The following is a 144,179-nucleotide window of genomic DNA, read 5'->3' as shown; positions in this document are numbered from 1 at the left end:
ACACACATTTGGAGGTTCCCAAACAGGCAACTTTCCTATCCCTCATGTCCTCAGAAGTCACTAGGAATTCTCCCTGGAAGGACAGTGCCCTGCGGCCCAGATGTCTCATTGCATCCAACGGTTTTAACCTCTGGTTTTTTGTTTGTTTTTTCATTTTTGTTTTCCTTTTCCCCTTAGCAGACATCCTTGCATCTTCTCAGTTTGACAGCCACTCAGCCTCAAAGGGAGATACACTTAAAGATTTGGCTCAAAGACAGGGCTTCCAGTAAGTGAACAAAACCCAGAAAACACCGATGTGCGGCTTTTCAGCTTTTGAAGAGATCTCATCACTGCTTTCAAAGTAAATATATTTTATGATGTTTTTCTGAGCCATTTAAATAACTCATGTTATTCCATACATCATTTTATCAAACGAGTTTCTGCCTTTTTGATACTGGATTTTACTTGTTAAATGTGCACTTAATTTTCAATAGTTGGGCAGAAAATTTGAGCATAATTTTATTTTATTTCAAAGGCATATAGATCATTTCTGGCAAAGATAGAGCTGCCACATTCCTCCCAGTTCCTCTCTTTTGTAACTAAAAAAATTCTGTTCATAAGACAACCAACAGGAACAAGAAGACTCTGAAAGTAGAAAGGAAGAAGGCAGAATGGGTAGGGACCTTGGGACTTGAGGAACAGAGGGGGTGAGTTCCTTGTGTTTCTGTATTGCCTCCCATATACCCCAGACAGAGCATTATACACCCAGAATGGGCAACAGAGACAGACAAACATCCTAGAAAAGACTATTCCCTTAGCTAAAGGATCGAGAAAAGAGTGATCTAAGAACAGAAAATCTTTTAAGCAATATCTACCCTATTCCAGCCAGACAGCAATGGAAAAGCCCCAGCTCTCCTCCCTTGAAGTTTAGTGGGGCAGAGAAGTGAGTGGACCCTCCCCACCACCAGCCTGCCCCAGAAACGGGCACCAGCACTCTGAGTGCCTCACTGAACAGGGCTGTTGTGGACCCAAGTTCGTGTGCCTGATGTACCGTGCGGCCAAACAAACTGAATCGTCGGAGTCTGGAGCAGAGAAAGGTTTATTCAGGGCCAAGCAAGGAGAACGGGCAACTCGTGCTCAAAAGACCCAAACTCCCCGATTGTTTTGCGGCGATGAGTTTTCAAAGGCAAAATTTGGGGTGAGGGCTGCGGGATGTGTGACCTTCTTCTGATTGGTTGGTGGTGAGGTAATAGGGTGATGTTTCTGGAATCTCAACCTTCTGGTTCCAGCCAGTCTGGGGTCCACATGCTTGTGGTCAGCATGTGGTCACCACCCTCCACCTGGGTGGTGGTGGGGTTTTAGATTCTGCAGAACAACTCAAAGATATGTCCCAGGCTGTTGCCCACGTCCCTCAGGAGGAAGCTGGAGGCATGTGACTCGATTGTCCTATGAAGGGCTGGAGTCTGCTCGTTGAAACTCAGGGAAAGCCTAGGAGACTAAAGCCTTTTGCTGAAACCAAGGAACAGGAGATATGGAGGGGCTCTTGTACTTGGGAGGGCTCTGCAGGGTCCTGCTGCTTTTTACTGGGGGCTGAGTGGGGAGCTGATCCTTCAGCTTCTGGAAGAAGCAGGTGGTGATCTGATTCCCCAGAGAGATAGAGAGAGATGGGGTCCAACAGTGAGCTGGGGCTCCTCTCCCCCCCACCATCAATGAGACTGGACAAGGCGGGTGAAGCAGGGAGAGTCAGCACCCCAGAACCCCATCCCCTGCAGGGGTCGGAGGGGGGACCTAGTGGAGAGCTTAGCCTCAAGCCAGCCAGCACCACCGGGGGGCGGGGGGGACGAGGTGGTCAGGGGCAGGGCTAGGGGACACTTTGCTCTCCCCTTCTCGTCTCCCGGTGTGTCAGGTGGCCTAATGGGAAGCTGAGCTCGCACCCCACTCAGAGGCACTGAGCTGGTGCTAATCAGCGCTCCATTTTCAAAGGGGAGGTGCCAGGCGGGCCAAGGGTGAAGCTGAATTTCCATCTGCCATGCAGGCAGAATGATTTGATTTGCTGGGGTGATACCGTGAAAGCCCGGGAGGAAGCCGTGCATCAGCACACCCCCGGGCTGCTGCTACCCCTGGATGAAAAGGAGAATGACATGAGACTCGGAGCCTCATAATACAGTATCGAAACTTTCTAGGATAAATTAGAAAATCACTCATCAGGCCAAGAACCAGGAAAATCACAATTTGCGTGAGAAATGAGAATCCACAGATGTTAACACCAAGATGATACACGTATTGGAATTATCTGGGAAAGATTTTAAAATACCCATCGTAAAAATGCTGCAATGAACAATTACAAATGTCACTGAAAACACATTTTTATTCGCTTGTTAACAATTTGTGCACCTTCTTTGGGGAATTCTCTATTCAAATCCTTTTCCATTTCTCAGTCAGATTTTCTTTTGTTGCTGAGTTGCAAAAAGTTCTCTGTATATTCTGGGTACTAGGACTTTACCAGATATACAACTTTCAAATATTTTTTCCCATTTTGCAGGTTGTCTTTCTCTTTCTTCATAATGCCCTTTGTGATGCATGAACATTTAAAAGTTTGATTCCCTTATAGAAGTGAAGACAGTGGACTTTTGAAGGGTTATGAAGACTAACTTACTTTTTAAAAATATCTCTCTAAAAAATTATTGGTTGGGATTAAGGCATACTTTCAATTCCTTTTTTCAAAGACAGAAAATAAAATTTTGGAGAAACTTTTCCTTGCTTTCCTCTTAAATGTACCATCCTACGTGAGTGTTTTCAAATTTTTTGTTCTATAGCAAGACTTACACGAAGATACAAACATGTATCATCTGGCTAACTACTAAGATAGTAAACATTTATATAGAAACACTTCATCCTTAGTTAACTCCTCCAATTCCTGTTGAGATCTCTCTTCTCCTATTTCTCTCTCTCTCTCTCTTTTTCCATGGTCCAGTTCTCTTTGACCCCTCTGGTGCCTGAATTCTTGGTTTTACCTGCTCCCTGATGAGCGATTTTCACCTGCCCTTGCCAAGTAGTAAGAAATGACCAAATTAGCCAAGTCCCCTTTACTTTGGCTATCGATTTCCTTTATCCATTCTCTATAGTCTATGCTTTTATCAAGAGGCTGCACAAAAATTGGGAGCATTTTACATGACAAGATATCCCAAAGGGAAGATGACGTTAATATGCTTTGATAACTTTGTCATAACCAAGCAATGATTATTGGTGCTTAGTTGACAAATGTTAAGGCACTTCTTACTAGGCTACATCACAGAAGTCTCATATAACTCATTTGCAAAAGTGCAAAACAGAATGCATATAGGGTACACACACGATTTTATCACCCCCAAGTTTACATAGAAAACCCATTTTTTGCTTGAGGAATTTATAGAATCAAGAAGCTGGAGGGGACAGTGGACTTTCAGCCATCAGCTGGCCGTGTTCCCTTCAATCAGACAGGGTGATGTCAAACATTTCCGCTTATTACTTTCTTCTTTGACATACACTAAAGAGGACAGTGCTGTCTCAGTTTCTGCAAAGATATTAAACAACTTCTCCTAGATTCCAATAAGACTAATTTCCACCTTGAAAGTTCTCAATCTTTGAAACAGCTGCTTCCTTATTATATGGCAGAAGGGAGGGTGTTGGCAGAGGGAGGGAGGATATCTCTTCATTGGTAAAATGTCCCTGTGGACTAACTAGTGGCTTCAAAACTTTATCTGAAGCTATGCCTAAAATTAATTGAAAAATGTACTAAAGGAAATATTTCTTGACTCATTAGGGCATATCTATCTAATGTGAAATTGCATAAAGTTACATTGCCAAAAGGAGCTTGAGGTTACATGACAAATATTATAGCTACTCCCTTTCCCCGAAGTACCATACTTCCCCTTCGGATGCTGTCCTAAGTAATTGGTGACATGTCATTCTCGTACCACTGCAGAGGCAGTCAGAATTACTTTAGACATGGATAACAGGAAAGGGATACGTCATTTATTGCGGCCACTATGACCTCTTATGTTATGTATACATTTATATATGTATATATAACATCTGTTATGTATATATTTATATATGTATATCTATATATAATATATATAGATATATATATATCTTTTAAGACAATAGAATTTAAAATTATTTCAAAGTGTACTATCTAAACTCTAAAATATCCTACCAGAACAAAGAGAAAAAAATAAATCACTTTCCAGGTACGATTGTTATAGCAACTATTTTTAAGTTGAATTTCTATATATTGGCTTTTTTTTGTTTTATCATGTTTGCTTTTGTTTATACTTATGGAAGCCGCTTTGGGCCATTTGCCTGATTTTGGTCCTACCTCACCTGTTTTGAATTTTTTTAATGAAAAACAGGTATCATGTCTTCAAAATCTTTGCTACTTTCTCTATGTGTTCTCTGTTTTTTGTTTGTCTGCCCTGACTTATTTGTCCTCATAGGCAGCCAGTTTCTAGGACTTCTTTATCCCTACCCGCTACAAATCATCACTGTTTACATCAGTTTGAATATGCTATACAACTGTTTAAAATGAAAGTTTCCACCCCTTATTTCACAGAACTGCAGAACCTGAAGGTATCATTCAGAGCCAATCTAATAGTGATTTTACAAATGAGGAAACAGAGGAAATCTGAAGAGGAAACATAAGTCACCAAAATCTTAACTTGAACTAGTAGCTGAGTACAGGACATCCATTCTTTTTATTCTGCCTCTGTGGGTCAGATTTCTACCATCGAATCATCTGTTGGAAGTAAAGCTTGGAACAAACGCTACTTTACACTTCAAATATTTCCAAGCTTTCTACCCTTTCCTCCCCTACGTAGATTGTTCTGATAAAATATTCATTTGTTGTATTTTATAAAACATTGAAAGGTTAAAGTATTCTAAACCCTGAAGCAGCTGCTGGTATAGCATGGTGTGCACATGTGTACGGGTCCTATCTTCATGGAATTTACAGTTTAGCGAGAGAGACTGAAGTTAATCAAGTAATCCCACAACTGTGGGATTTATTATGACAAACATGGATAAATGAAATGAAGGTCAATGTAGGGTGTGATGGGAAGGTAAAATTGGGAAGCTGATCTAGTCTGGCTAGTCAGGGAAGAGTTCCCTGAGGCAGACGCATTTGATCTGACATTTGATGAGAAGGAGCTGAATAGGAAACAGGGGTGGGAGGGGCAGAAGGAGGATAAGCTTGACCACAGGTCAGGAGAGAAGTCAGTGTGATGGTTCAGGGTACTGAGAGGAAGGGAGCGAGCTGGAGGGAAGTGAGAGGGAGAGAGAGAGATGGAATGGTGCTAGAGATTTCTGGTTACAGACATAGGCAGAGGGGAGCTGGCGGATTTAATGCCAAGAGCCCTGGGAATCAAAAGAAGGGGAAGGAGCTTATTAGATATCCATTAAAAAAGTATTCTGGCTGAGTTTTGGAGAATGTACTGGGATGAAGATGGAGAGTGGTGTACCGAGGGGGAAGACTCTAAGCTACCACAGTAATCTTGGAAAAGTGTTCTTGGCGATCTTGGAAAAACATACTAAGTGTTAACAAAGTCTACTCTAAGTATGATACATAGAGAGAGAGAGATGCAGACCCACTCACCGGATCTTAGGGAGAAAAGAGATTTAAAGACTCTTTGGGGCTGATGGGTGCATATCTTCCATGTACCTGCATAAGTTTATTGAACTCACTCCTTCTTCTGAGCTTGCTGAGCTGTGGGCTGGCAGCTATCTGCCACCACTCACAGGCCACGTGGCCCCATTAATCCACAACCAAATCACTGAAACTATGACCCTCATTGTTTTGTTGTTGTTGTTCTTTTATTCCTTGTTACCTTTCTTTTTGTCATCATGGACCCTCTCATATATTTTAAGAGGTATCTATGATTTTTCATCATAATATACATTTTTTCAAAGGCTATGTCTTATTCATTATTAGACATAAAAAGCAAACTTTCATTGGAAATGAATCTCAGTGAGATAGATGAGGTTTTTTATTTTCAAATATTTTATTTATCTGTGTATTAATTCTATCTCTTGCTAGAATGAGGTAGGGCTGAGCACAATTTCATTTCTATTTTATTGTTTTTACAGATTGTTTAAAAACTTGCTTCAGAAAGACAGGAATGGAATGAGCTTTAACAATGTCATTTATTTCTTTGAACCCCTTTCAAGATATATTCCAAATATCATGGAGTGATCTATGGTATAAAATCATTTTTAATTCTCTACCCTATGACAACTTGATTAAATTGTGTCAGGAAAAAATTTAGAAGACTTTAAAATGAAAAAAAAAGATTACTTTGTGTTCTTTCCATGAAATCATGGAATGTCTAGTAGACCTCAGGGCTTATCTGATCCTTTTGTTTTTCAGCTGATCTATTTTATAATTCTTTAAGTTGTAATTAACTGATAGTAATGCTAATGATTATTTTTTCATAGATATTCAAATGCATTTTATTAAGTAGAGATTCAATTAATATCCACTTTTTGGGAAAGATGATCCCCAACAGTTTATGCCCTGTGGATGATGAGTAGTTTTGTATCAATTAGCAAATTCATTTCAGCATTCCTGATTGTTTATATGCGTGTGTCTACTTTTGGATTGATTGTCCTTTGACATGGTTTTCCCATCTTATTGGTTTTGTCACTAATCAATGAGTTAAATAATCTTGGGGGGTGTGTTTATTTTATATTTGTGTGAGAGTCACAATTTTACTTTCTTAAAAGTTAGCTTCTAATAATTCTGGAGATGTCCAGTGGATTCTCCATCAGAGCTGGGTAGGTTGTGTCACCAGAGGAGGGGTAACGGGCATTCCTGGAGGCCACCTCACAGGCAGGTGGAGCCTGGCACCTCTTGGCCCCAGAGTGATTTCTAAAGGGCAGTAGATCTGAATCTCTGTTTCTGTAGGGTTTTTTTTTTTTAAGTAATTTTCAAGTTATTAATAAATAAGAGGAAAAAGGCAAGGACAAGTTAGGGGTCTAGAATCATTTTTCCTCCACAGAGACATCCAATTGAAAGTGCACTACTCTGTTATCTACCTATCTATCATCTATCTATCTGTCTATCTATCCTATCTTTCTATCTATTTATTTATAACTATCTATCCCAAGATAATTTATTGACTTGAAAGTAGGATAATATCTCAGATCTTCATGTTTTTAACATAACATTCGTATCATTTTATCATCAAACATTCCAGTGAAATTTTCAGAGAAGGAAATACATTTTATTTAAATTAGTTATATTCTATGTTGACTCCTTGGTATTCCAAATACCTAAAGCCTCCTTTATCCTTCTGTTTTTTAACAATCTTAACCAGTATCATGTTTTTATTGTTTTATTAAGGTTAACATGATTTATTAAAATGTCACATACCTAAGGTTTATATTTGATGAGTTTGGACATATGCATATCCCCATGAAACTGTCATCACCACCAAGGTAATAAACACATCTATTGCCTCCAAAAGCTTCCTTATGCTTACCTTTGTGGTAAGAACACTTAACATGAGATCTGCTTCCTTGGCAAATGTTTAAGTGCACAATACAGTGTTTTTAACTATAGGTACAGGCACAGTGTTGTACAGCCAAGCTCTGGAACTTATTCATTTGGTGTATTAATAACTGAAACTTTATACCCATTGAAACACAACTCCCCAGTTTTCCCTCCCCCGAGTCCCTGACAGCCACCATTCTACTCTGTTTCTATCTGTTTTATTTATTTCATATAAGTAGAATCATGCAGTATTTGTCCTTTGGCAAGATGAATGAATTAATGAATAAGCATTAATGAATGTTTGAAAATGGCAAATTGACTTATACATCCTCTATGATGGCTTTATTTGGTGTCAAAAATTAATGTAAATGATAGATTTATGAACCTATACATATAATAAATTTGGGCAGATGTAATGAGTGTATGTATACTTGTATACATACAGGTATAATTGGGGAAATCTGAATAACATTGGTTCACTAAGTAAATGTCAATATCCTGATTGTGAAATTCTATATAGTTTTGTAAAATTACATTTGGGAAGTCAGGCAAATTATTCAAGGGATTGTATCATTTCTTCTGATTTCATGTACTCTACAATTATCTTAATAAAAGTTTTAATTAAAAATTAATGAAACTACTTTAGGTGAGGCCAATGAATTTAAAGAAATAACATGCTTTATTACCCTAAGAGTATCATCTTCCTCAGTATTTGCATAATTTCTACTTAAAAAATCCAGAAAATAGGATCTGTTAGCATAGTCCCAGAGATGTCGGTCTAAAAGGCATTTGTTTTGGTTCTGAAGATTTAAGTTCAGTATATACATGAACAAGGTTTGTCAGCATGAGTCAATGACAGCAAACTATGGGGGTAACATCTGAATACTATGGCCGGAATGTTTGTCTCCCTAGCCACATTCACAGAGTGAAACCCTAACCCCCAACGTGATAGTGTTTGGAGGTAGAATCTTTGGGAGGTAATTACAGTTAGATTAAGTCATGAGGGTGAGGCCATCATGATGGGATTAATATCCTTATAAGGAAGGAAGAGATACAAGATATTTTCTCACCACTGTATGAGGATGCAGCAAGAAAGCTCTCTGCCTGAAAACCAGGAATGGCATCCATCCTCACCAGGGACTGAATCAGCTGGAACCTTGATCTTGGACTTCCCAGTCTCCAAAATTGTGATCAATAAATTTCTGTTGTTTAAGCCCCCAGACTATGGTATTCTGTTACAGTTGCCAAAGCTAACTAAATTGCAGCCAGAACTTGCTAAAATGCAGAGTCCTCAAGATTAATAGTGTCTTCAGCAAATATCCAGGTTAAGCTAAATGAGGAATTATTCCAAATTTCTTTATACTGAGTAGGACTTGCTGTGTCATTGGTGCAGCTGAGCTCCAGTAAGTTTTATGTGACTTTCAATCACTTAGAATTATTCATCCACAGCTACTCCAGGTAGTGGGGGAGCTGGACCAAAACTCACATCTTGTTCTGCTATGGACCATTCAGTTGTTCGTTGTGTATCCTGACTGGCCTTTCATCTGTATCATTTAGATAAGCAACACTTGTTGGATTTAGCTAAGCAGTTTCTGTATTCTGCTTTTGAATCAAACTTAGTCTTCTCCTGACAAATGACCATATGGTGTCCACACAGTTTTATAAATGAATCTTTATAACTATGGTAACATGTTGATCTCTAAAGTATATGGTATAAAATCTTAGGGCAATGGAAATTGTGTTATTTCTTTGAAACAGAGAACTCATCTGATAACAAGGTATGTCCTATTCTCTCCAGTAGAGGTCTCTCTTATACTTTCTCAAGAATCTAGAAAATACAACAGGCAATGGTTTTTTAAAGATTTTCCTGTAGATGTTCAGTGATACTTTCCACTCTCTCAGCTTTGAGTGTTTTTGGAAAATCAATTTCAAGTCATTTCATCATTAGAGAAATATTTTCCTGCCACTTATACATAATTTTAAGTAAAACTGGAGAGTGATTCTAACAATTAAAAAGGCTGGAGGAGCTTCCAGTTATTATGGATGCTGACCAAAAGTTTAGGAAAGAGATGCTCTACATGCCTGGATATTTATAATCTCTATACTTCATTGAAGATACAAGAGTAGATCCATCACTATTCTGGAAATGCAGAATATACTGTTCACTCCTGCAGCAAGACTCAGACTATCAGATCTTAGTTTAACTTCAGGAAGCTGCTTTACTTGGCCAAGAGCATCCAGCAGCAGCTGCAGGATAACAGCTGTGATCTTCTTTTAATTGAGTAAAATGAGTCTTGAACAGGGTAGGAAGTTGTTCACTTGAAATACTGTTTCCTTTACATTTGTTTCCATTCAGTGTTGAGCAAGACTGTGTGGGGGGCAGAGGAGTGGAGTGGGGGGGGGCGGCAGGGAGTAGGGTTTTGAAATACTCTTCCCCAAAGGAAGGTTATTTCTCATCACTCAAATATGTAAAATTAATAATCCCCCCCATTTTGCAGGAGAAGCAACAAACTTGATGAAAGTTTAGTGAGAGAACTGAAATTCAGCATCTGTGACTAGAAATTCAGAATCAAGTCTGCATCACTCCCAAGTCAAACTCTTTCCGTTATGGAAAGAAACTCTGCTCTCAAACCTAAATGTAGCTGGTTGCCATATCTGAGTTTTTTACAGCTTTCGTATCAGTATTCATCATGTCTATATGGGCTCAGAGATCAAATAATAAACTCTATGACAATCACTTAAATACCTTGAATTTAATAAACTTTTTTTTTAACTGCTAAATTTTTGAACTAATCTTCTCAGGAAGTGAATATAAAAATAGGAATTGACAATCTACCTTATCTTAGAGAAAGAGTTCGGATCCCATAAGAGCCCCTCAGCTCTGAAAGATAAAAGGTTTTATGATTTTACTTACCAAATGTCTTTCAAGCTAGGTAAATAGAGTAACATTTCTTTGAAAGCCTTCTTCAGTTGTCAATTCTGCCCACTGAAATACCTTTATAAACAGTGATAAAAAGAAGCAACAGGAACCAAAGTGAACCACATGTCTCTAGATAATAGCTATTGAATGATAATGCACAAAAGCTAAATATTCACTTACTTTGTATGGAACCAACATTCCTCTAGTATAAAATAACATTGATGCTAGTTACTTCAATGTTGAAGATTCCAAATTATATTAAACTTTCTTCAGTAAAGGAAGTGAGCTCAAAGTTTTGTGGTAAACAAATTGTATACTTCTGCTTTAAAGTATGAAACAACATGCATTAAATCATTATCTCAATGAGAAAAGCGCAACGGAGTGTGATTCGGAGCGATTGTGAAATTTGGATGGGTCATATGTAGAGATACAGTTTTTGTTTGGTGCTGATAGTTGAAGTTACTCGAAGCATTTTCAGAGACAAGCGGGAAATAGTCACAATGTAATAATCACGATCATGTCTTGGTCAAAAAAGAATTATCTTCTATGCACACTTTTTAATTTTACATTGGTCATGTATGAAAGATTAGAGTGAGTATTTGAAGGCGTGATATGAGCTTGTTATTCTACATGTAACAGGTCCCCAGCTCATTCCCTCTGTGACTTAATTCCTCTAAACCCTTGCTATCTCTTAGCAACAACGAAACCCAGGCTCTGAAGGGCCTCATCACCCTTCTCCACTGCTGGCTATGGGAGGGGTGGCTTCATGATTTTTTTTGAATTGTCAATGGATAGGACACTTTATCTTTCTAATAAATTAATGGGATGCCATACCTTGTAGACATACTTTTTAAAGAATCATATAGAGCACTCCTGTTTTGGTAAAGATGGAGGAGAGGTACTTTTCCCCCCTTTTCTTCCTGCTAAGCACTAATAAACCTCTGAACATTACATGTAAAGCAAACATAAGAGGATTCTTAAAGGTGGAAAGAAGAAGGCAACTAAATGAAACTCAAGAAGGGAATTGATGGCATTCCTGGGTTTTATTTTGTCTCATTCAGCCCAGACTTAGAGCTGAAGAATTCTACCAGGAACCCAGAAACATGAATGAGCACAGACAAAAAAAACCCTGACAAAAGGCTGCTCTCTCTGGCTAAAAGACCTAGAAAGGGGCATCCTGGGAAAACAGAATATTTTAGACAATAATCTCTCTCCTCCAGCAAATACCGCAGGAAAACACTCGGCTCCATCCCACCATGGCCATCAAAGGGAGCAGGGAGCTTAGATTCCTGATCTTACCAGGCTCCGGGCTCCCCACTGGACAGTGTCATACTGGTGGGGCAATGGTGCCCGGAGAGCCTGGACTTCCAGCCCCACCAGCAGTAAGGAGATGTCCCCCTGCCTCCCTGTTGGGTTCTATCATCACTGGACAGCTGCCTGGCAGTAATGAGGTCAACCTTCTACCCCATCAATGTCAACAGAGACGGACTGGGGAGCAGTAACAAGGCACTCCTGCCCCTCCAAGCCACCGAGGGGCAAATAGGGAACCAGAGCAAGGAGCAGCCCTATCCCCCTTCCCGGTGTCAAGGGAGATTGAGGAGGGGACCTGGACCTCCAACCCCACCCGGCGGCAAGGAGGTGGTGCTCTCTGCTCCTGTCTGAGTGCTGTAAGGGGAGGTCAGCCCGAAGAGAAGATGAAAATAAGCCCCCCTGAGGGTTTGTAATACCCAGCACACCCTGGTCTAGTTGAAAGTCACCGATCATGCCAAGAACTAAGAAAAACCCAATTTAAATGAGAAAATGCAACCAACAGATTCCACACCCCAAAATGATACAGACGCTAGAATTATCCGATAACGGATTTAAAGAAGCCACAATAAAAATGCTTCAACATTCCAAGCACAAATGAAAAAAAAAAAAAAAAAAGAAAGAAAGTTTCAGGAAAGAAAAAGAAGATACAAAGAACCAAATGGAAATTTTAGAACTATGAAATATCATAATTGAAATGAAAAACTCATTGGATGGGGTCAATAATAGGATGGAGAAAGAGAAAGAGAAGAAAATCAGTGACCTTGAAGATAGAATATGTATCACCTAATGTGTAAAAAAAGAGAGAAATGGACTGGAAAAGACGCATAGATTAACAGGGGCGTATGTGATTATAACACAAGATCTAAAATATGTGATATCGGAGTCCTGGGTGGAGCTGAGCAAGAAAGCAAGACTGAAAAAGTAGTTAAAAAATAATGGTTAAGTAGTTCCCAAATTTGGCAAAAGACATGAATTCTTTTCAAGTGCTGGTGGCACGTTTACCAAGATAGACCATACCCTGGCTCAGTAAATAAACCTCCGTAAATTTAAAACAATTGAAGTCATATAGAATGTGTTCATTGGCCACGGTGGAATTGAACTAGAAATCAATAACAGAAAGATGGGAAAATTTCCAAGCACTTGGAAACTAAAAAATATACTTCCAAATAATCCTTAGGTCAAAGAGGAAGTCTCAAGGGAAATAAAAGAAACGTTTTGAACTGAATGAAAATACACTGAACTGAATATATTCATAGAATTTAGAGGATAATTCCTAGAGGATTAAACAAACGCCAGTAAACTAAGATTTATAACAACAAGCTAAGATTGAATTATCATCTCAGTCACAGAATATCAGTTTCTTAAAATTATGATGTGATTGTACAATGTTTTAAATAATATTTTTTCAGTAATTAGTAATAATAATTGCCATTAAGTACTAGTTTTTGTGCTGACATAAATTATTATCTGCATAAAGAAGAATGTAAATGGAAAGTCAGTAAATATCTACTGTATTTAGAGAAGTAATTCAAACTATAAAGTCCTTGTTAGACACTCTTGGTACCTAAGCTATTAAATGTGCTTACTCTCCTGTGACTTCAGAAATGGCTTGCTTTTGTGAAGGGCTTTATTGTTTAGAGAAACAACAGGGATTTAATTCCACAGCCCTGATTTCAGTAAGGACAATTTAGCTTCAAAGAGGAAAGCAAGGCAGTTGATACACTTTCTCAACATCTGGCAAACCATTTTAAAGCACTGAGTTAACAGGTTGGGAGGGATTTATAGAAGGTGTCTTTTTTGCATTTTATATCAGAGGGAATTATGAGGTTGTCATTTTAAAGACAAAGTTCTGGCAGATTGCTGTGATGGTATGCGCCAAATAACTGCCACTGACCCAGTGTAATTTATTAGCTTGTACTTATGATGGGTACCTCAAAACCCTGCTAATAATTGTTACATAAGAAAAAAGAAGTAAAATGCCATCTGCTATTTCAAATGGCAGGTGAACGCCATGAGCTCTACTTAATGCTATTGATGTAAAATGCAAGGGAGATGTTATAAAACTCACTGACAGGTATAAACGCACTTCAAAATCTGTAGAAGATCAATCAACGCAATGCACAACTTTCACCAGCCAGCTGCCCCATGCAGATAAGACAACTGCAGAGGAGCCCTCTGCAGGGGAGTGACAGCTGTTTCCCTTGCTTATATCCACAGACCATCAGTGAAAGCGCACCTTAATTCAGGTGAGAAAATGGGGTATGCAGAGAACGATTTTGAGTTATGTGACCAATCAAGTCAGAAGTCAGTGCAAACAGATAGGATGATTAGTATATACTTCATATATCATTCATCTAAAAGGAGGAAATGGGAGAGAGAAGGAAAGGGACAGACGGGGAGAGAAAGGGACTATTATTCAAATTGCCTTAGATGGTTTATTTATTGAAAAGCTGTTTATTGGAAAACTGTAAACAAGGTGTTAATGCCTTCAGGCAGATATTTTCAATTTGAAATAGAAACTGAATTTTAGAGCTAGAAGGGGACTTGGATATCATTTCGTTCTTTATTTTACACATGGGGAAATCACAGAATTCAGTGATTGACTCAAAGTCACAGCAAGTCAGTAGCAGAGCTGATAATAGATCATGCTGCTACTAACTCTCAATTTATTTCTGATCAGATGGTTTATCATTCTCCCAAATTGCAAGTGTCAATCAGAGCTTCAATTTTTTTTTCCTCAATTTTTATGCACAAGGCTACCCTTCCTGGGGCTGACACACAAGCCAGCTCGGGATGTGCTGAGAAGTGGATGTCATAGGCCAGCCTGTGAGAAGGCAGGTGGTGGTTGCCTGACCATAGACCCAGGAGTCCCCATGTCCACAGAGAAAACACACTATTGTTTTGGAAACAGAATGTGCACGGGGCCTTTGCTTTTCCATCAGCAGGTGTGGCGAGAGACAAAAACTGCATAATAGAGTAGGCAGATACTAAAATATATACATAAAAAATTCTGGTATCCCTTTTTTTTTTGCATGTACCTTAATCTTCTGAAAACTAAGTTTTAGGCTTAGTATGGTCACTAATTAGGCAAGTCATAGTAACAGGTAGATTCTTAGTTTCTTAGTCTTTAAAATGAGTTTGATAGATGTATTTATGTTTATGTATTTGATTTCTAAATTTGCAAAATCAGGATTCATTTACCTTTCTACAACTCTGGACAGGAAACGATACAATACACAGAAAGTGTTATGTACGTGTCAAACAAAGTTCCATTTATGGAGTTAAAATTATCTCCACAATCCATTATAAATAATTACTATACTAACATATTCGTCTGTAGCATAGGTATTTTGGGTTGAATTGTGTTCCCCAGCTTTGTGTTGAAGTCCTTCCTAACCCCCTTCCTCGGAGTGTGACCTGACTTGGAGACAGGGGTCTTTAAGAACTAATCCAATTAAAATGAGCTCACTAGGGTGGGCTCTGATGCAGTGTGCCTGGTGTGCTTATAAAAAGGTGCAATTTGGTCACAGAGACAGACACACACAGAGGGGAGACAATGTGAATGGACTTGGAAGACAGCCACCTGCAAACCCAAGAGAGGCGTGGAACAGATTCTCCCTAACAGCCCTCGGAAGGAACAACCCGGCCAAACCTTGATCTTGGGCTTCTAGCCTCCAGAACTGTGAGAAAATCAATTTCTGTTGTTTAAACCACCCAGTGAGTGGTACTTTGTTACAGCAACACTTAGCAAACTGATATAATAGGTATGACATCTAAGAAAATTGAATGTCCCCCCCAATATTTTTAATACCAATAATAGTAAATTACACAAGTGTCAAAATGTTTTGAACTAGAAACTGAAACAATGGAAAATGAACTTGAAAACGATTTTAGAAAAGTATGGCTCCCCATTACCTTACATACACAGTTATTTCATTATTAAAAATTGGCCCATTAGGATTATGGGCTTGAGGAAAGCCAAGTCAGAATACACTACTTTATGAAACTAAAAAATTTGTAGGTTCTATCTACAGACAGACGTGTGTGTACGTTGTATACATGCACACATACCTTAAGCTCTAACCAGCTAAGCTTAAAAGAAAGTTAGATTGCTACTTATCAGTTAAGTTCTTGTAAATGGGGTCATTCAGAACTGTCTTTAGCTATAAGCTTTCTCCAACTTTGCTTCCACATTCTGCCATCAAATCAAGTGGAAGTGCTCTGTAGGGTTTACAGCTCTGTCACCCACTGTAACAACAATTACCTAGCAGGAAAAACAAACTACTGAGTAGAATTATGTGCTCTGATTCACAGGCCGGTATTCTAATACCAGAGCAGCCACTTACTAACTCTGCTGCCTCTTGTGTTGTAAACTTCTCTGGTCCTTTGTTTTCTCAGTGGTAAGATACTATAAGGATTTAACTTTATATTATGTGAAAATGTATTCTAAATAACTAAGCATGAAAACTCAGAGCGGGCGTTATTCTCATAGCACTTTCCAATTGGTTCCCACACGCCCGAACTTTTCCAGTTCTGGACAATACAACAAATCGTTTGCAGAAACACCCTCATAATCCATAGCCCTGCTGCTCTGATGTCCTGTCCGCATTACTTCTCTTGCACAATCTTCCTTTATCCTCTCTTTGTCCACAAATAAAGTGTAAATCCCTTAGCAGGGCTGCCAAGACCCTCCCCCGTCTGGCATATGACAGGTGTGGTGGCCGAAACACCCTTCCCACCTAATCAACTGCACAACTTCCTACACGTTCTTTCACTGATCAGATTCACTTCTTCATTCAGCTGCGGAAAACTTCCACTTTTTAAAGTGTCAACCCAAATGTCTGTTCCCTGAAGCCTTGCTGGGCCTTATTGCAGAAGAAACATTGAACATGGAGATAGAAGCATCATGGCAACATGACACTCAGGGATCACGTTTAGGGAACTACTTTGTAATTAAAATACATTTAACATAGTGATTTTGCACCATTTAAAAAATAGTCTAATATAGCTTTCAAGATGGTTTCATTGAATAAAATGAAACCAGTCTCCAGAATAATATCGTTAAGTGTTTTGAGTAACTGTGATAGGAAACTCAAGATTTAACAAAATCTAACTTTCACTGAAGACATAACTCAGAGAACAGCTAGTCATATGAAAATTCATCCTTTGGTTCTTGCACAAACTATTGCCCTGAGTATCTTTAAAATACTGTTTGATGTATATTGAATATTTCAGGAGCACGGCATTGCATAAAGCTGGGTACAGAGGGTTGATTTAACTTTTCCTCAGGAGAGGTTCAGTTTTTGAAGCTGTCATGACATAACTAAATTTCTTAGAAACTACAGTGATCATATTGAATGGATATTTCAGGGCAAAACTACAGTTTCCCAAAACTTTGGTACAGCTTTTATCTTTGAAAGAGAAGGTTTTACTTTTGCCTCGTGGGTAGTTCAACTACGTTAACATAAACCCAAGAATTCTCTTAAATGTTATAGTAGTATTTGTACTTAACAAAATATTAAATTTAAAATAATTAGTAAATATACCTGGAATAATAAGAATTATGGCTCTAGCTCTCATGGATTATAAAGAATATATAGATATGGATAGATATATCCCAATGTCTTAAGTGTACAATATCATTCTAGTGAAAATATAAAGGACTGGATAGCACCGGACATCATATATTATTGGTTATCAGCTGGAATTTCATGGAGTCAAAGCACAGTATCCTCATGTCCATTGGAGGCCAGTAATCAATTAATAAATCAATTGACTTGATTGTAATAATAGTAACACACTGCATTTATAGCATGAGTTACAGTAAATGTAGCAATGCAGCTTTCTTAAATATTATTCGGCAGAATCTCCCAAATATTCTGTGCAATAGGTAAGAAGGACTCATAAACAAAAGCAGGCTGAGACATGAGTAAAATAGAAAAGTATGTTACCAACATGCCAGTGGCTAGATGGCCATACTTATATTTGAATTTGAGGGGCCACTAGTATTATTTTGAGAGACCAGTTGACACCGGGGCCATAAACCCACTGAGAGCAGAACACGTACGATGAATGTAAGGAAGTGTGTCTGCTGAGTGTGTGTTTCTTAAAAATTAATGAGTCCTGAGAGTCAGCTCCACCGGGTAAGACCATGGAATATGCAGTTTCTAACTGCTACAAGGCAAGGACGTAGTGCCACCTACATGCTGGAAAGGATGTCTACAACTTCCATTGCACATTTTCCACACAAAATTGTAAGATACATTTTCTTCAACCACAGAAACACCTGTTATTAAATAAATTTTGCGATTCTGATTTCATATCTACTACAATAATAGGAATTTTAATAAAAAGTAGTAATCGAAATCTAATAAAAAATTAAATGATATAATGAGGTTGCTTGAGAGTTAAAAGAGTCATGGAAAAAAGAATGTATCTAAACACACTATCATTATTTTGAGCTTATTTATTGCCATCAGCTGATGTTGCAAGTTATTGAGACCAAAAAATTCATAAAATATAGATAATGTTTAAAAGAGAAATGGGGTATTAGTGATAGGTAGACATAAAATATATTTTTTATAATTTTATTTGTTAATGTTTATTTCACATTATTATCCTCATTTTTATTCTTCTCTTCCCAGAGGTAGGACAGGGAAATATCAGTTAATAAACACATATTCTAAGATAAAAATATGTGATTACTATAAATGTCACCATCCAGAGACGATCAGTCTTAACATTTTGGTGTATATGTTTCTCCTTTTTTTCTATGCAAATTATACACACACATGCACACACATATGCATATAATGTAAATTATATACCTCCTTAGTAATTTCATTTGGGTCCCGCCTAACATCAGTCTAAAAAGAACCCATTTCTTTACCCAAAACATCAATAATAGATAACAAAATTGAAAGAAAAATAATTTACTTATCTGATATGTGAAAATACTTCAATGTTTTATTTATTTTTTGAATAGTAATGAAGTTGATACTGCGTATTGGCCATTGGAATTCTTCTTTGGTGAATTGCCCATGCATAACAAAATAAGAATTCTTAATTTTTCTCCCAAAATTGTGCATCCATCTTCTCCATAGGAATAAATGACACCACTAAGCCCTTGCTGAAGTTAAAGGTTAAAACCTTGTAAGTCATTCTTGATTTCTCTCTTTTCCTCACTCTCTGTATCAAATCTTTCAGCCTGTTCTATCCAGTTAACCTCTAAAATATATCTGGAGGTCATCTGCTCCTAAAGCCATTTATCACCTATTTTGTGGAGAGCTGCTATAGCTTCCCATCTGGTCCCTGGGTTTCCCAGAGATTCTCCATATAGCCACGCACTTTGAGAGGTTGGCCTGGAACAATGTCAGCTTGGAAAATGGGCTGCCTGCCATTTTTCAATTCATCCCCCAGGAGGGGAACCTTACTGTATTTTCCCCCAAGGGATAGTACATGCCCAAAGTGTAACAATCCCTTCACTTTCCCACTTCCCAAATATGCTTCCCAGGGAGCAGCCAGAGTGACCTTTCAAAGACATCAATCTGATTATGTCACTGTACAGCTTATGTCTTCCAATAATTGTATAGCAATGAGCAAAATTCTAACCTTTTTTTAAGTAATAATTTTTATTTTGAAACAATCTCAAACTTGCAGGGAAAAAACTGCAAGAACACTACAAAGGACTTTCTTTCCCACAAGCCATTTCAGAAAAAATTGTCAATGTGTTGCCCACCATCCCAAATATTAGTGTATATTTCCTATAAACAAGCACCTTCTCCTGTGCAATCACAATAAGACCAACAAACGTAAAATATAAAAATGGATACGTTTCTACAATATCATCCTCAGACCCCATTCAAGTTGTGCCAGTTTTTCTAATAGCATGTTTTATAGCAAAATTACCCAGATCAAAATCATGCCTTAAAATTAGTTATGTCTTTTCTCAATCCTTCCTCGACATCATGACCTTGACGCTTTTGATTACAAGATTACAAGCCAGTTGTTTTCAAGAATATCCTGTCATTTTGGTTTACCTAATGTTTTTATAGAATGTGGTTCAGGTTACACATCTTTGAAGCAAATATCACAAAAGTGATAGGGTGTTCTTTGCATTGCATCCTATCAAATTTGATTTGTCTCATCTTTGTGGATGTTAACTTTGGTTCCTTGATTAAAGTAGCATCTGCCAGGCTTCTCCGGAAAGTTACACATCTGTGTAGCCAATACCACACTTGAGGGTGAGGACTTTTCTGTTCACCTTATTCTTTCCCTCAGTTGTTGCTACCATGTTATCTAGAAACCAGACATCAGTTTTGTCTTCTCCCTTTTCCTACTTCTTGCCATCCAGTCATCAAAAAATACAGCAAGAAGAACAATTTCATTTGAGGGAAATGATAGTCTCCTCTTCAATATTATTAGAAGCACTGAATTGGAGCCAGCAGGGCACTGATTGAGTATAAGATCCTGAATCTTAGAGGACAGGGCTGGCTAGAGGGCCATTAGCATATAGGTCATAATAAAAGGAAGAGAATGAATAAAACCACTTGGAGGAAAATTTATGGGATAAAGAGAGTGATGGGACAGGAACAGAATCCTTAGAAACACTAATACAGATGAGATTGTAGGAGGACAGGAAACTCAAGAGCAAATAAATTGTAACTGAAGAGGTACAGAGGGAGGTGCAAGAGTGAGAAGGTAAGTAGAAGAAACATCCTTTCAGAGCCTGACCAACAGCAGATGTATCCATGAAGCATCTAGAGGTGACTTAGCCACTCCCTGAAAGGAGAAAAATTAGACACATTTTCCTGGTTTCCTAGATAAATAAAAATTTATATGTTTTGCTTTGATAAAAAGGAAAACTAACACATATTGGATGCCCAACATACATCAGTCATTTTGCTAGATATCTTCAAATGATCTTATTTAATAAATTCGTGAGAAAAAAATATAAGTAGGTATTATTATCCCCCAATCTATAGTTCAAGCAACACTCAGTTGGCAAATGGCTTATTCAGATTGAAACCCAGTCTATCTGAACCTCAAATCTACACGAGACCATGTATGCCAAAGGGAGTTTAAAATAAGTTCAGATGTGTATGTATGTGATAAAACTGATACTAGATCAGAGACACATATTTCTATTACCCTCTCTTCAGAGGTTTACACAGCAAATTAAAATTTGATTTTTGTGAGTTAAAAGTGTTTTGTAAGACTTTCTGAAGGACAAGATTTTTCTGTACCTTATTAATGCCAAAAATCGAATGTAGACCACATCCATGATTATTGGAAACAGACACTTAAGAAGGAAGGATGTATAATGCAGAAGTATTACATTTAGTCAGCATATATTCAGTGAATGCCTAAATTGTTCCAAGCCCCCTTTTGGTCCTGAGAATACAGCAATGAGCAAGATGTACAAACTCCCTGATCTCACAAAGCTTCCCTTTATAGAGTGGGATGATCGATAACAGACAACCAAACACCATGTGCTAAGGGATCAGGATCACTCTGGAGAAATAAAGCAGGATAAAGGGCTAAAGAGTGACAGTGTGGGCAGCAGAGGACAGAGCGCTGCTCTTTTAGATAGAGAGGTGGTGGAAGTCGTCTCTGTTAGGATGACAACTGAGCAGAAACCTGAAATCTGTGAGCCAACCATGTGGATATAACAGGGAAGAGGTGACCAGGAAAAATAAAAGTGCTTTGCTCTTTGAGCAACAGCCAGAAGCCCATTCAGAGATGGATTGTTAGGAAGCTGGAGAAAGATTGAGTAGGAACTACTTTAGTGAAGACAAAATATACATAAGTGATATTCAAGAGTGAATGGCCTCTTTTGAACCAATCAGCCCATTTCCTTTTGGTAATGGGTTTCACTCCACTTGATTTCCACTAGCAAGTTCACCTGAGTGCAGATGTTCAAACTCTGTAAAGATCATGTGCTTAGAATGGAAGAGACTCATTAGCTCATGTCTTCCATCCCTCTGGCAGAGCAGAAGAGAGGTTAAAAGGATCCTTAGTAATTTTCTACGACTTCAGTAAGCTAAATCCATATAATTAATCATTCACAACCTCCCACTGCAGTACATCTAAGCATTATAATTTCCATTTTCTAGATGGAGAACTGGAATAATAAAGGAATAGTCAGTAATAAAGTGGAGGACTCCTGAGGAAGTTATTTTCAAGCCTAGTTTAAATTTTAGGCTCACTAACTTCGCGATACGTTATTAGACTGGAAAACCCCAAATCGTACCTTGGAAGAGATGCGAAACCCACACGGCTTATTATGCACCAAGGCACTTAACAGCTTTTAAGTCAGTGGAGGAGAGGTGCTACTGACCCCCTCTCCTGAGATCTTCTAGTCAACCAGATATGCATGGATTTAAGGCAGAAAGGTCAGCCTCATCATGTCAAGAATTCTGCAGTGGCCATTTCTACAAAGCATGTCATTTTGAACACAAAGTCAACGAGGTGTCTCTGTTAGGATTACATTATCCGAATCAAGAAGTATTTTAAAATGTCATGCTCTTATCATATACATTTCAGAAACCATTTGAAACATCATAGAGTATTAGCCAGAAGCACTAAGATAAAAGTCTTGTATTACAAAAGAAATAAGGAAATAAAACATTGGCAGGATATTGCAGGAGAGCACCATACTGTTAAGAATATGAGCTTTTCGGAGTTAAACAGATGTGAGTCTAATCCCAGCTGAGTAACCTTCGGCAAGATTCTCCATCTTTCTAAGTCTCAGAACTCTTATGTTTAAAATGGGCAAAATAGTAATACCTATTTCATTGGGTTGCTGTGGGTGTTAGAGAGCATAACACCTATAAGTTGTTGAGCACAATGCCTGGCATATAGTAGGCAGTTAATAAACAGTAGCTATTGGAAAAATATTTAAATGATTATATTATTTTGTACATATAAGGAATAAATTGTATTAGACTCAATTTCAACCCTATTTAAAATTCTAAGACCTATGAAAGTCTCACATCTAGTTCTTTAACGAGATCAATAAAATCATTCAACCTATTTTTTATGGTAACATACAATGTCAGTTTTATATGCAATAAAAGTATTTTTAGTAAAACTTCTTTTGTGAGGAATTCCTGGTTCCAAAAGTGGTCGATTATATCTGCACAATGCTGAATTATTTGCTTCCACCTAACGTTTGACCATAAAGTATGCTTTTAAGAAATGTCATGAAATAAATGGTTTTCAAATTTTAAGCAATTTTTTTCTGTGTGTCATTTCACCATTTTTCACTGGGATGAGAAAAAGATATTCTGCACAGTGAGAGGACATTGATATATAACCACAGAGATACGTGTTACACATAAAGGAATTTTAAATTCAAAATGGTTCCTAAAAGATATATACCCTTCCAATAAAGGTAATTTTGTATTTCATGCCAAAATAATTGGGTAGTAAAGGAAAAAAATGAACTTACCTAATCAGAGGAATATATAAGAATTTCAGGATGAAATTGGAGTTTTCTTTCTTGCAAAAATTAAAAGGCATGAGAAACACCTATTTTTTCTATTTATGTGACTTTATTATTTCTGGAAATTAAACAGAATAAAGCAAATGCATTTGTCGCTTCTGGATTATAAACATAATCTTGATACTGATTCTAAAATATAAAAGCTCAGCTTTCCAGAGGGATCAAGTGATGGGTACTCACATCCCATGGTTGTATATGCTTTGAAATCTAAGTAGGAAACCTTCCTGGTTTTATTCTGCTCTGGTCTCTGTGGGCTGGTGGGTGTTGATTTGGGTTAATTGTTGTCAGCTCCATTCCAAACTCTAGCCCTTACCACCTCTTTTCACTTGTTTTCTCTCACTTTACCTACAAATGATTTCACTTGCCAAAAAAAAAAAAAGAGGGAGTATTTTAAAATGAGTCACCCTGAAGCCTCATTCTAGCAGGGGTGCTGGTGGCAGTGTATTAAATAAGGAGTTTCCCACAGAAGAACACACTGTGGAGACTGTTTGGGAGTCCTCCCTGCCTATTGTTTTATAGTTTAGCAGTAATCATCACATAGGAACGTGCTACTCAAGGGTGTAATTACCACTGCCTAGGGAAACAAGCTCATTTCCTGAATTAATTCTCAATAGAGTATATACTGAGAGTTGAAATTTTAAGGCAAACCACAATTATCAAAAGTCGGATCTAGTTTGGGTTTGAAAAAAGGATGGATTCGACAAACCTAAAAACTAAGATTTATCTTCCTTCTCAAAAGAAAATCAACTCTAGCATTTTACGGCATTTCCTTGTTGTCTCAGGCAGCCTATGATTGAAGCCATATAATGACTGCAGTGTTATTTCTGTTTAATAGATTAAAAAGTCAGAGAGAGGCAGAGATGTCAAATGGTTACATAACAACTAAGAGCCTATGAGGGTGGTCCGATATCCCACTTGCTGCCTTGTCAAAACCTTCTGAGATTCTATTGATATTTTAGGAGCCATCTATAAAGACTATATCTGCCCTTTGAAGTAGAAATTTAATTTCTAAGGCCTACAAAAATTGACATTTTTAGAAATGTAAAACTAGACATAAATCCATGCTAATATGTGTACATAAACTGTTCCTTTACTTATAAAAAAGTGAAACAATCCTCATGTTTCAGGAACAATCCTTATGTTTTGATACCAATATTCTTCTTAGCAAAACAATAAAAAGTTTTCTAAAAAATATAAACAAAGAAACACATAATACTTTAAGACACAGTTGAGGTAGAAAGCCAGGTTTTGTGTTGGTATGATGGCTTCAAAAAAGAAAGTCAAACTACTGATCATGAGATAAAGAGTAGGAATTGCTTTTAAGCTTTCAAAGAGACACAAAAGTGAAAGTTGAGGGATGCAGAAAAGATCCAGAGTAGGATAGGACCCTGGTCATTATTCGGAAAAGTTCTCAAGGAAAAATCTTCATTTTGTGGGATCCAAAAAGACAAAAACTAAAATCTCTGCTATGTGATTTTGAATGCATATTGGAGTTCAACACTATGAAACACTTCCTGTGATCCTTAATTGACACGTATTTGATTGTTCAGTACATTCTTTCTTACTCACAAATGCTCTGTGTGAGTTGATCTTGGATGTGCTGATAGAAAAGTGAGAGGCTGATTTCTTCACCTGCGTTTTCACAACAATGGGCAAACCCATTATCACAGGCGAGAAAAAGTGACCAATAAAATATAAGACTTCTTTTTACTTAATTCACAAGAATATTCCAGGGAGAGCTTAGACGCCCATGCGGTTCAGGGTAAAAATGAGGAGCTAATTTGCCAAAAGGGGAATTTGGTCTTTAGACACAGTGCCAGCCCGGTGAGGAGCATGGACGCAGGAGGCCATCCTGTCTTGTCCATTTTTCTCCCCTGCCACTCTCTTCATAGGGACTTTGTCCTTATGAAATCAAGATAACTACTTCAATTCATGCACCATGTCTACAATCCAAGTGGGAAGAGGATAAGGTAAAATGTACGGGCCACCTGAGTTCTATTCTTTTGGGTCAAAAAACAATCCATTTGCAGAATCCCCACTCAGAAGACTTTTACTTACGTGACACCGACTCGAACTGGTTCACATGGCCATGCCTGGCTGGGGAGGCGACCACTTAAATGGGCACACCACTGCTCCGAACACTAAAGGACGGGGCAAGAGAGGGGTAACACTCCAGAGGCGGAGGAACTCTAGATGGTATTGGGATATCAGCCCTCTCTTGAAGAACAATTCTTCAAGAGCCAAAAGGTTCAGAGAACTGAGAAGGTGACATTCTCGTCGCCATGTTAACAACCCTCTAAATGCTCCCCCTATTTCTATCATAGAGTTAACTAATGCACATGGTGGTTTCCTGGAATAGACTCGTGTAGGTGAATCCCAAATGGATCTCGGGCAGCCAGTTAGGAATAAAAGGAAGTGGGTTGTGTACAGCTCCTGCATTAATTGGAACCCATCTGGTTTCGTGAACGGACTCCAAAATCTCCACAAGCCAAAAGGATGCCTTTTATCTGCGGTGACAATAGCAACACCTAAGGCTCTGTGTCATCCGATCTGATAACTAGGAGGCCCGCCTGCCTGCAGGATCCATTTCCTGCGGGCCTCCCCAGGTTCCCCAATTCCTGCGTGTCTCAAGAAATCACCGAGTTCCCTAACATGATGACTACAGAGACCTAGTACAAGTTTTTCCTCGTTTAAAGAGACAGTGTTTTCCCCTCTGAGATTTTGTTAGCATCGAATAAAAGATGGTCTTGGAAAATGGAGTCCGCTTTGCAGACGCCTCGGGATCTATCTTGTTTCTTCCTGACATAGTTTAACTCCTAGAAGGTGTGGGCATCACGCTGGCAGCACCCACGGGCAGTGAGGAGAGCGGGACTGTATTGTCTGATCTGTCGGGAGACCTCGGGGAAGTCCCTCCACCTCTCTGGTCCTCCGTGTATCGTCTGTGGAGCCAGCGGTTCACTCTGGATGACTCGGAGGCCTCCCGGCTCGCACCCCCTCCCCTCCCCCTCCCCCTCCCCTCCCCCTCCCCCTCCCCCCCCTCCCCAAGGCCAGACCTCGACTTTCTATTCTTCAGTGTATCTTTTAAAAAGCTCACGTGTTTGCTGTGTACATCCGTTGATATAGTTTCCTTTTCTTAGAAGGCAAAGTATCCCTTGCCCATCACTTTCGGTCATTGTCATTCGCAAAGACTGAGAAGGTAGAGAGACGGTCACAGCAAAGCCTGATAACAATTCCCAGCAAATGAAAACAGAACCTGGGTAAACAAAGTCTCACCTTTTTCCGTTCCTTTGTGCTGAGTCTGGCTTCACGGGCTCACGGTGGGCCACGGGCAGAGGCCTCACGCGGTGTCCTTCTGCCCAGAGCTCCAGGCGTGAAATCGCTGCGGACACCCCAGCTCGCCACCCGTGTGCACGGACGCTCCGCCCTCCTCCCCCAGAACTCCGCCCCCTCCCCCGGAACTCCGCCCCCTCCCCAAGGCCGTGACCCTGCAAAGCAGCCCCGCCCACCGCCTGTGGGGAGGGCGTGTGCTCTAGAGCTCGAGCTCACACCTCTCCATTCTTTGATCAGAGCGTAAAGCTTTCCTTTGCGTTTGAAGCAAACTCGCTCTCCTTCTATTGGCTGGAGCTACACCAGGCAGGAGGACCCTTGTTGGGAACCAACTGGGCAGGGTCGGCAACAAGATTTTGGCAAAGGCTAAAAGACGAGAGTCATGTGAAAATGTTAGTTTACATCTAGACTTGATACTCAGTACAATCTTGATGATAATTAATTATAGTCACTCATCTGCAGTTTTATCTTTTCAGTTTTACCAATTAGTTCGTGACAATTATTTATAAATGCATATGAATAGTTAAATGTTCCTCATAAGGGATGGAAATGCACTATATACAAAAATGCATTATATACAAAATACGTGTAATAGTAGATGTGGAAACCCTGATGGTGGTTCCTAGAGCACAGGACTCTTTCTTGGTGGTGGGGATAGAAATGAAAAGTATAAAAAACAAATGATAAGCAATGATCAATATAGGTGCACTATACTTAGTAATATAAATTAACAGACTGAGCACTGTCTTTCTTTTTTCTGAAAAGAAAGAAATACCCTTTATATCTATTACTGTTCCATTTGTTCCATGAATAAGTTGCTAAAAAAAAAAAAAAACAATGTTAATAATTTGAGTTGAAGAAAATAGAAATTAATATGAAAATGTGACTTAAATATGCTAACTTCTATATTAAAGTTTTACTGTCTGCCCTATTTTGTCCCCTTAAATCTGAATTCTCTAAAACCACATATTTTTATTATTACCTCCAAGACGCTAATCATCTTTATATAAGGAAATTTATAATTAAATTTATAATTATGTAATTTATAATTACGATAACTAATATTGGTTAACAATTTAGTTATTTAGGGAAGCATTGTTCATTTAACTTCACTCTGCTACTCCTCCTGAAGTGTACTGCTTCGGTCCCCAAATTCCAAAAGGGATAAAATCCTCATGGCGTCCACCTCAGCCTTGGGGAACGCTGATGACAGAAAAACCATCAGTCCCGACTACTCCCTCCCTCACAGTAATGCAGTTCAGGTGGGTTAATTGACTTTTTAAAAGTCTACTCATACAAAATGCACACTAATTATTAATAGATGAAGAGTAATTTTTGAAGAAAAATATAGGAAATCATGACTAGAATACTTAGTAGAATTTTTTTTAAGACTGGAGTGAAGAAAGTTTTCTCCCCCGTAATATATATTCATTCACTCATAAATTCCATAAACACTTGTAGGATATACTCTACATCAGAAGTTTTGCTGGGTTCTAGTGATAAAATATAAATAGGACCATCCCTTGTCTCAAATATTCAAATACAATGGCGAGAAATAATCAAGAAAATCCATCATTGCAAGGACAGGCTATTGTAGATTAATTCAAGCCTATGGGAGTAGAAAAGAGAGGCAACCGCACCAGACTGAGAAAGTAAGTCAGGTAATTTCTGGAATGTAAGAAAGACACTGAATCTCTTAATGGTTGCCAAGAGTCAATCTGGAAAAGTATAAAGTATAAAAGTATAAAAGAGGACACGGAAGCCCTCAGGTTAAAATAGAAGTTATTATAATGCAGACCGGTTCTCCAAAATGCCAATTTGGCACCAAAAGATACTTAGGCCAGAAAGTTCTTCATCAAAAGGAAGGTGAATTAATCTAGCATGTCCGATTGGAAAACTTAGATGTCTTAATGTCAGTAATGGTGATGGATGGGAAATAATATATGTGGTGACTGAGACAGGAAAGACCAGACAAACTTCAAAGATACTTAAAGAGGAACTTATTTTGTTGAAAGTTGATGAACTGTAGTCTGAACTGATTGAAGCTAAAAGAAACATTAGGAAACCCTTGAAGCTTGCAGAACAAGAGATGGGAGGGTGGTGGTTAGCATTAACAGCAATGGGCAATTTTAAAGTGGATCCAGAAAACTCTGCCTAGCAAAAGTGACGGAAATTTAGGTAATTTCCTGATTCACAGGCCAAGAGCATCGCTAATATTCGATAGGTTCAGATTAATTAGACCTCTGCTTTCTGCTCTTACTGGATAGTTTCTCTCACACCAACCTTCCAAGCATCTGATCCTGTTCTCCCCACGCTCTTGTGGTGGTTTGTGTGAATACTCAATGACTTTCTTCTCCTCAGCATGTGACTATAAGCCTCTCAGAGTCAGAGAACCATTGTCTTTTTGTTCATCACTGTTTCTCTCGAGATCTGGCATGGTGTTCAGCAAAGGTTGAATTGCAAGAGTGAATGGTGAACTTCCCTGGTGATCCAGTGGATAAGACTCTGCGTTTCTAAGGTAGGGGGCGTGAGATCGATCCCTGGTCAGGGAACGGGGATCCCACATGCCATGCAGCATGGCCAAAAAAAAAAAAAAAGAGTGAATGGTGAGTGGTTATATTCATTTACAAGAAGGTAAGCTGAGCAAGACCACGACCGTGGAAATTAGACGACCTGGCTTCTGCTCACCGGCTGGTCTCACCTCTCAGGCACAGTATCTGGACCACTGTTCTCTTTTCCAACCACTGGCAGCAGGCCCTCCTTCTTGGAAGACTCTTGACAAGCCTCCTTACCTGGAAAACTAATTTTCCTTTGGCTGCCAGCTTAAGAGTCATTGAAGTGGCACAGGCCTCATGGCCAGGAAAACTGCATTTGATCCCCGCCTCTGCTGGAGAACAGGTTTGCCACTGCCAGTTCATAAGAAGGCAATGTATATAAAACAACCAGACCAGTATCAGGCATGTAGGAAATATCTTTTTAATTTTCTTAGGGAATTAGCTGCTTTCGCGATACTCAATTATATTTATATTATACAAGTATAAATATACTTTACATCTCTACGTAGCTTGAATCTATGGTCCTGTAATTATCTATTTACTTGTCTTCCTCATGAGAACATGAATGTCCATATTTAAATTTCTAGGTCGCAGGACAGGTGTCTGGTACAGAGTCTGCACTTTATAAATATTAATTTAATGTATGAAGCCATGATTGAAAGATTAAGTGGACATGTAAATATTTTTTTAAATATAAAAATGAGAAAATTTTTACATAAACACAATCAAATTACTTTACTGCAAAGCTTTATTATATATGTATAACATGTACATATATAATTACACATACATGATAATACTTCAAATATTTACCATATTTATTTTTTTTGTTGCTAGTCAAAAGTCAAACTAATAAACACTTAATTTTTACCAGGAGTCTGAGAAGCAGTACAGCAAAGTGTCAAACTGTCATAAAGCTGTGAAATCTATGGGTACAGCATTACTTCTATTTGTTAATTGAAGTTTTAGACTTTAAGTTTAGATTCATTTCAGAAGCAATATGTCAAATTATTTCAGGTTGGAAGACAGTACAAACAGTCACTTTATTCTGCGATGCTTTGAAAGAATGTGGGCAGGAGAAAAGAGATTTTTCTTCAAGAACGAAATTGAAAAGCTGAGTTTCTTGCTGCCAGTAACTATATTCTCATATGTTTCTGAATACCTTTCTTATGAAGGAGGATCCAGGAAAAGACTGAAGGAATGACAGTGACCTAGCAGATCTCTAGAGTTAAAGAGAAAAAGCAAAACCACTGCTTGATTTTCATCTAATAGTGTAGGTTGAGAGAATATATTGCCTGCAGGAAGATATGAAAATCAGCTGAAGCCTCAGGACCATGAGGTGGGGAACAAATCCCCAGCTTTCAATGTCGAAGGTAGTTGGTGGAAAGTAGCTGAGGGATTAAAAAATGTTAAGGGAAGACAGATTTCAGGAAGCCAGAAGTTACTGAACAAAGCAATGAAACTAAAACTAAGTGTTTCTCCCAGCCTAAAGATAATTTAGAGAAAACAGGAAGGAGGAGGGAGAAAAAAGATATTTTAGAGAAAAGAGAAGGGGCTGGAAAGAGGGAGAGAGACAGAGGAGGGTAGTATGTGCTACTCTAAGTCGGGAGCTGTCACTGGTACTTTTAAACATGTTATTATATAATTTGCACAAAAACTGTATAAGGTGGGTATTTTTGTTCATTTTTCTTTTTTTTTTTTGCATATACTGACACTAAGATTCAGAGAGGGCAAGTAACCATGAGACCTATAAAGTTCACAGATATTTTGATTGTAAAGCTCGAATTCAATGTGTTGGATGACAAAAACCTTTCCGATTTCTATGATTTTAATTAAACATTTTGAATAACACATTCTGGTCCTTGAATGTCTTTCTTAAAATGGGGATAACTTTCTGAAACACTCCTCCTTTACAGGATCGATTTTATAGAGAGGAGGGGAGGATTATGTCATTCTCTCCAGCTGTTTGCTCCCTCTTTTTTGTGAGATGATTTTACATCCCTCCCCACTGATTCTGGGTCTGGCCATGTGACAGGTTTGGCTGATGGAATGCAAACGCATGTGGTCTAAGCCAAGACGAAGCAGAAGCGTCAGAAATATCTCCAGCTCTCTTGTTTTTTCCTCTCCCATGAGAATAGCATATCTTCAAAAAGGGCTCCTCCTCCAGACTAGCTTCCGGAATGAGAACCATGGGGAACAAAAGTGTAGGAGCCAACCCACCGCCTCTGACATGAAAAGAGAGCGAAAAATAAGAGTTTGTTTGCATGAGCCATTGAGTTCATGGGTCATAACTTACTGCTGCTAAGCTATTGTAGAAGAAAAATGCCCTGGTGCTGGAAACCACAAGGATAAAGTTAACCATCTTGATGTCAGTCTAGAATATTTTAAATGCTCATTGGCCCCTTGATATGAAAAGAGAGAAGAACTTAAAACTAAGCATAACTTCTTATTTAAAATATGTATCTATATCATTTGATGAATAATATAATGAATATATATTCATTCACCAAATGTACGTTGTTAGCCTGCTATGTCCCTGGAGCTGTTAGAGACTGTATGTATACAGAGAGGAAATCAAAACATACCATAAATAGCGCCTGCCCTCTATGTTGTTTTCAGTCTATAGGGATGACTGCTTTCTATACTAATTGTTGGCATATTGGAGTAATGTTTATCTCAGTAGGGAGGCGAGTCAAGGAATGTGGGATTGAGCCACCCGATAGAAACACAAGGAACGTGGATACTGAGCCCTGAAGACCAGTAACAGTGTTATAGCCAAAATCAAGGTTAAACAACAGGGGTGAACAGGAAAAGTGGATCTTATAGAAGTTATAGCATTAAGTAACCAAGATATAATTCTCCCAAGAACACAATAACAATTTCCTCTTTTTTTCTGAGATAATTGTTTTATTCTTTAGCTTTATGCATTAATACTTGGCATGACCTTGTTGAACATATGTGAAGGCAAACACCACCAGGTAGGTTTCCTCTTGGGCATTCATGCAATTCATCACCGTCATTGTGATGATTTGCAAAGGATTCAGCATTTCAAGCAAAAGAGGCAGAAACTAGGTGTTTTTGGCGTCATTTTAAGTGATATTATTAATTGCAAACGTGCCGCCGATACGTTCTCCATGACACCGTGTGGGAAAGGTTCACTACACATTTACCATATGATAGACCCAGTTCTTTTTCATGCTATCTTTGGAAATACTGTACTCAATATGTTGTATTTTGAATTCACAAGTCAGTCTTCACTTACATGTAACAAAACATCGTCTATAATCTGTTTTAGTCACAGATAGGCAGCATGGTATATAACTGATTAGATTATTAAGAGTCAAATTATGTATTTCTGTATACATTGATAGTAACTCCATTCAATAATAGCTTGGCAGCAGTATTATGGATAAAGATTCTTTCATTCCTCAGAGACATAGATAGAATGGGAATAAGTAACACCCGTAATAGAGAGAAGGCTGTTAATCTTTATTTAGTGGATACTGATAGATGGGCCTGAATCTCATAATGGTAACTGCATCGAGCATTTAACAGCAGGTTTTGTTTTCAAAGAACTTCCTCTGCATTAATCTTTATGACAGCATCAGTGACAGTGCTATCATTTTATATGTTTAGGTTTGTATACTCTGCACATAAGAAGGTGTGTTTTTTTCCATCATATATAGTTCAATATGCTTCCACCTGGTACATAGTAAGACCTTAGCTTTACAATCTATGATTTTAAAAATCCAGGCTTTTTAAATATGTGCTAACCTGAAAGTGTTATTTTCATGTTCTTGTACTACATTACCTATCACAAAAAATATATGTAATTTCTTATAAACTCAGTGGGCTCAAATGTTGTATGTTCTCAATAAATGGTAGTCGTATTAATAATAAAAAGTGAAATACATTCTCTAGAGTACAAACTGTAAAAATATAGTCATATGTAATATATCAATGTTACTGTCAGCATATTTAAACCCTTAGTCTCATTCTTAGATATTGATAAGAATATTGTTACTATTTCAGTTTTTATGACATCAAAATCCTTTTGCATATTTGTGCACGATTCACCTCATGTCAAAGCCAAAGGCACTACTTGATCAGAAAAAGCAATTAGGGAAACTTGTTCATTTTAGATACACAGGCTTCCTTGCACATGTTGAATATTTCTCTGATGCTTTCTATTTTTTTTCCCCCTACAGTTAACTGGGTTGCATTAAGCAAACTTATTGGAATATATATAATTTTTAAAATTTCAAGTGTGTTCCACCCAATGACCATTCTGTTTCTTTCAGAAAAGAATCACTGCCCCTCTACTGGCAATACCAGGACACAGGACAAATCTTCCACCTGTATTTAGTCTGGGTTGAGTCAGGAAAGTAGAATTTCTATAGCATTATGAGAATAAGGAATTTACTATAGGAACTGGGGATTCCACAGATGTGAGAGGAGATGAGTAGTACAGATCAGGGAGGCAGCAGCTGAAGAATTGGGGACATGTTCCAGAAGGACTTAGGGCTGAAGCACAGGGGTCAGAGGGAAGGCAGAGCTCAGGAGATGTTGGAGTCTCCATGTCTGGTCACCACCGCGGAGAACTGGGAGCTTGTAGACATGGCCCAGAAGCCACTGCATCTGCCCACCGGGACCTCCTGAGAAGAATGACGTCCACTCCTTTCCTCCTTCCAAATCCTATGCGAACTCCTCTCATTGACAAACTCTAACCCTGAGCCAAAGAGGGAAGGAGTACTGTGAAACCTAGTTTCCAGTCCTAGTAGAGAGTGTTGGTGGTGCTTCATTAAAAACAGACAATCCAACCTAATTCCTATAAAGAGAAACCAAATAAATAACTCACTGTTGATGAGACAATTAGTTTTCATAGAGATGAAGATTCATGCATATTATTTTGTTTTGTTTTGTTTTTTAACCCTCCCAATGGTTTTAAATCCTTCCCTTGGCATTAGTCATATAGGGTCACTGAGCATCAATTCCCTGAGGAAAAGCATGGGATTACTTATATCCACCTTATAGTGAGGTTCTGAGAATTGAATTAGATAATGTATATCAAACAGTAGCACATCTCCGGGCCCAATACATGAAGTCATCATTTTGGTAGAAATGAGTTTGTCAGTGAGAAACGTCTGGGAGTCCCTGTATTTATTGGCTCTGTGAACTGGATAAATCAGTTGACTTCTTTAAGACTCGGTTTGCTTACCTGTAAAATGGAGAACATAATAATATCTTCCTTCAGAATTACAGTCAGGATACCATTAAAGAAAACAATGTGTGTCTAAGAATCACTTTATAGTTAACCTTATTTCATAGTAACTTGTCATTTCCAGGAAGAATGCTCACTCTGACATGAGAAAACTAGGTGTCTATTGCTGAGAAATCAGATCCTCCTAACAGATGCACATGTTGTTTTGCCTTTGCTCTGACCAAGCTCCAGCTCCTGCCATAATGTAATCTGAGCACGGCCATCAGGTAAATTGAAAATACTCTATGGAAAGCAATGAATCTAGTCTGGTTCTAAAAGGGTTTTGTTGTCATTGCATTGTTGTTTTTAAAAAAGCACAATTTCTAAAATAACTTCTTCGATAATCTTTAGATATATCCTTTCAGAGCTTGACAAGATTGAGCCGTCTATTTGCAAAGCATTGCACCAAGAAATGTAATGGTATCTGAAAAAAAAAATACAAGCGTCTGAATTCAATCATTCTTGGTAAACTTTGAGAAGAATGTAAATCTCTAATCTTTTTTTTCCAAGTCCATCATGAATAGTTGAAAGATTTCCCTGATTAAAAAAAGAAAAAAACTAATAGAAAAAATGAAATGGTATACTCAAAATGTTTTGCAGCTCTTTTAAGCCTGGCTGTGCCCTGCATGCATTTTTAGAATTCCTGCTTCTTATATATTTTTCTGCTCTTCACACTACACCCTTTTGGTCCAATACTTCCTTCACAAACTCACTCAAATTTGAACCATAATTGCATATGGATACTTTCTCTCAGTGTTGGTTGCTTTTTTCAAAATTTTTTAAATTAAGTTTTTCTCAGTGTAGATCACCCTAATATACACTCTTTACTTGTTCATCTTGATTCTCTTAGCCTACTAGCATTAGCTTGCCCTACGATTATTCCTCTTATTATGGAAAAGTTTTTCATTCAACCAAAAAGTGTTAATTATGCATCCAGCATATTCCAGGAATGATGCTATCTTCTGGGGTTACAAAAAATGAAAAAAAGTTTCTTCTTCCCTCAAAAAGCTGGTACACCAGTAGGAAGAAAAAATATATAAATAAGCAATTTAATTAAATATGTTAAGGTAGACTTCTACTTCCAGAGAGAGAGTAAGACCAAATATTCATCTTCCCTCTCTACCAATCCGCTGAATAATGAATGGCATAGGAAAAGAAGTTTACACTGAAAGCAAGACTATAAACAGGTAATAATTCCTATTTAAGGAATTTTAGAAAGTGTAAGTTAATGATAGGATTTGTCAGTGATGAGAACTCAAGCGAGATTTGCCAAATGGGAGAGACTCCTCCAAAGACATATACAGCCAGAGGCGTAGGCGTGTAATGATATTCCATATGTGCAGGCATGTTTTTCAGAACTCCCCTCTTCACTCTGGTTCTGTAGATGCCAATGGCTTTGTAGGGTTTTCCAGAGAGTCTTGAGAATTGCAGAATCTTCTAGACATCAGAGCTCCTTTGGTGCTTCAGGCTGAGACCTTTGGTGAAACTTCTCTGAACTCTGCTCCTTCAGGTTTTTCCACAGCTTATTTAAGACCTTAATTCCTAGCTATGTCGTTCATGGCTTGGATATTTCAAGTGGTTTTGATTTCCCTGACTGCTCCCTGACAGATCACCACACTCCATCCTCTCTCACCTGCCCTGTCGATGCACTAATGTCTTCTAGTTGTTCCCCCAACCTCAACACTGACACTTGTATAAACTGTTCTCAGCACAGCAACAGAGGAGACCAGGTAGAGCTTAGCCATATTCGGCTCTCTTAAAACCCTTCAGCCCCTTCCCATTTCTGTCAGAATAAACTTTAATTTCTTAAGTTTTGATTGATCTCCCTATCTGATCTCATCCCCACCTGCTTCTCCCTTTATCTCTTACTGCTGTCACTCCCTCACTCCATTCCTCCCACACCGTCCTCTCCAACATATCAGGCAAACTTTTTCTGAACTCCAGGATACATCCCCCCTCAGATATTCACAGCTCACTATTTTACTTCATTAAGCTTTGGTCAAACATTACACTACCAGAGATGCTCATGTCTTTTCCTCATAAAATGCCAATTCTGTATCTCAACACTCTCCGTCCCCCCCGTAAGCCTAATTTTTTGGGCAAGGCACATTCATAACATGACAAATGGTTTTTATCATTATTGTTGTTGTTTATTCTTTACTGTATGTTTCCTTTAACTAGATTGCATGACACAAAAGAGTGAATATTTTTATCTGTTTCGTGACTAAAACAGTTTCATGCACCTAGTTGCTTGCAATTAATATTTATTGAATGAGCTATTGTTTATGTTTGTTGAATAAATTAATAATGCCCCTGATAACTACCAAGACAAGCCAAAGGAGCATACAGCTTAGGCACTGAACTTCTTGGAACTCCACAAAGTTCCAAGAAGGAACTGCAGGAAACTCCTTGATATAGCAAAAAGGGTCAGACTCTCAAATCAGACATACAAGAGTCACGTGTTACACAGGATCAAAATTCACTAATACTTCAAAGGATACAGGTAATTATGAGTTGAAGGTAAAGCGTGTGGAAGTACCGTGATGCAAACACAAGACTCTCGGTCCTTTATAGCTGCTGTGGGACCACCCAACACAGTTTAAGCACAGGACCTCTCTAAGGGGGCCATGTAGGGCATCACTTACTGAGAGAGGGATTTCAGTTATGAAACATTGCCATTTATTACTTAGGTAGTCACATGCTGACTCTGACAGTTTTCAGCAGGTTTTGTACCATAAATCCATAAACTGTAAATACATTTATCATAAGCAACCTAGACAGTGCAATGCATCATGCTACAATCATTCCACAGATGAAGATTATCCCCCATTATTTTTCTACAGTGATTCTCATCAGGAATTCCTAAAGCATGTTTTCAAGGAGAATTGACTGTTATTTCTATCTTTTATTCCTTGTCTCTCCTCTGTCTGTGCTCACTAGGTTAGGAAGAGTGGTTTTAAGTTAGTGGCTAACATTTTATTTCCCATTTCTTAAAATTAAGACGTGGGTAATCAATGAGAAGCAAAGTGATGCGTGGTTCAGACTATAGTTTCTGAATCTAGACCTCCAAAGTTTAAATCCAGGCCTTACAATTTATTAGTTACATGAGATTGGGTATTTTATGTAACTTCTTTGGATTGCATTTTCAAATCTATCAAATAAAGCTAATAATAACTACTTTATAAGGTTGTTATGAGGATTGACTGGATAAATACCTGTAAAATATTTAGAACAGTGTTTCACACAAGTTGAACACTCAACCGTGGTTTCTTATTTTTAATACATTAACGCGGAGCTACGCTTTCGCTGGTCATTGCTCTTTTGAGACAAAGCTCTTTCTTTTTGTACCTTCAGAAATGGCTAAGTTGGCTAGACTTACTAAGAAAACAGGAATATGTACAGGTGAGTGTTCTGGAAAAAATCCAAATTTAAGTAGTATTGAGAATATTTTTTTGTATGAAATGAGTTTATCATAACAAGCTATAGTTTCATCCAATTAAGCCAGAAAAATGGATCTTTCCTTCTTTATAGTCACAAACTGCAGGGAATGAAAATTTAACAGACCCCAGACTGAGTCAAGTTACTCAATGCACCTGTCAGCCACATTTATTTGTCTCCCTGTTCCCTTGAGATAAAAGTTTGATGATGGTTGACTTTAGAAAGATTAAAATTCTTATCACTAGGTGATTAGATTTGAAGTCATTCCCTGTGAAAAATTGAAGTTATAAAATTTTAACTTTCTAAGTTCTGTGGCTGATTAGTTAGAATTTAAGTTATTAACCCTCCTAGGAAATTCTCTGAATCGTCTAATAGACCAGGGTAGGGTCTCTAGGCTCTCCTGAAGGCACTGGCCAACCATTTTAAAAAGGGCTTTATTCCCAGAGAATAAAGAAAAAATTTAAAGATCCACAGGAATTGATTTTGGTCCACATAAATAAATTAAGAAGAGTTGACTAGAGCTGTTTAGGTCAGGAATATAAATTAGAAAGAGGACCCATGATGCTTTTTCATTTCACTGTCATTTTAATAGAGCTGATATTCTCCCTTTTAAATCCCCATGAGAACTGAGGAATACCCACCCCATGAAAGGGAACGTTTGCTCATTATAAACATGTGTATCTGTTCTCATACATAATTGAATGTCTCATGCTATAGAACTAATATTCCAGAAATAATTTAGCCAAACACTTCATTCTTGTGTGAAATTTAATTAGGCAAAGTTGTCATAAGTTAAGTAAAAGAATCTCAGGGAAGAATTTTAAAAAGCCCTTAGCAAGGAAACACATTCCAGTTAAAATCAATCATAATCCTCAGGTCAGGAAAACAGAAGACATGGTAGATATATCAACAGAGAGACTGTGATCCTGGGAATCTGTTACACAGGTTTGGAAGACTGGAAAAATGCAAAGGGAATAAGGAGGTAGCTGATATTAAGCCATACAGAGCCTGGCTTGCTCTAGGACTGAGGAAACAACGGAAATGAATGGAAGTGTTCAGAATCTAGAATCTAGAATCCAGAAGGAGTCCTTCTGAGGCAGGGCTCAGAGTTGTGAGGAGGACACGCCGAGCTGGTGCAGATGTTTCTGAGGGGGAGCTGGGAGGCTTGGTCTCCAAGGGCTGAAGGAGGCTGGAGGCTGCCGGTGAATCCAAGTTCTGTTTCTTAGAGGATGTTGGCAGGAACAGGAGGCAAACATAGAAGTGTTTCAGGTCCTCATCTGTCTTCCCATCTTCCTCTACTGCCCTCTGTTAGGAGACCTGAGCGGGGATCAGCTGGCAGAGGGAATGATTCATCTGCAGAGTCCCAGCCCTACCAATTCAGAGCAGAGTCGATTTGAAGATGAGATGTAACTTCTTACCAACCAGCACAGTCCTTCAAAAAATGATGCCTGTTTACAAGTGACTAAAGGATAAGCCCAGGCTCAGGAAATATCTATATATATTGTACAAAAGTCTCAACATAGCTGGGAGAAAAACCTTGGCTATAAAAAAGGAGTACTTGTAGAGAGAGAAGGCATTTTCTTACAAGTGCATGAATATTTTATAAAATACTTCAATATTATCAGTTAACAAGAGTTCATTACTCTTTTTTTTAACACAAAAAGACTGTTCTTTCAGAAAGCTGGGCAAGTATCTTGTATGAAACTATGTCTGTAGTATCCATCTTAACAAGAATGATCTACTTGGAAAAGCTGATTAAAGAGTGATTTTTTAAAAAGACACTTTTATTCATAAAGTTAGCATATGTAAGAATATAAAAATCTAGAGAGACCCATGGTTTGTAAGTATACTGAATTGATATGTATTTCAAGCAATTCTGTTTAAATGTTATTCTGGATTTGTGTGTTCTAAAACTTACCATTTTTGTATTTTGTGTATGTTTATTTTGAAAACACAACCTGCAAATTAAACTTTTTTTAAAAAAGGAGGAAGATAATGTGCCCATCACAATGGTTATTAAACCGTACTTCTTTAAGTTTACTTTTGAATCTGGCTTAATTCTGTAGTTTCTAGAAGGAAAGGCTAATGAATATAAGACACATGTCAGGTCAGGACAGTGCTTCTCTGTGACAAGTAAAGGAATGTATTTATTTATTTAAATGTAACTTTTGTCCTCATTTGCTCACTTAAGCAGAGCCGTATTGACTATGCACTTAACAGTTATTTTGAAGGATCCCCAAATTGCTCATTCCTGATGCCTACTTTCAAATCCTTAAATTCTAGAACTTAGCAGTTCTCAATTACACATCATTAATAGCATATCTGCGTTGACGTCTTTTCCAGTGTCAACCTCATTTATGTCAGGTGGTGGCACACTAAGAGCTAAGGGGCAACGGCTAACCTCATTCTCCCCCATCTACTCACCTCTACGCTCCTTCCATCTGGTCCTGTCCTAAGAATCCGTCCTAAACGGATGTCACCTTTGAAAGGTGAGGGCTTTTCCCGAGTTGTCTAAACCCAAGGTTGATCACAGAGATAGAGAAGTCCATATTTTTTGTCAGCAATGACTGGTTCACAGATGGACAAAAGTCAGGCATAGAGGAGACATTTTGCCCACTCTGGAGTACAAACTGGAAAGACACAAATGTGAAAACTAGAGCCCCCATATTGGTACCACCAATTTCATGTTGTTTGTTTATGGATGGTGTCATCTCTGATTTTCAGAGCAACTTTCATTATTGGGTATAGACTCTCTATTTTAAGGATCAAGGAAGCAAAGATCAAAGGATTCCAACAACATCCTTAAGAGCAAATGAGAAGTATGAAGTGAAACTAAAATTTGAAATTGTCCTGTTGAAAAGCTATTTTCACTGCATTGCACCACATTTTTGTACCATAATTATGGTGATGAGACCGCAGTCATCTACCTACCTCTTTGCTCGCTTATCCCACTATTAGGCTATCATGCGATGTATACCAAACAATTGTCTGGGATTGAAAAACAGAATTTTCTGTCAAGTGTTAGTATTTCTGTTGGTACTTGATGACTAGGGCTTTTGGGATCACTTAGGAGCTCTGGAGTTCAATGTTGTTCAATAAGATGATGCAATAAAAGAAGCACTGGGGAAAAATGTCATTCAAGTGAAATAAGAATCAATGGGCTCTGGAAATCATACATTTCACTGTGGACAAGAGGAGGATAGAAGTTATTTTTCATTACTGCTCTGTATACGTGATACATTTGTCCCATGTCGATTATAAAATAAGGTTTACACATGACTTAGGAAAAATGATTTATTTATAATGTATCATAGGGTATAAAAAGTATCTTCCAATGCATTGTCATTTGGTCCTCAAAAGCTATAGGGTGGAGAAGAGAAGTTGCTATAATACATATTTTTACAGATGAGAAAACACAAAAGTATGGGGTTTCTATGAATACGTGTCAACTTATTTCAGTGAAACATACTATATTGAATATTAAAGGGTTATATTCACATCGATAGGATCGCTGGCTGATTCTGGGGTTAATCAGCTTGAGTTCAGACCTGGATGTATCATTCTTTATTGTGCAATCTTAGAAAAGCTACCAGAACTCTCTTCAGTTTCCTTATAGGTACAATGGAATAACAATACAACAACCATAACAAGTATTATTATTATTATTAATAATAATAATTGCTAAGATGACTAAAGGGATACTTACATGAAAAACTCTCAGAATGGTGTTTAGCATACAACACTCAGTATTTTGGCTAGTTACCCAACCACGATCTTGAAATAATAAAAAAATGGTGGAAAATAAATAGAAAGTAAGACAGATATTTCTGGATATCTAACAATCCATCGGTTATTCTTTTTTAATATCTTGTGTCTGTATTGTTTTGATTTCCTTTATTTATTCCAGTTTCACTCAGTTTAGCAAATACACCGCTGTCAGAGGATTCTACTTAGAGTACAGTTTTTCAGCCCAACTTTGCTAAGAGACATTAAAATTCTTTTTTGACTTAAACGTGAAGTCTTTTGGATGGCATTACCTGCAGTCAGAGATCATGATGTAAACGCCAACCTGCTCTTCCAACTATACTGACTATTATTCCTTTAGTCTAATCCTATGCTCCAGCCAACTCAAATATTTACATGGCCTTGGGAGACTACTCTCTGCTCTAATCTCTCTAGGTGGAAATCTCTACCTGCTCCACCATTTGACAATGGTTCTCAATCTTCAAGACCTGCTTAGAAGGACAACTATTCATCAAGCATCTCTTGATCTCTTTGAGAATATATTTTACCCCCTTACCTATGCTACTGACTTCTTTATTATAAAACATTCTTGGTATTGTATTCTCTTGACAGTTGAATATATTTCATCTTCCATGCCAGATTAGCAGGAAGCAACTTATTAGCTTTTCAAGATGGAAAGCTTAGCAAATAATTTTGAGCTTCATTTTCCTTATTGAGCTCCGCTAAGAACACTACCTTCTATAAACCTCCATAATTATGCTCCCCACTAGTTCTCCACCTTTTATTTTCATCCCCAAAGCACTTAGGAAGAATCCTGGTATATAGATTGTACAGGCTCAAGAAAAATGCTGGCTATATTGATATTAAACTTAACTCATGAGAAAGCGAATAAAGAGCACAAATTTTATAATATGATATAATAAGGAAACTTTTATTTTAAATAATTTATATGCTATGTTTTCTGACCACTTTTACATTTTGTGTCTAGATCTGTGTCTGTTAAGAAGAGGGCAAAAAAAAATTTTTTTCCAAAGAATGAACCAATGTAAAACGACATGCTTCAGAGTTTGGAGAGGTGATAGAAGTTGGGGATAAACAGGAACATGTTGGCTGCACAATTATGGACACAAAGAAGTGGTTTAACTTTATGATCATACTAGTGCAGGAATAAGAACCTTCTGGAAACCAACCCTAGTAAGTTTGAAGTCTGAGGAATTAAAGGCATACTAAGAAGGCATTTACTTCTTTAATAACACATAAGAAAGTACAGAACCAGAGGCCATAATAAAAAAAAGCTGAGATGTTACAAGTGCCTGACGTCAGTCACCTAGATTTGTTATTTCTATCACACTGTTGGGTTTATTTGAATAATATAATTCAGTTAAAGAACTCTGTAGTACAATTTAAACAAACTCATTAATAAAATTAATCAGGATAATTCTACATTAACAAAGGGCTCTGATTTGTTGAACAAGATTATTTATAAAAACACATCTGGTTATTTTAACAATATATTTTATTCTGCTACTTAATTCCACCTTTAAGAGAGAAATGGGAATTATTAATTAAATGGATAAGAAACTGATAATTAATTCAAGTCTGATTTTAAAAATTATTTTATCTATTTGACAATTTTTTGGATGGACACTCTGGGCCATTAGTATGATCCCAAAAATGAGCCAAAGGAGGAAGAATGTACAGGTAGGCATGACACAGAAACTAACTCGCTTCAGTGAAGTTGGACAAAACTGAGACTCACTTTTCAAATCATATGCATTTCGCATTCATAATATTTTCATGATTTTATTTATTTAACCTCCCTCCAGAGTTGGAATCTGACAGGATTCATTTTCATCATTGAAATACACAAATTTCATAAGAAGATAAAACGCTATTATTTATTTTACCACCAAAAGATAATGTCATTACTTTAATTAAGGAATAGGAATCAGTATCATATTTTGTTATTTATTAAGATATTCTTAGGTTGAGGAAAATCCATTCGTGGAATTTTTAAAATGCTATCAAATTTGAGGAAAAGCCAAATTCCTAAATGAAAAATATAGAAAAAGTTGATTCAGTATTAAGTGTATATTCAAGAAATGTCAAAGGCCTAACTTTATTAAATGCTAAGAATAATGGTTTATGGAGTCATTGAAATAATTTTGGTGGAAAAAATAATGCAAAACAGAAAAGCCAGCATCTCCACAATGTGGACCGTTCTCCTTTAAAAGCCCAAAGACATTGATCTCCAATTAAGTTTACAGCCACATTTTAATTATCTAATCAAATGGAATTGAATTATGGTAAATCAAATATTACAAATGTCTATCTTCCAATATGATGCATAAAAATGGCTTGTGTATAAAATCAGGTACATAAAAATCATATTTCCAAATCAGCATGCCAACCTTGAATTAGGCAACTAAAATGCACTTGGACAGAAGTAAAAAGTTTAATTCAGGGTTTCATAGGTGTTGCATATAATCATGATATGCCTCCCGGATTTTGAAAGTGAATTCAAACATAGGGAAATGAGACACAAACAGCTATTTTCAAATTAACTACCATGGTGTGTAATTACGCTATCAGAAAGCATGAGATTAATAAAGCACTCGTGCAAGTAATATTTGAATTCACTTTATCAAAAAATATAACTATTTATTAAAATAACTTGATTTGAAACACCTTGAAAGTCTTGAAATATCTCATGCCTTATCTACATGTGTCCCCCCCACTTGAATATAAACCAAAGGTTGATATTCAGGTGACAAGGTCTGATGTAGCCAGTAAACAGGAATTTTTAATGTGTTGGTAGATTTCAATACTGGCTTTTAAAGACCTTCCTTCAGGAAACCCCCAGGCATCACGGAGGCCCTACACACTCAAGATCCAGCATCTAGAGCTGAGGCAGGGACAACAGGATGCTTCCAGGCCCCTGCCTCAGAGCCATCACTATCTTGTTTTCTGATTAGGCAATGCCCAATTATACATTGAGTTATACATTCTCAGTATTACCACTGAAGAGGCCTATTCTTCATTTCAATATTTTTGTTTTCCTATGGAGCTGTTGTGTATTAAATATATGTAAGCAATCTATCTTTATCATTATACTTAATGTAGTTGGATTCATTTTTTTAAGTCCTCGATTTCTGGTGCAAATATCCTTTCAGCAGTGAACCAGCAGATCAGAAGCATTCTGCTTATTTAGGAAGAACTGGAAAGAGGAAAGTCCTGTGGACAGCTGAAAGGACAGTGGATAGTAAGTGGTTCACATGTATATCATCCTTTTTGAGATTATTCATTCAAAGTGTACAGGGTCTTATGAAGATTTCTAAATAGAGACAGTAATATAAAACATGGCTAATCACTTTAAAAAGTCTCTGGATGCATCAACTTTGAAGTAAAAGGAATGAAAATAGGCATGATAATAAAAGAATTAGTCAAGTCAAACAAAAAAGGTTAAATTTCAACATAATGTATATAAAATATATAGCAAAACAATAGAAAATAATCTTTCTTTATAAAGTTCAATATATTTTTTCTATTTACCAGTTTATCAGATTCTGTGGATTGACATTTTTTCAATACAGACTATTCAGAATTGCTATGATAATTAATTTTTCTATCAGAAAATTTTTTCTTTCCCATTTATTTGTTTCTGTAACACATGTGAAGTGGAATTCCTAACAGGGATGTATGTGAATAATTCATCTATTGGCTTTCTGGAGCTTGCTTGATTTACCAGGTTGGCATTGTGATAGACCAGATGGCTATGTGTTTGTAGGACAAAATTCTGTAGAATTCAGCTGTTTGGGAAATGCTGGTAAGCAGATTTACAGTAATCTGGGTTTAGAAATTTTCTGAGAATGCACATTCCATATTTTAAAACTACGCACTCACTAAATCAAACTTTATTATAGAGTATGTAATTCAACAGCAATTAATTATAATATTATTTTCCTTTATTTATATTAAACACACCATAATTAGTAAGCTTTCAGGAATCATATATGTGCCTGAGTGTAAGGACAACTCAGCATTGTGTAATTTGGGTCATAAAAGGTCTTGTGATTTTAAAGCATTTAAAAAAGACTTTCCTATTCTAAAAGGAGAATATATCCCATAAAGTTTTTTTTTTCCTGTTATACTCACTGTTATGGTTTATTACAGTCTGTACCACATTAACTGATTGCCTTCGGGGATGGAAGTAGGACAGAGAAGAGCTCCCCTGGCACGCTTAAAGGAATTTATTTACTGGCTTCACAAGCCCACATTTTAAAGATGATCTTAGCTTTCTGGATCTGCTACTGTTTGCTTCCAACTGAGGATTTTTAGTTCCAAGGGGGGAAAATTAAAAACTCAATTTGTATGTTAGCTGGTTAATGGTCTCCTAAAGCATCCTTATAAAAAAATATAGAACATTGATTGATGATAAAATCATCTTGATTCCCTGCCCCCATGCATCTGACATACTTGTGACTGTCTGTTTTACAGGAATGGCAGGTTTTGCAGCAATCGTTACATATGGATTATATAAATTGAAGAGCAGGGACAATACTAAAGTGTCTATTCACCTGATCCACATGTGCGTGGCAGCCCAAGGCTTTGTTGTGGGAGCAATGACTCTGGGTATGTTCCTACAGGATATCTCAAATTTGTGGTTCCCCAGTAATGGATTTCTTTGTAAATAAAACAAGATAGATACTTTTAGCTGACTTTGAAGCAGTTTGCAAATATCACTTATATTCATTTTCACATAAAAACTGAATTAATAAAAATAGTTCAAGTTGTGACATAGTTTTACTATCTATGATAAAATCTTACTAAGGTTTTAAAGAAAGAAAGAAAAGATAGGACTGCCCTTCACTGAGTTTATAAATTTGTTGAAGAGTCTAGATATGTAAATAGGCTTGGTAATAAGATCCATCATCTGGGAGAGACATGATTGCTGTCTTATTGAGTTTTTGAAGGTGGAAAAGATATTTCATGCTTTTATAGGCTTTATAATTAATTGACTTTATCTGGTATTATACAGCAAGAGTAACTCCTTTTAAAGTTGCCAGATAAATATTGATATTTTAACAGTCTGAGCTAGTCATACTGGCCTTGAGATACTTGGGAAATTGTGTAAAAAGAATTTTAGAAATTTGAATTGTTTAAGAAAGCAAGAATGTAAGCAGCCTCGTGCCTTGTTCCCCTTGTAAATATTGTATGCTAGCAAGGGTGCTACTTTTAGCTACTTTATGAACTGTTTTTAATTTTCTAATACTGAAAAAAAATATTTAAATGCTTAACTAGCATTCTTTTTCTTTAGGTATGGGCTATTCCATGTATCGAGAATTCTGGGCAAAACCTAAACCTTAGAAGAGGAGATGCTGTCTTGGTCTTGGTGGTGCTTGCTTTAGTTAGACATCTCATATTGAGGTTATATGTTTATGTTGAATATAAATTCTGTGGGTCAGACAATAACAGGGTAATTTGAATATTGGCTCCCTTTCTTGCAGGCTTGATTTGCCTGGTGACCAAGTTACTGGTGACTAGTTCACTAGCTACGTCATTCAGATTAGCACAAAAACATGTCACTTTTAAATGCGCTTGATAGTGGTACAATGTCCACTTTCTTAAACTCTTCTGATAAAATTAGTTGTAAAGAGGACAACATGCCCATCCTGAAAATGCTCCCAGTTGCTGCAGAATATCATGTGCTTTTGATGTAATGTAGGAATCCTATCTACCCCAGTTAATTTAACTCTTTCTGACTGCCTTGTGGACTGAGCACTCCATAAAGTTTTAGAAATCAAATTTTGAAGAAGTATGTCTTAATACTAAAGGACATCCTGTAGCCTAAAATGTGGAAAGAGTAGATATAAAGTGTGTACTTACGTAAGTCAGTTTTTATCACTCTAATAGAAGAAAACATTTCTCTTAACTCAAGTTAGGAAATTATTATACATTTTTATATATCTTTATATAAAAAGTTACAAGTAGCAAGCATATGACACAAGGAAATGGAAGAGTAACAGCAGTATTGGAGAATGCATGCTTTTTACAATGTGTCTAATAAAAAGGATATTTTTCCAATTCAAATATCCAGTACTGACATGCAGGGTATTTTCTCAAACTGTCAATCAATCATATTGCTAAGTGCTTAATCAAAAATCATTTCTACTGAAGGGTATGAACGGTAAAATACCTGATTTCAAAACTATTTCTGAAACTCGGTATCTTCCTTTGATTTTTTTTTTTTTTAAAAAAGGAAATGGGGGTATATAGGAAAGACGAAAAATGAGATTTTTCTTATTGCAATCCAGTAATTTTACTCGGTACTTTTGGCTGCATTTAATCTTAAACAACAACAGATGTTTATAGTCCATAAAACCTCTAGCTGGTGTTTCCATGGTCCATATTCTCACTTTTCACTGTAGCATGTTCAAAATCACTCAGGAACGCACTATTCTCAAGCAGTCTATATAATGAAAACAATGTACATGTAACACAAAGTTCAGCCAAAATCGTGTTTTTTCACATATCACACAATGTACAATTATCTAACAGAGACATAAAACAACATAGAAACAAAGTGAAACTGACAGTAAAAATAAAGTTGGGATAGTCTTAATCAGGAAATAATTTCTTCTTCAAGTTTCCAGTAAATCTGAAAATGTATTTAAAAACTAAGGAGCACTTGGTGGCCAGCAACCAAATTAGGAAATGAACATATCATTGTGCAGCGGGGATGTCTTGCTGAAGGGATAACAAATGTCTGTAATTCTTAAGTTTGGATAAAGGCAGTGGAATGAATTTAGAAATATGTCCACTTTTCACAATTCACTATAGAATTTTCTTTTCACAGTCCCCATGTTTGTATAAATAGTTCTTCTCTGAAAATAAAACACAGTTAAAACATTTTCTCCCGATGAAATATGCACACAAATACACCAATTTATCAAAGTAATATAGAGCATGGAAATGCATTCACCTAATTCAAGAATAATTGATAGGTCTGAAGAGTTTTGAAGAGATTAACCCCCAAGCAAATTTAATTGGAGACAAATTAGTCTAATAGAGATATAGACTCTAAGCGCTAAAAATAAAGCCATTATGGTACCCGATGACAAAATAGATGTACATATAGACAACTGATATTTATGGAACATTTTACATTACCAAGCATTCAAATTTTATATTATAAAATTTGACATAACATGCTGCATTTAATTTTGATGAAATAAGCTACATATTCATGCAAAAATAAGAGGGCACAAATTGTATAAGTACCACAGAATACTTAGTGTATGAGTTTGGAGTAGAATGTTGCCAAATTCAATCAATACCATTATTACCAGTTTTATATATTGACTTCAGTTATATTGAGACTATTCAATTTTTCAAATTATGAAAACCTTGGGTTTCTTCTGGTATTTCTTTTAAGACTTCACCAATTTTTGTATCTTTACCTTAAAATAGATAAAATTTAACTTATTAACTTAACATCCTTTTCAATAACATTGTAGTACAATGCTTGATGGTAAGAATATTAACATTTATTTTAAAGATACGTATACTAAGAATCATCCTTCCATCAGCATTGAATCCCGTATATTTCTAATTGTGAAATGTTATGAAACACGTATCTCAAGAAAGAATGAATAAATAGCACATTCCCTAAAAAACTACAAGACAAGTCCAACAGAACAAAACAAAACAGAGTACAACAAAGTCGGAGAAGGAACCAAGGGCATTTGCTTACCTTGAATTTTCTTTTTAGACCCTAGTTGTGTTGTATTCAGATTCATGTTTGCTTAGAGACCCAATGAGGCAGAACCTGGAATGTTATGGCTATTTCATTCAACAAAGTAATATTTTCACAAAAAATAAATATGCACACAAATATTTACTTAAAAGCATTCCTAAAAATACATAAAACTGTGGAAATAAAATTTTTTCCATCAGCATGCAAAAATATTAAATCAACTAAAAGTAGTTTAGGTTTTGAGACTATATATTGAATTGAGGAATTACGTACATTTACAAAATAAACTAAGTGCTAGTAAACATGCAAAAGAAAACATAGGAAGATTGGATTTGGGAATTTTAAATAATATTTTTCTCAATTTAAATCTACTTTCCTCAAGACTTTTACTAATTTTAGGCCTAATAATACAATATAGATAATATTGTCTCCATATTAAAAGAAAAATGTTTCTACTAATCCTCGCTACATTTAAATATAAATGTTTACTGTTTTAGCGTACCATGCTATCATATGCAATTTGTAATATAAGTATTATGTGATATGTGGAAAAAAGTGTTTTAACTTTCATACCAAAAATATAATACATTATATTGCAAAATATGTTATTTGTACATTAAAACTATTCAACAAGATGGGTTAACCATCTTGCTAAGGCAATTATTTCCAAATATCATCTCATATCTTAAAATCTATAAATATTGATTGGAGCGACATTTATGACCACATGGAAGCAAATTAGCAATATAAATTAGAGCCATAATTTTTATAGAAATAAATATTATATCTGTATAGAAATCAATGAAATCTCTTTGGTCTGTGTGTGCTCACACACATACACCTATGTACACAAACGGGATTTAGGAAAAGCATGGATAGCACGGAAAAAAAGCAAAAGAAGAGGCAAAAGTCGAAATACTATGCTTTAAGTCATTAATAAAAAAGAGAAACTGAAAAATGAAGACAAAATAGAACACAATATTCTGGAAGCATTTCAGTCTTCAGGTAATAGTTGTCATCAAAAAATCTATAGATACTGACCGCTGGACGGCTTTATCGTGTCGGGACAGCCTGTGACTCGTGGTCGGCACCTCCTCGATCTCGTCGATGTCACAGGCATCTGCAGCATCTTGGGAGTAGTTGTGTTTCATGACGAGGATATTTCTTCTGTTCATGGGTGGGATGAGGGGTTTGACGGGCTGTGGGGACATTTCCGTCAAGACAGAAGCATCTCTTGCGCTGAGGTTGGTGCGGCTTCCTTTCGTACTGGACAGTTGCGATCCACAGTGATGGTCATGAACGCATTTGGAAGAGGACCTCCTCAGTTTATGGTAGTTTTCAAAGTCCTCGGCCACATCTGCAAAGTCAGCTGTAGCTCCTGTCCCTCTGAGGGTGCATAACTCATAATGAGGGGGCTCAAACACCTCCTGGAAAACTGTCTGGTCAAAGTCCGATTTCCTTTGCACATATTTTTTACGAGGCTGTTTGATCTGCACAATGACAGAAATGATAATAAGGATGATCACAATGCAGGAAGTCACGCCAATGACAGTCCCGCTGGTGTTGGTCAGCTGGTCCAGCAGACTGGCTTTCCTCTTTTCTACACGTTGAGGAGAGTGAAAACAACAAACAAAACAAGAAACAACCCACCACGCGTTAATATGGTAGTCGAACGCACGTTGCCCACCACGCGTTAATACGGTAGTCGAACGCACGTTGAGAGCTTTACATGAAACAGGCTGAGCATAAAACTTTCACTGTCTTAAACGTAAACAAGTCTTTAAAAAGAAACAAAAGGTTTCACTCTTCACAAGAACCCTATCTTCTAGCCTTAGAAACGGCTCTCCCGTTGCACAGCATCCCTACTTTAAATGTAAATATATGTTTTGAAGAAGGTCTTATAAAACCTTTAGGATGTCATTTGCGAATCAATTGGTAATGGTAAAAACAGTAAATTCTCTTTTTTTTCTCTTGGTATAAGAAACCCCACAAACTCCACTAATGGGAACATGAATATACCTAAATTGTTTTGAATTTATTCCTGATGTGGATAACTGAAGTCTAAGTAACAGTATTCTGATACCAGAAGGTGATTACACTTTTAAGACAGACACTTCTGGGCTGTTGGCATGAGGGCGTCTGTGGGTCTTTTCCCATCATGGTAAAAGTTAAAAAATAACATTTAAAGTTTCTGGAAATTGTCTTAAGGGAGGTATATTTATTCAAGAAAATCTACTGAATTTCTTTATGAACAGGGATGGTCTGTGGCCTTTGAGCTCCTCCACCCAATAGAAGCTATCCCAATAGAAGCTTCTAGCCCAATAGAAGCTCTACTCAGGGTGGTTTCAGGCAACACAAGGTTCCTCTCCCTACAGGCTCCCAGTCTGGAGCTACAGTACCTCCCCAGGAAGGGCAAGCCACCTGCATTTCTCAATGCCCTTTCCACCCCCAGATCCATATTGCAGATGCTCGATTCCAGGCAGGAGTGGCTGGAATGCGGGGTCTCCCCTCCTCCTCCCAGGCCCCACTGGTAGGAAAGAAGGTCTACACCAGGCACAGCAGGTTGAGAATACAGGGCCCCGGTCACACTGGCTGCAGCTCCCTCACAGTGTGGAGCTCCCTGAAGAGACAAGCTGAGAAGACCAGATGGCCCCTTTCTCCATCCTTACCGAGTGCCTTCTTCATAAAGCAGGGGTGTTCCTCTCAGAGAAGCGAGCCAGTGTCCCTGCCCCACCCTACCATCCAGAGCAGCAGTGCAGAGGTTTTGCCCATGGAGAAAGGTGGGCCACCAAGAACCATGGGAACAGACCCACTTTAGGCAAGTAAAACGAATCCCTAACCGTGCTGTATGAGGTTCTTCACAAAATGCTTAATTTCCCATCCGTTCCAAAGTGGTTCCTTGGACACAACATGGATCATTGCCCATCTCCTCAAAATAGTTGATACTGGATCGGCTTCTCTTATTGACTCTACGAACCATGGGTACTGAGGCAACGTCTCTCTGCTTCTATCCACAGAGGGCATTTTAATAGAAGATACTGGCCACTAAGCATGGAGCGTTATTTGCCCGTTTCTTTTCCTTTGCAAACTGGTTAATATTGGATCTGAACAAAAGAGGATATGTGGCACTTTGAACTTAACCAAAACTTGCAACATTCATAACCAAGCCAAGGGATGCTCTCTATGTAAACAAACCTTTGCGTACAGGCTAGAGAAGGAAGCCGGAACATTGGAAGCGATTCTCATTGGAGAGGAAGAAGAGCGTTTGGGTAGGGAAATTGAAGTCGAGGTAAGTGGCTTTAGGTACCTGAAAGCCCTAATGTTCCTTCGATACACTTTTATCTCTAGAGTATGTGCACAATGTCTGGTAAAGACGGACTGGATAAGTGAGAGGTGCCGCCACAGATGAAGGAGCTTCTGATAGGAAACCCTGCTTTGCATGAAAAGCTCCAATGCCCTACTGCAGGCTCCAAAAAGGAGATTTGCCAATGACCATCAAGTGCTAAGGATAGTCCTGTGCATTAGGGAACGTGAAAACTTCTGGTTACAGCACGAGTAAAAGCAAAGGAAAAGGCTAAGAAATCAATTATAAAACCTACAGGAAGTTCATAAAGCCAATATGCAATATATTTTTAAGGCTGTCTGATACATAGAAACATTGGATAAACTTCTTCCCACGCTACAGGTAGAGGGATTTTGCAGATTCCAGGGACGAATGATTACCTTTACAATGATTTTCGTCCCAAGGGTACACACAGTTCTGGAGTCCATTGCAAACCAACGTATTGTTAATACACATGTTACTGTGGCAGAAGAATGTATTGCCTTCGCAGGGAGCTACAAAGGAGAAGAAAAAGGCAAGAAAAAAGTTTTAACTGATGCTCAGTTGTAAATCACTCACGTTGCAAATCTGAAAACAAAAAGATTAGTGTGATAATTTGCCGTCAAATTGAGACAAATGATAGGACTGACATTCCATTCTCAGAAGTGTTGCCATAGCGGTAATTATTCCTTGAGTTACTAACAGAGCTAGAGTTCTTCTGGATGTGCTCAGCTTCTAAAACTGGCACGGGAAGTTTTCCTTCATAAAAATGAAGTACATTATCCATATGGGTTCTTCTTCTTTTTTTTATTTAACTTGGTGCATTCATTTAGCAAAACTTAAGTGCCGACCACATGCATAACATTATGCTTTACACTGAAATTCTGTATGTATAAATTTAGTTGTCCTGTGCAAAAAAGATTTAGTTTAATGGAAATATTGAAATATTTTGGAAAGTATATGCTTACAAAATACTAATGAAGAAAGTATAATATTATTTAAGCATACGAAAGAAGCAAAGAATATCATGGAGATTCAGAACAAGGGAAAATTTATTCTGAACAACATAAGAAAAATATACATTATTCTCATCAACGTTTAAAATATATACAGTGATGAAATTAGCCTACTTTGCATATATATCACACGTTCTACTAACTTTAGGTACAATGGTCCATGCTCTCCAGATTACAATGCACATTTAGGGCATTGGGGGGTAAAATAAGAATTCCAAGAAGTATACAATTTGGCTATAGAAATAAGAGAATTAGTGACAAGTCTAATATAGCAAAGTCTAATGTTAGCTATGACTTCAATATTACAAAAAAATACACTTCTTTCATTGTCAGAGTAATTGGTTATTTATAATAATGCATCGCTAGAGTAATGCTACACTATGAATTATAGCTTATAGACAGTCCTTTAAAGTAGTTTTTCTTTTTATCTTTGTAATCATCCCACATATCTCATAAAATGTAATCTTAGCATTGATTTTTTTCAGTTATAGTTTTGTGACTCTTTTAAGGATAGGTATTCTAGAAAAATATATTAGACACAAAACACATAATTTACAGAGGTTCATCAATCAGTAAAGTTTTATCAATGATCAATATTATCGAAACAGTGCAGTCATGTTATAATTAATTTTCACCTTCAAAACCGCATATTGCAGGGTTTTTTTTTAAAGAAAGTTGTCTTCCTTAAATGTATTTTCCATATTAATAAAAATTGTTAAGAAAATGCTTTGCGTAAGGTAATTTAATATATTTTAACATTCCTAGAGGAATCATTAAAAAAAAAATGATCAAGTCTTGAAAATCAAAAGTGTGGCAGACAAGGGGAACTTGAGCCAAGCATTCCCCTGACTCTCCACGCCCTTCCCCCTACCCACCCCCACAGTCCCAATTCCCAGGAGAGTTTCTTCTTCCTTCTGCTTGGTTTGCCTTTAAGTCCCTGGTTAAAGAATAAAAAAGATGTAATAGTCGTTTTGAAAAACAAAGTATTAAAGAGTAGAAAAGATGCAGATGCAGTAGTCATTTTGAAAAGTATCATGCTGAACATTTTATTGTGCTCCTGCTTTCAACATGGTGTAAAGCTTTTATAGTGTAAAATGTAATGATCCAATCTATTACTACAAAAATCTGCTTTTCGGTAAGGAACTAAATTTGAATTTCTGTAGTCAACCATTTTGCAGAACTGATATGGTCTGTTTAGCAGGTAATGAATGTTGTCAAAATGTGTAACACAACAAAAAAGTAGTTTTCTGCAAATAGATTAGAGCAGCTGCAAATTGCTTTAGTAGAAAATGTAAAAAAACACTTACTACCTGATAAATTGCAGCAGTTTTGAAAGTACGGTTAATCCATCAAGTAAAGAATACCTCAAAAAGAGCATAAATATTTATTGACCTTCCAGAATGAGCTGGAAAATTTATTACAATTACTATTAAATAGGATGGGTTTGTTTTTAAATTTTTAAATATATAGATAAAAGTGACATTGCATTCTGCAACAGTGAAGTATGTTAGTACTAACACTACTAACAGTATGTTAGTAAATGCACTAGAGATTTGGCTTCCAAATTCTCCAAATGTAATTTTGTTTCTGTTTCTGCTGCTGTCGCGAAAGTCTTACAAAACACCAATCAATGTGCCAGTATCAGCTATCATTAAATATTGGTGGTTTGACTGGGAGTGGAACAGATCATCCAGGACTGTCAATGAATCACATTCTTGACACACTACTTTACATCAAATTATTACGCAAATGTGCCAGTTAACTGAAATCATCCTTCCTTAAAAAAAAATCACTATTATTCCGAGTACCACTCCATCTTTTCTTCCTTACTTTTGCTACATTTATAGAACTGCTGTGCAAACAATAAACAAACAAAAACAACCAAGGAAATCTTGCAGTGGCTAAGGAACCAATGTATCACAACATACCCCTTGAACAGAAATTAATTTTGTCTCGTAGACACCAAAAATAAAATAGATTGGATTCTGAATTTTCTTTATATCGCATGTCTGAATACTTCTCTCATATAAATGCAGACACACAATAGTTCAGTAAAGATCCTTGTTTCTACCTCCTGCTAAAAAAATAAAATGGCGCTTTCCTGCCTCCCAAATCAAGCCATGTTCTCACTGCTCCTTCAAGGATGTCTGAGTACATACACTCTGCACGTAAGCATTTCCCACTGCTCCCCACACGCTCCTGAGATCTTCGGTTCGTTGGTCATACAGTTCCCTCCCTCTCTCTGTCCTGGAATACCCATTCTCCACTCTGCTATGCAAATCATATCAGAACTGTATTATCTTTACAGTTTTAAAATATCATTCCAATCTATCAGAAAATTATCTTTTCCTTAAATCCTATTCTACTTACAATTTTTAAAAGAGTTTAGCACTTACTATATGCTTATCATCTTTCCCCACGAGTTCTTTGAGGCTAGGGACATGCTTTTAAAAACATTATTTGTAATCTCTTATGTGGCTTAATATCTCTAGGCTTAGAGTAAATAGTCAACAGATATTTTTAATTGATTAATATCACTGAGCAAAAGTTTAGCTCTGGCCAGGCTGCCGACCTGAGTATCCCAGAGAACAGAAGACTCTCACAGGTGTGTTTACTGTGGAGAATTAGCTCTCAAATACAATACAAATTGTGATACTCTCAGAAACTAACTCCCATTCATTATTTGGCTCTCTTACTATTGCTGGAAAAGCACATATTCTACCAATTTTTAAAGAACTTATTCTACTTAGAAATTCAATATAATTGTCGAAAGCTATTGGCTCTTAAAAACCAGACCCCTTATTCCCTAAAATTATCTGGAAGAAACTCAAAATTAAGGTTTACCAATAATAAAGGGCAGCCAATCACGTAATCCTCAAAATTCAGAGTAACTCACACAGGCAGTTTCCATGATCAGATGAATCTACTTATTTCTGGGACTAGGTCTTCTGTTGTTTTCAGAATAGCAAACACAGCCTCATATTGATGTTAAAAACTAAGTACACAGAAGACAGTATTCGCATTGCTTTTTGACTCTGAATTATTCAAAAGCATATTTAGACATAATGACTGCAGCTATTGCAAACTCACTTCTCTGGAAGGGTTTACTGAACATCACCATTTCATCATCCGGCTCTAATGCTAAGTGTTTCTTTTTGAGAAAAGCCAGAAACGGAACGTGGTGAAATATGCTAGTCAGCCAAAAGAATGTCATATGTGTAAGCACAGCATTGTTATTGATTTAAATCATTCGGGTAACATAGAAAATGGATACTTTAACACTGCAAAGTGAGTCTTTCCCAACTTTCCCCTCTTCTCTCATACACTAACACATACGCAATTGTGCAAAGCATCCTTTTTGGACCAGGTTAACTGTCCATGAACTTGAAGCTTAGAGAATGCTTCTCCAGGCACTTCATCCTGGGGTAAAGTCCTGACAACACTACAGAGGGTAGGGCTGCGTCTCAGGCTGTAGGGAGTGATAATTCCTAAGGGGAGATCACGTCTTCCATGAACACTTACTCAGTTACCACATCTATAAAATAGGGAGACAGATAATGCTTCCCTAAGTGATTTAACTATGCAGAGAATGTAGGACAGTGCCGGCCATATGGACGCAAGCACTGTAGTTGTCATTGTAAGCTGTTCTAAAAGGCAAGTATTGTACAGAGGCTGTGAATTCAAAATGTCTGAGACTGAATCTTGGGTTCACCGCTTCTAAGTTGTGTGACCTTGAGCAAGTACTCCTTAAATTTTTCCACTTTTCAGTTTACATCTATATAATGGGATAAGTTTAAGGAGGTACATGATATAAAACATATATTCAATTTCCTAATTTGTAAAGTGACGCTAGTTATTCACAGACCTCTTGTTAAGACTAAATGAGAATGCAAATTTGAAAGAACAGAGCACAGCCCTTCAGGCAGAAGAGCATGAAATAAATGCTGTTTAAAAAGATGAGTTATACATAGAACTGGTTGTTTTCTCATGTGACAAAACAGCAGACAGTTATTCTTTAGATGGTAAAATATTGTAATAAAATTAATATAATTAAATGGACTATGCTACATAGATCAATAAGATACTATATTGGGAGTAATATTTAAAATATTTAACAATCATTACTTCAAGGGAACTGACCAATCAGAGTTAAATGGATGTTGCTGGACATACCACACCAGTGCATTCCACCCTACCTGTGTGTACCAGCTCTACAACACCCCAGTTTACAGTCACTTGTAAGAAACTGAAAAATAAATGAATGCATAATGAAACATCTTTTTCTCAAAAACGACAGGGGAATGCTTATTTTAATAATTTTCCTACCATATCTTCTTCCAAGTCCTTATTCTAGCACACTATGTATTTCACAAAAATTCAATCCCAAAGACTAAGTGGACAACTCCCTTCTATGATTCAAAAAGTGGTTTTAAATTAATTCTGGTATTACATGAAGTAGCACAATGACAGGTAATACAAACAATTAACTTTACAATTTGCAGAAGGTTTTTATCCTCTTGCCCTCCTAAAAGTCATTATATGAGCTTCGTAATATACTTGAATGTGAAAACAAAGTCAACAATACACCAGAGCCCTTCAGCTTCAAGGTCTTTGATTCTGTGTTACTGTACTATTTACATGTAAAGAGAAAAAAATAGTCTATAACCAGTCTCCATTTTTTATATCCAAGTACACAATAAACACACCTTTCCAAGACATGCCCAGGACTTTCCTAAAACTATGACTTCCTGACTGAGATATTTTAACATCCTGGGGGTATATTTCTCTGCTACACTCATACCCAGTGTAAAATATAATTAAAGTTCAATTCTAAAAAAGAAGCAGAACAGAATCTACGTATGTGAAATATCGATACAATAGCAAATGGAGATTTTAAATGTTTGTACTACTTTATAGGAGGAAGGTTTAGCTATATAAGGAATTTGTGATATTCCATCATTCACAGAATAACAAGACCATCAAGATAACATGCATTTTCTAACACCAAATTGTAAAGAGAGATATTCAGGTCCCATCCTGGGAAACCAAGGCAAGCAGTGTGTAAAAGAGAATAGATCTTGGTCTTTTGGTTCCAATATAAATCCAGGAGTGTTCTGAAGTTTTTAGTGATCCTATGAAATTGAGGCTTGGATAAAAGTGACATTTATCCTACAATTGTATTAACAGAATTTTCAGTACAGAGAAACACAATACACAAATGCAGATTTTGAAATTATCTAAAGGTCCTTTAAGCCCAATTTTAAAATTCCAATTTAAAATACCTTAAGTGAACAGTTATCTAAATATTTCAAAACAAATTCTTTGGAAACACAAAATTTAACTCAACATTTTGCTCTGGCAAGGAAGATGTGTACTGCAGAGTAGGAAGACTGGGAAATACAGTGTGTTCCTGTGTGTCACCCTTCTAGCGATTCTCAGCACCTTGTTCAGAGAAGGCATATGCCAAAAAGCGTATGTTTAACCTTGTTTAATCCAAATATCTCTGATTTTATTTGTATACCACTTAATAGACAACACAAGAACAAAATCAAAAACAAAAGCTCGGCAAGTGTTGCCCCAGTGTTCAAAAATCATTATAGTGGTAGGATTCTTAATTCTTAAGGGGTCATAGAATATTATGGAAATTATTGAGGTATGAAGTTGGGTGAAAAATAAGGATACAAATTGTTTCAAATTATAAAGCCTCACATGCAAACAAGCATATGAAAAATTTTACTGGAAATACTAAGCTGAAATGTTAGCAATGACTATTTCTAGGATATTTACAAGTTATATTTAATTTTCGTTGGCAAATTTTTTCATATATGCATATACATATGTGTGTATATACACAAACATATACACATGTAGTTACTTCTTACAATTGGGAAAAATCTGATAACTTTTCATGAAAAAAAAGCCAGATATTAATCCAAACAAGTCTATTTTATCTTTCAAATTTTAACCAGTAAAAGAACAGCTTTCACATAATATTTATCCTTTATTATTTTTAAAGATACTTAATGAACTCAATATTTCACTGAATTCATTGTTTTCTTTTGGAAATTTTTTCTAGCTTTAAATCCTCATATGTTCCCATTCGTCCCACTAGGTGGGGAGCATTTACCATTCTTCAGTGAAATAGCGTTTCAGTCCTTCAAGATGCTTAAATCATGACGGCATCTGAGACAAACAACCTTTATACCTACATATTGCTGATTCTTAAGGAGTAAAAACGTTATCAGGAGACAAACAAATTTGGGGCGTATTTTAATTAGGTTAAGGAGGACAAGAGGAAAAAGGGCAGCTACACACTCAAAATAAAGGAAATTTTATTTTAAAATATCATAAAGAATCACCACACATATATTTTATAATGTTAAAGGTCTAATCATGGATGTATCATCATTTTTCAGTATCATGTCACATGCTTATAAATACTGTTCCAATTCTGTAATTAAAAGCCACGTAATTCATAATTGCTATTTAATGCTACCAGCACTAATGCTCATTCTATTAGAGTCATTTCTTTCCTCACCCATTACCTTTCTTTTCAAGTCCAGAAATACCACTCAGGGAAAATTAAAACAAAATAGAAATAAAAACTGTCAGATTTCTCTCTGAAACGTTGATATTTCAAATACCTCTGCTTTCTTGTTAATGAAACTATCATTTGGTAGATCTGTTCAAAGTCAAATTACATCGTATTTCATCAAGAAAATCTGGAAATAGAAGTGATGTTCGATCCTATTTTTCTATAAAAATCATTATACCATTTAAAAACTGCTTGGGGCTTCAGATCAGATGCTCCTGCCGACCCCGTCTCCCAGCCCCCAACCCATATCTTGTTTCATTCCACAGGTATTCTCGTTGCTTCTTGCTTCTCTCAAATTCTTATCTTTTAACCTCTTTAATTTGAGGTTTGTCAAAAGCTCACGCCTCTATGTGCTGGCCTGTGTGAGAATAGACCACACACACACACACACACACACACCCACACCCATGTCTTTGAGCTTTCTACTTCTGCTTTTTTTAATTCTTATTTTCCCAATCATAACTTGGAGTGGAAATGGTCACAAAAATGCATGGGGAAGCATCAGAACAAGGAAAGAGCTTGGAGCACGTTGTTTACATGTCCTTGCTTCATTTCCTGAATTCAGCTTGTATCACCTTTTAAGATATTGATTTATTAAAATTTTCTGACAGTCAAGAGGCTCTACAGTCTATCACTTTCTTTGCCTGAGAGATGGGAACAAAGCTTAAAATTATTACAATTATGTAAATGTGATAGGTACCTACATTATATATTTAGGTAATTAATTGTTACTAAATAGCAAAATCTGGCACACTGAAAAACTCAGCTACTTTTATTCAATAATCATTTTGATCTTTCAGGTGCAAAGGTGATTTTCCCCACCCTCTGAGGCCTTTTGGCGGACCCCCTCAGTCAGGCTCCTGGTGGTACCGAGCAGGACCCTCTGGGGCTCCTGGGCATAAAAGCCTTTCTGTGTCCCCCGTTTCCGGATTACAGGAAATAGGTTTCATTCAGCCTCCATGACCTTCCCTGAGTTCCAAGGAGCAGGTTTAAATAGATGTTAATTAGGGAAGGGAGGACCAGTCAAAAGAAACAATAGAGTAGCCTAGGGGCAGGGTGTGGGTCCCCCCTCAAGGGATATACTTAATATTTCTGAGCTGTTTTACAGATACTGAAACCGCCAGCAGGTGGGAGAAATTAACAGTATGCTGCCCACAAGCATATAGACCCCCGACTGGATGGAACCAGAATGTTGATGAGGCTGACTCCCCACTACCTCACCACCAACCAATCGGAAGAAAGTGCGCAAGCTGATCACGCCCTCTTTGAACCATGACTATAAAACTTCTCACTACCCCCTCCAGGTCCAGACACATTTTGAGGGCATTAGCCCACTGTGGTCCTCTTTGCCTGGCAAAGCAAGAAAGTGATTCTTTTCTACTTCACCCAGAACTCTGTCTCTGAGATTTAATTTGGTGTCAGAGTACAGAGGCTGGATTTGGCTTCATTCTCATGGGCTCACACTTCCGGCTCTGACGCCTATCTGAGACCCAGATTTGTTCGGTGCATCCAAATCCCTAAGTAGTATCCCCACCTGGCACTCTGATTACCATCTCAAATGGAATATGGCTGGATGGGTTCAGATAACGGCGATGATCCTACTCCTCTTCCCTGCCTCAATTCTCCCCTCACACACCCTCCTGACATCAATAAGGGGCATCGCCTGGCTCCAGGCTAAAGGCTCTGGGTCATCCTTGAGTCCCCTCTGCCCTGGCACCCACATCAAACTGTCCTGTAGGTCTGTCAGCTCTCTCTCAACTCCAGGCTCTTGGTAACGTCTCCACTGGTACTTCTGAGGTGTCTTTCACCGAATGGTCTCTTACACGGATCCACGGACACAGTGGCCAGAGAAGACTTGGATATTTAAGTGTAAATCAGATGGAGTTTCATCCCCTTTTAAAACACTCCAAAACCTTCCCAATAAAGTGAAATCAAATCTCAAACTCCATAGTGCCCCTTTGCTTACCCCAAATCTTTGCCCAACTTACTTCTGAGCATAAGGATAGCCCAACACAACCCAGGGCACTCATGCCCACATCCTTCTCCAGCACATTACCCCGCGTTGTGTTTTTCCACAACACTTATTAGGATTTGAGTTCATCTTTTTAAATTAACTCACTTGTACATCATTAGCTTCCTTTAATGAGAGGCAAACGCGTTGTTTTGTTCACTAATTTATCACAGCGCTCAGAACATCAGGTGCCGTATCGTAGGTCCTTAATAAATACTTGTCAACAAGACACTGGAACAAAACTTCTTTAAGCAATAAAATGGATATGCCATATTCTCATTAAATTCTAACAATGCTTTTAATTTCTAAGGAATAGCTAAACTTTTCTTCATGAACTTGATGGAAGAAAATATCTAAAACATCAGAGATCCCAATTATGAGTAAGCATCTGCGTCAGCTTTCAAAGACTTCAAAAACTGGATTAAAAAAGTGTAGAGCTTGCTGCTAAATACCATTTTTAATGGTGAGATTCTAATTACAGAAAAAAAATGTAAAAAAAATTTAAATATATTTGGCCATTAGAATTGCTTCTCAAAACAAATGTTTTGTTTTGTTTTTCCCAGAATGAATGGAATAATCTCCCTGCCACCATACTTTAAACATGAAATGGCCCTTGGGCTATGCAATTAGAGGAAATGTCATTTTACTTGAAAAATGCTGACCAGATTTGAGGCCAGAAATAGGTTTGTGCATCTTCTCGTCACCTCTTTCATCATCTTCATATTTTTTTTTTTGAAAAATCAATATCTGCTTCTAAAACCCTATGTTCCAATGTGACTTAGTTATCAGTCAAAATATCCAGTGTTATTATTAAGCTATAGCTTAATCTTTTTTCTAATACAAGAAATTCTATTCACAATCTAATCCCACTCCCATTTATTAGATCCCCCCAATCTCTCTGCTAAAATTGCATATTCCTACTGTTCCAAAAGACACGCTACTATGAAAAGAGAAGCACCTTCAGGAGAAAATTATATTCCATAGATAGAGACCATTTCATTACTCACAGAGGGCAAGGACCACGTCACGATCTAGCCATTCCATTTGATGCCAAGAAATTATTATACATTTTTATACTATGATTATGTCTGCATTGGGTCAGCTACCCCATGATTTATTCACTGTGTGCAATTAGACGTGCCTCTAGTTACAGTAACTAGGATATTATATTTCTTTGGGGTCTGCACTCTATTATTAGGACTTGGACATGGGGTCCAGGGTTTGTTTCCATAGCTGATGCACACATATATGCAACAGTTGTTAGGGGAGACTCATCGTTTTGTTAAAGGTATTAATGTATATTTGGTTTCATTATGGAACATGCCAACTCCCAAAGGAGGACTTCCAGTAAATAAGGATTAAAGCCAAGCATCAAGGGAGCGCCATAGCCTCAGGCTTGTGATTCTCTTAGTTCAAAGACTAATGATTTGGAATAATAATTTCCTTTCTCCATAGCAAACATACATTGTTTATTTTCATTGATAGATGTAAACTATGTAGCTGTGAAGCCAGAATCAAAGAGATCAATATATGTTATCCCCAAGGATCCTACCAAAAATTACGAGGAATTAGCTGCCTTTATTCTTGTCCCAGGATCCCTGGCAGACACTTAACTAAAGACAATGTTGATCTAAAAAGCTCAATGAAAATTCTACAAAATTTTCTAAGTAATTCAACATATAAATACGGTAACCAAAATTATTTAATTTTTTTAGTCTAAAAATTAGTTGAGGAAATTGATTTTAAATTTTAATTATATCACTAAACTATATATCTATATGTATAACTTCTCTTCAGTGATTCGAGTTAAATGACCAAATAATTTAATATCCAGTAATAAATGTCCATCGAGAATTAACTTCAAATATTAAGATATGTCTGACAGTTTTTTTTTTTTTTTTAATGGTACAATAGGACTCAACTAAACATTTAAAAAGAAAGAGAGAAGGGTGAGTCTCTGGAGATTACACAATTTTATACCATTGTCCTTTGCTCAAAAGCCTCATTGTATTTGAAAGTAAGAAACTACTGACTCTAAAAAGTTTCAGTATACTGTTATCCCATTAACAGACAGAACAGTAGAACCATCTATTGACTATTTGCTCCGTTCTAGACACATATATTTAAAACTTACAGCTGTCCTGTAATGATTCCTCATTTTCTGGAGAATTCACATTTAATGTCAAGGTGTTACAGGTAGGAAAATGGAAAAAGTAGTTGACCAGCACCAAATTCATGCTTTTACACATTTTCTCATCTTATTTCATATTTTTTAAACAACAAAAATTATTTTTTCAAATGACAGGTTTGTGATTTTTTCTAAAATATTAACATTAATCTTAAAATCTCCAAACACATGTATACTTGCCAAAAAGTACATATTGATATCTTCATGATACATTCCTTTTTTGTATTTTTCTATAGTGAAAAGATACTTAATTTTTAAATAATTTCTTTATATAGAAGAATATTTATTCAGTGGTAGGGAATGAAGGGAACATGTGTTTAGATATACGATTACCATTTGGTATTATGAACCGTTGGTCTTCAAGTCAACTAAGTTATGTTTTCATAATTTCAGACAAGAGTTTGCCCGTTTAATAATAATAAAAAAAAATTGAACCTATCGTGTTCAGTTGAACAATGGCTCCCAAGTTTGTCCACACCCTAATTCCTAGAACTTGTGAATGTCACTTTTTATGGCAAAGGGATTTTGCAGATGTGATAAAGTTAAGGATTTCAAAATGGGAAGATTAGCCTGGATTATCCAGGAGGGGCCAATGTAATCAAAGGCATCCTCAGGAGAGGAATTTAGAAGCTCCAAGGGACAGAACATGATTTAACAATGTAGCAAAAAGAGATAAGATGATACCTTGCTGGCTTTGAAGAAGGAATAGAAGGAATCCAGAGACTGGGACAGGTGAGGGAATGTATTCTTCCCTAGAGCTCCCCTAGAAGGTGGCCTTGTTGACACCATGGTTTCAGCCCAGGGAAACCTATTTCAAGTAATACATTTGTGTGTTTTTAGGCACTAAATTAGTGGTAATCTGTTACAGCAGCAATAGGAAAACTCGTAGCTGATTTCTCAGGGTAATCAGAGACCTGCCCCCCTAGGTTCCACAGATGTAGCTATGGCTGCACAATATCAAAATGGGGAAGGAAAGGTCAGAAGTGGGAAAAGGGAAGAAAGAGATCTCTGAGGTGGAAGAGGAACAGTTTGGAACCAGAACACCCTGACAATTTGTGAGTCACAATTAGCTGGGAAATGTGTTAAGAGCAACATTTGCTAATTATTTACATAGTTTAAAATATCAGCGCAAACAAAGATTTATTCATATCACCTGCCAGAGAAAGGGCTGATGCTACTCTACTTCTACTGTTCTAAGGGCCCTGCAGAAATGTGGGCTTAGCCATCACCATTTGCCATGCAGTAAATCAGCCCTCAGTTAAGTGTGTCTTTAAGGTAAATGGTGGAGAAATTCTATCGTAGCCTGTAGTGACTATTAAGTCTAAAAGAGTATGCTATGAGACAGAAATGTGGTATCATCAGCTGTTGCATAATTATCACCCCTCCAACAAAACCTCCAATGACCAATTATTATTTTCTGAAATCATAAATGAATCTTAATTTTCCCAATAAGGAAAATAATGTATAACTTGATGTCTTGTAATAACCTATGGTGGAAAATAATCTGATAAAAAATATGTATATATATAACTGAATCACTTTGCTGTACACCTGAAACTAACGCAATATTGTAAATCAAATATATTTAAATTTAAAAAAGAAAAAAATGTATATATCTTGTTTTCCTAGATTTAATAAATCCCTTCAGAAAGTCGTATCAAATTATATTTATTGCTTTAAAAATGTTTACTAAAACAACTTTTTGTTGTAGAAAAATCATAAAGTACTGATAATCAATAAGCCTCATCCTAAAAATAATCAGTTAATTGCACTGCCTTCTACACATATGTATTACATATATAATAGATACTGGATATTAAATATTTATCACACATGTTTACAAGAATATATTTGTAATGTACATGTGTTTTGCTTGCCACTTGCTTTTAGAATTTTATTTTTTAATATAGTTCATTGTCAGTATCCATCTAACACATCATCGTAACAGTTACAAGAATATAGGCATGTTTCAAGAACCATTTAACCAAGCCATTTAAGCAATTTTCATTTTTTAAATGATTCTAAACATTCTCACCACTAGTATCTATTCTTAGATTCATTTTTTAGATCAACAGGTAAGACCCTATTTTTGTTTTTTACCTGTTTTAGAATTTTGATATATAGCGCTAAATTAAGAAAACTTTTACTTTCCTGCCAGCATACATAAATTTTCATTTCACCACACCATCTCCCAAACTGGGTATTTCATCATTGCTAATTTTTTAAAACAATTTGATAGATGAAAATGATGTCTCATTCTTATTGAAATTTATGTCTTTTTGTTTACTAATATGAATAGGTGTTTGTTTCCTATACCAGTAGGCCATTTATGTTTCTCTATGAATTAATTGTTTACTTTGTTTGCCCCATTTTCTATTGTTATATAACATTTTCTTACTGTCTTATATAATCTGTATTCTTTTTTATTTATTGTTGCTTATTTATTATTTATTTTTATTGAAGTATAGTTGACTTACAATATTATAGTAGTTATATGTGTACAACATAGTGATTCAGTGGTTTTATAGATTATACACCATACAGTCTGTACTCTTTACAGGATAAAAATATTTGCCCACTGCCTATCCTTTATGTTGCTAATTGTCCTCCAGCTCAGCTTTTCCCTTTTATTTAAATTTAATTTAAATTAAATGTAAAAATTTAAATAATAATACATCTTGAATTTTGTATATTTGTATATAGTGATATGTTCCCTTACCCATAGTGTGTTTTATGTCTACTTTATTGAGATATGCCCAAACCTGACACACAGTCAGCAATTTCCCCATCATATTTTGTGTATTGTTGATATTTAAATCTATGCCATCTGGTATTTACACTGCTATAAGACATATATAAGTAAATAATTCCTGTATTAATAAAGTGATCTTAATCTTTTAAAAATACACCAATTCATAATGATGAGGCATGGAGATCTATACCCATAAAATGTCAATTTACATTTAAATCTATGTTGTAATTGGTCACATTGCTCCCTCTAGCACTTACAATTTTCTTTCCTTGCTGAAATACATACAGAATATAATGCCTTTTGATCTTAGCATTTACCCCAAACTTGTAAATGTGTTTTGCCTAGATTTTTCTAGAGGGAAAATTAAATATTATTGCTGTGAGCTGATTATTATCCACCTTTTTTTGGTGTATTTTCTCAGGGTGTTACTGACCTCTGTGCACTTTTACTGTAATAATCAAATTACAATCTATATATATATTTTTCCCTTTAGGAGCCATTAAATTTAGTTTATTGAGGTGATATGGTAATTTTACTGGTGCATTACAAAATGGGGAATTTGCACTATCTAGGACAGAATGCAAATTGGCTATACAAGAGGCAGATGGCAGGCCAAACCGTGTTCCAGACAAGAAAGGATAAGATAATAAAACTGAATAGTGAAATAATAAACAATTATGGTGACAGAAGAGTAAGGATCCTACTAGTATAAACAAACGCTGGAGAAAAAAAACTATACAAGAAGAGAATTTGGCTTCTTAGAATACAGTGTTTTAGTGGGCAATTTACTGAAGTAAATGAGAAAGTGTGTGGCGGGAGGGACAGAGTACCAGATACAAGGGAACGTTTTCTGAAGTGAGTTACACACTTGAATTCAATTTGAATGAGTGCAGCTGCACCTCAAGAGGAGCAACCCTCTTATTCATCTTCATGCCATCAGTGCCTGGGCACTTCCTTGTTTACTGAAGGAACGACAGAATGAATGGAGGAACACAAAGAAGTATAAAAATGAAAACTTATCAATGACTAGGTAAAACAGTAGTAGTTGCTCAACTTTTAGGGTCAAGCTGATGTTGGAGTGATTATTTTTCTTACACTGCCTACAATTCTATCTTGTCACATCTCGAACTACCAAATTTAGGAACAGTAATACATTACTAAATAACAATATATTTATTAATAGATTTAATCAATATATTAAGTAACGTATGTAGATTGCATTTGGGTTATCCATTCTATTAAAAAATACCCATCATTACAACAAATATCCTTCAGCTTTCTATTGCTGAGTAACAAATTATTACAAACTTTTGGGCTTAAAACAATACCCACTTAATATCTCCAGCTATGCAGGTCAGAAGTCTGGGTTGGGTGAGGTCTCTCTTTAGGATCTCATAAGGCTAAATCAAGGAGGCAGCTGTACTGGGTTCTCATGGGGAGCATGGAGGCCTCTTTCAAGCTCTTTCAGGCTGTTGGAAGAATTCAGTCTCTTGTGGCTGTAGAACCGAGGTTCCTGCTTTCTTGCTGGCTGCCAACTGGGGGACATTTTTTAGCCCCTAAAGGCCACCATCATTCTCTTGTCACATGGCCCTTTCTGTAACATGGCAGTGTGTTCCTTTAAGGCCAGCAGGAGTACTGGCTGCAGCTTATAATACCTCTGACTTCTTCCATCCCTGACCTTTAGAATTTCTTTTAAAAGGGCATAAAGATTATTATCAATATTTGTTGAGTATTGTCAGACCAACCAGGATATCTGGTACACTTCTATATATCAATAACAAACTATCCGAAAGAGAAATTAAGAAAACAATCCCATTTATAATTACATCACAATGAATAAAGTACCTAGGAATGAATTTAACCAAGGAGGTGAAAGACCTGTACTTGCAAAACTAGAAGACATTGGTGAAGGAAATTGAAGATGACACAAATGGAAAGCTACACCGTGCTCAAGGATTGAAAGAATTAGTATTGTTAAAATGTCCATCCTACCCACAGCAATATACAGGTTCAATGCAATTCCTGTCAAAATACCCATGGCATTTTTCACAGAACTAGAACAAATGATTCTAAAATTTGTATGGAACCGCAAAAGACCCCAAATAGTCGAAGCACTCTTGAAAAGAAAACTATACCTGGGGGTATCACATTCCCTGACTTCAAACTATACTACAAACTACAGTAATAGAAACAGTATGGCACAAAAACAGACACATAGATCAATGAAACAGAACAGAGAGCCCAGAAATGAACCCATACTTTCATACTTTCCCAAGACTCCCAAGAGTATCGTTTTATTACAGCATCAACTCAAAGTCCAAAATCTCATCTAAATCTCACCAGCTCAAAGTCTGAAATCTCACAATCTAAGTCATCTAAATATTGTGCAGACAAGGCTTCTGGGGGCAGTCCTTGAAGGAGTCTGGACTTCAGTTCCTGAGGTACAGTTCCTCTCCATGTGGACCCATGAAACCAAAGAGACAAGCCACCTTCCCCAAACTCCCAACACAATGGTTAGACAGGCATCAGAAAATTGTTACAGAGATTCTAATTCAAAGGAGAATGAAGAGTAAATAGGAGTCACTGGTCTACAACACTCTTGAAATCCAGCAGAGTAAATGCTGGATTTTTCTTGATTATAATTCCAGTTCTAGGACTATGCCTCTGTAGCTGTGGACTTTGCTCTCCAGGCTCTCAGTTGTGCTCCCTGAGTCATCCTTCTTTTCTCATGAAAAGTAACATGTATATGCAACTGAGTGGTAGTATCAGATTGCTTCAGGCCATTAGAGTTTTAGGGTTCTGATAACTGTTTTCATTTGGTTCTCTCCGTTCCTTTCAGTCCAAGCCGACAGTGTTTCTGCTGAAATAATTTTCTCAAGAGCCTTGTGGGTCTTGCTTGAAATTCACTGGGCTTTGTTCTCTTAGACAAATGCCACATCCATAAATCTATTTGAGAGAATCTTTTCACTTCCCTTGGTTACCACTGTAATGGCTGAGGGTCATTGCCCTTCCCCTCCTGGAGACCCTCTAGCTTGACTTAGAGGATCTATAAGGTCCAAATTTAACCTCTTCTTTGAAGGGCCTTTTAGTTACTAAACACTGAGATCTTTTGATATTTCTGATGGTTGGGCAAAGGTTATACAGTCATATTCAGCCTTTTTTCTCTGTCATATTTTCAGCGTCATTTCTAACTTTTAACATCTTTGCCACCTGGAGAAGCCGGGGCTTTAAAAACCATCCAGTCCTAATTCCTTTTAGTTTAATAATTCTTTAGATTTATTTCTCCCCTTCCTCATGTTACTATAAGCAGCAAGAGAAACCAGCCTATACCTCCACCACTTTTCTCAGTAATCTACTTAGTTATAGAGCCAATGTTTGTCACTTACAAGTCTGCCTTCTGACATCCCTGCAGGACACAATTTCGCTACACTTTCTGCCACTACAAAACAAGGATAGCCCATCCTCCAGTTTCTAATAAATACTCCTCACTTCTATCTGAGCCCCACTGGCAGCCCTCCAAGTCCAGGTATATTCTAACCACCTGTCTGAGGCAATTTAGGCTTTTTCTATCATTATTCTCAAAATTTAACCAACCTATGATCACTGCTTGATCCCAAACCTGCCTCCACCTATTAGGTATTGGTTATAGCAGCATCTCACATACAGTACCAAAATCTGCAATAGTGTTCTATTGCTGTGTAACAATCACCCCAATTTTAATATCTTAAAACCACACCCAATTTTCATCACACAATTTCAGAAGCTCAGGTACTGGATCCTTTGCTAGAATCTTACAAGGTGAAATCAAGGCATCGGTTGGGGCTGTGGTTTTCATCTGGTTCTCAGGGTTGTCTTCCTAGCTTATTTGGGTTGTTGGTAGAATTCAGTTCCTTGCAGTTATACAGCTGGGGTCCCCATTTACTTGCTAGTCAATGGCTAGGGATGGTCTCAGCTCCTAGAGTTCACCCCTGTAACAGGCAGGCAGTTCACAACATACCTGTTTGCTTTCTTCTTCCAGGCCAGCAGTCTTTCCGACTCATGCTTCACCTTATTTTGGGGAGCTCACCTGATGAGGTCAGGTCCACCCAAGATAATCTCCCCTTTAATGAACTCAAAATCAATTGACTAAGACCTTAGTTACATCTGCAAAATAACTTTTGCCATAGAATGTAATTTAATTACAAAATGATATTGTAGGGCTTCCCTGGTGGCGCAGTGGTTGAGAATCTGCCTGCTAATGCAGGGGACACGGGTTCGAGCCCTGGTCTGGGAAGATCCCACATGCCACGGAGCAGCTGGGCCCGTGAGCCACAATTGCTGAGCCTGCGCGTCTGGAGCCTGTGCCCCGCGACGGGAGGGGCCGCGATAGAGAAAGGCCCGCGCACCGCGATGAAGAGCGGTCCCCGCACCGCGATGAAGAGTGGCCCCCGCTTGCCGCAACTGGAGAAAGCCCTCGCACGAACCAAAGACCCAACACAGCCAAAAATAATAAATAAATAAATAAATAAGAAAATCCTTTAAAAAAAAAAAAAAAAAAAAAAAAAAAAAAAAATGATATTGTAGGATTCTGCGCCTTCCACAGAATCCTTCAATTCAACTCCTCTTCGAAATTAAATATTACTGTATGTATATTACTTTACTGTAAATAAATCTGTAGTTTAGACTATGGCCTTTTGCCATAAATTGATATGAAATGACATACATAATCTCATTTTAGCAAATTATTGTAAACATTATTCCCACATCTTTAAAATGAACAATTTTCTTTTCATCTCTTTTTACTTGCATGTCTGTTTTTAACAGAAATATGCTGCCCATTAATCAAGCATTAAGTGATTGAGATTTTATCATGGTGTAAATAAGAGCCGAAGAGCAGCTGAAGGTAGAACTTCAGAAGTCACAATGAGATATTACTATTGTATTCATTCATTCTAGTTACCGCAAATTCACGGTGTGTTCAGGAAAAGGCTGCATCAGAAAATCTGGCTTGTGACTCAATGTGAAGAGGTACATTTCGCTAATGTCTCCATTATACATATACAATACTTAAATATACAGTTCTATCATAATTGATCATGCGTTTTCATAAGTATGCTCAACATTGAAATTACACTAACTATAATCAATTTAAAAAATTTTAGATGATTTTTTTAGAACAAGACCAACGTCTTTATAAAAAGTGATGCAAATGTGTAAAACTCTATTCTTATAGGCAATCTTAAATTGAGTCACTAAAATAAAATATAGCATACTCTCAATATCAATGTGAGAATTATTCAAAGTATTCCGTCTTTATCTCAAGTTGGATTCATTCTTCTTTATCCTCAGCTGTGTTTCTAACGTGATTCTCCCTCATGATTGTTGATTTTTGACCCAAGAAAGCAAATTAGTCACAGTGGTTAATACATTTTCCTCTTCATTTCAGAATATATTTAAAGTTTAAATAAGTCATCTTTCTTAGAGAATACTATCCAAAATTAATACCTAAAAATTTGAGGTCTTTTTCGGGTGCCCACATATGTGTTCATCTCCATTGTATGAATTATTTAAGAGTGGACTGAGCATTCTGAGTAATCTGAGTACAAAATGCCATTTGAAGTATTAAAAAGACTATAATCTAATGAAGTAAGACAGTGCCTATTTGGTGATAACACTGATTGTTTGTTCTCTAGTTGATAGGTTTCAAAGTTGCTCTAAACATTTTTTTAGCAGCAGCCAACAGCAGTGTGATACCATTAATCAGGGCAGCAATCTCAGGCAGAGCTGAGAAAAGGCTGAGGTGAAGAGTTAGCAAGACAGTAGGGGCAGGAGTATGATATTTATAGGATCTATCTAGGGAAGATGTTATTTCTCATGACACAGTTGAAGGTAAATACTTCTCAATTCAGTGATCTTATATTCCTCCCATTATATTAGAGGATATTTTTCACTGTTGCAAATGTTGGCATTTAATCCAGACTTTTAAAATTCTTCTAAGGTGCCTGTGAAACCTCAAAGTGGGATGACTCATAGTAAGAATTTCTACGCCTCTCTCTTATACACTCATCCTTTCCCTTTACTGTAATTTATTCAGATACAAATGTAAAAATAAAATGAGTTGAAAATATATTCCCACTTGCATCCATTAGTCAGGTCTTACATTCTTGCCTCCGTGCTTTTTTCAAATCATTAAGCATGGTGTTGAGGGTATTCAGGGAAAGTCAGTTAACTTCCCTGGGTCTTTTCTTTTTCTGTTTGAATTCATAAAATGTTTGAGATAGAAATAGATGGCTTCTAAGCTCTTATCTAACTCCTAAAAATATCCTATGGTCCTAATATAAGACGTTTTGACAGATATTAGAATAGTGTTGAATATGCCCTAAGCACTTTTCAACACTGCACCGGGGATACCATCTAATAAACATAGGAACCAAGAAAAATATCAAGGTGGTTTCTCATTATTTGAGTAAGAAAAAGCTGGTCATTGATTCACATCTCTAATCTTTATTCCATATGTGTGTGTATGTGGAATAAAGATTAGAATCACCCGTTTCTGAATAAAAGAATTGATTGAAGTCTACTTCCTGTTGTTTTGAAATCTTTCCTCTCTTATCGGGAATACCTTGATTTCAAAGCAAAAATACTTAGCCTATACCCATATACTCCATCAAATGCTGACTTTGATAGTAGGCATGTAATAGTAGAATTCTGCACAGTTTTAGTCAAGGCAGAAAAAACAAAATATCATAACAAAACTGCATAGGCAACATGACACAGAGGATAAATTTGTTTCAATCAAAGCTTCTTGTAAATTTATGAGATAATCACGGAAACTGCTACGTAATACTCACTCAGATGAGAGTGATAAACCATCCATCCACTGTGTAGGAACATTAAGTGGCTTTCTTAGGGACAATACCCTGTTTCTTCTGGATTAGTCACTGAAAGTTCACCCACTTGAATGACTTCCAGAGATCATTTAATTACAGAATGAAAACTCTGTCTTTTAGCTCAAAAATATCTCTAACGATATATACACAGTATGATATAATTCACCATTTCTTATATAAGCAGAATTTTAAAGTCTCACAGGTCTTAATCTTCGAGATGAAAGGGACCTTAGACGTTAGCTAGTCTCCCTTTTCCCCTGTCCAACCTAGACACTTCCCCTACACCATTCACGCCCGATGAGAACCCATTTCTCATATATCCTTCTGTGGAACATCCTCTGTGGGAACCCATTCAATTTTGGAATATTGCAGCTCCTATGATCTAGACATTTCTTCTTCCTAAATTACACTCAAATGGTTTCCTATAATTAATTTAACAAACATTAATCTTACCTCTCAAACATTAATCCATATCACCCACCTAAGTGTAAGGTAGTTATCACATTTTGAACAAAAGGAATCTGTAAGATAAACATTCCTTCTCCTTTGCCCTTTTCCCATGATTCTAGATGCTTCTGCATCCTGGTCAGCCTCTTCTAATTGATGACTCTTCTCCTTAGTAATAACACCCAGAAGAGAACAGGCTATGCAATTTGCATTTTGACCAGGGCAACTTCCTACAGGAGTATCTTCTTTGAGCTGCTTATTGCATTTTCCTTAATATAAGCCAATACTGCATTAGATATTTTTTGTCAATTATTTAAAAAATTATTGGCTTATGTTGAGTTTGAATGCAATAAAACCTTAGGAAGTCCTAGGAGTCAGAGTTTCTTTACTTGATATATGAAACGTAAGAATACATATTTTAATTTATCCTTACTACATTTTATGGCATAGCTTTGACAAAAATTGCATATTTTTGTGATAGTTTTAAAAACTTGATTATATCAACTAGCATATTAACTAGAACTTCCATATGTGTTAAATTAGAAAGTTCTCAATCTGTGATTATCCAAGACTGACAAAAATATTGAATAAGGTACACTCTGCGTCTCACCAAAGGCACAATCGACCAGATACGGTAAAGCAATCATCGGTGAAAACACCAAATGTGCTATCTTATAGCCTGAATTTCTTCAAATTCTGAACAAGAAAATGATGAGGGTTTTTTGGCCAGATACCTTGCTGAAATAAAGATGCACTCGTTCTAACATTTTGATCAACTCCTGAAATGAAGACATAGATAGCAACATGCTGTTGAAATCTGCAATAATCTTGGGTGGGAGATTTAACATACTCTGTGATGGTATCAAGATTTAGAAAGACTGAGGGACATTCAGTACTTCTGGGGCCCTAGAATTCTCCAACTGGGTAATTAAAGAGCAACTTAAAGCCCAAACTATTTATTTATGATACAAAGTAATCGTCTAATACATTTAACATTTATGAATTGAAAAAACAGTGACTGCTGTGCCTATCACTGAGAAATCCTTGACATTTCAAAATCATTTTGTCTTTTCTGTTTTAAAAAAAATGTATAGTTTCAAATGGTAAAGTACTGATTCCTTGAAGCTGAATTTCTTAGGTTTATTTTTCATTTGTATAAATTTATTAAACATGAATTATTCAAAGCTTCTAAAGAACAGTTCAAACATATATCTATTAATATAATTTATTATTTGTTAGAACATGATTTTCTAAAATTTCTGTGCTTTGCCCATAACTCTGGGTGTCATCCATTGAACCGTTTAAACTATTTTCTGGAACTTTTTCTATTTACTCTCTTCCCAAGCAATTCTCCCTCTTTGCCTACTTTAATAGGAGCTCTGTAGTCACAGACCGATTTGAAATCAATGGGACGGCAAGAGGCTTACTAAAGAGAACCTACCAAATATTTCTGTGCAGGTTTTTAAGACTTAAAACTTCATTGGAAGCTGCTGTCCCAGTTCCATAGCTTGGTAGGAACTAAACCAACGACAAACAAAATTCATCATTTCCCAATTGAATAGTGTGACGTGTCTTAAGCAAGGCTATGATTTATATGCTGAGATAGGTAATCAAAAGGTAATATGTAACTCTCCTGTCCCTGGGCCAAAGTGAAGGAAAGGGAATCTCAGCGATGTGAACAACTTTTTAAGGCTCAGCCTGCTGTGCTCAAACTGCATGAAGAAAACACCATTAACAGTTTATGAGATTTGCATCATCTGACACATTTGAAGGATAAACAGTGAAGTGCAGAGATTCTTACGTTCTTGAAAGGATGTGAAGAGCATCTGAAACCGGCTGTTGCGACTGCCCTCGTCCGCCCACATGCGGATGACCCCGAGACCTGTACGGAGCATGACGTCATTGGCCACGGTGCTGCAGAACTTGGCTTTCAGATCCTCCACGGAGCTGCTTCCATCATACACCGCCACGAAATTCCTTTTGCATTCATTTGAATTCTGCATCTCATAGTCCAAGAATCGTAAGTAGATCTGTAAAACAACAAAGATAGGATAATTTCCCAGAATGAATATAGGAAAGTAGTTCACTAAGCACCAGAACTTCCTTTCTCTTTCTGTCTCACAAGACAGTCTTGATTGCAATCAATCTTATTATTTTTTCCCCGTGGAAAGTAAAGATGTATGACTCAGATCAACTTGTGTTTAAAATTGTTTTCAAATGTTATTGTCCTTTCTTTAGGTAAATGTACCATTTCCCATAGCTGAGTATTTTTACACAAATGATCCTTATTTCTTCTCCTAACTTATCTGGAATCAGTTATTAGTTTTCATACTTACACACTGTTTTATTTTAATCAGCACAAATGTGTTTTAAATATTCCTGATACATTTTTGTTATAGTTCCGTGGCTTCAATTTACTTCCAAAAATGCATGGAAAAAAATAATTTGTACTAATATCAAACAAAAACAGAAATGGTTTCAAAAGACAGTCTCTGATTTTACTTTGTTTAGATTATTTCACATAACTATGCTGCTTCATTTTTGAGGTTCAGAATATTTTAAAAGGCACAGCTAATCTATGATCATTCTCACCACAACAGGGTCAAGGAATCTTAAGTCCACATAAATAAAAATTAAATTAACACTTAATGAGTAAAAAGTACTGTATAACCTACTTTATAGATTACTGTTAAATACTCCCAACAACTCTATAAAGTGGCGCGTTTTATTGTCATGTTCAGGAAATGCAGACTCGGATGGTATAAATTGCAAATTAGACACAAGTTCCTTCAAACTCTCTAGTCCATAATCCTTCCACAATATTATACTGCTTCAGACATACTGTTTTAAGAGCAACAGATATTATTTGACTCTGCACAAATGTGCATTAAAAAATCACAAACAATTAATTCAACCAATGATAAATATGTATGTATAATGGGCTACTACTCAGACATAAAAAAGAACAAAATCCTGCCATTTGTGACAACATGGATGGACCTTGAAGGTATTATGCTTACATGAAGTAAGTCAGGTGGAGAGAGACAAATGTTATGATTTCACACATATGTGGAATCTATAAAACAAACAAACAAACAAAATCAAACTCTTCGATAGAAAAAACAGATTAGTTGTTACCAGAGGGGAAGTGAGTTGAGGGTGGGCAGAACAGGTGAAAGGGGTCAACTGTATGGGAATGGATGGTAACTGGACCTGTGGTGGTCACCACTCTGTAGAGTACACAGGTGGTAAATTATAATGCTGTACACCTGTAACTTATATAATAATAATATTAAAAAAAGAATCTTCCCTCCTCCCACTCCCCAACCACAGTGGCATGATTCTCCCTTTGTGCTAAAGTATTTTGAACATATTTTAAGTTTTAGTTACAGGTTATATGTACCTTTTGCTAAACTGTGTGTTCCTGAAAAGCTGGGGTGGTGGTGTACTTATTTGATTCTTAGTGTTACACCATGTGTTACGTATGTTAAGCACTCACTCCATAAAATTTGCACGGATGTACATTTAATGACCTACTGATTGGAAATTCTGTTTTCTTTATTAACTTCATTTTTTCAGCATCTGTCTCATATTTATTGGGCACCTATACACCAGACTTTGTTTTGAGTGCCATAAATCATGATAATTACATAGAATAATTGACATTTTATTATTTGCAGTAGAAAATGACATGCAAGAATTTTCAAAACAAGGTATTTATAACTCTAAACTTTGACATAAAAGCATATACATCATATGTTGCAGACTTATAAGGAATTGAGTGTAAATAAAATGTGAGTCTCAAGGCAGGAAATCCTCATATAACTCTCAGGAGGAAGAACAAAAAGAGAAAAATAGGGGGAAATGGACAAAACTAAGAAACAATTTAAAGCACTGTAGTTTCATTATGCTTTGCATGGTGAGCAGGTTTTCATGTATATGCAATCTGTAACATCTCAGTTGGAAGCTATCCCAAAATTCCCAAATACTTTGATACTGACTTTAAATTAACTGCCGTTACTGCAATCTTATAAAACATACAGCCTAAGAAAGCCTGCCTGTTCTTCATTCCTCCGTCATTGCTTTGTTTTATTCTATGAAAAGTTCAAATATTACTCATGTAGCCCATCTTGGATCCACTCTTCCCAACCAAATGTTACATTCCTGAAAATTAACCAGAAAATTCTAAATTGTCCACCCTAGGAAGGCATATCTGAAAATGTTAAACCTTCCAAGTTTCTACTAACTGGTTTGTTTTTCAAATTTTCACAAGGATTTGTAAAAAGGAACTGGGTCTGTAGTTAGATGACCTTTACCAGGAAGCTGGAGCACAGGAGACAAAATAGCTTGCTCAAGGAAAATAAGTAAATCAACGTGAGAGCCTTAAATAGTATTAAAATTCCAAACTTTTGTTTTAAAGAGCTCTTCATTAGCCCCATCCTGAAAAAAAGTAAACAAATTGAAAACACTATAAAAATATAAAAAATGTAAATACCTATAAAATCTAGGTATTCTTAGAAAGTAAAAAAGTTGTTAAATGCAACAAAAATCAAATATATATCTATATTCTCAAAAACTATACAATGACTCCAACATAGTTTATTAGACCTCAAAAGAATACGCAATTACAATTGTAAACATACATAGTTACTAACAGGAGAAAACACTGAGTAGGGTAACTGAAAACCCCTCCCTCCAATGTTCTTACAAAGCTATAAAAAGCAAACACCATCCCCACAGAAAGAAAAATAAAGTAATCGTTTGACTAATTCAAGAAAGAAAGATATTTGATCCTGTGACATTTTCAGGTTGAGTGATTCAGTGGCCGAGTATGTCTGAACAATTATTTCAGAAACACAACTTAACATACTAACTTAGTATTTGCATCGTGTACTGGCAATAACTTAAGACATTGAGCTAACGCATTATTTCACTCAACTCTCTCAACAGTAATACACACTATTATTATAACTATTTTAAAATGAAAAAACACACCGAGGTTTAGAAAAGCTAAGTAACTTTCTCAAAGTGACACAGGCCCTTTAGTAATAGATTGGTATTGAACTCAGATATGCCTGACACTTTTCTCTTTAGTATCAAACTTTACAGCCTCATATAACTTTTTGAAAATTTTCAAAGACTGATATTCCAGAAAGAAAGTTATAGTCTTGAATAAAAACAAACTCCAGCAAAATCGACAAATAAGCAAGCAAAGCAAAACCATTTCTATTTTTGTAAAGGGGCTAAGAAACATATTGACGATTGAGATATGAATAACATTCACAGAAAATAAATGTGTCTCTCTGAAGTAAATGGCTGTCTTAAATTTTCTTTAAAAATAAGATTATCTTATAGAAGAATACTGCTGTGGTTAGAAAGACAATTTGCATATTTGGCCCATGTTTTCTAATTTGACAGTTCTAGAGAGTGTGAACTTCCACGGGAGGTGAATGGTTTGCATTCTTACTTGAAGGGCAATGGCTGAAGTCTAAGAAACTTCTGTATCTAAAGACTATTCTTATTAGACAGAATACTATTCATAGAGGAAGTGAACAATTACAGTCACTAGGTTTTATATATTCACTTCTGAAGCATTCAATCATTTAAAAAAATTTTTTTAATAGTTTAAAAAAAGAAATAAAATATTCCAGTGGGTATTAGCTTTACTGGGTACAGAGCTGTTACTGCAAAAGCCAAATGCCATTAGCCAGAAAAGTGATCAAGTTTTCCCACACTAGCTATAGTATATATCATATAAAAACCCTCCCTACATTAGGATTTAAATGATATCTCATCAGCTTAAAGCTTATGCCATAATATCACTAAGGGGAAGAATGTCATATGACAATGTTTTTACTTAAGGTAGAAAACCACAGAAAGCTCGTTAGTCTCTCTGCTGAAGAAAAGAGAAAGTGATAAACAGAATCATATATAACTCCAGTAAAATAGTCAGATTACAATCTCCTCTCCGTGAATCATTTTGATGCATTCTTCTTTCTAATCAATCACAAAGAGTTTGAGCTGACAAGATGATTTATTGAATAGGACGTGGGAGGCTTCAGAACACATAAACAATTTCTAGTAATATCTGTCTTCCAAATCACACTAATGTAGAGAGCAGAATCCCTTTCGTATACTTAAAGCAAGTAAATCTAGCTAATGATTTACTAAGTTAATATACTTCTTACAAACGTGTAATAGCAACCATTCAACCGGCTCTCTCCTCTCATGTCACAGTGATATGCAAAATACAAACATTGTTTGGCGCAATTATTTAAGATTTGCCAGAAAAGTTTTCTCCATGATAAATACAAATTAAATACATCACCGTCTGAGAAACACTAACCACGGTTTCCATATTGCTTTACACTTTGATAAATAAAGCTACATTCTAAAAAGTGTGTAGCCCAAGACTTCTGTGGTTGCTTTTTATTTGTGGCTGGACTTGCCAGGCCTTATAATTTTAGGTAGCATATCCCATGAATTTGGAGGATAGCACTTTATTTGGAGGAAAAAACCAGAACATCATACTATTGAAAAAGCACACACCCCACACAACAAACCCAGATAAAACCATATTAAAATGATTTTCCGGCATGCACAGACAAGTATCAAAATATTTCAGGTCCACCTGAGTAACCCTCCAAAATCTGATGCTACAAAACTGAGATTTCATTTAAAAACAAACTTGAACCATAACATTGGTAGTTATCTCATCAGTTAAGATTTTCAATCTGTTTACCCAATTTTTATCTTCATTTTGGAGATAATAAGGGCAGACTCAATCTTTAGAAGCCATAAACTTATCATTGTCATCAATTATTGTTGCCACCCTCCGCCTGTTGCATTAATTTTCTCCTTGATCCCATAACAAATTACCACAAATTGAGCAGCTTTAAACAATGCCCATATATTATCGATAGGTTAGAAGTATTGGTGAGCTGAACTTTGGTTTTTTTGCTAAGGTCACATGAGGCTGAAAACTCAACTTCACTATAAAAGATTGATTTATTGCATTTGTCAAGTTTTTCTGTTTTTTATACTAATTTTAATCAAAGTATTTTGAATTAAGTAACATTTAAAAATTAATTTGAAGTTTTAAATGATGGATAATTAATAAAAGCTAGTTTTATTCTCCCAAGACCTTAATCATTAAATTAATTATCTTCATGTATACACTTCTAAAAGTCTTTTGACTTATTTATTTTCTTATCTTAACAAATTTGACAATTTCCCCAAAGAGTGTGGTTTTGTGACATGACACTGGACTTCGAGTCAGGACATGGAGAACTGGCTTCAGGCCTTTTACTAACTAATCAAATATTTAAGCAGTTACTTACCACAGATTCATCATGTTTTGGTCTTAAAAGGAGTTTAATATTATCTATGCCAAAAAATTACTTGACTTTTTAATTATTATACAAAATCCCTGCCAAACTTTACTTGGATTCCTCCCGTGGACTCTCATTTGATCTTTGGGCATCTCCATTATTAAAATAAAAAACAAAAACCTTCTTTATATTGAATATTTCTCTAGATTCGAGCATACAAATAAATTGCAGTACTTGAAAACATGCAGATTAAGCCTTATCCTCTTATTTCTGTCTCCTAACAGTTCTTCAAATGTTTGAAGATTGTCACCATGTCCATTTTTCTAGATATATATATACATCAGTTTATTTTTTCCACGAGTTTTAACTGAATGACAGATTTTTCTTGGTACTGGTATCTAGAGAGAAATAAGTCTCAGCCTTCATGAAATTAACATTGTTAGCACGATTGGCTCATCCAACGGTCTTCTCTAGTGGTTCTTTACTGGACCAGATCCAGAACTAGACACCATAATACTCTCCTACTACCCTTGCTCTAGAATCTGTATGAAAACCAAAGCATTGCTTACAGAGGCATATTTCAACATCCCATTGTTAACCAACTTCACTATCCTGACTCAACGTATTTATCTGTTAAAAGAGCACATCAATAACAGATTTCCAACTTTCTTTCTGGCTCTGGTATCCCAGTTTCTAAGAAATCTGGGTTAATCACATTCTAATTAAAGGTGATCATTTGTATTACAATTCTCAAACAAAGGAAATATCAGATATTGTATTTTCTGTTTATGAAAAGGCTGAGAAGCAATATACACTTGATGTAAATTCTAATAGAACCCCAGTAAGCTATTTAGCACTTTCATTGTGTAATATGTTTCACTAGTTATCATTCAAATATTCGCATAAGCCATTTCAGGTTTAACTTGTGCTTTGATAGTCTGTTCTCCGAGGCTGCTAGGAACTCCATATAAATAGAAAGCCCACATAGGCTGTCATCTCCAGTTCTTGCTTTTCTGGACAGTTATTCAAAGCCACTTCCTATCCCTTAACCTTTAATTTAACAGAGAAAGTCTGTCACAATAGAGCCATCTTTGTCCAGCTCTGCAGGCGGCTTACCCTTTGGGTCACAGAATGCCAAATTCTGTAACAGGCAGGTACATTGGGTATTGTTGTTCTGCAATTGTACAGAAGACAGTCTATTTACCAGCTGGAAGGAAATGGTTGTGTGTTTGCAATTCCATAGAAACTGTCTCTTTGACACTGAGGTGACAAAGGTGCTAGTTATGACCATGAGGTGGGACACAAATATTCCCTGTTGAAAAAAAATCTAAAACATCTTTCACTCATAGAGTTTAAGGAAAATAAATAGCACATGTGAACCCACAGATTGTGTAAGGGAGCATAATAAACTGCAATCAGCTCTCACATCATCTTTGTAGTGGGTTGGGTTTTATGTCACCAGTAGCCTTGGATTTCTTTTTGAAGGAGGAATCACTGTGTCTTTCTTCATAATGCAATTAACTTTTTAAAGACTTGTTCAGATGCAAAGAGACCTGCAGTGGCAAAGCTGGAACTTGGACCATGGTCTGAATCTCCATTACCAGAAGCTCGGGGAAAGTGTTCCACACTTCCAAATTATATGCAAACCCCAAAGACATATTCATGGGAAATCAAGTGAAGAAGGACAAAAATATTTCCTGAAATACCACCTCCCTCAGAGATGAGTTTTATTTTTCCCTCATCCTAAATATCCAGCCACCAAATTTTTTTGTATCTAGCTTGAGGTGTTAACACCTCTGTCTTTTCTAGACAGGGAAAATCTGTTTTTCAAAAATGCAGATCTGATCACATCACTTTCCTGTTTCACACTCTTCCGTGTATCACTAATGCACTCAGGATAAATCTGGGCTCTTTAGGGGAATGGACAGAGCCCTTCGGCTTAACCACTCACCTCCATAGTTCTGCTTTCATTTGGTCACATGCAGTTACTTTAATTCCTGAAAAAGCATGCTCTCTTATGATCCCATGACCTTACAGATGCTATTCACTTTACATGGAGAGTCTTTCCCACCTTGTCTACCTGACAGCACCATTTCTCATTAAGATTCAGAGGACGCCCTGCAATGCAATTTGATTCCACCTTTGATTTCCCTCACCAGCTATATGTGGTCTTTTCCCTCACTCTACTACACCTTATAAATATCTTAATGATCTTGTCATATTCCATGGATTATTTTGATACATAGTTGTCTAAGGATTAAACTGGAAACATGAGGACAGCGTAATTTTTCATTTCCTCAGCATAGTGCTTGGGAGTTTATAGCATCATTAAGTCAATTAATTAAATAATAGACTGTTTCAACCTCAATAAATGGGCAACTCCAAATCTAATAACTCAGTAAAGCTTGGTTGTAACTATATTCTATAAATGAAGGATGACAATAAAGGGAGAATAAGCAAATAATAGACACTCTAAACCTGTGACAGCTACTGGCACAAAATTACTCATCCCAATATTTCTTAAGATACATCCATAATAGAATGAATAGGGTTGTTCTAAACAAGTGTTTCCAAAACAGTGATCTGAGTCTGAATCTGGCCCACAATATATTTACTTTAATGCATCTAATGTTTCCCACTTTTAAAATTTATCGTCAACATCTAAAAATCAAGGTAATCAGGGACTTCCCTGGCAGTCCAGTGGTTAAGACTCCATGCTTCCACTGCAGGGGACATGCGTTTGATCACTGGCCGGGGAACTAAGATCCCACACGCCGCGCAGCATGGCCAAAAAATTAAAAAAAAAAAAAAATCAAGGTAATCAACATAAAACCTAGATTTGGGGCATATTAGGAAAAAAATGGAGGACTTGGTGATGCTGGACCAACATTTTCTCATGATGATCATCAAGGAGTTTAATAGGCAGTTAAGGACCCACTGTCCCTTTTTCATGGCCCTGGTCACCACTGTCCCTCAGCCCTATTGCAGGTTTATTTTATATTCCAGAGACACATGACTTTGGGAGCCCTGGACAATTTCTTCCATAGATATGATTTTAGGTTAAAAAGCAAGTAAACTACAGACACTGACAATAAGGACATAAGTTATGCTCAGAATCATAGCTTATATATGACATTTCAATGCATTTTTCAGAGAGGTAGATTTACCCCAGAGTCTCTTATCCAGGTTATCCAATGAGCTCTTCAACATCCTCTCCATATTATTTATGACCTTGAAAGTTACATTAAACAGAGGAAGACGATTTGCAATTCAATACGAAAAGAAAATGATAGCTTATGATTGCACTCTGAAATGAACGAAGCATGTCCAGTTGGTTCAAAGCAGTGCACGCTGGAGACACTTTGCAAGCCAACTGTCAAACCTGCATTTCACCTTAAGACTGACCTTGGATCGTGGAGGTGCTCGGATGTACCACTTGCAATCAACGGCCTCGCTAGCAGAAGCTTTGCCTTCCTTCATAATTTGTATAGACTCCACAATGCCTTCAGGGCCGCCCATCTCAAACTCACACGCTAAATAACGAAATGCCAAACAAACATACAAAAATGGAGCTTGAGTAATAAACCGAAAGTATATATCATAGCAGAAAACAAAGGCCTCTGAACAGTATTAAATATCTATTTTACCAACCTGGTAATGGTTTCAAAACTCCAAGGTCCTTAAAGTCAGGATCTTAAAAATTGAGAAAAAGACAATTAGTCTTATTCTGCATTTATGACTTAAAATGAGGTTGAGTAAGATACCATTAAATTATTCAGGAATCTGCCTTATAAAACATACTAGGGGAAATCAAATGATTAAATAAAAAGTGCATGATAATGTTAAGACTGAAATGTTAATTTACATAATGTAATATTATTACTACAGGATTTTTATCAATTAAAAGAAGCCATTTTAAAAAACCTCCCCATGTCATTCCTTCATCTAATAACCAAGTAAAAATCTTACTCATTTTCTTTATAATCAGACAACAGATGTTTTTGTAAAATGTATCCATAGATAAATCAAGGTTTGGGTAAACTTCCATCTCTTCTAGATACAATTATTTTGTCTGATTTAAAAGATTCAATTTCAACTGAAATACTGGAAGCACAAAGTTAAGATGTAAATCCTAGGGTCCTTCTCCCCTGGCTGACTCCACTATCCTGTTTTCATCAAATCTTCTACCGTAACTTTTCATCCCATGCTGGTTTTCAAACTACCACTCAGTCTTCTGTTACGTCTACTCAATATCCAGTCTCTCCCCAGTCTTCTCAATCTACTCCAGTCCAGGAATCTGTCCTTCTCTGCTCATTTGTGCGCTTCAGGGAAGCTTGATTTATCATGAGCCTCTGAAACATCTCAATTGTTATAAGCCAAAAACGGTAGTCTCATTTCCATTTCCTGGAATTGATTTTGAGGTTGGTATACAGCCAGGGTAACATAAAGGTGAGCCTACTGGAGGGCTTCTGAGAACGTTTTCCTTGATAATAAATAGACATAAGGCATACAGTTTTCCCAGCTCAAGTTGTGGTCATGTTTGTGTTGGCGCCTTTGGGATCATGTGTGGTGGGCAACTTGTGATGTTGACAGATGCTAAGGTAAGAAAATGCTGACTCTTATGATGAGCAGAATAGAACCATGGAGAACCGTGAGTCCTTAAGAATATCACTGGGGCCCTGTATTCACCTCGTCTGGAGTTGCACTTCTCTGGGCTTCTTGCTTTTTTGAAACAATACACATGCCTATAGTCTCAGTGACTTTGAATTGATTTTCTTGTATTTATGGGTGAGGGCGTCAGAGGCTATGATTCATCTTGGAGGCACATGGTATTCAATTTAAAAGATGATTGTGAATTTTAATTTCTTTTTGCTACTATGGTATTAGTGATAAATCAAAAATCTTACAAAGTTAGAAATGTTTCATAAGACACCACTCAATAATAGTCTAGGGCTGAAATATGAAAGGGTAGCACTCTTTCTGGATAGAATTAGTTCTGGATATTAAGACCATGTGTGCATGTGTGTCCGTGTGTACCTAAATGTGCTTCCTAGTGCGTCTGTGTGTGAACGCACCAAATCCATAACTGCAGGCTGATTTTACTAGGGTACTTATCGTCACTACAGGTTTTTTTTTTTTTCTACTAAGTAAAGAAAATATTTAATTTTTTTTGTGTTTGTTTTTGAACAGTAGTGTGCACTGATCTGTTGAATCTGAAAGTCCTGGATTGGCCCCCCTACAATTTAGTTATATCACCTATTTAGACTCACTTTATTGCAGGACACTATTAGAATACCAGTGGTAATAAATTTTGAATCAAGATACAAATTCCTTTGTATAACTGTTTGAAAACAGTTCTTTTGCTTTTTTGGAAAAGAAAGACAGAAAGAAATACCTGTATGCAATATCCATGAAAGAAACAGAAATGAGGACAACATAGTTTATTTGGATCAGGCCTCCTCCTGTCAGAGATTTTTTCCTTCATCTAAATCAATGGATATTTGGTTATTCTTTCAAGAAATGTATATGTAATACCTACTATGTACAAGAAAAGAACAGTTTTGTATAGAATTACTCAGATTGGCTGTCACAATTAAGCAGTGTTATTGGTATTGAAGAGACCCACCCATCAAGCTTGCCTACCCCAGTTATCTGGATTCTTTATTATTTATTATATCCTTTTTACTATTTTTCGTAATGGTCATTATTGCTACTCACTATCTCCTTTTTGATGAGGATGTTTCAGTCTTGCATGGCTGTTGCTATGATTATGTAGTTAGCAACATAATTTGTTGCCTGTGAGAATGTAGTTAGTATTCTGTTCTCTAGTTTGATGGCGAAGATTTGTCATCTTTATAACTCATGCTAGACAACGTTGAGAGAAATTCCAGTTCTGAGAATTGAAAATGTATTTTTGTCATTGTATTAATGGTGAGAGCACTGATTGTTTAAAAAAAATCTTTAGGAAAAAGTCATTTCTGCAATTCCATTTGAATTAGGCACCAGTAATATCACAATCACAATAACACATGGCCCCTACGAGCTGCAAAATAAATGACAGAAAATAAACAACACAATCATTTTTAAAAACACCCTACACTGAATTTAAGAATATCGAGATTGACTTATTGCTTCAGGGTGTCCAGGGCAATGACATAAATTATTATGCAGAAGCACAATGACCTTGGACTTAATAGTCATCTACTACTCTACAGCTCCCCAAATCCCACTAAGCAACCTGAATAAACTTTTAGAAATACAAATCAAATCATGAAATGCACCTGGCTTTCCATTGCCCTTAAGTTAAAGCCACAACTCTTTGTAATAGACTATAAAGTCCTGTGTGTTCTTGGCCCAGACCACCTGGGCCAACACACCCTAGACTGCTAATCTCTGCTCTTTCCTCTCAAAACACGAGGACCCTTTCTATTTCTACAACATTCTAGGCTGTTCTCCTCAGCAATTTGATCTTGCTCTTTTCTCTGTCTTCAGCATCCCTCCCCAGGGCTCCGCACCTGTGAATCTTTCTTATTCTTCAGTTCTTGGCTCAAATATCTCTGAGGAAAGGTCTTCCTGGATGACCCTCTCCAAGGCAGCATTGACTCCCGCTTTCTTTTCTCCCTTCATGGTTTCTTTTATCACAATTCACTATTATTTTGCCAGTTGTTAGCTTTTTATTGACCACTTACTCCCACTAGACTATAAGGAAGTACGCTCTACAGGGGCCTTTATGTCTATTCTTCCTCCCTTTATCCAGGACCAAGGACACTGCTTGGACAGAGTGCGTGCACAATAAATGTCATTGAATGTTATTGAATTTACATTACACTGACTTGATTTTCTTATATTGTTGACATATGTACAATGCTTTATACCTACACTTTTCCAATGCAGAGGCTCTCACAGGAAATCTATCAAAATTAGGTGCTATATTCAAGACTGACCTCCTATTTACTAAACCTGCATCTTTTTCTTCCTGGCACACAGCTGACTATGTTTCCAGCCTCCCTTGCCACTGGGGATACCATGTCTAATGAAATGTGGACAAAGCGTTGAAGTTTACTTGAAGGCTGGGCTCATACAAACTTCTTGAAAAAATTATCCACTCCCACTTTTGCTCTCCCCTGGTCAACCTCAGAAGGCAGACATTGACGACGTAGAACCCCATCAGCTCCAATTCCTAAATGAATGTGTGGAGAATTAATTTTCCTGATTAGGCTAAATGAGCAAGAAGTAAACTTCAATAATGTGAAATTACTGAGGTTTTAGATTGTTTGTTGTTGTTATTACAGCTATTATTCCCCTAACCCAGCGTTGTTCAAGGCTGAAGTTATGGTCAAGGGCCCCTAGGACCCTTTCATGAGACCCAAAGGCTAAAGTGTTTTATAATCCTACTAAAATGACATGTTATATTTAATTTTCCCTGCTATAATCCCTGTAACCCCATTTTTGTCTGATACATTCTAATTTTGAAATCTTGAATTTTGTCTTGAGCCTACATGGAAGCACAGCTAGAATTAGTACATTTCTCTGTCCTATTTTATAAATACACACACATAGATAAAAGTGTAAGTATTATGAAATTTAACAGTATTTCCCCTGAAATAAAATATATTTATAATATAGGTTTCTTACTGTGAAGGATGGACATTTGTCAGAGATGGAGGAGACTAAACCTCACTTTCTCCATCGCCATTACACTGTCTATATTCAAAGTTTGAGAAAACAATGAAACTGATATTTCAAAGCGGTCTCTTATTTATGGAAAGGAGAAATCTACTCTGAATAAAATGAAAAAGCTTCACATAAGAAATGAAAAGAAGACAAAAGCTATCTTTCCTTCAGCTTTATTGATGTCAATAATTTGCCCTATTGTGATTTAGGAAGAAAAATATCTTCTGGTAGTTTTATTGTGACAGTTTGATTGAACATTATTTTGAGACAAATAATTGTTTGGGAAGTATTGAATATTTTAAATGTAGATGTAATATGCTCTTTAAAAGCTAAAACTCTCTCAGTATTGTGTGTGCCTCTCCAGCCACTGTGACAATTTACCTTGTAAGATGCTTTGGTGGCTTTTGCATATCTAGTTTGAAAGCTATAACAGCTAATTTTCGGATTTTAAAGAGTTCATCACATTTATGGTTGAAAAATTCAGTTCTTTTTCTTTAATGATCGACCTCAAAATTATGCCACAACTGAACAAATGCAATAATACCATTCAAAAATGTCCTATTGCATAACAGTCAGTTAAATTTTAACATCTCTGAAGCCTGGAAAAGAACAGATTTCATTATACTTTTGTTTCTTATTTAGAGTTTAGTTCATTTTCTTTGGAGTAGATCCTTCACTTTCATGAGTCAGAGGACTCTGTTATTCCAATTTCTTTTTCAGCATTGTTAGATGTTAAACTGTGCAGTTGGGTTGAGAAAGCAAGTCTTCAGATTTTCCTAATAAAGGTCTACAATGAGTCTTTAAATATTAAACAAAAATAATAATTTTTTATTTTATGGTGAAATAACACGTTAATATAATAGTTATAAAAGTATATGAGATAATGTTATATAATTATATAGTTATTACATATAACTTTTTATTTGGGAAAATTTTGAATAAACAAAAAATAATATTGCAAAACAAAACAAAAACAAAAGCTAAAAGTCATTTGTTACACTTTTCAAATTAAAAATGACAGTCACTGAAACATGTTACCAAGTAGGTTATTGTATCGTATTGGCTGGAGAAGCACACATAAGACCTGAGAAACTAATAAAGCAACGCCTTTAGTCAGCTGCCATTGCTGAATGTCTACTGGTTGAAAAGTAGTTAAAAAAAAAAAGACAAACCCAGGACACCGTTGCTTTCCAACCATATAGTAACTTGCTGATAGAAAGTTTTAGCTTTAAACAAGAAAACAGAGTTAATATCTTTCTACAGAACCTTACTTTTGTCTAACAGATAGACAGATGTACAGACATGGCTAAGCTTGCTTATTTTCCTTGAATTCGTTCAGTGTCAGCATGGACCAATCATCATAGATCTTCTTTCATGCGAATGCTTGGCAACAAATGCAAGAAGTACTGAAATATCCAAATGTTGGATGACTTTTAAATCTTATGACATACTGAAACATCTGTGTTGACAATTGCATTGATAGTGCAAAGGCAGCGGTGAATAAAACTGCTGATGCTTTATCCCGAATCAAGACAATGGCACCAAACCTTAGCTATTAGTATTCATTGTATAATTCATCTCCATGCATTCTCGGGGGTAAAAAAACAATTTTACTTTAAAGTCTCCTTGATGAGGCACTCAAAATTGCTAATTTTTAAAAAATGTACCATTTTGAATACATATCTTTTCTGCAGGAAGAACACAGTGAATCTGCTGACTTTTCTGCAGGAAGAACATAGTGAATCTGTTGACTTTAAGGAAAACAAATTGAAAATATTTGCTGCCAAAGATAAAATTCCACCTCTGAGCAAACAAAAATGTATCCATCACTGTGTATCTGACAGTTCCTCATACTTAAATAATTTTCCGTGTGATTGTTGTTTATGTGAACAAGTGTGCTTTTTGACATTGAATAATGAAATATGTTCGTATTTGGAAGAGTAGCACAACCATGATCCAATAACTGTCATCTAGTGATGTTTGGTGTTAAATAATTATGCATGGGTAAAAGAGGCTTTTGAAGAGCAAAATACATTAATAGATGTTAATGTTAACAGAATACAAAAACTCCATTGATACAGTTTCACATTCCCCATTTCAACTAACCTTTAAGAAACTATCACTTTTTGAGGTTTGCGCTAGTATCCATCTGAAAAGGCTATGAAAACACTCTTCCCTTTTCCATCTACATTTCTCTGTGAGGCTGAATTTTCTTCATATACTTCAACCATAAGAACACACTGCAAAGATGTAATGCAGAGGCACACGTGAGAATCTAGCTGTCCCCTAATAAACTAGACATTAGATTTACAAAAACGTGAAACAATGTAATTCCCCTAATTATTATTTTAATATTTATTAATAGATATGTTCACTTTCACCAGTTTTTTAAATATGCTTTATGTTAACACATAATTGGTTTTCAGGGTAATTTTTCTATGAATTAATAAATAGCTATTTAAAATTTTATCAGTTTAAATGTCTAATATAAATATTGAATGATATAGCTAAATAAGCTGAAGCATTTTGAGGTCTTCAGTATTTTTTTAAGAGAAGATAGGGCTTTTGAGACCAAAATATTTCAGAACTTCTGCCTGAACGAACCCCATCTTTGAATTATGGGTAAATGCCTTCTCCCAACAAAAATCTAACTTACAATTTATCAACTCAGGACTGTGCAATTCATTTATTTTACATTCCAAGGAAATTTCCACAATGCTAGCCACATTGTAGTTGGACTTTCAGTAAATTATTGTTTATCTGATTAGATTATGACTAAATCAAAATCAGAGGCATCTGCATTTTACAAATGAACAAAACTGGGGTTCAACAACTTTAGAAAAATAAACTTGTTCTGATCCAAAACCTAAACCTAAAACTTTGAACAAATCACTAAGTGGTTCTGAAACATATTTTTCTTAGCTAAAATCAAGATGCTGGTTTAGGCTTTCATAGCACAAGTGTGCCGTTATATCACAGAGCACAGTAGCGTTGCTAGAACAATTATTGGAAAATGTAATTGCCTGACGTGGCCATGTAACTATACCTGCAAAACCCTCTGATTATAGAAATCAACTTTGATACTTTAATATGTTTGCAATGCACAGCTCAACCACCTGATGGGCTAGTCTTAGAGAAAGATAATCAATATTTTCATCAAATTTCCACCATCTCACACATCCTGAATTTTGTCATGAGCTCCTCATGTCTCCACTTCTCATCTCTGCTTACTTTTGAAAGCCTGTAATGTCTGTACGTGTATCTTTATTAAATCAGCTTTTGCATCAAAACTAACTGCCCACTTCAATGGGTACTTTCCTGTCCTATTTTACCTGCCTTCAGCCCATCACTGTCGACACCTTGCTTCCTAGTCAAGATTTAAAAGCACTGTTTGTGGTTTTGGAAATCAGTTAACTGAATTTAAGATGCTGTTTGAAAAATCGATTGCAAAAAAACAAAAGCAAAAACTTGACAGCGCAGTACTAAGATAGCTTGCATCATCATAGTATTTTACTAATGCAATTTTATTTCACTCTTCTCTAGAAGAAACATCTTTCTAGTACAAAATTCATAGCACAATTATTTTAAGCCTCTTTTAAAGCATTACTGTTATCTATGACAATTACAGCTTCATACTGAGTTTGCCTCCCTAAGGGTCTTAATGTTGGCATAGAGTTTACATACCATGACTTCTTTTTTCTAGTTTAACATAAAATTTATTCATATATGAGTTTTAGAAATCAAAACTTATGAGAATTTTAGGAGGGAAGCTTGCAAGCCCCATAAAATATTATTGACATTTGCATGACCTGTAGAGATATATTGCTTCCTTATTTTACTGACTTAGCTGTAATATATTATGTTTCTCAAGATACTTGTATTCATAATTCTAAATATATTGAGAAAATGTATTCTTTCTTATAAAATGAATGTACAGATGCCGGTGCTGGGTTTTGCTTGTGTTCATATTAAATAGGCTTTTACAAAGTTTGTTCTTGATAGTCACAAGGCAATAGTATTATTCTATGCAGAAAATATGTATTTACTATACAGAATAGAGACAAACCTTGAGGGAAGGAGGAAAGAAGAAATCATCAGAAGACCAAAAGAGTAATAAAGACAATTTTTAAAAAACTAGATCATCCAACACTGGTGTTTGATGTTTGTATATTTAAATTAGCTATCATAGAACATATTAAATTTTCTGTTCAAAGGAAACCAGGGAAGTTCTTGATTGATTATTAGCAAACCGTTCCCCTGCCACCAAATTCTCTCAGAATGCCCTTATTCATTCATCCAGTAAGTGATATGAGCAGGGTCTCCTGGGCACAAAAGCCTTTCTGTGTCCCCCATTCCTTGATTACAGGAAATGGGCTTCATTCAGCCTCCCTGACCTTCCCTGAGTTCCAAGGAGCAGGTCCAAACAGTTGCTAATTAAGGAAGGGAGGGGATGCAGAGACCAGGGAGGAACAGTCAAAGAAAAAATAGTGCAGCCTTGGGGCAGGGTCCTGGTTCCCCCTAAAAAGAGATACACAGAACAACATCTCTGAGCTGTTTTGCAGATACAGAAACCCCTGCCAGGTGGGAGGAGTTAGCGGTGTGCTGCCCACAAGCCCGTAGACCCCAGACAGTTGGAAGCACAAGGCTGATGATGCCGACTCCCCATGACCTCACCACCAACCAATCAGAACAATGTCCACGAGCTGACCACGCCCTCTTTGAACCATTCCTCTAAAGCTTCTCACTACCCCCTCCAGGTCGGGACACGCAGTTTGGAGGGCATGAGCTTGCTGCAGCCCCCTTTGCCTGGCAAAGCAATAAAGCTATTCTTTTCTATTTCACCCAAAACTCTGTCTCCAAGATTTAATTCGGTGTCACGGTACAGAGGCCAGATTCAGCTTCATAAGGACTTCCTAAATCACGTGAAACCACAAATAAATGAGTCCATCTTCTGAACCATCTTCTTCACTAGAACTGATTTCATGGACATTTCTTGCTGGCACAACTGTAGTGCCAGCACTGTTAGTGACTAAAACGCCTCCAATGGCCTCCCTCTCTCTATCCATTACTTCCCATTTACTCCCTTCTCAATACCTATTCACGTTTTTTGACATGCACAGCAAGTATTGTCCGGTAATCAGGAGGAAGGGTGGAACATTGACCATAGAAGGGTTTAGGGTAAATAGTTCGGCAGGTAGTATGAAACTGGATCTGAGGTTTTATGCCTAGAAGAGTCAGAACAGGAAATTACTTCATGAGAGCAATTTGAGAGTCTGGGAATAACTAACTGTTTTGGAACCTGAGCCAGCACGTGTAGCACGTGGCTGCAGAGGAACAGAATTCTCCCGGCTCTGATATGCCAAGAATTGAAAGCAGGGGTAGCACCACAAGTTGTGTGTGTGCGTGGTGAGGAATGGCATTATCCTACATCAGTATCTTTCATCCCACTTAAGTCACTGTATGCTAAATAATTACATCAGTGAAAATGAAAAAATTAAAATATTTTGTTAAAATATTACATTTTCTCAGTCTTATTTAAAAATATAAATGCAAATATCCTGAAGAAGCCTTATCAGTTACAGCTAAGTAAATATACTACGGACACATAAAGTGGTACAAGCTAAGCAAATTTAGCTTCAAGGCAAGATTTTTTTGTGCTTCCCGTCAATTTGATGAGCTTTAGCCCCTTCTAAATAGAACTGGAACAGCCTCTAACTGGAAACTTTGGGAGTGTCCTCTGTTGGTGCCCTTGGCAAGGACACTAAAGTTTTCATGCCAGGCACTAGCAGTGCCCATGGGCAAGTAGAGCCATAACGGGACTAGAATAAAAGAGCAAATGCAAAAAGCCAAGAGCTGGCAGTGGCAATCGATTGGCGTGGGAGCACGCAGGGGACTCCTCCCGATAAATCCCGGAGAAGCCCATGGGATGACTTGAACAGGCTGAATTTCTGCCAGTCTGGACAAGGCGCTGAAGTTACCTTGTTCTGTCTTTAAATGTAAGTGTGTTCTTATTTTTAAGTCACAACTCTCATCTCCTTTCACCAAGGTCAGTATCTTTGAGTTCTAGCTATCCTTCTACTTTTCAAATCCCAAAACCCGGCCACACACTTTTATATAAAAGCCATGGGCAATGCGTGGTGATGTGGAAAGATTGAGATTAGAAGGGCACAAAACGATATGCCAGTCAAATAATAAAAAAAATGAAAAACTATAATGATATTCTATTAAACAAAATGGACTTAAAAGAAAAACCAAAATATAAAATCAAAAGGTAGGGTAAATATTAATTTCATCAAGAAGAATTCACCAGAAAGTTTGATGATGTTGAACTTGTATTATGTAACAACAGTAAGGCTTCTGTCTAAGAGATTAGGATAAAAATATCAACTGGGCTTGGTACAAAGCAGAGGACTCACAAATATCAACTAGATAATGGATAGGATACAGATTTCCTAAAGTATAAAGTGATGTGTAAGTATAAGTTATCTCATCCATGTACAGTTCAGAATTTTAGCTCCTGGGTGAAAAATGGATGAAAAATACCTGAAATATTATTTTTATATACCTAAAATATGATTGTGGTTCTAAAACCATTATTTACAAATTAAATACCATTGCTGTAGCTTCACTGTATATTCTTCACACTGCAATTATTTCTATTAGAAAGTATTTAACTGTGGGAAGTTCATCTCACTAACTCAAATGCCTGAGATCAGCTGGAGAATTTCTGCAGAAAAGTCATAACATAATTCTTACTGAATTTTTATAAACATCCAAATAATGCTGGATACCTGGTAAATTTCCAGATATCCATTTTTCCCTTAATATATAACAACATAGACTAGGTACCAAAGCCCTTGTATGTCAATTTAGCTCAAAAATTATATCCAAATTTTAGATACCAGTAAAATGGAGCTGATGTAAATATGTATGAAGCCATGTAAGAAAGCAGAGTGTCTAATATCGCAATTGGCAATTTCAGAGGTCTACTCCTAGGTATATGCAACTATCTGAACACTGAAAAGATCATCATTTTTTTGCATTCTCCACCAGCAAGTAACATGGTCCATTTTAAGTCTAGGGGAATTAAACAGTTACAAAAAATTCATAATCTTTCCATCTCCATTTCTCACATCTCTTTTCATCCCCCTGGTACACATGTCCCCAATATCACAGTGATTCTGCAGGTTTGAATGAGTGTCTGAAACCAGTGTTTTTAATGAGTATTTCACTTGAGAATACAGGTGATCAGAGCTGGGTATCTAGTTTTGAACCACTTGTTAAGAAAGTTAGTCTAGATCTCCCTAAACCCCTCCATCTCTGAGAAAGAGTTATTTCTCAAAAGTGTAACCTCCATCTTGGGGAGAATTATAGATGCTAAAGCCCCAGGCAGAGCTGGACTCTCAGGGTCCATTCGGCCCCCAAATCTATCACTTCCTAAAGATTGTAAGAATCAAGTTCATTTTCAGCCTGTATCAAGCACAATTTGAAGTGTTCATTGAAATATGTCTTAGAATTTTTAATAATGCTATACTGATATTTCTTTCCACTGGTATTTTAAAAACATTTGTGTAATTGTGAAATTAGTGTTGCATTATAAAAACTGAAATAGTTTGTTTGCCCTTAGACTACAGTTTAAGACCCAGCTCTTTATTGAGACAGTTGCTAAATCTGCATTCCCTTTGCTCATTTTTCTTTCAAATATAAGAGCACCTAAAGTTATTTCATTAGGTGTGAAAATAATCCATGGTTTTCCCAAAGTAATGGTCTATAGCAATATAAATCAATATCATAAATTTTAGGTTGGAAGGAGAGAATTAGGTCTCTCCTGTTTAGTCAAAGAGTACGATTGATGAGATCCCATTAGCTTTATTCCCTTAGACTCTTTTCATTTTATCAATCATTAGCCTTCTCATGATTCCCTGAGATGAAAACTTCAAAAACAAAATTAACTTGACTCTTTCACACTGTTCTTTCATCAGCAAGATACCAAGAGCTTTCAATTATTTTTGTAAAATCTCTCACTACCAACCTCCTTTTCTAGTCTGCTATGGTCTCGGTCCCAACCCTTATCACCTTAGCCCTAAGGCTTAGGGCATCAGAATCTCAACCAGTCTCTGCCTTAGTCTCTCCTTTATCCAGTGCTTTGCATATAATTTTTGAGCTGAACTGATGTAAAATGCAGAAGTAAGTGCTCCCATATGCGGTCAAATGATTTTTGACAAGAGTGCCAAGACATTCGAAGGCGAAAGGACCATCTTTTCAACAAACAGTGCTGGGAAAACTGTATATCCACATGCAAAATAGTACAGTCTGACCCTTAACCTAACAACATATACAAAAATCAACTCAAAATGGATCAAAGACCTAATGTAAGACCTGAAATTAGCAGTGTATAGTACTCTTCAGTACAAACTGCCCACAATGAGTTAATCTGAAGAAAATCACTCCTGCTATAATTAATTCCCATTATTGTTATAAACTTTATGGCCCAGGAGAACTTGAATTTAGAGGTGGACCATCAGGTAAGGAGAATAAAATGAGAGTGGGCTAAGGATCCACTTAACACGTGGCCATCACCAGGGGGTCCTACACCATGGGGTATGAATTAAATGTAGGTTTATCACTCTGAGAAGCCCCACATCTCCCACAGAGCCCTAGAATTCCCATTCTACAATACCAGGAATCACCAGGAATGCCACCAATCGAGACTTATCAAGACTTCCTCCTCTGGGGGACCCATGCAGAGCTAAGTCACTGCTGGCCACTTGGTTACCACAGCACAGGGACAAATGAAAGGGACTAGGAAAAAATTCAAGGAAAGTACAAAAGAGAAAAACAAATGAGCACGGGAAGATTTCTTTATGAAGATATACCAAAAAAAGTTTCGAGAAAAGTTTGACAAAAATGATGAAGATGAAGGGATGTCTTGCCAAAGCCAGTGGCAAAAGGAACAGCATACAGATAATAAATATATTCTTCTTCAACAATTATCAGGATATAAGAACTAGAGCATGTCCCTGGAAAATAAGAGGCAGGAATATAGCTGGAGAATTTACCAATGTTCAATAACAAGAAATTCAGGAAGTGTGTAGATAAAACCATGAAAATATATTGTAAAGAAATTATTAACAAGATTGAAAATACCTGCAGGGACTAGTTATCAAAAAGAGCCCAACATTTTTGAAAAACAACCAAATCGATTTAGAAAAGAAAATCACAATAACTGAAATTAAAAACCCCATAAACAGACTTACTATGAACTACTCAATGGAGAAACGCACAGAGAGACCCACACGGCCAGTGAGGAGTGAGCCTTATTGAGAGCTGTGTGGATGAGCTAGTGCATCCTCAACCAGCTGAGCCTTGAGATAACTGCGATTATCCTGCACACAGACCTGTCGATTTTTTTTGTCTTAAATAATATTAGTCTTTGGTTGCCATAGAGTGGAAAACGTGTAGAAGCTTCTCGTGTAGTTCTTCCTCAAAATAAGAATATATGGTTTTGCTTTCAGAACAAAATATTCCCTTTACCACTTTAAGACTATTGTTTAGAAAAGAAGACTTTAAGTAGCCTAGTATTCAGATTTTAGAATTAAACACGAGGCGTTAAAATAAATAAATAAATAAATAAATACACACACACACACACACACACACACACACACACACACACAAACACACACACGCATGAGGCATTTTTTTATCCTAGAGGATCCATTGCTCATTGAGATATGATTGACTTGATAAAAATATATATTACAATGTTACTATCTATATTACAATAATTTCTTTGGGAAAATTTTATACCATAAAATATTATGCTAATTATAACTTTATAAAAAGAGTTTCTCATGTATCTATTAGTCAAATAAAACCAACAAGTAATACATTCTCTTGAAACTCCCTTGATAGTCATTGCAATTTTATTATGTGTATAACTTTCCAATATTAACAGCACAGGAAAATTAAAATGAGCTAAAAGTATAAAAATGGAAGGGCAGTTATGTATGTGTACATAGTCTATTCCTAAAACACACACACATACATCTCTGTAATGAGTTCTATTTTTCCACTGATTTGGATGGAATTTTTTTTGCATAAATTCCGTAGAGTTCTCTTTTCTTTTTTTATCTGCCATTGACTTGTAAAGTCACGCAAATCTAAATCATGGCTCCCTTTGCTCCCTCCTTCCTTCTCATCTTCTTTCTCCCTTTATTTTTGTCTCTCGACTTTCTTTTCAAATTATGTTGAGAATTGTTCTGGAGTGCTTGGATGTAAGGCCACAGCAATCATGTGGTAATCATGTCCAATGCAACAGGGGTAAGAGATGTCTGCCATATAAAATTGTGACATGGGAAGATTGTGACACCTTTCATTCCAATGATGTATACGCATTTCTAACAAACCTTAGTTTATTCATATATTTGATACTGTTTGCTTTACAGAAAATGATGAGCTTCTAAACATTGTATAATTGCTGAAATTTTGAGAATTGATTAACACTTCACGATTAAGCAGTGCTATGATTACAAAAATATTTGACCTCAATATAGGGTTTATTTCAAAATGAGATATTTTCATAATATTTCTAAGTTTTGTTCTAGCAATAAAGCCTTGAATCAATCTTAAGACTACCAACACTAAAATATATAAATCTGGATTTAAGAAACTAACTTGAAATATTAAAAACATTAAAACTTTTGATATAATTATAATTTCACTTCTTAATTTGCATGTTTAAAATTTCTATCCTCATACATTGAAATTTCTGATAGTTGTCAACTATCATGAAACTTTCTTCATAGTGAAACAAACAACAGTAATAAAATAATATTAAGCATAAAAAGCTATGTTAAATGTAGGGAAATTTCTAAAATATACTAAAAGTAAAAACGGTTATTTTTTAATTGAAGTACAGCTGACTTACAATATTATATTAATTTCAGTTGTACAACATAATGATTCAATATTTTTATAGATTATACCCCATAATGGCTGTATTTCCCTATTCTGTACAAGATATCCTTGTTGCTAATTTATTTTATACATAGTAGATTGCATCTCTTAATCCTATACCCTTATCTTGCCCCTCCCCCTACTTTTTCTTTAATACATAAAATTAATCTTGAATTATACTTGATATAAAAAAGACTATAAGTTCAAGATATTGAATTTATATATCAGGGGTACCAACGCTCTCAGCTCATTCTATTTAATGAAGCCATTCCCAGTCTCTATTTCAAAATTTATTTTGTTGATGTGAAATGCATGCAATAAAAACTCAAACATATAGATACCACTATTCTGACACCAGAAAAATTAAGAGGGTTCTGTTTCTGCTTTTGTACTAGAAGGAAGTAAAGAATATGTTTCACATTAAAGCTACATAAATGAGAAAATTCAAATTTATAAGCTACTCTAAAAAATTCAGAAAAGCCTTTTGACATATGGAGAGCCCACTGATGTTCATTTCATTTATACAGAGACGATGAGAGAAGGATAAATGATTTTTACTTTTTATGTTTCAGGAAAGATCAACAATAAATGTGTGAGGATTAAATTTTATAAGCTCCTGTTTCTAAAATTTCAACTCGTTACAATGTACCTCCAGGTAGAGCAATTAAACAAAGAGATTAACATGGAAACCACTCAGATTGGAAAGCAAAATCAATTACAGAATATGCAGGCTGCATTATCCTTTGCCATGTTTACCTAAGTAGGCAGCAGAACTCTGTCCCTCTTCATCCCAGCCCACTTGCTCTTACTAGTCGTGTCATTTGTTCAGTAGACATCTGTCCTCCTTTGGAAACACGTAGGATGTTGCAACGATTACTTGTCAACTTGACTGGGCCATGGGGTGCCCGGACATGGGGCCAAACGTTATTCTGGGTGTGTCTGTGAGGATGTTTCTGGATGAGGTTAATCTTTGAATTGGTAAAGAGAGTAAAGAAGATTGCCCTCCCTAATGTGGATGGACTTTATCCATGGAATAGCTGAAGACCAGAACAGGACAAAAATGGAACTAGAGTGAGAGGAAAGACCTCCTGCCTGCCTGCTTGAACTAAGACATTAGTCTTTTCCTGCCTTTGGACTCAAACTGAAAAACTGGCTCTTGGTTCTGGGAGCCTGTCCACTTATACTGTAACTACACCATTGGCTGTCCTGGTTCTCAGACTTTTGGATACAAACTGGAAATAAACCATCAGCTTTCCTGGGTCTCCAGCTGTAGATCTTTGGATTTCTAAGCCTCCATAATCATATGAGCCAACTCCTTAGAATAAATCTCATATATACGCCTGTATCTCTGATTCCATTTTTCTGAAGAACCCTGACCAATACAGATGACACACAAGTCCCCATAATCTGCCCTGCATCTCTCTCCTGCCTGTCTCTTGCCTAGGAAACAGCCCTAAATCTAGCTGACACATTACATATTGTCTATTCCTTAGCACCTATATTTTGTCTCCTGGAGCTGAGCTTTCTTTGCCCTTTCTGTCTTCCTCTTTATATAAATAAATAAAAGTATAGGAATCATCTCAGAAGAATCATGCAATGTTTAGTGAGCCCTCAAAATATGCCAGGCCCTGTGCATTGATGATCTCATTAATCTTCAAAGTAATACTTATCTCACAGGGTGCTTGTCATCCCAATTTTTAAAGTTGAAGAAAGTAAGACTTCAGGTGACTGAGAAAATCGGTGAAGGTTATGCCTCAAAAAAGTGGCAAAACTGGAATTTGAATGCAGGTAATCTTACCCTAGAGTCCACACTCTTCCCTGCTATGGGGTTAAAGTGCCCTTCTAAGATTTAATATAACGGAACTGCAAGAAGAAAGGTGTAGAGCTGTAATGGGACACAGGGTTCATGCTCAACCTAGGTTACTTACTGGACCTTCACCTGCTGGCTTCCTGTTAGTTTTCTAAATTGTCCCAATGTCCTATAAATTGAAGAGCAGAGAAGCTGATTAATTTACTCCCCTGCTGGGGTCTGATGTGTGAGGGACGTTCCCTAGACACCTGGGTGACCACAGATCCCTAATACCAGGTCCAGCAGGGGAAGATTCTATGAGGAGAGCAGCAGAGGTCTTGTACCATCTCTGACTTCTCACAGCTAGAGGGGAATGCGTGTATAGCTTACAGATACAGAGGGGATGTCAGAGCGCTGTGGGAGCTTGACTGGGGCTCAAGTCTCACGAGGCCGGAGGGGGCGGGGAGAGATGGGCACCAGAGGGCTAGCTGATCATGAGGCAGGCAGGTGGACCGGGTAAGAGAGTCAGCCCACGTGGGCTCGTGATGCCAGGCAGCTGCAGACTGACCAGTGGGCCACGTAGGAGAGTGAAAACTGGCATAACCCAAGCCACAGATCAGACTGCAAGGATGGCAGCTACACTGCCCTGACGCCAGCAGCAAAACACCAACAGTGTCAGGAACACGGCTCCTCTCGTGTCTCCTTGCAGGACTTGGGAAGTGGAGCAGAGAGCAAGAGCCACTTGCAGAGGAGGCATCAAAAGAATTGAGGTGAATCTTGACTACGACTTTAAAAAAAAGAGAGAAAATTTATTGGATAAGATTAAGTTGTTTACTGCCAAGCAAAACTATGAGCTCAGAGTCAAGAACAGAATTTTAGTTATGAAATAGAGTGACACTTTTCTATCCCCGAGTTTTGTGCATCTTTTAACTGTAAAATAGATAATAATTGTGCTACTATTATCAAAACAACGTGGGTTGTCATAGGAATAAAAGCTGAAGACTTAACTCTCGGCAGACACTGTTCTCTAAGCTTTTTAAAAAAGAAATTATTAAAACTGCATATACAGTCAAACTTCTGGAAAAACAAGAAAAACAAGAGCAGCAGTAGCAATAAATTCTTCAACCGCCCTCCCTCCCGCTCCCCCCCCAAAAAAAGATATTCAAAGAAATCTTATTGTCCACAATAAGATTTATTGGAATACATTCACGCCCACTCTTTTATGCACTGTCTGGGACTGCTTCCCCCCCACAATGGCAGAGCTGAGTAAATGCCACAGAAGCTGTGTAGCCCCCAAATATTTACTTTCTAGCCCTTTACTAAAGGGCATCTTGGCAATGGAAGGGCTCTGATGGAAAAGAAAAACAGTGGGTGGTTGTGTGGAGGAATGACTTTGACTATATTTTTAAGAGATCACTTTGGCTGCCGTGTGGAGAATATTCTGTTGGGAATAGGGCTTGACTTTATTATACAATCTTATGTCTGTATTACAGCATTTTATTCTATGGCAATAATGTATACTCATCCAAAACTCCTAATGGAGTAGATATGTATTTTGAGAGTAGGTAGAGTTTTTTTGGTTTGTTTTAATCTCAGTAAACATAGTTCTCAAAATTCCTAACATTTAGTGGGTATTCATGAAATAACTGTTAAAGAAGTAATGCACTCAAATCACATGCTGGGTCTTGTCTGAAGGTAACTTTATTTCTAATTATATTTCCATGGTGTTCTACTCTTAGTATGTTTCTCTTCTCATAAAATTTTTGTGAGCCTCAATCTTAGGATTATGATCTCAAATTGAACTTAACAATTATCTGGCTCTGTATACTTGGTACAGATGAATTAGGTGTCCCCTTTGAACAATGGGACATGTTGCCATGAAGACATCATTGCACGAGAATAGTTCCCAAATATTCATTTCATTTCTTGAGACTAGAGAAGTAACTTCAAGTACCATAAGACAGAGTTGGATTAAATATAAAATTACATCTTGCTTTTAGAATAATAGAACAAGAAAAGTTGTCACATATTCTTGTGAAAGTTCCAATAAATTAAGAAATCTCCAGCCATGAACTCTTAAGCTAATCATGGTAGATGTGGAAAGAGATCAGAAATCAGTGGCTTTCTTTTCATTAATGCCTCTCTATCTATCTTTTTATATTCCTTAATTTTCTATCTTCCTGTATGTGTGTATGTATATTTTAATTAATTTCAGGTATGTTTCTTATAAGTATTATATAGCTGACATTTTCCTTAATCTAATCCACTTCTCAGTTTTTTTTAAATTGGTGAATTTACTCTGTTTATATTTATATTGATTAGTAACATATGTGGGTTTATTTTTGCCACCAAATTTTGTGTTTTCTTAAACCTCCTTTTTCTTCACATTCCCTTTTTCCAATCTTCCTGCCTTCCATTTGCTTTCTGTATTCCCTTCTAATTCTTTGCTGGCTTGGAAACCATAGACAGTATTTCTATACACCTAGTGGCTGTTCTCAAATTTGTAAGTTACCTGCTTAATGGTAAACTTCCAATATTCGTAAAGGCTCAGAAGTGGGTTTGCAGAATTTTATATTTAGTCTATTTTTTCTTGATGTTCAATATATTCATAGTAAAATAACTGTTTGAAAGTGACTCTGAGGACTTCTGTTTCTTGTCATATTAATTGAGTAGAAGTTCTGAGAAGCACCACACTCATACACCCACACTCTTCCCCAAGGATAGTCCCATGACAATCACACTCATGGAGGTCTCACTGGTCCACTAGCCACAGGATGGCTCTCAGGCTCAAACAATCCTACAAGCCTGAGCTGAGCCCTTGCTGCACCGATGGAGCCTGGGCTGAAGTGACCTGCAGTAGCTGAGAGACAAACACCTGGAATCCAGGGCAAGTAGACAGGCCCATAGGAGAAGGGAATTTGGGGAATAGAAGTTCAAACAGAAATTGGTCTGAATGTCTGGGCATGCTGAAAAGGAGGGTTTTGCTGATGCGTGATTCCTATATAGACACTTTTATGGGAGGTTTGAACTTTGGAAACCAACACTTTCGAGGGTGCTGAAGTGGTACTGGTCAGGTGTTACCATTTGCTACTGGCTGAAAAAAATCAGAAGCAGAACAAGCCATCTTAAGAGGAAAGTTTCCTTAAATTAGTCCACACATGGCAATAGATTAAAAGAGAATATAAAAAGCTCACAAAAGGAGAAGGGTCATCATTCTACATGGCAGCCAGCAGAAACAACATACAATAGATCTTAGAGTTTGGAATCATCAAATACAGAATATACTTTCTGTAGATATATATGTGATGATTTGAAAAGAGACATTTGCAAAAAGAAGTATACAATAAGAAATTATTTAAAAAGAAAACAAAGAGATTGAAAATGGAATTTCCATATATAAATTTGTTAAAGAACACAATTGAAAATTGTCAATATCTTAAAAAATAATAGCTAAACATTTTTCAGAGCTGATGAAAATAAGAAGCCGCTGATCTAGAAGGTATAATATCTTCCAGGAAAATAAATAAATAAAAGGAAATCCATGTAGACACGTGGCGGTAGAATCACTAAACGGAAGAGGAAGATAAAACCTTGAAGGAGCAGAAAGAAAGGCCATGTCAATTAAAGGCAATGACAGTTAGAGTGATGGCAGACATTTCAATAGCAAAAACACAAGCCAAGAGACCGTCAAATAATATCTAGTAAGAGCTGCCAGAAAATACCTGTCAACCTAGAATTGTCAGTCAGCCAAAGGATCTTTCAAGGATGAAGGGGAAATAAAGACATTTAGACAGTAAGTAAACATGGGAAGATTTTTACCTCCAAGAGACTGGTTCTAAAGGAAATTTTGAGGTTGTAATTCCCAAAGAAAAATGATCCGAGAACAGGAAAGGTCAGAAAACAAAGGAAATGGTAACAAGGAACACTCCACATTTTCTGGTCACAATACAACTTAAATTAGAAGTTAATAACAAAAACAAATTAACTTCATTTAGAAATTGAAAACCACAATCACTGCAAAAAAAAGAATGGACCAAGGAAGAAATTTTAAAAGACTTAGATCTGAATGGCAGTGAAAGAGATTAGATAAGACCTATATAGGAGGAAAGTTATACCATGCACCATGGTCATGAAATACAAGACTCAACATATGAAAATGCTGGCTTTCCTCCAGCTCATCTACAGACCAACCAAAATCCCAACAGTGATCTTCTTTGGTGGAACGTGACAAGCTGATTCTCAGTTTCTTTGATGGAAGAATAAAGATCCAGAAATATCCAAGACACTCTGACTAGTTATTAAATCTTATTATAACACAATTTATTCTTCTTCTTCTTCTTGTATTTTCACAGTCCTAGCACATTCCTGACACACCTGACATGATTCAAACCTGTGAAATTTAAATGCGTATTTTCACATCCAGCTTCTACTTTAGCTGTTAAAGTAAATCTATGTTTGTTTTACTCTAACATATGTTTACTTTTAGGAATTCAAGCAAATGATTTCCTCCTTTGCCAAAAGGAAGACTGAAAAATAAATGGAATAATAAGGGCAGAAAAACCCTAGGGAACCAAACGATGTTTGGCCAGCTTCTCTGAAACTGAGGGAGCACACATACTGTTCTTTAGTCAGGAGCATAAGATAGTCCTGTTCTTGGTGTACCATTCTGTCACATTTGTGTAGCTCTGAAGACAACATGCCCGTGTGTAGGGATGAGCACTGCCTTATAGTCTGAGGCTAAAATGCATTACCCCAGGATTGAGCCAGGCAGGTTAAGATACATCTGAATATATTTGGAGTGTATCCACAGACGGGAAAGTGAACCTCAGCCCAAGAAAAGAGAGACTCCTGGTTGTACAAATAAAGAAGAAGGGGCAATTTGGAAGAGTTCATAGTGTACGTCTCTGAGATGGTCTCAGTCCAGTCCCCAGAGCTACATATGTGGCTGAAATCAAAGAGGAAGTACTAAAATATCTATTGCTTTATCATCCTATGGTATGGAGTATATAAGTCATCCACAGATTTGGGGAAGCAGCAGCATGGGTGAGGAAGCAGCCTCCACATGAGATAGGAACAGCAGGGCTATATTGGCTCGGGCTTGAGAGAGTGGGAACGGTGCTGCTGAAATTGGCAAAAGCTGTGGCATCTGCGTCCACATGTTCAGCACCATGGACAGTATCCAAACACCGGAAACTGAGGCTGGCATCTAGGTGTGAACTTCAGCAAAGTCGGTAACACCACATATGTCTTCAGAAAACCATTGTCATATCACTTATATTGGGCACTGAAAGGGAATGGGATATCTAAACAAGGATCCCAAGGAAGAAGTAGAAAAAGGACCCAAAAAACAAAGGCTATAGGGGCTGTTGCTTGGCTTGAGATTCCTCAATGAGCAGATACAATAAAGAAGACTGCCAGAATTCTGGGGGAGCAGACTTCGTTTGGGGGGTAGGATGGGCAGGGAGGAGGTGGATTTCACCAGGTAGAAGCAAGGCATAAGAAAAACCTGTCTTAAGGTTAATTCCCGGTGAAGCCAATTCTTGCATAAAGAAGAAACAAAAGATGAACTTTAACCGCCCCCTTCCTTAACGCTGCATTGTGCCTCAGATTCAAACACCTACTCTTTCTTCATCTTCCCATCACATTATTCCTTTCACAGACGAGGTCCCTGAAGATTATTCCACACTTATAAACTCTGGTTGCCCAGATTTATTCACTGCTTAATTCTCTGCAGTCTGAATTCTACCTTAACCACTCAGGAAAATTGTATTTGATAGAAATATCAATTACTTCTTCTAAATGCAAAAAATTGGATTGATAATTGTATTCCATCTTATACATCACAAACCAACTTACTTGAAAAGGTCTCTTTCCCTTGGTTTCTGGTACCCCCACTCCACCACTTGAAGCTCTGACACTAGTTAGCCACCCATCGGAGTACTTATTTTAGGTGTCTCAAACAGCAACATGTCTGTTTTCTTGCCAACACACCTACTCAAATGTTTTCTTTATCTTTCTTGGTATTTCTTTGCTGAGCAATATGATCTACACCCATGATTTCTACTACCACCCCCATGTCAATGACTAACACAATTGATTCCACTGATCAGGTCTCTCCTATAACTTAAAATTCCATTCAACAAGTGGAGCTATGACAACGAATTAAAAATGGTTTATTTCTGCATAGAATTACAGTCTGGTGCATCAGATAATTAAAAAACACTGGGTTACTTCACTTCTGTATTTCAAAGATACCTCAAACCAAAGATGTTCCCATGTAACTCACTGTCTTTTCTCCTCACATATAATCAGAGAACATACACTATAAATTTTAACATCTCCATAACTCTTACAGCTATATCTTCCTATCCATCTCTGGTGCTGCCACTAGAACTCATGTTAATTCACCTGGACATCTTTTACAGCTTCCTGATTCATAAACAAGTCCACCTTCTCCCAATTTACTTTCTATCTTGTGATCCAACAATATTTCTGTGTTTCAACTATGATCATCTCCATACATAAAATATTTTGGTGGTTTCTACTGTTTCAAGACTAAACTCAAATACATTAGCATAACAAATACTGACTTTCCTCTTGGATAACTTTTCCAAACATATCATTCATTATACTTTTGTGCACAGCATGTTTTTCAACCAAGCCAAATCGCTTGCAGTTTTTTTGTGTTTTTTTTTTTTTTGCTTGTTTGTTTGTTTTGATGGCAAAGCCATAGCAATATTTCTGTCTTTGGGCATTGTGGCCCAAGAGTCTGGAAGGCCTGTTCTACCTTCCTCCTAGTGCTTCCTCTTCTAAGTGCTTCGAGATAGGATTTGGATTTACCCCTTGAGAATGTTTCTCTGTTGCCTAGCCTCGTCTGAGTTCAGGCAGCTCTCTTCCTTAAACCATATGTTATCTTTATTATGACATATATCACATTGTACCTTCTATCTCCTAAGGTAGGATATGAGCGGTATGAGTTCCATTTATTTGTTACCTCCAGTGCCTAGCACATGAATAAATAACTGAGAGAAGAACTAGTTGATGTCTTTAGAATTCCTGCTAGCTCTACCATGTGCTTCCTCTTACATTTTGGTGCAACATAAAATGTTTTGTAATTCTTAGAAAATAAAATACAAATGTAGTCCCTGAACTTTACTTACAAAAATATTTCATAACATCCTACACATTTCAGTAGGACTCACAATATTTTTAGGAAAACCATTATTGCTTGCAATAGTTAATAAGTCTCAGGTTTGAAATTAGGGTAGTTTGCTTCACTCTCATAAAGATCAAATTTCTTTCAGGGAAATATAAACACTTCGGATTTTATTTACTTACATTTATTCTTTAGGAAGAGCCACTTCTAAATTATATTGTATACGAATTAAGAAAGGACCAAGTCATCTTCTTTAGGCGTTTATTAACCCATATACTGCAAGGCTTATAATTCTGTCTCTTGAGCTCATAGGTAACATCTGGCAGTTGATGTTTATAACCTCTGTTACACAACATCTTCTGGTTTATTAGCATGATCCAAGGGATTGATATGTGACTAGACTAGCCTAATACACTCCACTGGCTGCCCTCATGTTTATATAGGCTGCTAGTAATGAATAGACTGAATATCATTTATTATAATTCAGCTTTCTGTTTAAAATTTTATAGTTTTGGTGTTTATATGTATATTTTATTTATATAGGAGTGTAATAAAAAGCTGCTTTTAATAATGGTATATTTTTACTAGCAAATGACACTATTTTATTCAACTTTTTAATGTGAGGTTTATTATGCTGATAACTTGAAACAAATAAAATGAGCAAAAGTTAGAAATACTTTTGGACAGTTTGAACATTGTTCATTTGAAATGTGTTATTAATTTAAAGATTTTAAAAGTATTTATTGTACTTTCTTTTTGCTGGTCATCAATCTATAATCATTATGTATACATTGATTTCAAAAGAACCATGGTAGGCACTGAATAAGATACAGAATCAGATCAAGGGAAGTAAAACCTACCTAGGAATATTTAACATATCAACACGAAACTTACAGAATAACACACAACAATAAAAAATAACTACCGCCAAATCTGGGGATATAGTCTAGGAAGGGTATCCTATAGGAATTTAAAGAAAAGTCAACAAGGTAGGAAGATTCAAGGGAGAAACATTTTATGAAAGAAGAACATTATCTCTCAACAGGGTAAAATGCAGGGAGAGCTGTACTTTTAATAATTAATGGTGAGTAATCTAACAAGAACATGGCAAAGGGTGATAAAGAGCTTTTCAGAAAAAACAAAAAGTTACTATCTTATCACTTCCCTTCCCTAGTTTTTTCTCTTTGATGGCCCTGACAACCAGCAAGTAGATTTTGATATGTAAAATTAAAAGAGGGAAAAATAAGACAAAACAATCATTTAATTAAATAATTCATTCAGTCAAAACAGGAAATTTGCAGGTTGCATTTAGCATATGACTAAAAGTGTCCACTGGAAATTTTTTTTTCCTGCCCTGGAGACAGATCTAACCATGTTTCTTGCTCAAATGTTCACCGAAGATTGAAGTGTTTATGTGTAATCTAGAGAAAAATAATAAATGCAATAAATGCTTATTAAGCAATCTATTCCATATAGTGTACCAAAAACTCTGCATGCCTTATATCTTAAATAGTCTCAGTAACCCGATGAGTTCGGTGTTGTTGTTCCCACTTTATAGGTGAGAAATCTGAAGGGCACCGAAGGCCAAACGACTACCGAGTGATGGAGCAGGATTTTAACCAAACTCTCCAAAGTGAGTTACTTCCCTTTGAACCAAGGTTATATTTTGCTGTAGCAAAATCTTTAGAACAGCAGTTAAAAGGATCTGAATATGTGTAACTTTATGCCAGATCTCTAGTATTTAATGCAAACCATTCCCACAGAAATACAGTCTATACTAGACAATATAACACAGAAAAAAATATTTGGGCCCCAGCTCCAATTCCACTTTTAAGTTATATGACATTTAAAAAAAATCAACTATTCTAAACAATATTAATTTCTTTATGAGAAACACAGAAGTAATGAAAATAATTTAGTTGTCAATTTCATAACATTTTTATTCAGATCATAATGAGGTTGGAGCTAGAGAAAATTCATGTTTTGTAATTCATTAATTTCTTTCTGTATTTATTTTGGGCCTTGAAATCATCTCCAAATCTCTCATTGTTTGGAGAAATAAAATACTATCTTGAGTTTTTATTGGCACATTGTTTGGGCAAAAATATGTTAAATATATGATAATTCCCCGGCACTGGTGATTTTTTAAATCCTAGGGCACAATTTCTGGGCTGAAGAACTCACAGTATGCTAGTCAGGGAGGATGGAGTGACTGCTAAGATTGTAATAGAAAGACCATGAATGCCAGAGTAGGGATACGCACAAGAGGTACCTCACAGAGGAGGGTGGTCTTCATCTGACATTTGCTAAGTGGAAGAGCCATCTAGATGGACAGCGTTTTCAGTGGCACAGTGGTGCACTGGGTGCTCTGAGTGTGGTTCAAGATGCTTTAGATCAGAGTTCTGAGCACTGGAGCATCTAGACATCAGACTAGAGAAGGAAGATCACAAAATACCCTGTGTGTCCTGCTAAAGAGTTTAGATTTTATCCTGGAGGCAAAGAGCCACCAATAAAGGAGTTTAATTAGGCCAGTATCATGAGCAGCTGTGAATTTTAGAAAGCCCGCTCTAGTAGATGTTTGGGTATTACGGGAGGGACAATTCTGAAGTAGGAACACAAGTTAAAACTCTGTTGTAGCAACTCAGATAAGAAATTAGGAGGGCCTGAGATCAGTGCTGAGGTAGGAAGGTACGGCAAAGATTCAAGAAATAATTAGAAAGCATTTCTGAAGCATGTGGAGGTTAAATAAGAGGGAAGAATGGTGAATAACTGCACAGCTTGTTGTTTGGAGGACAAGGGACTGGTGACACCATTACCCCAAACATGAAATACGAAAGGAAAACATAATTTTCTGGGAAGGAAATATTGATATTCTTGAATTTGAAGAGGACACTGGGACATGCAAGTAAAAATAGGAGTGGGCTGAGAAATAAATGGGTGAGAAGAAGGAAATACTCGAAGCATATTCTTCCATATGTTGATACTATGGCTAATGTTTGGAACACAAGTACGACTCACAGTTACTTCCTTAGGAATCTCACAGTTCAGTGAGAGAAAAATTACGTAAATAGTTAATTACAATGCAATGCAAAAGAGCAATAAGAGAGGGATATACATAGGGTCATCCCTAGGTATCCATGGAGGATTGGTTCCAGGACTTGTTGTAACTAATTAATCATTTAAAATATGTTATTTAAAATCTATAACCAGATATTTAATATCTTTAAGACGAAGATGTGTACATGTCTGGACCATCAGTGGCTCTCAGTGCCCAGTACGGTGGAAGCTGACTCAGAACAAGTACACAATACATACTTGATTACTAAGCACCATACATAAATGAATGAGTTGAGAAAGACATTCTAGGCAGGAGAAACGTGCAAAAGCACAGAAGAGTGTAATTGCAAATAGTTTTTTGTGAATGGAGGACTTGAGTCACAAAGAATGGTGGAGGAAACCTGGACAGACGTCAGATTGTTAAGGCCCATGAGTGTCATGATAAGAAATGGTATACTAAGCTGCTGAATGGTTTGAATCAGGAGATGGCTACAATTAGAATTCTCTCATATAACTCTGGCAAGAGTGGGTTAGAGAGATGGGGGAAATGTGTCTGAATAAAAGGACACAGGATATTACACTTGGCCAGATGAGGCATACTGAGGGCCAGAACAAACATAATGTGAGTAGGAATGGAGAAGATGAAAAGCATAGGAGAACTTTTAGGATGTAGATTCATAAGAACTTGGTGAGTGACGAGAACTTAGGGAGTAGGAAAAAGAAAATTAAATATGGTTCATATAATTTGGATTTGAATTTCTGGGTGAACCACCATACTCTTGAATAACAACAAATAGAACACAGGAAAAGACATAAGCTTGAGAGAATTTTCAGTGTGTGGTGTTCATTTGGAGTGCGGAATTAATAAGTTCAAGTTTGAACATCATAAATATAAGAGCTAGTGTACATCTGGGGGATCCCTAGTAAGTAGCTCTCTATGGAATTGGATTTCCAGAGAAAGTGCAGTAAGGTAAATGAAGGAATATCCATGGCTTGAGTTTAAGATTAAACAATCTTTGCATTAGTCAGTAAAGTAAAAATTGTCAAAATATTGTTCTTCCTTACTGTGAAGATATCTATGACTGCATTTAGTTTATCAATTTAATTTTCTTAGGAAGTACTGCATAGGAGTTAAAAGCAAGAGTTAGGGTCACACTGCATGGGATTTTAATTTTTCTACTGAAACTTGTAAAACGGGTGAGGCTGGGTGAGTTTTTAAACTTTTCTAAGCTTCTGTTTTCTTCCTTCTAATATAGGAAAATAGTTATATTCCGAACCAATTTACTAGGTTTATTTCTATGGACTTCAAAGAGGAATAATCTTACTTTATTTTATTTCCATCTACAGGCTTTGACTGATGTAGACATTTCTTTCCCTGTCAGTGAATGAGAGCTTGGGAGGATCCTATAGCTTTTTAATTTCTAAGCTATTTCTTCTTATGATCATGAAGACTCACTTTCCGATATTTCCGCTTCTCAAAATCCAATAGCTGCGCATCATCAAAGCAACCTCCCTCCCCCATCTCCATCCTAACAGGTGTCTCTATGTGAACCCTGTGGAGGGAAAGGGGAGACCGGTCGGTCTTTCTTCTTCCGGTTCCCATGCGCCTCTCATCTTCTGCAACTACCTGGCTGGGGAAGAGGTTAAAGGAAATGGAGCAGAAGTTTGTATGTTTAGCTGATGAAATCTGTAGCTAGTTATCTCTTGATGGTTGATGAATGGCTGAGGGTAGTTCTCATGCACAGGTCACGGTTAGGTGAGCAGGCTGGACCCTTCTTCCCTCACTCATTCTCTTTGACTGACATCTTGAGACAATTGCTGTGACACCTCTAGGTTTTACTTCTGATAGCCCAGCTGGCTGGGCAGTGACCAATGGCCCACAGGAAATGCGCTCTCTAAAATGAGAGAGTGCAGCCCTGACCTACTCCTCCCTCATACTCCTAGGGCCATCAGGCTGCTCTACCCTATAGACTCTAGCCTATGACTAGCTTCCAGTAAGACGCAGGCGCCATGCTTTTGCTCACGTTCGCTTCCACGCTCCTGGGCGCAGACATTCCCCTAGGGTCTCACTCTCTCCTGCACTGCTCCAGTACATCTGGGTGGGGTGCTCTGTTTCTTGCAGGAACCCGCAATTTCTAAAAGTCTGGTTTTTCTTAGAGAATCCCTAACCAGGATAAAAATTCTCCTATTCTAAGACTTTGTGAATTTTCAGCTTTCTATTTAATAAAGGCTGTTGGGGAGTTGGCGGTAAAATGTGAAGCACAATCTTGGTCACTTACATTTGACATGGATATATCTAACAGTTGTCTCTAGAATTTTAGGATTTTTTTTTAAACATATATTTATCAACTGTAAGGTTTTGACTAAAATTTCCAAGCAACAGGAAAATTACATACTGTTATAGTCTTAATAATGTTTAAGTTTTTAGGGGTGATGTGGAGGTTAAAGGAAATAATGCATAAAGAACCTAAGCAGACGTTGCCTGTTACGTATTTTCTCTACTGTTCCACAAGACATTGACAACCACGTGTCCTTTAACAAATTTAAACTTCTTTTACTGTAACGTCCAAAAAAAGTAAATAAAATAAATGATCATTTTCTTAAAGCAGAGCTATTGTTAAGAACTAAATAACAGCAAGGGGAAGTTATGCTGAATATACGAAGTAAAGAATCTGAACCTGTTGTCTCCCAATTTGAATAAAAAGAATATAGAAGAGTTAGAAAGAGTGGGTGTGATCATTACCCTGAAAACCTAATCTTCAAGACGATGGTATTAAGAAGTAGGGGTCTTTGGGAGGTGATTAGGTCATTAGGGCAGAGCCCTTATGAATGGGGTTAGTGCCCTTTAAAAGGACCCCAGAGAGATGCCTTCCCCCTGCCCCCTTCCACCTCCTGAGGACACAGCAAGGATGTGCTGTCTATGAACCAGGAAATTGGCTCTCACTGGACACTGAATCTACCAGTGCCTTGATCTTGGACTTGCAACCTCCAGAACTGTGAGAAATAAATGTTTGTTGTTTATAAGCCACTCAGTCTATGATAGTTTGTTACAGCAGCCCAAACTGACTAAGACATGCTCCAAAGTTCAAATTGCTCATCTATAAAACAGGGGAACAGGGAAAACAACACAAAATTTGTTTTGAAAAATCAAGTGATCATTGTTTCTAAAACCAGTTTTAACGAGATAGTGAATGATTCCACAATTTTAGCATATTAGAGCTCCAACAGTACTGGATGACAGCAAGTTCTACGCACCCCTTTTATGAATGAGCAAATGGAAACCTAAAGGGTGAAGGACTTGCCCAAGGTCCCATGGCCCCGTTCTGAATCCAGGGCCATGCAACACGGTGCTGTGTTTAAGTGCCTTGAAGGTGAAATAACTTTCTCTCAGTTTGGTAGAACACCCCAAATGCCTTTAAAATGCCTAGTTCTTTTAATTCTTGTCACAAAAAAGTATAGACTCTCCCTAAGATATAGAGAGAGTGTACATAGAGAGATCCTATCCACATTGAAAGAATAGAAAAGAGGGAAAAGGCTAAGTTTTGTCTGAGGCTCTAATAGTCAAGCAAGAAAAGTTATTATTAAGTTGCTCCTGTTTTTAATTCAGCCTTAGCCCTTTATTATGTACCACAGTTACATTTGTCTGTTAGTCTCCTGCCCCCGGAGGACAGGGACAGTCTCTGTGTCTGTATTTCCAGTGCCTACACATAGCAGGTGCTCGGTGAACATGCGGCTAACGAACGCATGGAGTCCAGGGGTAAGGATTCTGCAATACTTTCACAGTCAGAAGCTGTTTCTATCTCTCCATACTCTGTCCCATTGCCTAAAAGTATAATCTCCATGTTTCATTCCTTCGAGACCAGCATATTTTTTCAGTCCTTGTAAGTCACCATTTACAATGCAGATTGCTCTGGCTGGGGTGAATAAAATTCCTCATCAGATAATATTCCTCATCAGTAGAGATTGGTTTATAGGGCCATTCTCCAGCCAGGACACTAACTCAGAATAAATATCTGCATGAAAGAGACAGCAAATAAGATTCTAGGGTGAACACTGAAAACAGATGAGGGGAAGGAAGCATTGTAAGAAGAAGTGGGAAAGCACAAAAACGGAAGATACGAATGGGCTGCACACAATTCCTCATCTCCACCTTAGCCTAGGTCAATGTGACTTGTATTCCCACAGGAAGCTAGAGTAACTCTGAAGTATGAATCTTTGGTTTAGTAACATCCAATTGCTACATGTAGCAGTTATTGGCCCTACATCTAGAAGCCATCGTACATCTTATCAGAGTGCTAATTAAAAGCAAACAAACATCCCAACAAACAAACGTTGCATGCCAAACATTTCATATTTCAAGGATTATTCTTTCAGTGATACAAGCAATAGGCACATAATTATTGAAGACGATGTATAAAGATCTCAGAAAGTCTGTTAGTGGCCTAGAGAAATTTTCCACAAATATACATTATATAACTCCATTAAAAAATTGAGTTTGCTCCAGCAGCATGTTCAGGGGTAAAGGAAAAGAAAAGGAGTTTTTTGGAAATCATGCTCTGGGATTTAAGAAATAATCTAGGTATAAGATTATGGCTAATGTAAATTTAAGGGAAGGTAAGATTTCTAGTGAGATCAGTGTTTGTTCTAGGGATTCAAGGTAGAATGATTGACGGTAGAAATGACCACAGCAGAAGACTAATGAAAAGCTTGGTAGTCACTAAGTAGAGCAGATGAAAGGTGACTAGCATAATGGTTGAATATAAAGCCATTAGCTAACTTTTGTAGAGTGCCCACTAACCTCTATAGTCCCGGGCACCGTACTAAATATCTTCCAAAGGAGGGAGTCCCTTCCTCACCACTACCAGCAGCATAAATTTGGGAAAGAGTTCTTGGCAGGCTTCTCCTTTGGTGAGAGCTCTTCTTCTAGCTGGTGCTTGGTCATCAAGGAGCTGGAGAAGAGGGATTTGGGAGCCCAAGGTTGAAGCCAGGCTTATGGAAAGACTGAGAAGCATTTGAGGTTAGGGGAGGAAGAGAATATTTGGAGGGAAAGCAAATATTTAAAATAAATACTTAAAAAATGTGCTTCTTTGATATTTGAAATAATTGCCTAACCCAGCTCCACAAGAAACCTTCAGTAAAATCTGCACTATGGATCCACGACTTTGTTATTATATTTGTGGTTCTAGTATGGTGGGACAAAATGTTCTCTAACCGTCCATAAACAGGTCCAAGGTGGGAGAAGATGGTGCAAAGGATCCTACCAAACAGGTTACACACATATGATCTTACTTAATCCTTGCAAAACTGGATCAGTCAATGTAACAGTCACTTGGCAGACGGCAAATGAGATCAGAAAGGCTGATTGTTATGTTTTAGTTAACAGCTGGACAGTATCCTAAGTGCAGCTTGACTAAGGCTCACCTTACTTCCCAAATCTGTGTCCTTTTGGCCACTATGTTGCCAGAGTTCCCAGATGCAAAGTCTTAGCTTCAGCCTGGCTGACTCCAAAGTTGTGTTCTTTTTACTGTGTCACGTGGCACTCTCACCTGTCACCACCAACTAAAACAAGGGGTTGTATCACGTTGACATTCATGGTCAAGAAAGTGTGGTGGAAATAAGTTATTTCTGAAATTTAGTGAACAGGTAAGCTAATTGATACCATTTTTTAACTGAAACAAAATGCATTCTGAAAAGGTTTGTAAGAGGGTGGGAAGATATGTTCATTGTACTTGCAACTTTTCTTTAAGTTTGAAATTGTTTCAAAATTAGTTTTTAAAAAAAGACACAGAAATATAAAGTAGTACACCTATGGGGGGAAATATTCAAAATGAAGTAGTCCATTATTATTTCAGCATCTGAAATTGTTATTCACCTTTTTAAAACTAGTTGACAACATATAGATTGAATGAACTAATTATTTTCTATGGCAAGTGCATATTATAATGTACTTCACATATATAAATATCATTTGTATGGGTTTAAAGTTGATTCATAAGATATAAATTATGTCATATTATTTTTATTATTGGTTACTAATATTGATGATTTATATGATGATGAAGCCAATAATAAAAGTAATATATTGTAATTATGGTTTTAAAAATCCAAGGAAAATTTTTTTTTTTTTGCTTAATTATTACAGGGACAAATGTTGCTGTTGTCTGAAAAATGGTAAAATATACAGAAAGGATAAATTCTAGGATCACTGAAAACACCTCAATGCCCCACAGTAAAATCACAAAGGGTGAAAAATGGTCAATGTTTTTGAGAAGTTTAGCCCTGAAGCAAATAGACATTTGTTGACAGAGGGGCATAATACCTAAATAAATACATTTCTTGTATTCAAATCTCAGCTTTGCTAGGGAGATGACCTTGAGCACAATATTTAAACATTTTAAATATTTCTTTTCAAAAATTCAAAACAAGAATGGTAATGATACAATACCTCATAGGTGGGCTATAAAAATCAAATGAGATAACACTTAGAACAACCCCTGGCATATAATAAGAACTCAACAATTCATTAGTGTTATTAAGATGAATATCTTATAATCAGATTGTAGAAAGTAAGAATCACTGCCTAATCATACTGTTATTTCACTTAAATTAATTTTGAATGACTGCATTTATCACGTATTTTTCTGCTGGACAATTTCATTAAGAAAATTGGGAGATGTTTTATCTAATAAACAATCCAAATACTTTTGATAAGAAAGTAATTATTTTTTATAAATGTGTAGGATATATTTAATAGAATATTTTCCAAAATTATTTCCCCTTTCATATCCCTACCATCTTAACTGTAGCCAAGAGTGAATACCATTGCTATTTTACAATATTATAGCTTGCAATTGCAATTAGCATAAATCCAATAGAATCAAGCAACAGATAAAGTAGTAAATACTGCCTGAATGACAAGGAAATAATGAATAGAGAAAAGTAACTCTTTTGTTTTCTCCCTCCCACCCCTGGCCTCTTCATTAAATTAAATAAAATGTATTTCCTCAAATCTTGCGGGACACTTGAAATCATCCTGATAATTGAGATATTATGTATTCAAAAGTAAGTATAAATAAATGATGTCATTCTTAAAAGGGAGTATGGCAAAGTCATACAGAAAGAAAATGAAAATATTATTAAATGATCTGTCATTCAATATACAGTACAGCTCACGTCTACCCTTGCACCTTTCAAAAGTATCCCAGGGAAGCTCATCTTTTGTAACCAGTCTCATGGAAGTAGGTCTCTCCATAATTCAGGAAAATGTCCCTAATCATTGGAAGACTCCAAGCATGAGACAGAAGAAATATTCTTCCCTTATTTCAAAAAATAAAATGCATTGCTAAAGTTCACCTATACTCAAAGAAAAACTGATGCCAATTGATTACCGGCTAAAGTTGTCCAAAAAGAAGAAGCCAAGACCAAATAAAATGTAAAATTCCAAAATATATAATTTTTGTATTCTAATTTACTTCGACAAGAGTATTAGCTCAAACTCATATAATGTTCTATTTTAATTTTTAGATGTCATAACTAGTTGGGGTTTTGTGCTTAGTCCTCTAATTAGCTCACTTCTTCACCTTCCCTGGCTGCTCTTCTGTGTGTCAGCTCTAAATTGCTAACAGCCTTTGCAATGTGCCCACAAAGATACCACACTGGTATTTCTCTTTCGACATCTTTAAAAACAAACATAGCATTTTCTATTCTTTTATTCTCCAACAGAAGTTATGACATTATCACCAAATCATTAAGGATGGAAACTTCAGTCATTTCTACTTTTCTTTCTCAACATGCACATCTAATGGGTCACTAAATTTTACTGATTCCAAATTTTTTCTTTCACTACATTGCTGCACACGCTACTCTCACCTTGGTTCTTACAGTTTCTTACCTGCATTGTTTTAATTGTTTATCTTTGTTTCCTGTGCTTCTATTCTCTCTTGACTCAATCCATCCTCCACATTCTGATAAATCACAGGCCTGCAATAAAGGTCTCAAAAATTGCAATTCAATTTAAAATATTAGTATATTTCCCACTTCACCTAAAATTATGTATGTATCGTTACCATGGCTTACAAAACCATTCATTATCTGAATCAGTCTCACCTCAACTTCTCTCCTTTCAAAGCCACACATCTACTTTCCAAATGGTCTTGACTACCTGCTATATATTTTACCAACTTCTCCATACCTGGTATCTCACTCGTTCTACCTTCTTGGGTTACTTAACTCCATTCATTCATTCATTAACTCATTTAGATATTCATTCATATAAATTTCAGTAAATATCAGCTAATGCTAGACACTGAAGAGGCTCTAGAAATGTTAAAGGTATAAACCAAAGCTCCTTCCCCTTGAGAAGTTTGGTGTGACGTGTTATAATGCATGTCACAAGGGCATGATGGAGCTATGGCTGGGTGAGCATAGGAGGACACATGATCCTTCCAGAGGATGCAGTGAGGGGTGTGCAGGCAAATGCCACTGAGGTACACGTCTCGTGCCACATCTGGTGATGCCGCCACTTATCCTTTAGGTGCCAGCACTCTGTGCACTTGCCATGGCACTCACTATATTGGGTATAAGTATTCATGTCCTCAAATACACGATAAGTTCCTCAAGAGTAGATTCTGCATCTCAATCATTTTCATATCTCAGCACTTAGTGTACAGTCTGGACCAATTATGGGTCAATAATCTTTTACTGTTGTTGAATGAACCTATGAAATAATGAATCAGAGGCTTAGATGTGATCTCAGGGAATATCATGTCACATGCGAAGTAATGTTAACATTTGACTCTATTGTTAGGTAGCAAAATCCATAATGATAACGTGTCAAATGCTGGTCTCATGAGAAAACTGAAACTCTAAGATATTAAGGAAACTGCTGTTGCCAAAAGTCACATAATGAGAAGGTTTCCAAGCCAAAACTTAGACAATCTAGCACTATGGCCCATATTTGACCATGTTTAATAAAAGTATATATATATATATATATATATATATATATATATATATGTATACATATATATGTACACGAACATATAATATGAAACTATTAGAAAACCATGAAACTGAGAAAAATAGGTTTATGCAGAAACGAAAAACTGAAGACCCATACGGGTAGACTATAACAAAGATTTAGCATAGTGCCAATATTCTCCGAAAGGAACTGAGCATTCTCCTGTACATTTCAAAGGAAATACCAAAACTAAACTCTTTTCAGTTAAGTATGTATTGTAAATTATGGCCTCAAATTATTAGTTTTTTCCCTGATGAGGAAAGATAGGTTACATTGAAAATAACTTGAAAACATGAGGAACTTTTCTAGAACATGGGTACCTCACTGGCGTAAAAGAACATTTCATCCATAGATAATGAGAAAACATACCAAATCACATCCTTAGAACCAATTTGCCTTAAGTTAACAAAAAGTTGGGCTTTATTGTTGATTACTTTATGATCTAAAACGGAGCATGTATGTTGTTGTTAGAAGAAAAACCGATATCCAATTCAAGCTAGACGTGAAAAGTTTAGCCCAAAGAACATAGATACCAACACTGACATTTTGAACAGGAAACTGAACACCCTATTTATTCACATCATCACTACATTTCTCCTATATCAAGGGCTCATAAATAGTTAAGATGGAAATGATATCTGAATTTTTTTCTAGAAAATGTGGGAGCAGACCAAAAAAATGGGGCTGGCAGAGTCAGGAGGCATAATGTAGAACCTAGGGACTCAGCAGCCTGTGAATAGAAGGTGGTAAGCAGTAGGTAGAAGCTAGTGGGAGACACATTGCCTATGAGTTGTCAAGGAAAGAGGTATATAGCCACTGCTCAGAGGACTGAGACGAGCTGAGAAGGAATGGGTGGCCACAGAAGCACAAGAAGAACCAAGAAGTTAACAAGTGAAATGAACAGAATGGAAATGATATAAATGGTAAAACAGTTGTCAACAAAAAATAAGCGTGATTGTATTATTTTAAAATGATAGTCTTCTTTTAATTTAAAATTGAGATGTAAATATTATTTGAAAATGCTTATTAAAGGAAAGTAATTTACACATGAAAAATAGCTAAGAATAATTTTTTCACCAGTTAAACAATTATCTACGACAGCAGATCTCTGCAAGCCTGGTTCATTTTCATGCCCATGGAAACCCTCTATTTCAGACTTTACCTACCATTCCCATACAGCCCCCATCTCTGCTTTCCTAGTTCATCAGCACAGCCACTGACCATTCTACAAATTCTACTTTGTTTGCCTGCCAAATCCGCTAAAGGAAATACACTTGCCTTTCAGACTGCACCAGCAAGCATAATAGAGCCTGAGAATGTTTTAAGGTAGTACTGATCTCTGTATCTCTCATTTCTCTTTGAATCACTTAGAGAAATTCCTTGGGGCTTTGAAGTGCAAATTTCAGAAGAAAAGTTCCAAGGGAATAGAACTGTCTTCTGATTTGGGTTATGATCAATAGACAACAGAATATAAGTGACATATGTATGACTAATATGTCCTTCTGCTTAAAAAAGTCAAGTTTAGTTCTTTTGTGGCGCTTGCCTTGCTGATTGTGAATAGTCCTACTATATTAAAATCGCCCTGTAATTCTTGTGGTAGTCTGGTTGAAGTGAGGTGTCTGAAATCAGTTGGAAAGGGAAAATGCCATAAGGATGTATTGAAGCAGAATTTCAAGCAAGTCAGCATAGCTGTGGAATGGTGGGAATCTAGCCAAGTGAGCAAGCAAGAACAGACAGCACAGCTCTTTTGAAGCAAAGGCATCAGGCAGATATGCCATGAAGAGGCAGAGGTTTAAAGAGTGCCAGGTTCTACAAATAGCTATTATTGCCACAAACAAAAATACCACCATCCCATGCACATCTTTGGAAAGGATCGCAAGTTGCTATTTTGTTGGGGTTTCTGCCATATTTATGCATAAAGATGGCATTTACATAAAATCAAAAGATATATATATAGAGAGAGAGATACATACATACATATAGAAATAGAGTATCAATTTATGTATAGGAAAGTCCAGCTGAGAGCATTGGATATTTTATATCTGGAACAAAAGTATTTTAAAATTTTGAATTGATAGACTCAAATTGTTATACTCTCTGTCTCAGTGGTGAATTCTTACATCATTTGCTTACTTTTTACATCACTTCTCATATCTTAACACATATTTTAAACATTACTTACTTGCTATATTAATTTCCTTTTGCTCCTATAACAAATTATCACAAGTTTATCAAAACAACACAAATATATTATCTTACAGTTCTGGATGTCAAATCTGAAATGGGTCTCGCTGAGTTAAAATCAAGGTGTCCGTAAGTGTAGTTCCTTTTCTGGAGGCCCCAGGAGAGCATCCGTTCCTTGCCTGTCCAGCTTCTAGAGGCTGCCCACATTCCTTGGCTCATGGGCCCTTCCATCTTCAAAGCCAACAATGGCCATACGAGTATTGGTCACATTGCATCACTCCAACACTGACTTTTTGGCCTCCCTCTTCCACATAGAAGGACTTTCGTGATTACCTTGGGCCCTCCCAGATAATCCAAAGTTGTTGTCTTAAAGTAAGTTGATTAGCATCCTTAATCCAATGTACTATCTTCAATTCCCATTGTTGTGTAGCAAATATACTCACAGATTCCAGGGATTAAATCATAGACACTTTTTTTCTTTTGAAGGGGGAAGGGCATTACTCTGTCTACTACACACGATTCTTCTCTTCTTATAGAAATTGAACTCATTGTAGGGAGGCTATTGTCTTGTACATACTGTATTTTTACAGTATTAGCATAGTAAGTCAATAAATATTTGTTGAATACATGTAAGTGGCAAATACAGCCTAGTGAAAATTAAGTTATTCTGTGAATTCACTTTAAGAATAGTTACATGAGCTATACTTAAATAGCTATAATGGCATACAAATTATAAAATATAAAAACCATTTTTGGTCAAGAAAATAACACTGTGGGTTGTTTTCCTGATAATTATTTGATTTATTTTGCACAGAGATAAAATAATAAGCCTCAAACTATCAGCAAATTATTGTGAAAAAATGTTAAAAAAGAAAAGCCTAGATTATAATATTTTCTTAGGCAAAATACGTGGGATGTTATCATTTGAAAAACATACTTCTTGAATACGCAATAATAAGCTAAATGTTAGCGTTTTCTAGGAGAAGATTTTACCAAAAAGCCCGATAACTATGGACACCTAGAAAAAACATGAGAATGCAAAATGGACATAGAACATATGCATTATTTCTTCATTTTGTTTCTTGAATGTTTCTCTGGCTCAAATGATACCATTTCTCTTTAGGACAATTTTAGTGAAGGGTGGACGCTGGTCCTTGGAGGTTGGCACAACTGTGTGATTGGGTCCAGAGGCGATGTTATGATTGATCAATGCGTGGTCAGGGCTAGTCCGTAAGACCCCCTTGTGGGAATTAGTAAATGGTACCCATTGCTGGATATGGGTCTGCTCCTGGGCATATGAATGTGATAGGAATCAGCCCTTCTCTCTCCCTCAACCTAGTGTCCTTAACATGACAGCTGTACGCAGTAGCCCTGGGGAGAGGGATGGTGTTGGTGACTGGAAGCAACTGGCCACAGAAGAAGTCAAAGAGACACGTGTGTTAGGAACGAGGAATAATTGTGGGAGATTGAGGAGAAAGAAATTAGTTTTTCTCTTGAGTACCCAGCACGTAAGTCACAGGCTCCAAGTCATGAGGGCGTTATACATACAACTGACCAGGTCAGTACAGCAGATATTTGAGAACAGGAAATGAATCATACACTTCCAGCTCAGGAGGACTGAAAAGGCAGATTTTTATAATAGAGGTAGAGGGAGGGAAGACAAATCATTGCCTTTTTCATCACTGTGAATTAATAGGCATTTCAGGCAACATGGGAAAGGTGAATTTTAAAATTCATACACCAGTAATGGTGAAATATGGGTGATACAGTATTATCTCTTAATTACATTTCTTAATATAACTAAACTGAAAGTACTTGCAATATGTGATGTAATTAAAGTCATGATCTCTACCCTTTGTAGAAGGTGTATCAGCACAGTGGTTATATAACTGATAAACAAGCAGTAACTTAACTTCTACACAGAGCTCATGAACCTGGGCAACACATTCTCTCTAGATCATTGGTTCCTTTATCTTTAAAATAAAAAGGCTGAATGAGATGAACTTCAAGGTCTCTTTCAGATCAAAAGAAAATACACACCTACAATGGAAATATGCCTGAGACTCCACGTGGTCCAGTCTCAAATGTACCATACTCAAAAACATGCAGTCCAACAATTAACCACTAAATAAATATAAACACACCTAAACACTTGGCTCCACCTTTCCAGGAAACAACAAGATAAGGAAGGCATTCTTTCCATACAGGAAACTTCTTTAAAAATCTTCCTTCTCCTTTGCCACTGCTTTCAATATTCTCTGTACAGATGGGAGCTAATCCTGGAAATTTTCTCTCCCACTCTCAACTTCTCTCCTGAACACCCACCTAGACCAAACAGCATTCCCTCCCTCCCTCCCTCTCTCTCTATTCCTCAGCTCTCCCCATGAGCCCTCTTTTCTACACATCAGATGAACCAAGTCACAGGCTGGGCAGAAGAGAGTAAGGATAGATGAAATTGCCCTTACACGAATATCTTTGGTAACTATTACACGTTGATAATTTTGTCCCTACCGTGACTCTCAAGTTTTTAATTTCATTTCTTGAAAAATAAGCCTCAACGAGAAATGTGAATTTGTTTCATACATTTTCCACTTGACAGCCTTTAGAATATTTTGGGTCTACCGTGTAAATATAATAGAAAGACAATACGATACTACCTGACCTAAGTGTATTCAACCTTTTATTTCTATGTTAAAAATAAAGTAATCAGGGGCTTCCCTGGTGGCGCAGTGGCTGAGAGTCTGCCTGCTAGTGCAGGGGACACGGGTTCGAGCCCTGGTCTGGGGGGATCCCACGTGCCGCGGAGCAGCTGGGCCCGTGAGCCACAATTGCTGAGCCTGCGCGTCTGGAGCCTGTGCCCCGCGACGGGAGGGGCCGCGATAGAGAGGGGCCCGCGCACCGCGATGAAGAGCGGTCCCCGCACCGCGATGAAGAGTGGCCCCCGCTTGCCGCAGCTGGAGAAAGCCCTCGCACGAACCGAAGACCCAACACAGTCAAAAATAAATAAATAAATAAATAAATAAATAAGAAAATCCTTTAAAAAAAAAAAAAAAAATAAAGTAATCAGATAAAATCCTTAATTTAACATTAACCTCTTTTACTTCTTTCATCTTTTAGTGCAAAATTCAAATTAAAGTTTAGTTGTTGAAAAAATGATATCAATAGATAGGTGAAATATTTCTTTTCTTTCTCACCAAAGCATATATCTGAACTCTGATTTTCTAGACAAGAAAATTTAGGAATTTTCAACATGGTTAATACTCACACATGCATTCACATTTCAGACAGAAAGAGGAAAAGCACTGCATTAGATAATTAAAGTAACATTGAGTCCATGACCATATTTTACCTAAATAATATATTTCATTTAATATGCATGGAAATCTTTTTAAAACACTCAATTTAAATCACTGTACTGCAGTGTACCCTTTTCATTGCCTTTGAAGTCAATCAGCGTGGAGTTTGTGAGGAGGCTAGGAGTTGGGCAGAATGTCCCTAAAACACTTTGGGCTGCTCAGATGAAAGGTGCTGAGTACAAAGTATCCTAATTATTTCAACATAGTTAACAACTCCACTCACTCCCAAGCCAATACCTAACTCGACCTCACCTATTTGGTACTTTGAGGCATAATCCTTAAATTAAATTTCTCCAGTAGGGTGTGTGTAACCTTGTTTCATAAAACTAGTTCAGAAAAAATAACATCAAAAGAGGAAGATTCCAAAATCATCACATTCTAGGTCTGTAAAGAGGAGAAAATCTCTCCATTAGGAAGGAAAGTACAAGACTAACAAGATATATTTGTTCCTACAGAGATTGAAGGGGTTACTTTCCCCAAGACTAGAACGTCCTGGATGTTCTTCTTTCTTAATATCTAATAAAGCCCTTGATAACGCCTCTGGACTGGGGACACAGCGAGTACAGTTACATGTTTCCTCCTTAGTTCATATTTTCAAGTAACAAAGAAAATTGAGGCATGGGGGCAGCTGGATGCAGGGAAGAGTTAACCTCTACTTAAAAGGCATTCTCAGTGTAAGTAAAAAACAAAAAAAAAAAATGTAGATTGTGGAGAAATGGTATTCCCTCTTTTAAACTTCCATTCAAATTTAAAAATTCATTTAAAAATACATTTTAAATTCTAATAACAATTCATTTAAAAATTACCAACTATGGTATGTTCTCTTTTTTTGGTTTATCTTAAATAATTTTATTTACATTAGTAGTAACAAAAACCATGTTGTATCCTTTTCAAAAATTTAAGCATTACTGATAATGCTGATAGAAGTTCACTGAAGCTCTCTCTTGGTCCCTTCAGTTCCTTCTCATCCACCCCACTCCAACATCATCTAAGGTAATCATCGTTATGAGTTTGGTGAATGTTATTCCAGTATTATTAAGGTAATTTCATTATAAAATATTTTCTCATGATTCATTTTTCTATAATACATTTGGTTTAACTGTTTTTAAGGAAAACATTATTAAGATGAGAAAACAGTATCAGTCTATTGCAATGAACACTTCTATATGTTTTCTCGTTAAATTATCTGTGGCTTATCAAATTTTCCATCATGTAACTTTTAAGATTGTCAGTGATTCTGAGATTTCTCTTCGCGGAAGTAGGAGAGCGTATGTTGAGGAGACCTCACAACACAACTGTGCTTGCACAGGAAGAAGAGAGGGTTTCCCAACAGGCATCACCCGGAGGCTCCCACCGGGGCTCTGGGTTCCTGGGCCCTTTTTCGAACCTCACACTGTCCTTCATTCCTGCAGGCCCTGGGGGTTTGACAGGCTGACCTCTCTGACTGTTGCTCTGTCTCACAATCCTTCTTGTGCACGCTAGACTACACGCCTAGGTGATTCCTCATGGCGCTGTGGACCCAGCTAATGGCACGGTATCTACCATCAACCGCATCCGTAACATAAAAACTGCGGAGTCATCAAAATGTGTCAGAAGGTGGAAAACCCCTTTAAGTGTGTATCTGTGGCATCGTCTCTGGCTCTGCCTTCCTGCCCTCCAAGTCCACACATGACCTCCAGTTGGCTAGTTCTCATCGACCACCAGTTCAGAAGTAGCTCCTAGGAACACAGGAGCTAGGGATTAAAAGGCTATGTTTTAAAGTTGACTAGGAAAGGAAGTCAAAGACATTCAGATATTAAGAGATAGAAACAAGTTTGGAGATAAGAGTTGACACAAATCAGTGTCCCGGTCAGGCAAGACCGAAGATGAAGACTGGACATGGGTACTGACCCATGGCAATTTGGGACCTAGAGCATCACTGGGAAAAATGAGCCATGTTATAAAGATGAAGCATCATGTACCTTCGCTGGATGCTGTTAAACATGCTTCAGTTTTTGGATTTCACACTCACTGTACAATGTTCTGATTATAATCTGGATGCCCGTGTATGGTCGCTTACAAGAAACACTGAGCTGTGTGATTCTAAGAATTCTTACTAAAAATGTATGTATGTTTATATGTGTGTACATATATGTATGTGTACATGTATATATGTATATTCATATGTATGTATATATATATATTTGTGTACATTCACATGTATGTATATATGTATATTTAGCTTGGTTAATGTGATTCATTCCTAAGAGTGGGTACATTCTCACTGTGCTGACAACAAGTTTCTGGGACTGTAAATTAAGATCCAGATCCCAGATTATGGTAAATTCTCAAAAATAATAAAGACCACCTAGCCTTCCTACTGCTATTTCTGCCCTAACATATTTTATGACTGCTATCAGAAATAACTCTAACCCTCATGTAGAGACTTAGGCCCACTTAAACCTAATAAGGAAAAGTGGCATCGTGTAGGTATTAGTTTTGCATATCCATCCCAAAAAATCAGGGAAAGAGAGGTTGTAATTTAAAAAATCTGGGTGACTTGCTCTCCCAATAAACTATGCCAAGCCTCCTTTACTTTTAAAGAACACGTGATCAAATTAATACAATAATAGCTATCAACAGGTGAGATCTTATAGGAAGTGAAAAAATACATAAATATGCATTTGTCGCTAATCAAACAATCTTCAAACAATCTTGTGAGTAATCAATATTATTCCTACTTTAAAAATAAAAATATTGATGGAATAGAACATGAAGGATCATGTCCAGAGTTTACAGCAAGCAAGAAATAAGAAAGCTAGAGTTGGAAGCCCAATCTGCTTCCAAAACCAGTGTTCCTCACAGCCGTGCTGGAGTCCAGTTCTCGGGGTGACTTGGTGGGAAGATCTCTCCTCCAATGTGCATCCCACTCTGGGGCCCTCGAGATTCCAGCAATGCTTTATCACGTAAATGATTACGTTGACTTGAGGAACTCTCTCAATTCCCACAGGTCACCGCTTGAAGCATACCACCAAGTAAAAATGAAGCCCAAGTTAAACTAAAGCCTGCCTGACTCCTTATTCCCTAAATGCTGTCTAAATGATCACTAATCCCTATCCCCTTCCTCCTACATTAACTAAGTGGCTTCCTCAATACTGCCTCTTTATGGAATGAGTTGTAGATTACTGTACCACTCAGGCAATGTCCTTGGGCCATAGCGTGTCAACTTGTGCAGTCATGGAAGTTTTACACAACTCCTTTTCAGGGTCCTACTTTCCTCTCAGGTGCCAAGTGTAGGTTTCCAGGCACACTTCACTCAAGCTTATCTGAGTGACAGCAGAAGCCTCAGTCTATCCTTAACTCATTCTTAATTACAGGGAATCATCTCCTCACATTCCCTTCCGATACAGATGTTCCTGGTAATAAAATCTTCTCCTTCTACAGATGAAGCAAGGTGGGTCTAAAGAAACAAGGCGCAAAGGACAATGCTCGGGAACAAAGAAGCTTTGGAAAACCTAGGATACCAGATTGAACGCCACCATTTACGTATCTCAGGTAGAGCTAGAAACGTGGATAGAATTGCTTAGGTTGATAAAGTATGTTAGTTGACCCTACATTTCTAATGAAACTACAGTTTTAGATCCTCACACTGTTCCCATGATCACCAATCTCAAGGTGACAATATAACTTACAAAAGCCTAGATCATACCATGTGCCATTATTTTTAGGTCTTAGCTATACTCAAAATAAGCAGTTAAGAAAAAATATATATATATATTTCCATTGAAAACTCTAGCACTAATAAAGTAATCTCAGTGTTGACACCTTTCCGGAACACATCAACTTAGCTTGATTGCCACATGTGAAATACCCATGACTTCTGTGAACAATCCAATATTAGCAAAGCATAATAAAAACCACAATCTCTTAGAAATATTATAAAAATATTCCTAATGTTTAAGGCTAAGGCATACGGTAGGGTTACCATCTTACTTATTTTAAGTATTATATTATTAAACCATAATATCATAATAAAAGTCATCATTAATCTTATATTAATTATTTCAAAAATGTTAGTGCTTGAACTGAGCATCGTAACCCTGCTCTGATGTTACCTCTGTAACATGGAATGGAAACTTGAACAAATTTTACATATATTCCAATTTAATTTATTGTCATTTATAACCTGAGTAAAACAATACGTACAAACTTAAAAGAAATGTAATTATAAATAAATAATGTCCTTTACGTAAGTTGAGTGGTTTTTCCATGAAAAAAAAGTGACTTCATCAAATCGCAAATTGCTTCAGCCTGAAGTTCTGGCAGTTTAAAAATATAACCAATTTTTATTGTATTAAATGATAACTCATCATAAAGTGAGCCAGTCAACCTCACAGACCCTTTTTAATATTAACAGGTTAAAAGGAAAATTGACATAGAATAGATAATTATATAATAACAGCTAATGGGTGCCAGACCTTGCAAATGGGTATTTGGCTGCTATGGGACTCACTTTTCCTTTTATCACAACTCTTAGGAACTTGCATTTCTACAAAGAGATTAGACTGACTGTTTTATACTAAGACCCATTTGCTTTAAAAATTATAATTTTCAAAAAAAAGAAAAAAAAATTATAATTTTCAGAACAAATGAATTTTTTATTCGAGTTCTCCAAAGATCATTTTGATGGATACATTTTACAGTATTGCAATTGCCTTTTCAAGTTTACTGGGATTCAATGCATAATTAGTTTCTCTATTACAGACGGCCTCTCAAATTACACGTTTCAGCATAATGGAAGTCCAACTAATTAACTGTGTTGCTGATGACCACGTAGACCCCTGAGTCACTATGCTGTACCTCTAGTGTAGGCTAAATTTTAAAGAAAAATTATTTTCCTTTCAGAATTTATGAAATGAAAAGAGAAAGTATGGTAGGTTTGGTTTTAAATAGAACCGGGAAGCTCTTTGGAAATTATCAAGTTGTCTTACAAAAGTTCTTATAGTATGAAGATAGAAAACCAAGGAAGAAAAAGATATAGGGAAAAAAACAAGCCCTCACTTACCAGGTGTGAAATTGTATCGGGCTGAAAATCCCATAGATTCCAGCTCTCCATCAGCAAAAAATTTAATCCATAGAAATCTTCCACTGGATTTGATTACAGGTGGATTTTGTTGTCCGCAAAAACGCCCAATTATTGGAGAAAATCCAAAAGGTCCATCTCGAACTTCAATATGATCAAATTTGCACTCCCAAGAAGGTTCAATAGAGTACTTTTCATCAAAATAAAGTTCAATGCACTGTCTTGGGGCAGCTGAAAAAAAAAAAAAACGAAAGATTATGTCTAGAAGGTCCTTTTTAAATCCGTAGTTTGGCTTCTCTGATTCTACTTCAGATTTTATCTGTATAACTCCTATCAAATTTTGATTGTGATATGCATAGAAACGCTAAGCAAGTTTGTTATTCCTAGCATCCTAAGAGATAATATTTCCATAATAATGTCTAAGGGATGATTCTTAAAACTGATGACGTTGCACAAAATATTATCTGATATAAAATGACCACTTCAATATCTAACACAGAATGAACAAATCACAGTAGTTTTGTGAAAGCCTGCTGACTCAGGTTTAAAAAGTAGAGAGGCATCTCTCTGTCACTTTTCCCACATCTTCAGGAGAATCCAGTTTTAAGGTCAGAAACTTGAGAACTGTTCAGCATGGAGTTAAACCATTCAAATAGTCCCAATTAGATGTCTTGATTAGATTGAAGTGTGTGTGGAGGGATATTAAGAGTAATTTTCCTAGAACACAAATATTATCATGTCATTCTCAGGTTTAAACTTATTCAGCAACTCTCTATCAACTATAGGAAAATGATCAATTCACTTGACATATAGGTTTCTTACAGGTATCCAACAACTCACCCTGCCAGGGTCTTTTCACCTCACATACAGCCAAAGTTCAAGCCACTCCAGGCATATCATGTTTTCTAGGACACCATGCTCTTTTAGGCTTTCGTGGGTTTTCCCACTTTCTTGAGTACGTATATACCTCCAATCCAACTCCTGTTTATGTGGGAAAATCTTGCTTAAAAAAAAAAATCTCCTCTCTACATCTCCTTACTAAAGACAAAACCCATATCTATTCACCTTCTTTTTTCAGCGTTCAAGCACAATACTTGTCATTGAGAATTTCTCAAAAAAAAAAAATCTTTGTTGGGTGAATTATAAATGAACTTATCTTCGTAAATGTGTTTATAGCTCTTTAAATAATCATGGAAGAGCCCGATAGGGTGAGCAGCTCCATAAACCTCCACACGGATGCATTTGCTAGTGCCCTTCCATTCTTCCCTTGTCATGGCCAAAACTGTTCAAAATTCTGGCATTCCAGGCTGATATTCAGCCAGAGTACCCCCAGAATAGCCATTACAGTTGTTGAAATATCCACACGTTTATCCTAGTTAGTAAACTGCTGTCTTGAGTTCTTCAGTTGCTTTCCAGCCACTTGATCCTCTTTAAAGACCAATCCCCTCCAGAAACTTGAAAGTTAAGTCCTGGCACGGCAGGGCCTGCTTCCCACGTGGTCAGCAATCATTCTGAATGACTACTGTCCCCTCCACACCAGTTCTTAAATATATATTGAATATCACCCTTGAATGGCTTTAAAACTAAAGCCTTGCATGCATGGGTATCAAAATGTATATACAGTTGAGATATATGATTACGTGAAAATTAGAGACTTACAAAATAAAATACGATCCTGATATTCTCTGGCTTTTCCTTCACAGTCTGTGTTGACTTTCTCCTTACTCTGCCCTCCCTTACATGTTATTTTCCAGAAATCTATTCTATGTCTTCTTTCCTCTCTTTCTAGACCAGGGCTCTGGATGCCACTAGCATTTCAATGGAAAGAGATTATAATATAATGATATCTGCAGCTCCATCTAAGCCCAATTAAATCAGAATTCCTGGAGGCAGACCCAAGTATCTTTATTTTCCAAAAGAGTTGAAGTGCTCCAAATACCCTTTGGGTAATTTTATTCATACTAGCAGCCTCAACAGCAATCACTATATTTATCACCTATAAATATATATTTTTATCCCAGAACTATCCACTGAACTAAAGATCACACATCCAATCTCTTCATGAGACATCTCCATAAACACCAAATGGAACACATTATTTTTCCTTTATTCCCCCCTTTCTCCACCTCTATTCCTTAACTGACATGGCAATTCCATGTAACACATCACCAAGCCAAAACTTCAGAATAGTCCTGAGATTGCCTATTCTCTCATCCCTACATCCAGTCACTCAAGACTCGGTTTCCCAAATACCTCTCATTTGTTCCCTCGACTCCACCATCAATGTCACTTCTGTAGTTCAGGCTTTTCCTATGGTTTACTCTGTCTTTCACAATAGTTTCAGCTTATGTTCTCTTCCTCCAGTTTCTTCATCAAAATCTCACCTTGTTATTTTTCTCGAGTTATTTCAGTGGCACTCGCTTGTCTATAACATAAAGTCCAAACTTGCCTGGGTGGCAGATGGATGCCAAGTTCTCCTTTATCTGAGGCCACCTGCCCTTCAGACTCCTCACTCGCTGCTCTCCTCACCCTCTGCAGACACCCTATGATACTACACGTGTGTAACCAACCTCGCCGCGTCTCTGAACCTCTGCACATGCTATTCTACACAGAGGATGATTATCTCCTGAATGTTCTTTATAACTGAGTGTAAGCATCTCTTCCTCCTTATAGACTTCTTGTCTTTCTCCTTATTCCAAAACTGCTCATCTCGGGGCCACTTTAGATTGCTTACTGAAAAAAGCACAGTCCCCAGACCACATCGTAAGTTCCATAAGGCAAGTACCATGTCTATTTTGTTCAATACTCTCTAAACAAGAGTGGTTCAGTAAATATTTGCTAAATGAATGTATGAATGGAAAAAAAGACAAGTATGAAGTATTTCAAGATGGGTATAGAAGTATGATTAACAGTGACAGGAGGTTCTATTTATTTCCCAACTTTAAGTTTTGTCCTTGACATGACTACAAATGAATGCAAATATGTGCATGATATTAGAATCAAATGTTAGCAATGCATTTAAATTATCAATAAGAATAAACATGAAAGCACAATTAACATGCAAAGATTTTCTTCTGAATTACAGGAGAATTAGTTGATGTTATTCTTTTTAATAATTTGTAGTTTTGAAATACTGTTGCTTCAAAACACAAATTATGTTATATGAAGTTAAGCAAGACATTTAACCCTTCTGTGCCTCAGTTTCCTTATATGTACAGTAGGGACAACAAAAATACCAAATTTCTACGATTAAATATTTATGTATATGTATATATATATGTATATATACACAAGTTGTCCCTAGGTATCTGCAGGCAGCAGGGGAGAGGGGAGACAGATGGGTCCAGGACCCTCCTTGGACACCAAAATCCAAGGATACTCAAGTCTCAAGTCCCTTACTTGGCCCTCTGTATTTGTATCTGTGGGTTTTCACATCCTCAAATTCAATCAGCCGAGGATCTTAAACTAGTACTACACGATACAATTATACAGTATATGTATTACTACATATAACAGATATGTAATATTAACTTGATAGAAAGAACAGCTAATTTTAACCCAGAATTTCCACATTTCAGTCTCCTTTTCTATCGATCATAAGGGGAAGAAAAACTGCCAGAGCTCAGTTTCTCAGCTTTATGCTTTTATTATCAGAGCTTATTCCTTTCTCTTCGTCTTGTAATATGGTGTATCTTTGCTAAAAGTTCAACTTGAAGCACGACAAGAAGAGAGGAAAGATCTTGGTCCAGAAATTACAAAAAGAATCATTTCTAAATAAAATTCTTGAAATCAGTTAACCAGAACATCTTTTAATTTGAAAGATCTATCAAATTAACATGTCCCTTGCTTATAAGTAAACAGTGAGCATAAATACCGTCTTTGTTAAGGTAGCTGTGTGTGTGTGTGTGTGTGTGTGTGTGTGTGTGTGTGTGTGTGTGTGTGGGGGATCACAGGGGTTGGGGAGGTTGAAAGTTTTGGGCTATTAAGTACTAACACATAATATTGAAAACTTCTAGCACTAGACGAAATGTTCATGTATCGGTATCATCCTTAATAGAGAGGTGTCTACAAGGGTAATGGAAATGGAAAATGTTCAAAGAGAACTGAATCCCTTTTCCAGCACTTTTTATCCTTCAAGCTGGGGAAAAAATGATGAAAAGAAGCATCATCATTTGGAATCCTGACTTTGGCATGAAAGTATGAAAATATTACTTGTGAGCACAAACGAAGGCAAGTGCTATTCAGATTGACGTTTGGAAACTATGATCATAGATGTACTTCCGACAAGAATATGTTTTTTGTGCTTCGTATTATTTAAGAGAAAAATAACAAATGTATAGGTTATTCTACTAATTACTAAGCCCAAAAAATACCAGTTGCCAAAACTGTTACACATTAGGTACTATTATGCCAACCATGCATCCATTCCGTTAATTTAGAATTCCAAATCAATTACATGACCGGTGAAATAAACTGTTGTTGATTTCTTTTTATTTCCCAGAATTTACCTGTTTATAAACCATTACTAATAATTTCAATAATTAGCTGGACTCCAGATTTTACAGCTATTTGATTCACTCAGAGATATTTATGTGTACGGTCTCCAAAACCAATTTTTGTAATGTCTATATGCATATTGTCCATCCAAAGCTTAGAGGTGGCCAGACTTGGCTGAATGTTTCCTCCAGCTCTGGCACTGGCTTCCTCACCTTCTATGATGTAGATGCACTCCCGGTCAGGGGGGTACTTGCTGGGATAGTTCGGAGAGGTGAAGACACCTCCGTCTGCATGTTTTGTCCAACTTCCACACTGCACAGACTTCTGCGTTTCTGAGGTGGTTTGCTTTTCTGGAAAAAAAAAATTTTTTTAAAGCCATTATCCAATTTTTTATAAAACTAAAAATAGAGAGGACATTCTTACAATATCCATTAGTAAATTAACTTCTAAATGGTGTCTTAGTCAAAACCAATCAATTATACACACGATAAAATGCTCAGATATTCTGGAATATTAAGAATGTGGGGGAAATAGGACAATGCAAGTGACTGGAGGTCTTCCACTTGCATTTTTCCAAAGAAACACACCTGTTCCTTTCTTGGTTGCCCCAGACAAATGGAGGATGATTAAACTTGCTACAACTGAAACAAAAAAAGAAAAATTAGAAAGCTTAGTGTACACCGAAATGATCAAATGCTATAACAACATAACAACTTAAAGATAAAATGATATCAAAGGAGATTATTTTATTACTTTTAACTGTTCCGAGTAGACTCAGAACTTGCATAAACTGATAAAATGTACAAATTTGTACTGATAAAATGTACAAATCAGGACAACTTAGGAATCTCCTCAGGAAGTAATGCCAGTTAGGAATGGCTGAGACCCAAACTCCTAAAGCAAATGCAGACTTCAAGACTAAAGAGTCACTATTGTCACCTACTAATGTTCCATTACAGCAGGATTTCAGGAGTACGTCTGAGCTCCTCTTTGTGAATGACCTTGCTAGCATCTCTAAAGGAATACAGAGGGACAGCAGGTAAAAGGGTGAAAAGGAAAAGTTGTATTTTCATCAACCATGTTATTGTGTTTTAGAAAATAAATACTTAGGCAAAATCCTATGGCAGGTCGGGGAGGGGAACAGAAGAAAAACAGACTAATGTGGATTGAAGGCATTAAGTATCATAATTAAAAATGTTTCTTATAAAATGATGAACTACCAAGTAACCCCAGTCCTCAGCATTTTCTAAGCTCTGAAATTAATCTCTCCTAGCCTTAACTTTGATTTAATATTCAGTATTATCCAGAAATATTTTATAATTTTGAGAAAGGTTATTTCTATTTTATTGAGTCCGTTTTTCCAGTATCAGAAAGAGCCTCTGATCTGTAACTTAACAGTAAATCTACGAAGACCACTGAAACTTGCCCTTCTGTTTTACTTCCATATCCTTGATTTACTTAATATTTTTACAAAGCCTAAAACTGAGAAAAGTATTAAAGTCATCTAGTCTTCATAATTTCTGATTTTTCATTCTCTATTTCTGTTTTTATTATTGACTTTGTTGCTCGATTACCTAAAAGCTCTAAGTTCCATTAAGTGTATAATCATAAGTCCACTTAAAAACGCATTTGGAAAAGGGAGGGTATAATTCACAATGCTTTCCTTAACTGAAGCTCACTATAGGATCTTACAAATTTATGCTTAAAGATTATTCCAGGAAAAGTATGTGGGCCTTGCTATTAGTATTTGAGAAATGATGTCAATTATTGTACTTTGTACTCTAGCCTGGCTCTCTGCTTTTAGATTAAAATATCAGTCGTTGCTATTGTCTGTGTTCAGGTAGGAAAAAAACAAGTCTTACTTTAACTTGCCGTGTTTCTACACCTACACACACGCACGCGCACACACCCGGGTGTACAGCCATCAGTATCAAGCTGGAGTTTGGGTGTTTTCACTCTGCTTTTCCTCTTCTGCTGGCATCACATTGTGGAGCGTGTGCTGTGATTAACACGGCGGCAAGGCCGGTCCTTTGACTGCGTGGCATAGCCACCCTAATCCTTGCTTTATACTGTGAGATTTCCACCATATATTTTCTTACACTGCCGTTTACTCGATGACTTCTGACACTATCTTCCTCCAATCCCCCCCCCCGCCCCAATTGCACGCGCACCACACACTCGTGAAGCAACATTACAGGGCTATCTACTCTCTGGAAGAGTTGAGGTTGGCCCTCGCCCTCCCCTCGGGGGCTGCGTTCAGGTGAACCACAAACTACCCACGGGGGTGGGCAGGCAGGCCGGCCGAGCTCCAGAAGCCCCCGAAGGGAACTATCAGGCCAGCTCTCTCCCTCTTTCCACCGGCCACCTCGCTCTTGCGCACGTGCCCACCCCCGAACTACTCGCCATGCTCTGCCCCGGGATGTTCCTGCCCACGGAAAGGCTGTTTTCCGCGGCAGGTTCTGCGATCCGGTGACCACCGCCTTGCGCAGCCCGCACGCCGGTTCTATGATGCTGCGATACAGAAAGTTTACATCTGCCCCAGACTCGCCGGGCCTGCGCGGTCCGGCGGGAGCGCGGCGGCGGCCAGGCTTTCCCTGCGCGTTCGGCCACGAGGGAGGGCAGGCGGGGAGGACGGCACCCGGAGAGCCCCGGCGCGGCGGGAAAGGTACTCACTGTGAAACAAACTGCGTCCATAGATCATGTCTGTTCGTTACACCCGAGGCTCCGATCTCCACTAATTCCATTTAGAGACAGGGAGACTTCCAGCGGTCGGGGAGAGGACGGAGTCGAGAGGGGTTTTGGATATGCAAACCAAGAGCAAATGAAGGGGGGTGGTGGGGGGGAGAGGTAAGGAGGAGATCGGAGCCCACACGGCAGCAAGATCCGGACCCGTGCGTCCTCCGCCCCGGGCTCGCGCTCGCCCTCTCAGCGCCGCGAGGCCAGCAGCATCCTCGCCGTGACGCGCGCCTCACACCCGGGCGCCGGGCGCCACCAGCAGCGCCGCCGGCGGCAGCGCCCTCCTCCTCCTTTGCATCACCGCCGCCGCCGCCGCCGTCAGGAGGGCGCGCGGGCAGTCGGCGCGCGGGCGAGCCCTGGGGCGTCCCGAGCCGGGGCCGGGGCCGGGGCCGGGCGGCGGGCGCGGCGAGCGGAGCGGGGCCCAGTCCGGACCGACGGCAGCCAAGGAGCGGACGGCTGCGGCTGGGGCTCGCTCAGTCCCCAGTCTCATACACCACGAGCAGCAGGTCGGAGCAGCCTCCGCGGCAGGATGTCCAGCAGCCCGCCTCTCTCCAGCCCCCGGGGACCTTCCGCTGAGGCATTGAAGACCGGAGGAAGGGGTCCGTCATCGGCTCGCCGGGCTGCGCGCCACCTCTGCGGTCTCGCGGAAAGAGGAGCGGGGGGGGTGGGCGTCTGGGAGGAGGGCCGGAGGGTGGTGGAGGGGAACCGAGGTGGCAAAGGGGGGCGGGGACGGCAGGGCGGGGGAAGCAGCGGGAAAATGACAGAGTTACCAGGTGGGCGCCTGAGTCATCGCCTGGGGCTGCGCGGCGCTCCGGGAAGCCCGGCGCCGGCGTGAAATCGGGCAGCTCCGCGCGGCCGGCGCCCCCGGGGCTGGTCCGCAGAGGAATGGGGCGGCGACGGCGGCAGCGGCAAGGACAGCACACCGGCTCCGAACCCGGCGGGGCGTGGGGGGGCCGGAGGGGGTGGGAGCCGGGGGGGGGGGGGAACAGGCTGGGATCTGTCACTAGGCCAACCTGGGCCGAGGGGGCCAGAAGGGCGCCGGCAAATCCCGAGCTGCATCCTCGTGCCGGATAAAAGGCGTGCAAGGGGGAGGGGCCGCCATGTGAAAATCCCTTTCGGGGTTCAAATTTTCACTTTTTAACGATTAGAATTTCCGGTCGATCTGTTGTACCCCACCCCTCATATTCTATCTGTCTAGGAGAAACGGGATCTGTCTCCCTTTCGGGGGTGAAGGCTTTGCCATTTACTCCGGTCTCGGGCTGGGAGACGAGGCAGGGGCGCGCCGGAGGCAAAGGCAGCATTAAAAGTTTCGCGTTTTATCACCTGGCCTGATGCGGAGGTCGCCCGCAACAAACCGCTCCTGCAAAGACACGGGCTTCTAGCAATTTTCCTTCACCCTCCCCAAAATATTTAAAACCCCCAAGGCAAACACAGATCACCTCCTACCCCACCCCTTCATGGACAGACGCGCGCGCGTGCAGCGCGTTCAACTCGGAGAGAAAGAGGAAATTAAAAAAAAAAAAAAAGAAAGAAAGAAAGAAAAAAGAGTTGCTAGGCAAACAGCTCCGAAGAAAACCCAGTTTGTAAAATGCAAATAAGTGAATATGAAGAACAGTAAACCCGGGGCGGCCCGAGGAGGGCTGGAGCGCGCGGAGCGGGGAGTCCCTCCCGGGCGCTGCAGCGCCACCTCCTCCCCTCCCGGCGGCGTCCCGCCCTCCAGCCGCTGCGGACTCCGCCCGCGCCCCCCGGTCGCTAGCCGCACCTCCGGGCCACGCAGAGGCCGTCGACCCCGGCCCCCGCCTCGGCGGCGCGGGACCCCAGGGGCGCTCAGCCGCAGCCCCCGCGCCTCCCACTCCGCAGACCGGACTGGGGCTCCTGTTGGGGATGATGGCGGTGAGGAGGTGGGCGTAGGGAGAATTAAAGGAGGTAGAAAGCGGAGAGGCGCTTTGCTGCGAAGACTAGGGTCACCTCAAAAGGCAGGAGAGAGAGGAAAGGGCCGGGAGAGTGGCCCGGAGACTGGTGGCTGCCGGGCTGCTGCCGCCGCCGGGCTCCCGGCCTGACCTCCACCTTCTGGCACCTGCTGCCGCGGCTCGGGGCAGCCCGCGTGGGCGCGTGCGTGCGCGCGGGTGCGGGGGAACGCTCGCGGCTGTCCTGCCCTCATTTTCCCAGCAGAGCAGCTGGGAGAGGGTAGAGGTCTACAGGCCGATAATTTGCAATGAGGTCACCCCCAAGGCCGGGGGGAATCCCCGAGCCCTGGAAGCAACCTCGAGGACTCCTTCCATCAAGCTTTTGGCCCTTTGATTCCCGGAAGCTGCAGGCCCTCGACGGTGGGGTAAAGTGATCAAATAGAGAAGGGCGCGCGCGTGCTTGCGTGCGGGCGTGCGTGTGTGCGTGTGTGTGTGTTTCCGTCCATTTAATGAAAAGTGGGTAGATGGGGCAGGATGGAATGGAGAGCTAGAGCGAGAGAAGGAGAACGCCAGACCGCCAGACCAAGAGGAAAGGGGAGGGGATAGAGGGAGAGAGAGAGACGCAGAGACAGAGAGAGAACACAGAGAGGGAGAGAGACTGCGCGCCCGCGGAATGCCAACTCCATCTGAACTTGGTGCCTGCAAGAGGAGCTACAGGCTCGAGAAAGGAGCAAGGGGTGAGCTGACGGATGGAGAGCCCGGAGGAGCGTCTCAGAAAATCCATGTGTATCTGCCCACGTATGTAGTTGTAAAAGGATCACAGGGGAAAAATAGCAGAAGGTCCCGAGGGAGTTGTGTGACCCACGTGCGGTTCTTGTGCCAGCGCGGGGGTTGTGTGTGTGTGTGTGTGTTAGGGCGGGGGGATGAGTGGATGGGAGTGGAGTTGAGAAAGAGTGGCTAGTGTACGGTTAGAGCGGTTAGTAGATGGTGAATAGATGACAAAGGAATCAGGTCACCGATGGGGGAGGGAGGGTCATTGAAAACTGGTCAATGACACAAGCTGATAGTAGAATGTTGACATGTTTAAGGATGGATCGTAATTATTTTTTCCATCCAAAAATCTTATTTACAAAAATAATTTTTTGGAAAAAAAATCCTTCACTGAAACAGTGGCAACGTTAAAATTTTTCTTAAGGGAAACCACTGTGTTTCTCAATAGCAATTTGAAGGTAGAAGAAGGTAAAGTTGGTCTTTGCTAAATCCGTCCACTCAAGTATGTCTAACATTTTTTCCCTTCTCTTTGCTTTCCCAGGACACAGGTCGTTGTAACGTAGCCAAGGAAGTGACCACCGAAATATTCCTAGACCAATGGGTGGTCCTTGCATCTGAAGGGGGATCCAGGAAATTCAGGAAGGAAACCCCAGGGGAAAAAAAAGAGGGGCACCCAAACCTTTTGTCCATGTCTTTATTCCTCCCATATCCCATTGGCCAGCATGTCTGTATTTGAGATCAAATTCTCATAAATAGGGGCCTGCCTCCCGGACTGTGCCTGGGGCTGAAGGATTGCACTTCTGCTCAAACCTCAGTTCTGATGGAATGAGAGTGCATATCCTGGACCTGGTCCATGACAGAGGCTCTCAGGTCCTCTATTCACTTCTTCACTCACCAAGAGACAGAGTCAGGCAGATGCTAAGGCTTTTGCTCTGCTCCCCTAATCCTTCCAGGTTATGGCTGCAACTATTTCCTTGAGGAGTCCATTCATTTTCCTACACACACACACATGCACAAGTACTTTTAACCATCCACCACATCCTGCTTGCTTGGCAAACTCTCTTCTCGTTTTTGAGTTCTGAACTACCGCTTGCTAAGTAATGCTGCCTCCCTGACAGAGACCCACGAGTTTTTACTTTCTGAGAAAAACCGACATATGGGAAAAGTTCAGCTTCTCCAAGGGAAGGTTTTGCACACATATGGCCAAATTTCAAGATGTGATTATGTTGAAAGAGAGAGCTTATAAACTGATAGCTTTTATAAGTTCAATGTGCTGTCCTAGAAGAGGGTGATTTGTCACAGTTCTCCAAAGTTAGCATTGCAATAGAGACTACTTATAGGATATAAGGCAGAATTAAGGCCTCTTGAACCCAATTTACACTGTCACTGGTTTCCTTTGAGCCTGCACCCTATAACAATGAGTGATAAGGAGGATTCCAAAACCCTATAAAGAATTGGTGTAGGACACTTGCTCTTCTGATTCAAAAGTAAGTAGTATTTAGCTACATACATGTAGTTCTCTATAGAAAATAATAAAGCTCCAGGCCCACTAGGGATCTTTCATTAATTCATCTGCAGTATTGACATCTTCAAGGGTTTTTTTTTAATAGTTAAAATAAGTGACGTTACCAAAAAAAAAAAAAATGACCAAAATCAATAGTGTTTCTGATACATTCTGTATTATATTAGTTTCTTGAAAATTTCCTACCATATTTTAATTGACATAGTTCTGAGCTGTAAAGTTCTGTTTCTTCCATTTTATTAACTCAATATACAAGTCATAATATTAGTTTATCAAAAACACTTGATAAATAATTGCCACCAAATAATGGAATTTTTTTGGAAAATTATCTGCAGTATTCTAGTATGAAACTGGTTTTAAGTAGTATTGATGAAGCCATTTCCTTTCAGTCTGTAAAGGTATCTGACAGAGTAGAAAATCTTCATAAAATAGAAGACAGATAGAACCTTTGAAATCTCACATTTAAACCAGGCAGGATATGTTATGAAAATGACTAGGGAAAATAAAATATGATTCTCTTCCTAGTACGAATATATTGTATTATATCACAAGAATATTAGCCTCTTGTGGGCAAGAACTTTCATAGCACATTACTCAACCAATTTTCACCTATACTTGCAGATATGTAGTTGTTG

General features: G+C 37.4%; 1 protein-coding gene across 2 annotated transcripts; it reads right to left on the bottom strand.

The window, feature by feature from the left end:
- Positions 1-39,088: 39,088 nt before the first annotated feature.
- NETO1 (neuropilin and tolloid like 1) lies at positions 39,089-139,368 on the bottom strand. 2 transcript variants are annotated; one of them, XM_057526936.1, is made up of 11 exons: positions 139,282-139,368; positions 137,196-137,249; positions 136,821-136,958; positions 132,094-132,342; positions 85,507-85,548; positions 85,261-85,388; positions 76,326-76,554; positions 53,048-53,161; positions 50,366-50,924; positions 49,322-49,396; positions 39,089-39,193 (listed from the first exon to the last, which is right to left on the bottom strand). In XM_057526936.1, the coding sequence occupies exons 1-10, from the start codon at positions 139,307-139,309 to the stop codon at positions 49,336-49,338; spliced, it is 1,602 nt and encodes a 533-aa protein (XP_057382919.1). In that variant the 5' UTR covers positions 139,310-139,368; the 3' UTR covers positions 39,089-39,193; positions 49,322-49,335. The 2 variants fall into 2 exon arrangements, with proteins under 2 accessions (XP_057382919.1, XP_057382918.1); XM_057526935.1 differs by lacking the exon at positions 39,089-39,193 and adding an exon at positions 48,390-48,452.
- Between the last annotated feature and the right edge of the window lie 4,811 nt (positions 139,369-144,179).

This window comes from Balaenoptera acutorostrata, chromosome 13, assembly GCF_949987535.1.
Source record: "Balaenoptera acutorostrata chromosome 13, mBalAcu1.1, whole genome shotgun sequence".
Taxonomy (NCBI): domain Eukaryota; kingdom Metazoa; phylum Chordata; class Mammalia; order Artiodactyla; family Balaenopteridae; genus Balaenoptera; species Balaenoptera acutorostrata.
The sequence above is the reverse complement of the archived record's forward strand: the minus strand, read 5'-3'. Positions and strand labels throughout refer to the sequence as shown.

Excerpts from the sequence above, each read along its gene's own strand:
- NETO1 (XM_057526936.1), bottom strand. The coding sequence starts at position 139,309 with ATGATCTATGGACGCAGTTTGTTTCACA. Across the intron at positions 53,162-76,325 it reads CTTCACATCCTTTCAAGAAC|CTCCCTGCGAAGGCAATACA; the intron begins GTAAGAATCTCT and ends TCTCCTTTGTAG. Across the intron at positions 50,925-53,047 it reads GGACGAAAATCATTGTAAAG|AAAAGAGGAAAGCCAGTCTG; the intron begins GTAATCATTCGT and ends CTCAACGTGTAG.